The sequence below is a fragment of the Lethenteron reissneri genome, chromosome 37 (genome assembly GCF_015708825.2).
Source record: "Lethenteron reissneri isolate LAM-NWPU_2019-01 chromosome 37, ASM1570882v1, whole genome shotgun sequence".
NCBI classification, from domain to species: Eukaryota; Metazoa; Chordata; class Hyperoartia; order Petromyzontiformes; family Petromyzontidae; genus Lethenteron; species Lethenteron reissneri.
The window spans coordinates 12,224,735-12,353,094 of NC_083815.1; the positions used below are offsets into that span (position 1 = coordinate 12,224,735).

Below are 128,360 nucleotides of genomic sequence, written 5' to 3' on the forward strand. Positions count from 1 at the left end.
AGTGGTGATGGGTGAGTGGTGAGCGGTGAGGGGTGAGTGGTGAGCGTGAGTGGTGAGGGTGAGTGGTGAGGATGAGTGGTGAGGGCGAGTGCTGAGTGGTGAGGGTGAGTGGTGAGAGAGTGGTTAGTTTTGAGGGTGAGTGGTGAGGTTGAGTGGTGAGGGTTAGTGGAGTGTGGTGAGTGGTGATTGGTCAGTGGTGATTGGTGAGGAAATGATGGTGAGTAGTGAGGGTGAGGTTGAGTGGTGAGGGTGAGTGGTGGTTGTGACAGTGAGTGGTGAGGGTGAGTGGTGAGGGTGAGTGGTGAGGCTGAATGGTGAGGGTGAATGGTGAGAGTGAGTGGTGAGTGGTGAGGGAGAGTGGTGAGGGAGAGTGGTGAGGGTTAGTGGTGAGGGTTAGTGGTGAGAGTGAGTGGTGAGTGGTGATTGGTGAGTGGTGAGGGTGAGTGGTGAGGGTGAGTGGTGAGGGAGATTGGTGAGGGAGATTGGTGAGTGGTGAGTTGTGAGGGTGAATGGTGAATAGTGAGTGGGAGTGGTGAGGGGAGGTTGAGTGGTGAGGGTGAGTGGTGAGCGGTGAGGGTGAGCAGTGAGGGTGAGTGATGATTGGTGAGGGTGTGATTGGTGAGGATGAGTGGTGAGGGTGAGTAGTGAGGGTGAGTGGTGAGCAGTGAGGGTGAGTGGTTGTTGTGAGGGTGAGTGGTGAGGGTGAGTGGTGAGGGTGAGTGGTCATTGTTGAGGGTGTGATTGGTGAGGATGAGTGGTGAGTAGTGAGGGTGAGTGGTGAGGGTGAGTGGTGAGGGTGAGTGTTGAGGGTGAGTGGTGAGGGTGAGTGGCGGTTATGAGTGGTGATTAGTGAGGGGTGAGTGGTGAGGGTGAGCGTGAGTGGTGAGTGGTGAGGGTGAGCAGTGCGGGTGAGTGGTGATTGGTGATTGGTGAGGGTGTGATTGGTGAGGATGAGTGGTGAGTGGTCAGGGTGAGTGGTGAGGGTGAGTGGTGAGCGGTGAGGGTGAGTGGTTGTTGTGAGGGTGAGTGGTGAGAATGAGTGGTGAGGGTGAGTGGCGGTTGTGAGTGGTGATGGGTGAGTGGTGAGCGGTGAGGGGTGAGTGGTGAGCGTGAGTGGTGAGGGTGAGTGGTGAGGGTGAGTGGTGAGGGCGAGTGCTGAGTGGTGAGGGTGAGTGGTGAGAGAGTGGTTAGTTTTGAGGGTGAGTGGTGAGGTTGAGTGGTGAGGGTTAGTGGAGAGTGGTGAGTGGTGATTGGTCAGTGGTGATTGGTGAGGAAATGATTGTGAGTAGTGAGGGTGAGGTTGAGTGGTGAGGGTGAGTGGTGGTTGTGACGGTGAGTGTTGAGGGTGAGTGGTGAGGTTGAGTGGTGAGGCTGAATGGTGAGGGTGACTGGTGAGAGTGAGTGGTGAGTGGTGAGGGAGAGTGGTGAGGGAGAGTGGTGAGGGTTAGTGGTGAGGGTTAGTGGTGAGAGTGAGTGGTGAGTGGTGATTGGTGAGTGGTGAGGGTGAGTGGTGAGGGTGAGTGGTGAGGGAGATTGGTGAGTTGTGAGGGTGAATGGTGAATAGTGAGTGGGAGTGGTGAGTGGTGAGGATGAGTGGTAAGGGTGAGTTGTGAGTGGTGAATGGTGAGGGTGAATGATGAGTACAGTCAATATGCACTGCTGTAATCATAGCAGGTACCACCACCACAGTATGTACTGCTCTCATCAGAGCAGGTACCACCAGCACAGTATGTACTGCTGTCATCATAGCAGGTACCACCACAGTATGTACTGCTGTCGTCATAGCAGGTGCCACCACACTCGGTATGTACTGCTGTTATCATACCAGGTACCACCACCACAATATGTACTCCTCTCCTCATAGCAGATACCACCACAGCAGTATGCACTGCTGTATTCATAGCAGGTTCCACCACAATATGCACTGCTGTCATCATAACAGGTTCCAACACAGCAGTATGCACTGCTGTAGTTATAGAGTGAGTAGATACTGCTATAGATTTTGCAGTTACTACTATAGTCAGTGGATACAACTTTAGAGTCAGCAGATACTATACAGTTAGTCGTTACGAGTATATAGTCGGTAGATACTACTGTAGGGCCAGTAAATACTACTATGGTCAGTAGTTATTACAGTCACTAAATACTACTACACAGTCAGTAGCTACTACCGGCTCAGTAGATACTACGGTACCGTCAGTAGATACTACTACAGAGTCAATAGATACCACTTCCTCTGTTGTATGTAAGGTGTTGTTAGTATATATACCTACGAGGGGTAAAGATATTTTTTGAGGGGGGGGGGGGGGAGACCACAATTTTCGGAAACCTTTTGACATCAACTATTTACCCCACACTTTCTACAACTTTTTGGACTTGTGAAAGCCTCTTGTATATTTGTTGGTGGAGAAATGTACAAACAGCCCACTGGGCTTTGACAATACCTTAGTATCTGTGTATATATATGTAAGGTTTTTAAGAAATATATTTTTCACCCGGGCAAAGCAGGGTACTTCCGCTAGTGAATCATATGGGAGTCTCAGTGATTAATACTGAACCCTGTGGGAACCCCAGTCATTAACACTGCACCTTATGGGAGTATCAGTGATTAACAATGAACGCTATGGGAGGTTCAATGATTAACATTGAACCATATACGACTCTCAGTGATTCATCCTGAACCCTAAGGGAGCCCAAATGAGTAACACTGAAGCATGTTGGAGCCCCAGTAATGAACAATGAACGCAATGGGAGTTTCAGTGATTACCATGGGAACCTATTGGAATCTCAGTGATTAACACTGAACCATATGGGACACTTTCTTTGGTTCCGTGACTCTTAGTGATTAATACTCAACCATATGTAAGCCTCAGTGATTAATAGTGAACCCTATGGGAACCCGAGTGATTAACACTTAACCCTATGGGAGTCTATGGGCAGTGTTGAGTCTATCGGCAATTTTGAGTCTATGGGTAGTGTGAGTCTGTGGGGACTGTTAGACTAGGGGGGAGTTCATCTTTGGGCCATACGCTTCTTCTTCCGTTCAGCTCTTTTAGATGCAGATATACAACTACAATTTCACATCCAGATGGTCACGCCACATGACCGCGTCAGGAACAACGGAGTGTATTGCTGCGATGTCTCCTTCGTATTTATGGATCGGCGCATTACGTCGTTATACGTGGTATGGTCTGTTCTACATGACCACAGTCGTACACTGGGCGGAGAGTTCAACATGATCAGTTTGTCGATCAGGTATCCGCATCTACTGCCATGATTTGTGCAGTAGATCCTGTTTAGGGTGGACCATGAACTTCGTAAACGATCAAATCAAGGGATCTTCTGCGTTGGGTCTTTCACAAGTTGTCAATACGTAAGATTTTAACGTACGGTATTTATCGATACACAAGACGCCCACTAACAAGTGCTGTTAGTAATAATTAACAGAAGCAGCAGCGCCTTTGATGGAGACAAAGATAAAGGTCCCCCTATAGTATCTAGAAGGCTTAAGGGGCAAGTGCTGTTAGCGAGCAACATCAGCGCCTGCTAAGTCCAGAATTATGGCACACGATGGGATGGGTGGCCAGCATCATGCCTGCCCGCCCGGCTGCCTTTGTCTCCCGAGTACTCATTTGAGGCTGAGTCGACCTAGGTCCGGTTCAGATCATCGTCACTGGTGTTGGTGACAGTGCGGGGAATCGTCCTCGGGTTACTGTCGGTTTCGTAAAGCAAGCGCCGTGGCGCTAACCACTGCGCCTCCACTCCCCACTCACTCACTCTCACACACAGACAGCGGCGACACTATGAGGGTGTATGCAGCGGATGCGACGAGAAGGGTCCGATTCGGCCACAAGGGGGCCCCAAATCAACAGATGAACAAGTTAAACATGTTAAGAAATGTATATGTGAAAAATGACCTGCGGTCTACCATGGACCAAGCCAGATTAACGCATCTGGCTATCGAATCAATAGAGCAGCATCAAGTTGCGCGATCCACCCCCTTTGAGGAAATCCTAGAGCGATGGGGCCGGCATGAAATCAAGACGCATGATAACTAAATTGTGAGTATTGTACCTTAAAATCTGTGTATTAATATTGTCACTGTGAGACTGTCTTAATCTAAACCCAATACAGGTTTCAACTGACGTAATATAGAAAGTTATTGCCTACGTATTACTGAAAACAGGTCAAACACATCCGTCGCTATTTCAGTAAAAGTGAGTGGAAAAAGGAGAACGGACCACAGTCGAATCTTTGAAATCCCCCTCGTTGTAAGAGTTCGTGCACATAGTCAGAAGTGTCGCGAGACAATTCACGGTTCTGAAACGTCCCATTTCGAACCCCATTGTAGGCACCGTGCGTACGAGACGCGAAGGCAGAGCACGCGAAGGGGAGACAACCCTGGGAACTCACAGCCGTGCGACTGTTCAATCACGGCCATGCCCCGCGCTACGCACAGAGTCGCCGCACATCAAGAAAGTGGAGAGAAGTGGAAATCCCCGCGCCAAGAATCCCCCTTGGGGAACCCCCCTTGGGAACCCCCCTCCACATCTTCACCTCGCCCATATTTACATCCGTTTCGCCAGCTCTGGTTGGGAGAACCATGATGAACATTGAACTCCATCGGAGTCTCAGTCATTACCACTGCACCCTATGGGAGTGTCAATGACGCACATTGAACCCTATGGGACTCTCAGTGATTCATCCTAAACCCTAATGGAGCCCAAATTAGTAACACTGAAGCTTATTGGAGCCCCAGTGATTGACACTGAACGCAATGGGAGTTTCACTGAATACCACTGAAAACTATGGGAATCTCAGTGATTAACACACGAACTCTATGGGAAACTTTTTTTGGCTCTGTAACTTAGGGGCCGTCCATAAATGACGTCACACGATTTTGTACGATTTTTGACCCCCCCCCCCTCGTCACATGGCGTCACAAAAAGTCAGACCCCCCCCCTCAAATATGACGTCCAAAAGCTCTGCCCCCACCCCCCCCAAATAAAACATGCTTCAAATCACTTTAAACTATTGTCATTGTAGTGCGTATTAAATGTGCCGCTGCACTCTGATGTTGTAGGAGAAAACACGTATCAAAAAGTCTATTTAATTAAGTAGAACGTGTTGTCTATATTTATTTAAAGTTGTGCATATTGATGTGACGTCACATTTCTCAAACCCCCCCTCCCCTCGTCACACATCGTCACAAATGTCTGACTCCCCCACCCCTAGGTGCGTGACGTCATTTATGGACGGCCCCATAGTGATTAATACTAACCCCTATGGGAGCCTCAGTGATTAACCAAGAACCCTATGGGAGTCTCAGTGATTAATGCGGAACCCTATGGGAACCCCAGTGATTCACATTGAAACCTCTGGGAGTCTATGGGCAGTGTTGAGTCTATGGGTAGTGTTAGTCTATGGGTAGTGTGAGTCTGTGGGTAGTGTGAGTCTGTGGGTAGTGTGAGTCTGTGGGTAGCATGAGTTTGTGGGTAGTGTGAGTCTGTGTGTGGTGTGAGTCTTCTTCTTCTTCCGTTCAGCTCTTTTAGATGTAGAGCTACAACTACGATTTCACATCCAGATGGCCAAGCCACATGAGCGTGTCAGGAACATCGGAGAGTATTGCTGTGATGTCTGCTTCATATGTATGGATCGAGGCATTGCGTCGTTATACGTGGTACAGTCTGTTCTACATGACCAAAGTCGCACACTGGGCGGAGAGTTTAACATGTTCAGTTTGTGCATCAGGTATCCGCATCTAATGCTATGGTTTGTGTAGTAGATGCGGTTTAGGGTGGACCATGAACTTCGTAGAAGATAAAACCCAGTGATCTTCTGCGTTGGGTCTTTCACAATTTGTCAATACGTGATATTATAACGTATGGTATTTCTCGATACACAAGACTCCCACTGTTGTTAAGCTTCCACAGAAAAAGAAACCAAGACAAAGGTCCCCTGTGTAGCCTTTGATAAACTGTTGGGGCGAGTGCTATTAGTAACGAGTAATAGAAGCAGCAGCGCCTATGATGGAGACAAAGACAAAGATCCCCGTATTGCCTCTAGCAGGCTGTAGGGCAAGTGTTGTTCAGGCCGGAATTATGGCACTCGATGGGGTGGGTGGCCAGCATCACGCCTGACCGCCTGGCTGCCTGTTTTGCCTCACACCAGATCGGGGGGAGCGTATGTACACAGGAATTTCCTGTATTTGATGCTAATTTTGGTCACGTGACCAGGAAGTTACGATTTTAGATTTCCACTGTACCACGCGGGCGTCGGCCATTACACAGATAAGTCAAGATGGCGGCACACATCGCGTCTCAGTGAAGATAGACGCAGTTGTCCATCGTGGGACTTGAGAAGCCTTGTCTGTAAGTTTGTTTATATTCTTATAATATTGGCAGTGCTGTTGTAATGTGGGAATGACCGTTATAGTGATCTTCTTGGTTCTTTCGGTAAAGTCACGTAGAAGGGAAGTAATAAAATAATAAAAATAAAACATAATTAAATAATTCTCACGACGTTTCGGCCACAACGCACGCAGCCGTCCTCAGGTGAAGAATGAAACACCACCAAGCTTGGAGCGTATATTTAAGTTGGGTTGGAGGGGGGGAGGTGGGAAGAAGAGCGCCTAGACAAAACAACTTGCATATCAAAAGGAATTTAGCATATGGAGAATGCGTAGGAGGTGGGCGGGGGGCTTCAAATTAACATTATGCCAGTGCATTATGCAGGATTAGCAGCATCAAAGGGAGGGGGGAAGGGGGGGTAGCATTAACAAAGGAAAGGAATGTTAATAGTATGTAGCTGCAGTTGCTAAACAACCACGTAAAAATCTAAAGTATAAACTACATAAACAACTAAAGTATAAACTACATAGCATCATCAGTATACTTACTATACTCTACAATAAGCTGAGTTACTAACAGTAAGTAATACATTACAATTCGACGTCGTAAAAATTATATAGTATGCTTCCATCTAAACTTTGTTCTCTTACATCACACGAGTCTACACCGTACTATATACCGCCGTAGACAAACCCAACATTAAATTATATACTGTATTGCGATAAACCACCCTATACCTTATACATTTTAATATAACACTATGTATTATTCTACCCACCCTAATGTGTGTCACACTGCTATATGTTTACTATACAATTACGATACTATATATTACTTTGTACATTGTATTAAGCATATAAATGTTATACTATTTGTTATTATACACTGTACCATTGACCGTCGTGTCAATGGGTGAGTCGTGGGGGGAAACTTGCAGCGGAGCAAAGAATCCATTCCCTGCGAAGAATACAATGCCAGTGTGTGGAACGCGGTCTGAAAGTCACCGTAAACGTGAACACAATCAGTTAAGATCCGAAATGGTTTGCTAAGCCAGAATCCATCTTCTCGGTTGAAATTGTCTCTGTGTTTGTATTTGTGGATCGCCTCATGAACGAATCTCTCATGATAGCCAGATGGCTTGCAGAGAACCTCTGTCTTGGAGAAGTCAATGTCATGTGAGCCCACTGAGATGTAACAGTGGTCTGCCACGGCTGAGGTGTTTGTCCTGCCGTGTTTCAGGTCTGCTTTAGGTTCACGGATGCGGTCCGAGACATGTCGTTTGGTTTCTCCAATGTAACTGCTACCACAGAGGCAACTTAGTTTGTAGACCCCAGGGTACTGTATGTCTGGAACCACATATTTTACAGACGGGACCAGATCACGGATTTTATGTACTGTGTTGAATCGGACCTGGATCTTGTGTTTAATCAGGATTTTGGAGATCTTTTTTGTGACCCCAGCAATGTAGGGTAAGGTGATGGTCTTGAAAGGCTCCTCAACAGGATCCTTCTTGATGGTTGGAGTGATGGCTTTTGCGGATTGTGTAGTCAGAGTAACCATTAGCCTTAAGAGCTTGGCGTACGTGTTTGAGTTCACTGGCAATGTGTTCCTGGTCGGAGATGCATTGGGCTCTATGGTATAGAGCAGGGGTCCTCAAACTACGGCCCGCGGGCCACATGCTGCCCGCCGAGGACATTTATCCGGCCCATGGTCACTAATTGGGCTGCGCTTGTGAGCACTAATTGGGCTGCGCTGGTGAGCACTAATTGGGCTGCGCTGGTGAGCACTCATTGGGCTGCGGTGGTGGGCACTGATTGGGCTGCGGTGGCGAGCACTGATTTGGTTGCGCTGGTGAGCACTGATTGAGCTGCGGCGGTGGGCACTCATTGGGCTGCGCTGGTGAATGGTTCAATGGGGCAATTGACTGGACTTGCCCCCCAGGCCTAAGGCTGCCAGCCCTCCCCTGGCTGCGTTTGACTGGCTCTCACTTCCTCAGCTCCCTCACTTGCCCCTCGGCTCCACTCCTAGTGATATTCCTGTGTGCTGGGGATGTAGATCCCCAGCACACGCACCGCTGAGTAAATGATAGAGGGGTAATAACAGAGTGATCTCTGATCTCTGGAGGGGCTGCCTGCTGTTTTCCCGTGCTGGTCAGTGACAGACAGCCGAGAGTCGGATACCCAATTTAAATGACATTAAGGGCATTTATATTCTGATTGCTATTTAGTTGTATGAGGTTATATGTTGTATGTTGTGTAAGCCCCAGTTCATACTGTTGCGATCTCTGAGCAGTGCGAGTTCAGCCATATGCTTGTATGGCTGAACTTGCATTAGATTCGGAATAAAAAAGGCACATGTGCCTTCTTTTTTCCTGCAGTGGAATCGGATCACATGGGTCTTCTCCCCCATGCGATCAGATTCCTATGCGAGTTCGCAGATCGCACTGCGATCTGTGAACAAAACTGCAGGTGTAATTCACTTTTTAATGGCACCCGCACCAGTGTGAGCCTGGGGTAAAAGCGGAGTTCCCCCAATCAGACTGCATTTATGGGCAGTGCAGTCTGTATGTCTCTGTTTGGGCAAATTAATTGCTGGTATATTGTTTTTGTAGCGCTGTATATATATATTGGTATTTTACTAATAGCAATTTTGACTCCCTAGGAAACAATGATGTCAAGAAAGAGAAAAATTCACTCGGAGTGTAGGATATTCAAAGAACAGTTGACTTATGATTACTTTTTCATGCAGTACAAGGAAAGAGCTGTGTGTCTGATATGCCAGAATATAGTGTCTGTGTTCAAAGAATACAATTTACGTCGACACTATGAAACTCAACATAAAGATAAATATGATTGTTTGGTCGGAGAAGTGAGAAAAGATAAAATATTAAAACTGAAAAATACATTAACAACTCAGCAAAATACTTTTGTGAAGCAGAAGCAGCTGAATATTTCATCACTGCGAGCAAGTTTTCAAGTTGCCAAGCTAATAGCGTGCACTGGCAGGCCATTCGTGGAGGGATAATTTGTTAAAGAATGCCTTCTTTCTGTTGCAAAGAGATGTCCAGAGAAGGCCGATTTATCTAGTACAGTGAGTCTTTCAGGACCTACAATTACACGGAGGATTGAAGAAATGGGAGACAATTTGCATCAGCATTTGCAAAACTCCACAAAAAAACTTTCCTATTTTTCCTTGGCACTCGACGAAAGCAATGATGTTCGTGATTCTGCACAACTTCTAACTTTTTAATCGTGGGACGAATGACTATTTCGAAGTCACAGAAGAGCTTGCTGCACTGCAAAGCATCAAAGGAACAACTACAGGAGAGGATATCTATGAAAAGGTTTGCCAAACTGTGAATGGTTTGGAGCTGAACTGGGCTAAACTAGCCAGTGTGACAACTGATGGTGCTCCTAGCATGGTGGGGTCTAAGAAAGGAGTAATTGCTCGCATTAACCAAGAGATGGACAAACATAACCATTCTCATCCAATAGCCATACACTGCCTCATCCACCAACAAGCGCTGTGTAGTAAATCACTGAAGTGGTACTCTGTTATGAAAATTGTGGTATCTTGTGTTAACTTCATTAGAGCTCATGCACTAAACCACAGACAATTTCAGGAATTTCTGTCTGAGCTAAATGTTGACTATGAAGATCTTCTGTACCACACAGAAGTCCGTTGGCTGAGTCGAGGGAGAGTTTTGAAACGTTTCTATGACTTACTTCCACAGATTACAGCTTTTCTGCTTTCAAAAAACAAAGAAGTACCAGAGCTCAATGATGCAGAATGGAAATGGCACCTTGCCTTTCTGACAGATGTAACAGAGCTACTCAACAGTTTCAATGTGCAACTTCAAGGAAAGGGGAAGCTCATCTGTGATATGCAATCACATGTCAACGCATTTGAAGTAAAATTAGGCCTCCTCATCAAACAAGTGAAGGAGGAAAAGTTCTGCCATCTCCCCACAACTCAAAATCTGTTAGCGGAAAAAACATTGGTTGCATTCCCAAACAAAACATGTGTGGATTCACTGGAAAAATTTCAAAAGGAGTTCCAATTTAGATTTAAAGAGCTTCATCTCCATGAACAGGGCATACAGCTTTTCCGCAACCCATTTTCTATTGACATTGAAAATGTGGATACAATTTACCAAATGGAACTGGCTGAACTGCAGAATTGTGACTCTGAAAGACGCATTCAAGTCAAGCAGCCTTCATAATTTCTATGCATCTCTCCCCTCTGAGACATATCCTCATCTCAGAAACCATGCACTCAAAATGGCAACCATCTTTGGCAGCACTTGTGTCTGTGAACAGACTTTTTCCAGAATTAAACATTTGAAATCTCCAAACCAGATCTAGACTAACGGATGCACACTTGCATCACTTGTTACGACTAGCAGTGACAAATATTGAAACGGACATTGACCATCTCATTAGCCAAAAGCAGGCCCATAGTTCCCATTGAAATACTGGCAAGTTTGTTGATTTAACTTTACGTGTTATTCATTTTAAATATTGTATTTGTTCCCGTTTTGTTTCTTCACTTCAAAATAAGATATATGCAGTGTGCATAGGAATTTGTTCATAGTTTTTTTTAACTATAGTCCGGCCCTCCAACGGTCTGAGGGACAGTGAACTGGCCCCCTGTTTAAAAAGTTTGAGGACCTCTGGTATAGAGTCTTGATGAGGGAATTCTTCTGGGATGGATGGTGGTGGGAATCCGGTTTTAGGCAAGCATCCGTATGGGTGGCTTTCCTGTAGACAGAGTGGCTCATTGAACCATCAGGTCTCCTTTTAATTAGGACATCCAAAAAGGGTAGCTTGCCATCTTTTTCGACTTTCATGGTGAATCTGATGGCTTGGTGTATGGAATTGATGTGGTCGAGAAATTGGTCTAGAGCAGGCCGGCCATGTGCCAGATGACAAAAGTGTCGTCTACGTACCTCTTCTATAAGGTCGGGCATAGAGTGGCAGTCTGGATGGCGTCAGTCTCAAATTTCTCCATGAAGATGTTGGCTACAACCGGAGATAGGGGGGAGCCCATTGGGGTGCCCTCAGTTTGCTTGTAGAAAGTTCCATTCCAGGTGAAGTATGTATTGGTTAAGCAGTGTCTCACCAGGGGGGGTACCTCAGCATTCAGTCCTTGATGAACCAAGTCTTCAATGATTGCGATGGTGTCAGGTACAGGAACTTTGGTGAATAAGGAAACCACATCAAAACTGACAAGCAGGTCGTCTGGGGACAGGGCAATCCCATTGATTGTCGATACCAGGTCAGTAGAGTTTAGTACCGCAGAGGTGCTAGAGTAGATGTAGCTCTCAAGGGCCTGAGTCACATCGCTGCAGACGTAGCAAGATCTGAAATCTCTGCAACCCTCAAAAACGCTAAGATGCCAGCTAGCAACATCAGCAAAGATGAGCGTTTTGAATTAGCTCAACTAAAAAAGAGGGATGACATTGTCATCCTCTCAGCTGACAAAGGCAATGCCACTGTCATCATGGACAAAACAGAATACAACAATAAAATCCAAGAACTACTCAACGATGGCAGCTATACAAAAATAAAAAGAGACCCCACCAACAGCCTCGTCTCTAAAACCAAGCAAATCATTTCTGATTCAACCGCATTAATTGATCAGACAAAACAGTTCTCGTTGAAACATTCTGCAGCCAGGCCACCAAGATTATACGGCTTGCCAAAGATACATAAAGAAGATACACCTCTTCGTCCCATTGTCTCTACTATCAACTCCCCCACCTATAAATTGGCTCGTTTTTTGTCTGAAATCATACGGCCTTTCACTGGAAAAACCACCTCTGCGGTACTAAACTCTACTGACCTGGTATCGACAATCAAGGGGATTGCCTTGTACCCAGACGACCTGCTTGTCAGTTTTGATGTGGTTTCCTTATTCACCAAAGTTCCTGTACCTGACACCATCGCAATCATTGAAGACTTGGTTCATCAAGGACTGAATGCTGAGGTACCCCCCCTGGTGAGACACTGCTTAACCAATACATACTTCACCTGGAATGGAACTTTCTACAAGCAAACTGAGGGCACCCCAATGGGCTCCCCCCTTTCTCCGGTTGTAGCCAACATCTTCATGGAGAAATTTGAGACTGACGCCATCCAGACTGCCACTCTACGCCCGACCTTATGGAAGAGGTACGTAGACACTTTTGTCATCTGGCCACATGGCCGGCCTGCTCTAGTCCAATTTCTCGATCACATCAATTCCATACACCCAGCCATCAGATTCACCATGGAAGTCGAAAAATATGGCAAGCTACCCTTTTTGTATGTCCTAATTAAAAGGAGACCTGATGGTTCAATGAGCCAATCTGTCTACAGGAAAGCCACCCATACGGATGCTTACCTAAAACCGGATTCCCACCACCATCCATCCCAGAAGAATTCCCTCATCAAGACTCTATACCATAGAGCCCAATGCATCTCCGACCAGGAACACATTTCCTGTTGAGGAGCCTTTCAAGACCATCACCTTACCCTACATTGCTGGGGTCACAAGAAAGATCTCAACAATCCTGATTAAACACAAGATCCAGGTCCGATTCAACACAGTACATAAAATCCGTGATCTGGTCCCGTCTGTAAAAGATGTGGTTCCAGACATACAGTACCCTGGCGTCTACAAACTAAGTTACCTCTGTGGTAGCAGTTACATTGGAGAAACCAAACGACATGTCGGACCACATCCGTGAACATAAAGCAGACCTGAAACACAGTAGGACAAACACCTCAGCCGTGGCAGACCACTGTTACAACTCAGTTGGCTCACATGACATTGATTTCTCCAAGACAGAGGTTCTCTGCAAGCCATCTGGCTATCATGAGAGATTCGTTCGTGAGGCGATCCACATATACAAACACAGAGACAATTTCAACCGATAAGATGGATTCTGGCTTAGCAATCATTGGAAGGGCGTAATAAACCATTTCGGATCTTAACTGATTGTGTTCACGTTTACGGTGACTTTCAGACCGCGTTCCACTCACTGGCATTGTATTCTCCGCAGGGAATGGATTCTTTGCTCCGCTGCAAGTTTCCCCCCACGACTCACCCATTGACACGACGGTCAATGGTACAGTGTATAATAACAAATAGTATAACATTTATATGCTTAATACAATGTACAAAGTAATATATAGTATCGTAATTGTATAGTAAACATATATCAGTGTGATACACATTAGGGTGGGTAGAATAATACATAGTGTTATATTAAAATGTATAAGGTATAGGGTGGTTTATCGCAATACAGTATATAATTTAATATTGGGTTTGTCTATGGCAGTATATAGTACGGTGTAGACTCGTGTGATGTAAGAGAACAAAGTTTAGATGGAAGCATACTATATAATTTTTACGACGTCGAATTGTAATGTATTACTTACTGTTAGTAACTCAGCTTATTGTAGAGTATAGTAAGTATACTGATGATGCTATGTAGTTTATACTTTAGTTGTTTATGTAGTTTATACTTTAGTTTTTTACGTGGTTGTTTAGCAACTGCAGCTACATACTATTAACATTCCTTTCCTTTGTTAATGCTACCCCCCTTCTCCCCTCCCTTTGATGCTGCTAATCCTGCATAATGCACGGGCATAATGTTAATTTGAAGCCCCCCCGCCCACCTCCTACGCATTCTCCATATGCTAAATTCCTCTTGATATGCAAGTTGTTTTGTCGAGGCGCTCTTCTTCCCACCTCCCCCCCTCCAACCCAGCTTAAATCTACGCTCCAAGCTTGGTGGTGTTTTACTTTTTCACCTGAGGACGGCTGCTTGCATTGTTGCCGAAACGTCGTGATAATTATTTTATTATGTTTTATTTTTATTATTTTATTACTTCCCTTCTACATGACTTTACCGAAAGAACCAAGAAGATGAATACCTGCAGTCACGAAAGCTTTAAATCGTTATAGTGATGCAAATGCCTTTATGGTGCCGTTAAGTTGTTGTGGTAAATACGAGGCCTAGTTAGCAACGAAGCCTGCAACTTTCCTTATTGTGGATGTTACTTGTGATTTAGTAGGCCGAGTCAGACTTGTGCTTTTTACACCTTGCCACTCATCGTTTCCACTCATGGACATGCTAATTTCTCTAACCCCTCCCTCTCTCCCCGCCCCCGCCCTCCCCTTTCTTTCTCTATTTAAGGTCTCGACACAGAGGCGTAGTTTCTTTCTTTTTGTGCATATGTTTGCTCTCTCTCTATGTGTCTCTGTGATATCTGTCTGCTTATATGTCTGTCTATGTTTCTAGTTCTGTGTTTAATCTGTCTCTCAAATTTAGCATTCTCAGGAAGAACGTAATCAACCAGATAGGGTGTTGACTGTTTTGTTATCTGACTCTCTGTTGTATTACATTACATTTCTAAGTATACTAGATTTGTGTTTCTATTTAATTTATACCTGATGATGATTGCTTGTGTTGCAATCGAAACGTCGTATGCTAGTATTTAATTTATTATTTTATCTTTACACGTGACTTTACCGAAAGAACCAACGAATAATTGTGCTCAGGTGGCTATGTTGCGATCCTGAGAGCAAAGATGACGAAGTATCTCATCCACAGTTTAGTGTTGTATGTAATGCTGTACATTTGGGGTGCAGTGGGATGAATACACGATGTGCCTTTATGCAACGCACCGGCTTGTGCTCTTGTCTAGTTGTTCAGTGATAATGTAGGGGCCTGGTCCGTCCAGGATCTATTGTTATCTAAGACAATGTTCTGAAGCTGTGGTGTTCATTGTGTTGGTGTTTCCGGGTTATAACAGATGCTGTATCTGTGTTTTCTCACCAGTTTTACCTTGTTAAAATCAATAAATGACGATTGGAGTTGGACGTTCATCCTGGCTCTGAGGGTTTATTGAACGCAAGGTTATCTACTCGACTAGCGGTGCAACGCAGCGCACAGCGAGGCCGAGATAGTAAAAAGACATTCTTCTTGAAGCTCCCAACCAGCTCAAGCAAGGAGCTCTCAAGCAGTCAGCCTGCAGCAAGCAAGGCGCTCTCAAGCAGTCAGCCTGCAGCAAGCAAGTCGCTCTCAAGCAGTCAGCGTGCAGCAAGCAAGGAGCTCTCAAGCAGTCAGCCTGCAGCAAGCAAGGAGCTCTCAAGCAGTCAGCCTGCAGCAAGCAAGGAGCTCTCAAGCAGTCAGCCTGCAGCAAGCAAAGGAGCTCTCAAGCAGTCAGCCTGCAGCAAGCAAAGAGCTCTCAAGCAGTCAGCCAGCAGCAAGCAACCAGCTCTGCAACGAGTCTACATTAAAATCGTGTTGCAAGCATCACAGAATGGAAAGTCACAGTTCAGCAGGGATAGATGCTGAAGAAGATGATTTAAACAATCCAGGACCTCCAATCCTGCCTCAAGAGGACCAAGGGAGTTCAAGGCCCCAGAGGGAGGTGTTGTATCTATGCCCTGTTTTCCAAAAATTAATATTAAGAATAATTAGGCCAAAAAAAATATGTTTTTTTTTCATATCTATATATTATTTTAAATTTAATAATGGAAACAGCCCCTACTCCTCACAAGCCCACCAGGAATATGTGAAACGGGGAGGGCCATTAAACGGTAAGACTTCAGAGCACAAGAAAAGGTCGATGGCCTAACCTTCCCAAGACGTCTGGAGATGCACAGATATCGTGCAGAGCAGAGAAAAACAACTGTTGCAACTCGCGTTTTCTTTAACGTTTTCCTTAACGAAAAGTAGAAACTTAACAAAAAGAATCAACCAGTCTACAACAGGGGCTTTTTTATTAGTAATTCCCTTATTTTACTCGTATTCACCGCATATATATTATTTTGTATTGTATGTTTCTATCTACCTGACCTTACCAAAAACTAAAGAATACGAATTCCAGCTGTCAAGAAAGCTTAAGTGGAAACTTAGTTACACTTAACCTCAGGACATTAAAATATAACTCAGAATAAAACACCAATCCCTGGAGACAAACGCATAACCAAACTTGGCAAAGCCCTCAAAATAATGATGTAATGAGGATCATTATGAATATTCATTAAACATAGACCGAATAATAACCACGATATACTAAGACCGAGGGAACTCATAAGAAATATCAAGAATAAATGTAACACACAGGACCACATAAATGTATTGCAAAAATCTCCTCAGCCACCTTTGTCTCCAACGGTCCTGCACAAACAGATGGCACCATAAATACTTAAGGGGTTAGAAAGGGTCACGAGGAGGGGTCGGGAGGGTGTCTGTGTTTTTTTTAGGGTTGTTGTTTCTCTCGCAAGAGAGGAGAGGGTGTTCACGTTTTTGGTTCGAGTCGCGCTCAGTCTCGCAACTCGGCTTGCGACGCGGCGTTGCGACGGGGCTCGCAAGGGAGCTGGGGCGAGTCGTGCCTCGAGAAGAGATGGAACGAGGAGGGGTCGTTCGAGTCGCAGAAGTCTGAGTTCAGCCTAGGTCGAAGCTGGGTTTCAGCCGTGCTCCGGCTGGCGGAGCGTCGTGAGGGAGCAAACACCGATACCGATGCCGGTGTCGTTTCTCGCAGAACGAAGTGGCGAGGTGTGGTTAAGTGCGAGTGAGGCTTGCGAAATTCCGGCTATCATTCTCGTGAGAGAACCTGAACCAACGAAACCCCTGAAGTGAGGGCGGGAGAGGCATCAGCGAGTACCGCGTGAGGCTGGTAGCTGCACGCCAAGGGAGAAAGACGACCTGCGGATGAGCTGCGAGCGCTATTGGGCACCGCCGAAGGCGAGCATCGTGCCGACTCAACAATCATCCAGCAGTGGAGAAGACTGGAGCTGCCACCAAGAGAGAGAGAGAGCGCCATCGAATGCGCCGTGTGTTTGATACACACACACACCGACCAACACCAAGTGAGAACAGACAAGACGTCCAGCAGCGACGACGGAATCATCGCGCACCACGACGGTGAGCATCGTGCTGACGCCACTCATCAAGCGGTGGAGAGAGAGAGCGCACGAGCAGCACACCCGGGCGTCACCGAGCGTCGTGCCGACTCGTCATCCAGCAGCGGAGGAACGGCGCTATCCGACGACGGAATCATCACGCACCACGACGGCGAGCGTCGTGCCAACGCCGCTCAATCTAGCAGTGGAGAGAGAAAGCAAGACAGGGTCGCTGCGGCCACGCCAAAGCCAGAGAGAACCTCTCTGACCGTTGTTGGTATAACCCCTCCCCCACCCCACAAGCTCTGACACAGCGCCCTGCCTCTGCTTAAAATATTAATTTTACAAGGGGACAACGCACACACAACACGCACACGAATAAGACTTTCAAAAAGTTATCTTTGTGTTTCAGAAGGGTTGCCATTTCAAGGTGGTGCGTTCAATATCAACTGATCGTGCAAAGCAGTTGCTGCCGTCGAGTTACATGAATAAGACTGCAGTGAAGAGTGATCGGACAGTAGATAACAGACAGCAGAGACAAAGAGAAAAACCGGAGCGCACAGGAAAAACAGTGCAGCACGTCGCAAGATCGCGCAATGGTGGTGCAGGGAGATGGAGCACAGAGACACGCCCTGAGGAATGCAGGCGTGAGCCTTTGAATGAAAAATATCCAAATGAAACAAAAATTAATGTGGATCGGAGTGCTGAAATGGAGACGAATGTCCATGACGTATCGAGAGTTGTGTCGAAATCCAGCACCCTAACGGACACGGAGGGGGAGACACCACGGGGCACAGAGTTGAATCGACACACTGACTCGGCAGATGTGCATGTTGTCGCAGAGGGAGCGGGTGCCACTGATAACGGAGTGCAGAAGTTGGTTGTGTGCGCGAATTCTGATTATGTGCAGCACAATTTTACACCACGACGCGAGAGAGTGATAGAGGAAATTACAAAAACGAACCTAAAAACCGTGATCGAAAGATCAAAGCGATAAGCACTACGAACCAAGTTAATGATGTTGGGAGATTGCATGAAAGAGTAAAGGGTTACTCTAAAACCATGAGAATATTGTTAAAGGACAGAAAAAGGCTATAGACGAACCAAGTCTGAAGGACAGTGCGTGGGAAGCAGCATGTCCACATAAAACCAAAAGTGGCAAACCAGATGATAATAACTGGGTAAAAATATGGCAAGGAGGTAACAGGAGGAAAATAACGCATTAATGCGTTCGAAACCACTACCTTGCGTTTCCCAGGAACTAAAAAAAAAACATTTTTAATTTTAAAAAATGTACATTTTTTTTTATTGCATAACCTTGCCGATGAATCTATTGACGTATACTTTTGCCTTTGCATATTAGAGTGTCATATGTTTGTTTAGAATTAAAATTGCTTAACACCAAGTGTTTGAGTGCTTCTTTCCCAGTCCATGCAAAACTGTCTAATTCATAAGAACTGTAACCTGCGATGAGATACGAATTTGGAGACCTAACATAACATAAACACACTAAGATAATCAGTAAATGTTTAATCTATATATATAAAATCGTTCATGTCTGTCTGTCTGTGTGTGTGTGTGTGGACTTTGGCCCATACGCACTTTCATTGGACGGTGGTTGCCCCTGGCAACGGCTAGCCACGCCTTCGCCGCTTTCATTGGACCTGGCAACGGCTAGCCACGCCTTCGCCAAGGGCTGCAGTTTCATTGGACGGCGGTTGCCCCTGCCAACGGCTAGCCACGCCTTCGCCACTTTCATAAGCTCCGTATTTAATTAAATAATAGCCATTACACAGTATTGTTGGAGCGCTAGGGGGGGGGGGGAAGGAACGCCACCCGTACCCTGCCTCTTCCAAGCCGACAATTTTAGGCGAGGCCGCAGGCTTTGCACGCTACTAGGCCTCGACACCCACCACGCCACTCTGAGGTAAATTCATCAAAGTTTTTCCTACTCTTCACTACACCCCCACCACAATGTGTGCTATTAATATTACTTTTAAACCCAACGCGCCAACAATCGATTACTTTAATGCTCACTGTACAAATACTCATTAAGCTGGGTGAGCGTACTGCCAGTCTATCATGTACACTGTAGCCTGCTTATTAAGCTCGGTGAGCGTACTGCCACTCTATCATGTACACTCTAGCCTGCTTATGAAGCTGAGTGCGTGTACTGGCAGTCTATAATGTGGACTCTTGCCTGGTTATTATAATCGATTCTTTATATGTTCTTTGTACAAACAGTCATTAAGCTGCTTGAGCGACCCCAGTTCGATTCCAACTCACGCCCACCACCGCTGACGATTATTTGAAATGGACCTGGCCCTCCCCTAGGTCCACTCAGCCTCAAAAGCGTAACTGCTGTCGTGTGTGAACATCGTCACTGGGGAGACAAAGGCGGCGGGGCATCGTGGATCCAAGTCCCGGGCGAAGCCGGGTCATGTGTATGTGTGTTTGTGTTTATGTGTATGTCTGTGTGTCTCTATGTATGTGTGTATGTATGTGTATGTATGTGTTTGTGTGTATGTGTGTGTGTATGTGGTTTTTTTTGTATGTCTTTATGTGTATGTCTGCGTGTCTTTATGTATGTGTGTATGTACGTGTGTGCATGTGTTTGTGTGTATGTATGTATGTGTGTATGTGTTTCTGTGTATGTATGTGTGTGTATGTATGTGTGTTATGTGTCTGTCTGTGTGTCTGCATGTATGTGTGTGTGTATTGTGTATGTGTTTGTGTGAATGTATGTGTGTGTTTGTGTGTATGTGTATGTCTGTGTGTATGTCTGTGTGTATGTATGTGTGTGTATGTGTGTGTATGTATGTATGTGTGTGTATGTGTTTGTATGTGTTTGTGTGTTTACGCTCGCATTACACAAATGTGTTGCTGGTCTAAGGCGTTCCTCGCACAGCATTGCCGCTTTATTATTTCAGTCGTTTACTGTCTTACGCACCCTGAAAATCGTGTGTGTCTGCAGCAAGCGCGTGTATGTGTACCTATGGACGCGCGCGCGTGTGTTGTGTAGGGGGAACGGTAGTGTAGTGCTTAGCGTGCTGTCTGTGTCTGTGTGTGTGTCTGTGTGTGTGTCTGTGTGTGTGCGTGTGTGGTGTGTGGGGAGCGGTAGTGTAGTGCTTAGCGTGCTGTCTGTGTGTCTGTGTGTGTGTGTGTCTGTCTGTGTCTGTCTGTGTGTGTCTGCGTGTGTCTGTGTGTGTGTCTGTGCGTGTGTGGTGTGTGAGGAGCGGTGGGTGTAGTGCTTAACGCTACGCTGCGCTACCAACCCGGCGAACCGAGTTCGATTCCCGCTCACGGCCACCACCGGTGACGATTATTTGAACCTCCCCTAGGTCGACTCAGCCTCAAACGAGTAACTGGTGTGGCGTATTAACATCGGCACTGGGGAGACAAAGGCGGCCGGGCGTGGTGGATCCAAGTCCCGGGCGAAGCCGGGTCATGTGTATGTGTTTATGTGTATGTCTGTGTGTCTGTATGCATGTGTGTATGTATGTGTGTGCATGTGTTTGTGTGTATGTGTGTGTATGTATGTGGGTTTTTTTGTATGTGTTTATGTGTATGTCTGCGTGCCTGTATGTATGTGTGTATGTACGTCTGTGAATGTGTTTGTGTGTATGTATGTGTGTGTCTATGTATGTGTGTGTATGTGTTTCTGTGTTTGTATGTGTGTGTATGTATGTGTGTTATGTGTCTGTCTGTGTGTCTGCATGTATGTGTGTGTGTATTGTGTATGTGTTTGTGTTTGTGTGTTTACGCTCGCATTACACAAATGTGTAATGCGGGTCTAAGGCGTTCCTTACACAGCATTGCCGCTTTATTATTTCAGTCGTTTACTGCCGTACGCACCCTGAAAGTCGTGTGTGTCTGCAGCAAGCGCGTGTATGTGTACCTATGGACGCGCGCGCGTGTGTTGTGTAGGGGGAACGGTAGTGTAGTGCTTAGCGTGCTGCCTGTGTGTGTGTGTCTGTGTGTGTGTCTGTGTGTGTGTCTGTGTGTGTGCGTGTGTGGTGTGTGGGGAGCGGTAGTGTAGTGGTTAGCGTGCTGTCTGTGTGTGTGTGTGTCTCTGTCTGTGTGTGTCTGCGTGTGTCTGTGTGTGTGTCTGTGTGTGTCTGTGCGTGTGTGGTGTGTGAGGAGCGGTGGGTGTAGTGCTTAACGCTACGCTGCGCTACCAACCCGGCGAACCCAGTTCGATTCCCGCTCACGGCCACCACCGGTGACGATTATTTGAACCTCCCCTAGGTCGACTCTGCCTCAAACGAGTAACTGCTGTAGCGTATTAACATCGCCACTGGGGAGACAAAGGCGGCCGGCCGTGGTGGATACAAGTCCCGGGCGATGCCGGGTAGTACAGCTAGTCTATATATATAAAATCGTTCATGTCTGTCTGTGTGTGTGTGTGTGGACTTTGGCCCATACGCACTTTCATTGGACGGTGGTTGCCCCTGGCAACGGCTAGCCACGCCTTCGCCACTTTCATAAGCTCCGTATTTAATTAAATAATAGCCATTACACAGTATTGTTGGAGCGCTAGGGGGGGGGGGGAAGGAACGCCACCCGTACCCTGCCTCTTCCAAGCCGACAATTTTAGGCGAGGCCGCAGGCTTTGCACGCTACTAGGCCTCGACACCCACCACGCCACTCTGAGGTAAATTCATCAAAGTTTTTCCTACTCTTCACTACACCCCCACCACAATGTGTGCTATTAATATTACTTTTAAACCCAACGCGCCAACAATCGATTACTTTAATGCTCACTGTACAAATACTCATTAAGCTGGGTGAGCGTACTGCCAGTCTATCATGTACACTGTAGCCTGCTTATTAAGCTCGGTGAGCGTACTGCCACTCTATCATGTACACTCTAGCCTGCTTATGAAGCTGAGTGCGTGTACTGGCAGTCTATAATGTGGACTCTTGCCTGGTTATTATAATCGATTCTTTATATGTTCTTTGTACAAACAGTCATTAAGCTGCTTGAGTGACCCCAGTTCGATTCCAACTCACGCCCACCACCGCTGACGATTATTTGAAACGGACCTGGCCCTCCCCTAGGTCCACTCAGCCTCAAAAGCGTAACTGCTGTCGTGTGTGAACATCGTCACTGGGGAGACAAAGGCGGCGGGGCATCGTGGATCCAAGTCCCGGGCGAAGCCGGGTCATGTGTATGTGTGTTTGTGTTTATGTGTATGTCTGTGTGTCTCTATGTATGTGTGTATGTATGTGTATGTATGTGTTTGTGTGTATGTGTGTGTGTATGTATGTGGGTTTTTTTGTATGTCTTTATGTGTATGTCTGCGTGTCTTTATGTATGTGTGTATGTACGTGTGTGCATGTGTTTGTGTGTATGTATGTATGTGTGTATGTGTTTCTGTGTATGTATGTGTGTGTATGTATGTGTGTTATGTGTCTGTCTGTGTGTCTGCATGTATGTGTGTGTGTATTGTGTATGTGTTTGTGTGAATGTATGTGTGTGTTTGTGTGTATGTGTATGTCTGTGTGTATGTCTGTGTGTATGTATGTGTGTGTATGTGTGTGTATGTATGTATGTGTGTGTATGTGTTTGTATGTGTTTGTGTGTTTACGCTCGCATTACACAAATGTGTTGCTGGTCTAAGGCGTTCCTCGCACAGCATTGCCGCTTTATTATTTCAGTCGTTTACTGTCTTACGCACCCTGAAAATCGTGTGTGTTTGCAGCAAGCGCGTGTATGTGTACCTATGGACGCGCGCGCGTGTGTTGTGTAGGGGGAACGGTAGTGTAGTGCTTAGCGTGCTGTCTGTGTCTGTGTGTGTGTCTGTGTGTGTGTCTGTGTGTGTGCGTGTGTGGTGTGTGGGGAGCGGTAGTGTAGTGCTTAGCGTGCTGTCTGTGTGTCTGTGTGTGTGTGTGTCTGTCTGTGTCTGTCTGTGTGTGTCTGCGTGTGTCTGTGTGTGTGTCTGTGCGTGTGTGGTGTGTGAGGAGCGGTGGGTGTAGTGCTTAACGCTACGCTGCGCTACCAACCCGGCGAACCGAGTTCGATTCCCGCTCACGGCCACCACCGGTGACGATTATTTGAACCTCCCCTAGGTCGACTCAGCCTCAAACGAGTAACTGGTGTGGCGTATTAACATCGGCACTGGGGAGACAAAGGCGGCCGGGCGTGGTGGATCCAAGTCCCGGGCGAAGCCGGGTCATGTGTATGTGTTTATGTGTATGTCTGTGTGTCTGTATGCATGTGTGTATGTATGTGTGTGCATGTGTTTGTGTGTATGTGTGTGTATGTATGTGGGTTTTTTTTGTATGTGTTTATGTGTATGTCTGCGTGCCTGTATGTATGTGTGTATGTACGTCTGTGAATGTGTTTGTGTGTATGTATGTGTGTGTCTATGTATGTGTGTGTATGTGTTTCTGTGTTTGTATGTGTGTGTATGTATGTGTGTTATGTGTCTGTCTGTGTGTCTGCATGTATGTGTGTGTGTATTGTGTATGTGTTTGTGTGTGTTTGTGTGTTTACGCTCGCATTACACAAATGTGTAATGCGGGTCTAAGGCGTTCCTTACACAGCATTGCCGCTTTATTATTTCAGTCGTTTACTGCCGTACGCACCCTGAAAGTCGTGTGTGTCTGCAGCAAGCGCGTGTATGTGTACCTATGGACGCGCGCGCGTGTGTTGTGTAGGGGGAACGGTAGTGTAGTGCTTAGCGTGCTGCCTGTGTGTGTGTGTCTGTGTGTGTGTGTCTGTGTGTGTGTCTGTGTGTGTGTCTGTGTGTGTGCGTGTGTGGTGTGTGGGGAGCGGTAGTGTAGTGGTTAGCGTGCTGTCTGTGTGTGTGTGTGTCTCTGTCTGTGTGTGTCTGCGTGTGTCTGTGTGTGTGTCTGTGTGTGTGTCTGTGCGTGTGTGGTGTGTGAGGAGCGGTGGGTGTAGTGCTTAACGCTACGCTGCGCTACCAACCCGGCGAACCCAGTTCGATTCCCGCTCACGGCCACCACCGGTGACGATTATTTGAACCTCCCCTAGGTCGACTCTGCCTCAAACGAGTAACTGCTGTAGCGTATTAACATCGCCACTGGGGAGACAAAGGCGGCCGGCCGTGGTGGATACAAGTCCCGGGCGAAGCCGGGTAGTACAGCTAGTCAAAGATAATCGGTTATCCTGATTGATACAACCCTGGATAACGAAGCTAAGCCTAATTATCATAACTGCACACATTAACACAATCGCAAGCATTTGCATACATTAATACGATTATATCAGTAATTATCATAATTTATGCATATAATTACATACATTATCATAATTCATGCGAATTACGCATTTTTTCAGTTTTTATTAATTTTTATTTTTTCAAAATTTCATAATCCGACATATACAACAGAGGTCAGGTTGACACAACGGGCCTTGGAAAGCTATGATGCTGAGAAGCAGAACCTTGATGCTAGGATACAAGGGGCATAGGACCGGGCTGAAGCAGATATTTCTGAAGCTTCAAACGCCTCAGACACAGTGGCCTCAATTCAGCGGGCCATCCAGCGAGTGAAGGTGAGCAGCTCAAGCTACAAGCTCCTGGCAAATAAATACATCTCCCTCCTGATGAAGGTGAAAACAGATGAGGGCATTGAGTGAGTGCGCATGCAAGAACACTTCCTCGAACTGCTCGATGATAATGTGCAGGCAGTGATACAAGATGCAATGGACCGTGTGGAGGGCTTAAGAGAGACACGATCTCAGCACTCTGTCTCATCCATGTCCACCACAAGATCTAAAGGCTCAGCACACTCAAAGACATCATCTACTAGTATGGCAGCAGCTCAGGCACGCGCAGCAGCAGAAACAGCAAACGCCCGTATTGCCTACATGGCTGAAGAGGAAGCCATGCGAATTGAAAAGGCGTGCATACAAGAAGAATCAAGTACATTAGCGGCTACTGTCGCACGGAGGAAAGCAGAGCTTGAAGAGCAAGAGAGTATATTAGTGGCTACTGCTGCACGGAAGAAAGCAGAGCTTGAAGAGCAAGAGAGTATATTAGTGGCTACCGCCACACGGAAGAAAATTGAGCTGGATGCTAAGTTAAGCACCCTACAACTCAAAAAGGAAGCAGCTGCTGCAAGGGCCCAGGCAGAGGTGCTCGAGGCAGCAGCCAACCTGGATAAGGAAGAGAATTGGAGTGAGTTTGGCATGCAGATACCTGTCAAGGACCGTGATCAACTCACCAGAAAAAATATTTTGGACTGGTCTGAACAATGCATCAATGCTCCTCCACCAAACGATACTGAACAAAGGGTGGACGTTCAGGCATCGCCATCTCCACACCGAATGAACATGAACGCTGTCTACGGGAATGGTGGAAATGCATATCCTGCCCTAGCAGTTAGTCGCCGACTCAGCGTCGCACACGAAGGGTCAGACGTGGATGCATCAGGTCAGACCCACATTCCAGACAGTCGCATAAAGGGATCAAACCAACGTGATCGCAACCCTTTTGGCCCACAGTCTAACGCTATCGCAAATGACGGCATGCAAGGCAATACAGCCAATAATGCCACCTCACAAGCACCAGTATGGACACACCCTGGATCAGCAGGATTAGGGGACTTTGCTAGGTTCCTTGGGTCACCGCGAACTAATCAACACAGGACTCGTTAAGTTTGATGACCACTCTGAGAACTATCGAGCCTGGAGATCTACCTTCAAGAATGCAATCCGAAATGCAGACATCTCTGCAAGTGAAGAACTCGACCTGTTGGTGAAATGGTTAGGAAATGAATCTGCAGAGTACGCAAAGAGGATCCGGTCAGCAAACATTGACGACCCCGCCTCAAGCCTGCATGCGGTGTGGGAGAGGCTCGAGGAGTGCTATGGTAGCCCAGAAACTATTGAGAAGGCTCTCTTCAAGAAGTTACAGAACTTTCCAAAAATCTCTGGTAGGGACAATAAAAGGTTACGAGAGCTTCGAGATCTGTTGATGGAGCTTGAATCAGCCCAGGCTGACCCCTACTTACCAGGTCTCATTTTCTTGAATACCTACCATGGCGTGAACCCCATCGTAGAGAAATTGCTATTTGACGTGCAGGAAAAATGGAGAACAGCGGGTTCAAGATACAAGTCAGAGCATCAGGTTGCATTCCCCCCATTCTCTTTTTTCTCAAAGTTTATCCGCAACCTGGCTAAGACTAGAAATGACCCGAGTTTCATGTTTGGCACCACGGGGATTTCCAGTCCAGATCTCCCAAAAATGGAAAGAACGATGGCGAAACGAGGAACAGCGAGAGTGCCAATTTCCGTACACAAGACTGAGGTCTCTCCTACGACATTCGCAAACTCCGTCCAGGCAACCACCACAAAGAAAAAGATAGAGGATCCAGAGAAGCAATGCCCATTGCATGATAAACCTCACTCCCTCCAGAAATGCCGTGAGTTCAGGAGGAAGCCATTGGAAGAGCGGAAGAACATGCTGAAAGAATTTGGAGTGTGCTTCAAATGCTGTGCTTCTACAAACCACCTTGCAAGGAATTGCAAGGCAGATATCAAGTGCGAGGAATATGGCAGCGACAAACATGCAACTGCTCTGCACACATTTTACTCCAAACCCAGTGGCACTAAGGCTTCCGATCCCGAAGCAGAGCACGGCGGGGGGCAATGCGAGACCGCCGCACTCACTTCATCAATCACAACCAAATGCACAGAAGTCTGTGGAGAAGGCTTCAAAGGAAGATCTTGCTCAAAGATATGCCTCGTCCGAGTGTATCCCAAAGGACATCCTGAAAGGGCAGTAAGGATGTACGCCATAATGGATGACCAGAGCAACAGGTCTTTGGCAAGGTCAGAGTTCTTTGATCAGCTAAGCGTAGGTGGGAATTCTTTTCCATATGTAGGGCTGTTACAGAGGGGCTGTTTGTGTAGGGCTGTTTGCATAGGGGCTAACGGATAACAAACACAGTGGGCGGGGACTCCGTGAGCACACGGGGTGGTGCCCGCAACGACGTCCGCACTGGACGGCGTGAGGGGGGTTTCGATCCTCTAGGGGGGTATAAAAAGGGTTGAGCCAGAGAGCTCGGGGCTCAGTCTTAGTGTAGTTAAGGGAAGAGAGAAGACCGGCCAGATAGGCCCTGGACTCCCCCTGGGACGCCGCCCTTGTAAGGGCAGTGCAGGCTGGAGCCAGTGGCGTGGTCCCGGAACCAGAGTTAGACCTCTGGGATTCCGGGTACCGTAGCCCGACTGACCAGTGTCGGGCCAGACAGCCTCCCCTAGCCCGTTAGCGGAGGACTCGGCTAGGAAGGCTAGCTAGGGGTGAATTCCCAGTTGTACGGGTGAGGTGGCCGATACATCCCTCCAGTGCTGTAAGACATTGTGCAAATAAATACGTGTGCCTTACCACGTTGTCCACGCGTCGTCACGAGTACTTCATCTGGTGTCAGAAGAACTAAGAACATGGACACGCACCAATCAGCTCGAGCCAGGGAACAGCAAACGGAAGACGCCGCCGAAATTGTCGAGCCCGAGATGGCTCAACAAGACAACGTGCAGCCGGGGCAAGACGCGTTCTTACCGGAGCGTCGCCATGAAGAAGAGCAGCGGACAGACGACCTGAGGCTGGCTCACGAGAGGCTGGCGGAACTGCTCTACGCCGCTGCCGCTACGCTCGAGAACATCACACGGCTGGGGGCTGGTGGTCTACCGCGGGGCGAGGGGAGCTGGCGTCCGGAGCGCCTTCCCGCCATTTCTGAGGATTCAAATTTTGAATTTCCCGCCATCGACGCGGCGACCGCTAGGGGCGTGGCCAACCTCAACCTGGGGTCCGACATCGGCCGCGCTGGGGCTGCCGCATCTACGACGGAGGAGGGCGCGTCATCAAGGCTGCGACAGGCGATGCCATCTGCCGGTCGCGCCGAGACACAGCCGAGTCGGGGAGACAGCAGCCCACGGGACTCCACGGCAACCGCTGCGCTGCACCAAAGGCTGCCCCCGCTTAAAGAATTCGTGGGCGCAGAGGGCGACTGGGGCGGCTTCCAAAGACGCTTCCTCGCCCACCAAGAAATGGCCAAATGGACAGACGCTGAAGCTCTCAGCGCCCTGCCGGCGCTCCTCGACGGCGACGCGCTTGCCGCCCTAACATCGGCACCAAAGGAAAGGCGCTCTACGTTGCCGAGGGCGCTGCAGCTGCTGGCCGGAGTCTACGGGCCTTCCGCGGAGTGTAGGCAGCAGTTCTACGACCGCCAGCGGGGCGCAAAGGAGTCGCCGCTGGCTTACAGAACAAGCCTCCTGGCGTTGGCCAAGACAGCCTTTCCTCGCATGGACGAGGACGGGGTCGACGCCATGGTAACCGAGAAAATCCTCCTGCTAGCAGACGACCTGGACATCGCCGTCGTGGCACAGGAGGATTCTGAGATGACTTCTCTACAAGCGGCGCGACTCCTCCACGCCAACTTGCTGTCGCAGCGGCGGAAGGCCAGCACGGCAGCGGCTGGGCGTGCGGTGGCGGCAGCCACCCTTCCGGCGGAGGAGGTCTTCGCCGTCAACCATCGTCGGCAGCAGGGGACGGGAGCGCGGCCGGCCCGGGATGGGTCGAGCCGCTTCGACCGTCCGTCATCGCCGCCGCCGCTTCCGCGCTGCTTCAACTGCGGCGTCCGGGGCCATGTCGCCTCGGGGTGCCGCTCTCCCCGACAGCGTGGGACGACGCCTCGCCACGACGCCGGGCCTCCTTCTCCTCCCAAGCTCCATCAGCATGATCCGGCGAGTCGCGACACCACACATGTTTGGCCAACACACACACCTGTCGCACACTCTCGCATCGCAACAAATGGGGGGACGACGTCGCATCGCGACGGGCCGGCGCGTATCACTGTGGGGACTCGAATTGAGCCCGGGCAGTGGTCCGCGTTGGCCCATCGCGTTGTGGCCGCATCGTCAGGGTCGTCGGCCGTCGCGGGATTTATTGACGGGGTTGAGGTACGCATCCTGGTTGACACGGGGGCATCGGCGACCATTATCTCCGAATTGATTTACAACATTTTGCCTGTCCAAAGCCGTCCCTTACTACCAGTTAATGTCCCATTCTATGCGGCGAATGGGGGCTCCCTTGGTATTATTGGACAAATTCGAGCGCAAATTTGTATTGGGGATATCAAATTATCAGGCCCGATTTTTGTCTCCTCCTCACTGGCGGTTCCGTGCCTGCTGGGGACAGACTTCTTGGGAAAAATGCCGATCCGTATTTTAATAGACCAGGGATGTATTGAGCTCCCGTCGGGACGGCGCATGGCGTTTTTACCCTCCCCTTCGGTGATTCGTACGGCGTCCGTAACCATACCAGCGTCCGTCGTTGAAACCGTTCGTGTGCCGCCGGGGGCTCAGATGTTAATACCTCTAAAACTTCGTCGGCCCTTCGCAGAGGGTATGGGGGCCCACGGGATCTTGTTGGGACCGTCTAGGGCCGGGGTTAGTGGACCGCAATTGATCCCGGCCCTGACCGTTGTGCGGGGAGATGAGGACCCTTTCATCGCGGTCCTCAATGTGGGATCGCAACCTGTTGTGGTTCCTCGAGGGACGGTGCTTGCGCACGCGACGCCAATGCCCTGCGAGGAACCGGTTGCGAATCACGTCGGCACCGCCACCCGACTGCACCCACATTCGGACAGCGATGACGGGTGGCTCGACGCGCTTTGTGCGGGATCGACGGACCTGTCAAATTCAGAGCGCCAACAGCTTAGAGCACTACTGCAGGAATTTTCCGACGTTTTTAGTCGGAATAAATATGATTTGGGTTGCACTCATCTGCTGCGTCACCATATTGACACGGGTGACAGCGCGCCAATTCGCCAAAATCCGTTTCGGTTGAGTCCCGCCGAAAAGGACCATGTCAAATTGGCTGTGGATGACATGTTAGCCGCCGACATCATTTCTCCCTCTACCAGCCCTTGGGGAGCACCGATCGTCCTGGTTAAAAAGCAGGACGGCTCGTTGCGGTTTTGCGTTGATTTTCGGCGCCTTAACAAAATCTCGGTTGCCGACGCATACCCGCTCCCACGGATGGATGAATCGCTGGACGCCTTGGCGGGAGCGCGATTCTTCTCCACGCTGGATTTACTTTCGGGATTCTGGCAGCTTCCTCTGGATGATGAATCGAAACCTAAAACTGCTTTCCGTACACCGCACGGCCTGTTCCAATTCAACCGGTTGCCGATGGGCTTACACTCAGCGCCGGCAACCTTCCAACGTTTGATGGAATTGGTTTTGGCTGGATTGCAATGGGAGTCGTGCCTGATTTATTTGGATGATGTTATTGTCTTTGCTAAAACTTTTGACGAACATCTCCAGAGGTTGCGGGCGGTTTTCCTAAAGATGCGGGCTGCTAATTTGAAGTTCAAACCCCAAAAGTGTAATTTGTTACGCGATTCCGTGCGTTATTTGGGGCACATCGTAGGGCGCTCGGGTATTGCTACCGATCCCGCCAAAACGCAGTGTGTCAGCTCCTGGCCAACTCCCACCACGGTGGGAGAGGTCAGGAGTTTCGTCGGCTTCGCGTCATATTACAGACGGTTCGTCGCCGACTTTGCAACAATTGCCAAACCCCTACACGCGTTAACATCTAAGGGGGTCCGGTTCCACTGGGGTCAAGAGGAGGAGGCTGCTTTTTGCTCCCTTCGGGACGCCTTGGTAAAAGCTCCTCCCTTGATCTACCCTGATTTTTCAAAGCCGTTCCTGCTCGACACCGATGCGAGCAACACGGGTATTGGGGGCGTGCTTTCCCAGGTGGTTGACGGCGTCGAACGGGTGGTTGCGTACGGCAGTCGGGTGTTGTCTCAAGCAGAGCAAAGATATTGTGTTACCCGCAGAGAACTGTTGGCAATTGTCTATTTCATCCAACAGTATCGCCCATATCTGTACGGTCGGCGTTTCACCGTCCGCACAGATCATGCGGCACTGCAGTACGCCCTGCGAGTTCAACAGCCATCGGGACAATTGTCCCGATGGTTGGAGATCCTCCAGGATTTTGATTTTGACACCACATACCGTAAGGGCGTCCGCCACACCAACGCGGACGCTCTGTCGCGCATGCCAACCACCTCGGAATGCGCGTGCCTCCTGGGGTCGGGACGTTGCAAACCAGCAGGGGACGGGTCGGTTCCGGCCCTTGCGGCTGCCGCCGACGGTGGGACAGTTGTTCCGAGTTCCATTGAACAACAAGGGAAAGATTCCCTGTTGGGTTTGCACATCCAGGAATGGGGGCGCCTCCAGATGGAGGATACCTCCCTCCTCGCGTTGCGTCGTCGCGCCGGGGAGGCAGGGCGGGGATCGGGTGATGCCGACGCATGGGAAATGCACGCGGGGTTGTTGTTGCACTGGGACGGGAAATCCCACCGACACCGGCTGGTGGTCCCTTCGGGCTTACGGGGTAGGGTGGTGTGGGCTGCTCATGAGCGCCTCCTCCACCTGGGTACCCAAAAGACCCTCGCCTTGCTCCAGCGTGATTTCTTCTGGCAAGGAATGACAAGGGATGTCACTGATCTGTTGGCTTCATGCCCGAGGTGTGCACAGCGGAAACCACCAGCGCGAGAATCTAACCCGCCCTTGCAGTCTATCAGGGTCTCCAGAGTAAACGAACTTGTCGCGCTGGATATTCTGGGCCCATTCCCCGCCACCCCTAGGGGAAACAGATACTTGTTAACCGGGGTCGAGTATTTTACGCGCTGGCCTATGGCCTGGCCCCTGGCCAATCAGTCGGCAGCAGCCATCGTCGACGCCTTTGTCCAAGGCTATGTCATGGACAAAGGTGCCCCGGAACGGCTGCTGACCGACCAGGGTAGACATTTTTCCGGAAAACTCCTCCAACAGGTTTGTGAGCTCCTAGGAACGAAAAAGATTCGTACTTCCCCCTATCACCCGCAAACTGACGGGATGGTCGAGCGTCTGCATCGTACCATCTCGTCTATGTTATCTCAGCAGGTTTCGGACTCACAGACGGATTGGGACTTGAAAATCCAAGGGGTCTTGGCAGCATACAGATTGGCCCCCCATGCTGCAACGGGATTCTCGCCATTCTTCCTCATGTATGGGCGCGACCCTGACCCACCCATTCGGGCGCAGCTGCAGATCCCCACACCACTAGGAAAAACTAAATTAATTGACCATGTCAAATTTAACCTTGATAAATTGACGGAGGCACGGGATGCTGCCATGTTAAATTCGGAACAGCGGCAAAAAGCTAATGAGCGCCTCAGAATGGGTCGCGCGCACGTGCTGCAGTGGAAGCCGGGGGACAGAGCATGGCTGCACTGCCCCCAGGTACCGCTCGCAACATCCCCTAAACTGGCGCGGCCGTGGAGGGGGCCCGTGGAGGTGGTCGAGGTTCTGCGACCTCAGTGTGTTCGCATCAAATGGGGGAAGCGCCGGTGGTTTGTGCACCCCTCGCGGCTAAAACCATTCGTTGCGGTGCGAGGCCCCACTCCACACACGCATGGCCAAACATGTGGGGGGTCGGCCGACTCAGAGGGTCCGTCCTCACTGCCCTCGCCTGACGTGTCGCCGGCTGTCCCACCCACAGGTGCACCGGGACTGACGAGCTCGCACCCACCTACTGCTGCGAGGGACGCCGAGGGTCTCGCGACGTCAGACGCGGACTCTACACAAAACGTACAACCGCCACCGGCGGCTTCGCCACCCGGGATTGCCCCGTGTGACGGGCCTGCAGCAAGGACACGCGCAAAAATGCGCAGACTCTTATAATACATTGGACGAACATTTTTTTCTTCTCTCTTCGTACGGTTGCGTGGTGCTGCGTCGGTGGGGAGCTCCTACCACATTTTTTTGTTGTGTTGCATGTGTGCTGGGAGTTCCCTGCTAAACCTGTATATATACGTCGCTCTTACGGTATTCGTATTTATTCTGGGGGGGTGCGTCGGATTGTTCTCTTCGGGGTTGTGGGTTTTGTTGTTGTCATTGTTGTTGTTGTTGTCGTTGTTGCTGTTGTTCCTTCATGTTAGCGTTAAAAACGTTTTTTTTTAAGGCACACGCGGGGATCCAGGGGTTAAGTTACCTTTATTAAAGTTGTTGCAGCCGGGACGGCTGCGAGCTGTACAGGGGGGGGTGATGTAGGGCTGTTACAGAGGGGCTGTTTGTGTAGGGCTGTTTGCATAGGGGCTAACGGATAACAAACACAGTGGGCGGGGACTCCGTGAGCACACGGGGTGGTGCCCGCAACGACGTCCGCACTGGACGGCGTGAGGGGGGTTTCGATCCTCTAGGGGGGTATAAAAAGGGTTGAGCCAGAGAGCTCGGGGCTCAGTCTTAGTGTAGTTAAGGGAAGAGAGAAGACCGGCCAGATAGGCCCTGGACTCCCCCTGGGACGCCGCCCTTGTAAGGGCAGTGCAGGCTGGAGCCAGTGGCGTGGTCCCGGAACCAGAGTTAGACCTCTGGGATTCCGGGTACCGTAGCCCGACTGACCAGTGTCGGGCCAGACAGCCTCCCCTAGCCCGTTAGCGGAGGACTCGGCTAGGAAGGCTAGCTAGGGGTGAATTCCCAGTTGTACGGGTGAGGGGGCCGATACATCCCTCCAGTGCTGTAAGACATTGTGCAAATAAATACGTGTGCCTTACCACGTTGTCCACGCGTCGTCACGAGTACTTCACATACACGCTCAGAACATGCTCAGGACTGATGGAGACAGCTGGAAGAAGAGCGAGCGGCCTCATGGTGGAAACCATAGATAGCACCATGAAGCTAGCCCTTCCTACGGTGACAGAGTGCAATGAGATACCGGACAACAGGAGTGAGATTCCCACGCCCGAAGTTGCACGTCACCACTCACACCTGAAACCCATAGCAGAGTTCATCCCGCCATTGGATCACACGGCACAGATTTTACTTCTGCTTGGCAGGGACATGCTGAGAGTCCACAAGGTTCGCGACCAACGCAATGGACCTCACGACGCTCCCTACGCCCAGAGACTCGACCTAGGATGGGTCATCGTAGGTGATGTTTGTCTCGATGGAACACACAAACCAGACCACATTAGCACATTCAGAACGAGTGTGCTCGCGAATGGACGCACGTCGCTCTTCAAACCGTGCCCCAACAACTTCACGCTGAAAGAGAAACTCGGCGAGAGAAGTCAAGGCTGTACCATGCAGACTTACGAAGAATCCACCATGACTTCGCTTGTACATCCACCGTCTTCGCTGGAGTTTGTTCCTCCACGTTTCTCCAAGCCAGCCCTGACTGACGGGAAGAAGACTAAGACGAAGCCGCTGCTCGTCGCTCTGCTGGTGGTCGTGGCGGTGATCGCTGTAACCGTGGCCTCTCCGTTCCTCGACTCGGAGCTGTCGTCCGAGTGGGAATCCTGGAAGGAGTTCCACGGCAAGGCCCCACAACCGGAGCATACCATCCCAAGGCTTGAGCTGTGTGGAGCCGTTCTTGCTACAGAGGTGGCGGAACTGATCGTAGACGAATTGGACGTCAAACTGGACGCGGTCAAGTTCTACACAGACAGTAAGGTCGTACTAGGCTACATAAACAACCAAACCAGAAGGTTCTACACCTACATCAGCAACAGGGTGGAGCGCATCAGGAGATCGACGCAGCCGGAGCAATGGAACTACATTCCAACTGACCAGAATCCAGCAGATCTCGCAACTAGGTCCGTCCCTGCATCTCTGCTGAAGCAAACCATCTGGCTGACGGGTCCAGCGTTCCTTTTACGACGTGACGGTGGCCCATGTACTACCAAAGAAACCTTTGGACTCATAGAGCCCGAGTCAGACAAGGAGATTCGTCCTCAAGTGACAACTTTCGTAACAAATGTGCGACCAAGAAGTCCACTGAGTCCACACCATTTTTAACATTTCTCGAAATGGACGACGCTCGTGTGAGCGATAGCACATTTAACGCATATCACAGACTGCTTCCATCACTCAATGAGAGGCACCACTGGTAGCTACAATGGATGGCATCACTGCACAGTGCCACACACTGAAGACGAGCTTTCCAGAGCAAGGAAATCAATCTTCCGCTGTGTGCAACAGGCAGCTTATGCAAGCGAGATCAAGGCCATCAACAAGAGAGAAGACCTTCCTAGGGTCAGCACCCTCAGGAAGCTAAACCCCAGGATGGACAAAGATGACTTGCTCAGGATCGGTGGTCGGCGAGGGAATGCAAAATTAGATGAGAATGAACGAAAGCCCCTCATAATCCCAAGCCAGAGACACATCGCAATTTTACTTGTGCGCCACTACCACGAGAAGGTCAAGCACCAAGGCCGGCACTTCACACAAGGAGCAATCCGATCTGCAGGGCTGTGGATCGTTGGAGCAAAGAGGTGCATCGCCAGCACAATCCACAAGTGTATCAGGTCTCGCAAGCTACGTGGAAAACAGGAAGAACAGAAAATGGCAGACCTCCCAGCCGATCGACTCAGTGTGGAACCTCCCTTCACCTCTGTAGGGATCGACGTGTTCGGACCATGGACAGTCATCTCCCGCCGCACCAGAGGAGGGCTCGCGAACAGCAAACGTTGGGCAGTGCTGTCCACCTGTATGAGTACACGAGCAGTGCACATCGAAGTCATCGAGTCCATGGACTCTTCGAGCTCTATAAATGCACTCCGGAGATTCTTCGCCATCAGAGGGCCAGCCAAGCGACTCCGTTCTGATTGTGGAACCAATTTCACTGGAGCATGTAAAGAACTTAAGATCAATACGGAGAATGTCGAAGATGATTCTGGCAGGAAATACCTTTGTCACCAAGGCTGCACATGGATCTTCAATCCTCCTCACTCTTTGCATATGGGTGGAGCCTGGGAACGCATGATCGGGATTGCTCGACGCATTCTCGACTCCATGCTATGTGATGTCGGGTCCACACGGCTCTCTCACGAGGTCTTAACCACTCTCATGGCCAAGGTCTCAGCCATAATTAATTCAAGACCCCTGATCCCCGTCTCAACCGACCCGGAGTCACCATTCATCTTGACTCCTGCTACACTTCTTACCCAGAAGACAGACGTGCTCACAGCATCTACCGAGGAGGCCAGCACTGCAGACCTCTACAGACGTCAATGGAGACAAGTGCAGAGCTTCGAGAACACGTTCTGGCGTCGCTGGAAAAACGAGTACCTTACGACACTCCAAGTGCGCCTCTCCTGTAGTTGTTCCTTTGATGCTTTGCAGTGCAGCAAGCTCTTCTGTGACTTCGAAATAGTCATTCGTCCCACGAATAAAAATTATAAGTTGTGCAGAATCACGAACATCATTGCTTTCGTCGAGTGCCAAGGAAAAATAGGAAAGTTTTTTTGTGGAGTTTTGCAAATGCTGATGGAAATTGTCTCCCATTTCTTCAATCCTCTGTGTAATTGTAGGTCCTGAAAGACTCACTGTACTAAATAAATCGGCCTTCTGTGGACACATCTCTTTGGCAACAGAAAGAAGGCATTCTTTAACAAATTCTCCCTCAACGAATGGTCTGCCAGTGCACACTATTAGCTTGGCAACTTGAAAACTTGCTCGCAGTGATGAAATATTTAGTTGCTTCTGCTTCACAAAAGTATTTTGCTGAGTTGTTAATGTATTTTTCAGTTTTAATATTTTATCTTTTCTCACTTCTCCGACCAAACAATCATATTTATACTATGGGAACCTCATTTGCCAGTAAAAATATGATAATTGGTTCTTTACCCTTCTATCTGGCAACAAAACTGACACCTTTTTACAAGGAGTCATGTTTGCATAGACCGCAATACCTGCAGTCATAATACAAACAAAAGAACATAACTCTGATAATGTGCACTGTCCTTGAAGTTGATTGGTCCACACCCGAGACAGCTTTCCGTTGAGCCTAGTCTCATATGGGTTGGACCAGATGACGCCAAAAGGCGCACAATTCAAGGACAATGCACCATCAGAGTATGAGAGCTCGGGGCAAGCATCTACACTATGGGAACCTCATTTGCCAGTAAAAATATGATAATTGGTTCTTTACCCTTCTATCTGGCAACAAAACTGACACCTTTTTACTAGGAGTCATGTTTGCATAGACCGCAATACCTGCAGTCATAATACAAACAAAAGAACATAACTCTGATAATGTGCACTGTCCTTGAAGTTGATTGGTCCACACCCGAGACAGCTTTCCTTTGAGCCTAGTCTCATATGGGTTGGACCAGATGACGCCAAAAGGCGCACAACTCAAGGACAATGCACCATCAGAGTATGAGAGCTCGGGGCAAGCATCTACATTATGGGAACCTCATTTGCCAGTAAAAATATGATAATTGGTTCTTTACCCTTCTATCTGGCAACAAAACTGACACCTTTTTACAAGGAGTCATGTTTGCATAGACCGCAATACCTGCAGTCATAATACAAACAAAAGAACATAACTCTGATAATGTGCACTGTCCTTGAAGTTGATTGGTCCACACCCGAGACAGCTTTCCTTTGAGCCTAGTCTCATATGGGTTGGACCAGATGACGCCAAAAGGCGCACAACTCAAGGACAATGCACCATCAGAGTATGAGAGCTCGGGGCAAGCATCTACACTATGGGAACCTCATTTGCCAGTAAAAATATGATAATTGGTTCTTTACCCTTCTATCTGGCAACAAAACTGACACCTTTTTACAAGGAGTCATGTTTGCATAGACCGCAATACCTGCAGTCATAATACAAACAAAAGAACATAACTCTGATAATGTGCACTGTCCTTGAAGTTGATTGGTCCACACCCGAGACAGCTTTCCTTTGAGCCTAGTCTCATATGGGTTGGACCAGATGACGCCAAAAGGCGCACAACTCAAGGACAATGCACCATCAGAGTATGAGAGCTCGGGGCAAGCATCTACATTATGGGAACCTCATTTGCCAGTAAAAATATGATAATTGGTTCTTTACCCTTCTATCTGGCAACAAAACTGACACCTTTTTACAAGGAGTCATGTTTGCATAGACCGCAATACCTGCAGTCATAATACAAACAAAAGAACATAACTCTGATAATGTGCACTGTCCTTGACGTTGATTGGTCCACACCCGAGACAGCTTTCCTTTGAGCCTAGTCTCATATGGGTTGGACCAGATGACGCCAAAAGGCGCACAACTCAAGGACAATGCACCATCAGAGTATGAGAGCTCGGGGCAAGCATCTACACTATGGGAACCTCATTTGCCAGTAAAAATATGATAATTGGTTCTTTACCCTTCTATCTGGCAACAAAACTGACACCTTTTTACAAGGAGTCATGTTTGCATAGACCGCAATACCTGCAGTCATAATACAAACAAAAGAACATAACTCTGATAATGTGCACTGTCCTTGAAGTTGATTGGTCCACACCCGAGACAGCTTTCCTTTGAGCCTAGTCTCATATGGGTTGGACCAGATGACGCCAAAAGGCGCACAACTCAAGGACAATGCACCATCAGAGTATGAGAGCTCGGGGCAAGCATCTACACTATGGGAACCTCATTTGCCAGTAAAAATATGATAATTGGTTCTTTACCCTTCTATCTGGCAACAAAACTGACACCTTTTTACAAGGAGTCATGTTTGCATAGACCGCAATACCTGCAGTCATAATACAAACAAAAGAACATAACTCTGATAATGTGCACTGTCCTTGAAGTTGATTGGTCCACACCCGAGACAGCTTTCCTTTGAGCCTAGTCTCATATGGGTTGGACCAGATGACGCCAAAAGGCGCACAACTCAAGGACAATGCACCATCAGAGTATGAGAGCTCGGGGCAAGCATCTACACTATGGGAACCTCTAGTGTAGATGCTTGCCCTGAGCTCTCATACTCTGATGGTGCATTGTCCTTGAGTTGTGCGCCTTTTGGCGTCATCTGGTCCAACCCATATGAGACTAGGCTCAAAGGAAAGCTGTCTCGGGTGTGGACCAATCAACTTCAAGGACAGTGCACATTATCAGAGTTATGTTCTTTTGTTTGTATTATGACTGCAGGTATTGCGGTCTATGCAAACATGACTCCTTGTAAAAAGGTGTCAGTTTTGTTGCCAGATAGAAGGGTAAAGAACCAATTATCATATTTTTACTGGCAAATGAGGTTCCCATAGTGTAGATGCTTGCCCCGAGCTCTCATACTCTGATGGTGCATTGTCCTTGAGTTGTGCGCCTTTTGGCGTCATCTGGTCCAACCCATATGAGACTAGGCTCAAAGGAAAGCTGTCTCGGGTGTGGACCAATCAACTTCAAGGACAGTGCACATTATCAGAGTTATGTTCTTTTGTTTGTATTATGACTGCAGGTATTGCGGTCTATGCAAACATGACTCCTTGTAAAAAGGTGTCAGTTTTGTTGCCAGATAGAAGGGTAAAGAACCAATTATCATATTTTTACTGGCAAATGAGGTTCCCATAATGTAGATGCTTGCCCCGAGCTCTCATACTCTGATGGTGCATTGTCCTTGAGTTGTGCGCCTTTTGGCGTCATCTGGTCCAACCCATATGAGACTAGGCTCAAAGGAAAGCTGTCTCGGGTGTGGACCAATCAACTTCAAGGACAGTGCACATTATCAGAGTTATGTTCTTTTGTTTGTATTATGACTGCAGGTATTGCGGTCTATGCAAACATGACTCCTTGTAAAAAGGTGTCAGTTTTGTTGCCAGATAGAAGGGTAAAGAACAAATTATCATATTTTTACTGGCAAATGAGGTTCCCATAGTGTAGATGCTTGCCCCGAGCTCGCATACTCTGATGGTGCATTGTCCTTGAGTTGTGCGCCTTTTGGCGTCATCTGGTCCAACCCATATGAGACTAGGCTCAAAGGAAAGCTGTCTCGGGTGTGGACCAATCAACTTCAAGGACAGTGCACATTATCAGAGTTATGTTCTTTTGTTTGTATTATGACTGCAGGTATTGCGGTCTATGCAAACATTACTCCTTGTAAAAAGGTGTCAGTTTTGTTGCCAGATAGAAGGGTAAAGAACCAATTATCAATCATATTTATCTTTATGTTGAGTTTCATAGTGTCGACGTAAATTGTATTCTTTGAACACAGACACTATTTTCTGGCATATCAGACACACAGCTCTTTCCTTGTACTGCATGAAAAAGTAATCATAAGTCCACTGTTTTTTGAATATCCTACACTCCGAGTCAATTTTTCTCTTTCTTGACATCATTGTTTCCTAGGGAGTCAAAATTGCTATTAGTAAAATACCAATATATATACAGCGCTACAAAAACAATATACCAGCAATAACTTTGCCCACACAGATACATACAGACTGCACTGCCCATCAATGCAGTCTGATTGGGGGAACTCCGCTTTTACCCCAGGCTCACACTGGTGCGGGTGCCATTAAAAAGTGAATTACACCTGCAGTTTTGTTCACAGATCGCAGTGCGATCTGCGAACTCGCATAGGAATCTGATCGCATGGGGGAGAAGACCCATGCGATCCGATTCCACTGCAGGAAAAAAGAAGGCACATGTGCCTTTTTTCTTCCGAATCTAATGCAAGTTCAGCCATACAAGCATATGGCTGAACTCGCACTGCTCAGAGATCGCAACAGTATGAACCGGGGCTTACACAACATACAACATATAACCTCATATAATTGAATAGCAATCAGAATATAAATGCACTTACTGTCATTTAAATTGGGTTTCCTACTCCTCGGCTGTCTGTCACTGACCAGCACGGGAAAACAGCAGGCAGCCCCTCCAGAGATCAGAGATCACTCTGTTATTACCCCTCTATCATTTATTCAGCACACAGGAATTTCACTGGGAGTGGAGCCGAGGGGCAAGTGAGGGAGCTGAGGGAGAGAGAGCCAGTCAAGCGCAGCCAGGGGAGGGCTGGCAGCCTTAGGCTTGGGGGGCAAGTCCAGTCAATTGGCCCATTGAACCATTCACCAGCGCAGCCCAATGAGTGCCCACCGCCGCAGCTCAATCAGTGCTCACCAGCGCAGCCAAATCAGTGCTCGCAACCGCAGCCCAATCAGTGCCCACCACCGCAGCCCAATGAGTGCTCACCAGCGCAGCCCAATTAGTGCTCACCAGCGCAGCCCAATTAGTGCTCACAAGCGCAGCCCAATTAGTGACCATGGGCCGGATAAATGCCCTCGGTGGGCCGCATGTGGCCCGCGGGCCGTAGTTTGAGGACCCCTGCTGTAGAGCAAGTGTTGTTAGTCAGCAATAGCAGCGCCTATGAAGGCCGGCACTGAGGCACACGAGGGGGTTAGTGGCTAATCACTCGCGCCCGCCCGGCCGCCTTTGCCTCCCGAGTGGCGTTGTTTACACACCGCACCAAAAACTCATTTAAGGCGAAGTGGATTTAGGGGAGGCCCAGTACCGGTTCAGATAATCACCACTGGTGTTGACTGTGAGCGGGAATCGAAATCAGATCCCCGGGTTCGTCGCCCAGCGCGATAACCGCTACAGTACCACTCACAGCTACACACACACATTTGTATTTCACATGACGTTTAAAAAAAATAACTTTTGCTGTATTTCACTTTCTTGTTAAGTACATGCTGTACTGAAAACCTGCCATCTCCTTAGGTGTCTAATCTGTTATCAAAATAAAAAATAAGTCCCTCTGCATCACCACAGATTATGCCAGCGAATTTTATTTCTCCATACTTGACACATCTCCCACCACGGCGATATACCTCCTTCATTTTCACCCCGGCTTATTGAATGTAACTATAAATGTTATTTTTCTAAGTATACCTGCACAATCAGCCGTAAAAAAATCACAAATCGTAGTATTACCGATTTCCAATCAAATATATGGTATGACATGAGGATTATACTGCATTGCATTATCTAAATATTTTGAACATAGCAATAACAGAACAAGTGGTAAAAAATTTGTGTAATAGCAAGACAATGCTTTGGTGGGAAAATCACTGTGCTTTTTGCCTTGATTATTTTATCTGTCAATAAAGAATGATATGACCAAATTTACATTGAACGATTGCGCAAAGTGGGGGGGGGGGGGGGGGGGGGGGGGGGGGGGGGGGTGAGATTACGGTTACTGCATCGCGCGCTTTCAGATGCGCTTCTGCAGCCAACTGGAACGCTCTTCCTGCCGATATTATGAAGCATTGTAGCTACACACTTTCACATCATGTAGATTGAAAACGCATGTCTTTACATTTGCTTTTTGTATTGTTTGTTTTCCTTGAAAGCAGCTAGTGTGCAACTCCAGGATGGATAGTTGCATCTGGCAGACCCTGAGAGATGGTGACTGATGGCTTAGGGGTAGAACCTTCATTCATTCATAGATAGATCACGGCTGATGATGAAGATGACGAATTAATATCAATAGTATTTGTACTGTAATGCAACGTACATTCTTGGCGTTAATTTCAGACGCAACTAAATTTGTTTTTCACATATATAAACATAAATGATTTAGCGAGGCAGCATTATTTTCAAATTGGTCAAATCTCTTGGAAATTAGTGGCATTATATCACTAAGGAATATTATCTAATGGCCCCTGAGATGTAGATTTATTCAACAAATCTTTACCACATTTCACCGTGAGGAAACATTGTGAAAGTAGCCTTGCAAGACGCCTCTGAAGTGGGAAACGCCGGCTGGAGGTGATAAATTATGGTCAAAAATGCTCGGGGATTCCCACTGCTGCAGAGGCGTCTTGCAGTCCTATTTTCATCATACTTCACCCTGCTGGTCAGGGCAGGTTGGTAATCCCCCCCTGACCCGCCAGGATGTCGCCTCTTCTTTCTCGGTGTTCGCGATCATGAGCTCGACACGTTGAGACGCAGCACCTGAGAACATCAGAGGGCATCATGTTAATGTTAAGGGAACCATGTCCATCGTTTGTTAAAGGCACCGCCTTGTTGTTAAGGACACCGTGTTGTTGTTAAGGACACTGTGTTATTCTTAAGGACACCGTGTTGTTGTTGTTTATGGAATCGTGTTGTTGTTAAGGACACCGTGTTGTTGTTAAGGACACTGTGTTGTTGTTAAGGACACTGCGTTGTTGTTAAGGACACTGTGTTGTTGTTAAGGACACTGTGTTGTTGGTCAGGACACCGTTTTGTTGTTAAGGACACCGTGTTGTTGTTGTTGTTTAGGGCATCGTGTTGTTATTAAGGAAACCGTCTTGTTAACGACACCATGTGGTTGTTAAGGGCACCATGTGGTTATTAAGGACACGGTGTTGTTGTTTAGGGCATCATGTTGTTACGGGCACCGTGTTGTTGTTAAGGGGATTGTCTTGTTGTTATAGACGCCGTATTGTTGTTAAGGGCATCGTGTTGTTGTTAAGGACACCGAGGTGATGTTGTTAAGTGTATCATCTCCCCACGCGTCTGATTAAACCAATAAATAAAATAATACCTTCAGACGAGGGCTTTCACTGCAACGGAATTTCCTCTGGTACCTCATTATTACGTCCTCCATTTCCTGGAGCTGAAAAAATAAGTACCCATACTGAGACAGGTGCAGCCTTGCTTGTACGTCTGTCAATCCACTTCTGGATTAGGGTCTCCCCATGCCAGACTGCTTACGTGGGCTACGTGTCTACATGTACACACTGAATCTTGACTTAAAGCTTTCGTGACTGCAATGAATTCATATTCTTTGGGTCTTTCAGTAAAGTCACGTAGATAGGTTAAAATAATAATAAAAATAAACGATCACAACACAAGCGATCGTCACCTGATGACGATCGCTTGTGTTGTGATTGAAACGTTGTAGTTTTTTCGGTTTTTTTATTAACCTATCTCCGTGACTTTACCGAAAGACCCAAAGAATATGTATGAAGTATTCGGAATGACGGCAGGAAACCACTTGACGGGTAGCACACTCTTTTATTAAATCTTGACTTGTAACGATACAACGTGTGGTCTCTATTCTCACACTACACACTCCACTGACACGTGTGGTCACTACTTCTCCCGCTACACACTCCACTGACACGTGTAGTTACTATAACTCACGCTGCATGCTCACACTGCATGCTCCAGCCCCGTAACGTCCATGGAGCCTACAGACCCACCCCAAGCTTGGGCGTGGGTCACAACCTCTGGGTCCCGCGAGCCGGCCCTCACACGGACGTTCGGCCCCGGGTCCCAGGGTCCCGCCTCTGGGTCACACAGAGCCCCGGTCCTTACAAGGACAGCGGGACTAGGTGCCGCAGGGCCCGATCTCTTCCTCCTCCGTCTTCAGTCTTCGCTGGTCACCAACTCAACCGTGCGCCTGTGCGCACCCCCTTATATAGCCCCCGCTCTCGGGAGACGGAGCGTATGCGGACCTCAACGTGAGCATCGCTCCTTAGTTGACCAATCACGACGCGCTGTTCCTACGATCCGTTTTCCCCAGCGCGTGTTACCACTCCACAACCAATCACGCCACGCTGCCACACGATCACTCCCTCTCAAGCGCGTCACCGGCACACAGCCAATCACAACCACATAACCCCCGACCCCGCGCTGACCCCTGATCCCTCACCGTCAGCTCGCGTCACCAACTCACACTGCCAATCACTACGCGCTGGCACACGATCCCCACCCCAGCGCGTATCACCACTACATCACCCCCTCCCACATAGCTCGCAGCCGGCCCGGCTGCTAAACAACAACACAACACAATGTCAACACAACAAAAACCCCACCCCCCAGTGTGCCCCGTAACGCAACAACAACAACAACAATAACCTATGTACAAATTGACAACCAACACAATAAAAGTGAACAACAATACCTAGATAAGAAGCTATGTACAGCCCGACGAACAACACAATAAAAGCAAATTCCAGAAAATGAACGTGTCCACTGTCTCTGTGAGATAAACGCAGTGACGAGGCGTTCCGTCTGCCTCGACTCCTCATTCGGTAGATCATAAAAAGTAGCGCGATCTAGCGCGAGTCCGCCTGGCCGGTCCGTCGTATGGGACGGGACTCTGACGACCGTCCGGTGGCTCCGGCTGCTCTGGACGGCGCGGATCGGGTCTGGAAGGACCGGCCGCGCCGCGAAGATCCGGCCGCCGGTCGTCGGCAGCTGTCAGTTCTGAGACACCTGGGAGCGGATCAGGCGGAGACATGTGAGGATCAGGCAGAGACATTTCCCCCCTTGGGTCGTCGGTCACGTCACACGCTCGGCCCTCACGACACAAAGGGGGGCCATATGGAGGCGAGAACGGTTTCAGTCGGGAGGGGTGGACGTACCAACGACGCTTTCCCCATTTTATCTGAACGCACTGGGGCCGTGCAACCCGCACGACCTCCACGGGTCCCCGCCATGGCTTCAACAATTTAGGCGACGTAGCCAAAGGTGCCTGAGGGCAATGCAGCCAGGCCCTATCACCTGGTTTCCAGTCGTGCACGGACACCTTCCGTGCACGCAACCGCTCGTTTGCAATTTGGCGAGCCCGCAAATTAAGCCGTGCGGCCTCCCTCGCCTCCGTCAGCTTGTGAATATTAAATTTAATATGTTCAGCCAATTTCGAATTTGTTCGTGGTGCGGACAGGCCCAGCTGCGTTTCCATGGGCGGGTCGGCTTCCCGACCGTACATCAGATAGAATGGGGAAAATCCCGTTGCGAATGGGGGGCCATTCTATACGCGGCGAGGACCCCAACATGTGCCTCACACACCCGCTGGCACAGCATAGAAGTCAAAGTCCTGTGGAGTCTCTCCACCATCCCGTCCGTCTGTGGGTGGTACGGGGAGGTACGCACCTTCTTAGTACCCAATAGGTCGCACACCTCTTGCAGCAATTTACTTGAAAAAATTTTCCCTTGGTTGGTCAGCAAGCGTTCGGGAGCCCCTTTGTCCAGGACGTAGCCCTGGACAAAGGCGTCCGTCACAGCCGCCGCCGACTGGTTGGCGAGTGGCCACGCCATAGGCCACCGGGTAAAATATTCGACCCCCACCAACAGGTACTTATTACCCCTAGGCGTGACTGGAAAAGGCCCCAAAATATCGAGCGCAACGAGCTCGTTAGTGCGCGAGACCTGAATAGATTGCAGCGGTGGATTAGATGCCATGGGCGGTGGTTTCCGTCTGGCGCACTCAACACATCCCTTTAGAATATTCACCACGTCACTCCCCATCCCCGGCCAATAATAGTCACGCTGAAGCAGAGCAAGCGTTTTGTTTACTCCCAAATGCAAGAGGCGTTCATGTGCGGCCAGGACAACTTTCCCCCTCACAGCGGAAGGCACCACAAGTGCGTGCCGCCGGGACAAACTGTCCCATCTCATTAATAGGCCTTGCTTAAGTACCCAGGAGCCATTCCGCTCCCGGCCCTCCTCGGGACCCCCCACCCTGCGGCGCAATGCTAGCAGGGAGCTGTCCGCCATTTGGAGACGGCCCCACTCAATCAGCGACAGTGAGAGCAGCGAGTCCTCTCCCTCAGGGTTAGCGGGAACATCACCGATCAGTGCATCCGCGGTCGCGGCCAATGCCCCCATACTTTCCGCAGCTGGCGGTTTACAGCGCGCCAATCCCATTAAGCACGCACATTTGTGACAAGGCGACAATCGCGACAGGGCAATGGCGTTAGTGTGGCGCAACCCCTTACGGTATGTGGTCGTGAACTGATAGTCCTGGAGGACTTCCAACCACCGTGACAATTGGCCCGAGGGTTGGGCGACCCTCAATGAATACTGAAGCGCCGCGTGGTCCGTCCGGACCGTAAAGTGCCGGCCATAGAGATACGGTCTAAATTGCTGTACAAAAAAAACAATAGCCAGCAACTCGCGACGGGTGACGCAGTAGCGCTGCTCCGCCGGCGACAAAACCCTGCTACCATATGCGACCACCCTTTCGACTCCCCCAACGACCTGTGAGAGCACCCCCCCAATGCCCGTGTTGCTAGCATCCGTGTCTAGCAAGAAGGGACTTGAAAAGTCGGGATAACGCAAGGGCGGGGCACCCACCAAGGCGTCCCGGAGGGAGCAGAACACGGCCTCCTCCTCCAGGCCCCATCGGAACTTGACTCCTTTTGCCGTTAGAGCGTGCAAGGGTTTTGCAATGGTGGCGAAATGCTCAACGAATCGGCGGTAGTAAGAAGCGAAACCGATGAAACTACGCACGTCCGAAACCGATGTGGGCGTTGGCCATGAACTGACACAGTTCGTCTTCGCGGGATCAGTAGAGATCCCCGAAGAATCGACAATGTGGCCCAAGTATCTCACGGACTTACGAAGAAGGTGGCATTTGGCAGGTTTAAACTTTAATTTAGCCGATCGCATCCGCAAGAACACCCCCCGCAACCGCTGGAGGTGTTCCTCAAACGTTTTACTGAAAACAATGACATCGTCTAGGTAAATCAAGCAAGTATCCCATTGCAAGCCCGACAAAACCAACTCCATTAGGCGCTGAAACGTCGCGGGAGCGGAGTGAAGTCCCATGGGTAACCGGTTAAACTGGAACAGGCCTCCCGGAGTCCGAAATGCTGTCTTAGGTCTAGACTCATCGTCGAGTGGCAGCTGCCAGAATCCTGATAATAAATCAAGAGTAGAAAAATATCGCGCACCGGACAATGCATCGAGGGACTCGTCCATCCTGGGAAGCGGATACGCGTCAGCCACAGAGATTTTATTCAGGCGACGGAAGTCTACGCAAAATCGCAAGGACCCATCTTGCTTTTTAACCAGCACAATAGGTGCTCCCCAAGGACTGGAAGAAGGCGAAATAATGTCGGCCGCCAGCATATCGTTGACGGCCGACTGAACGTGTTCCTTCTCAGCAGGACTCAGCCGGAAGGGATTGAGCCTGACCGGTGGCGCATCACCCGTTTCAATATGGTGGCGCAACAGGTCCGTGCACCCAGTGTCATATTTATGCTTACTGAACACATCAGAGAATTCTATCAGCAACGCACGCAGCGCACCCAACTGTGCCGTTGACAAATCGTTCGAGTCCGCGCACAGCGAATCGACCCATTAAAATTCCTCCCTCGATGGATTGTTCTGCGCCGGGCTTGGATCAACATGCGCAACCAGGCGCTCTTCCGCAGGGACCCGTGCCGCGTGAGCTAGCACAGTGCCCTGCTGAATAACGACCGGCTGCGAACCAGCGTTTAAAACCATCACGAACGGGTCCTTGTCAGCCCGAACCAAAGTGTGAGCCACTGACAAATCGAGGCCCCCGACAGCCCTATTTGAAGGACCCAAAAGCATGTCCTGTTCCGAGGTCCCCCCAACCAATGGTTTCCTCAACCGGAGGGGAATTAACATCTGTGAACCCGGGGGCACGTGCACGGTCTGTGTCGCCAGCGCTTGTATCATAGCGCACGCCGTCCGAATTTCGGTAGGATTCGCCAAAAATGAAATACGGCGACCCGATGGTAACTCAATGCAACGCTGATCGATGAGAATTTTAATGGGCATTTTAGCCAAAAAATCTGTGCCCAACAGACAAGGAACCGCTAAGGACGAAGAAACGAAAACGGGACCCGACAATTTAATATCTCCAATGCAAATGGACGCCCTAATCTGGCCGACAATGCCCAACGAGCCCCCATTTGCCCAGTAAAATGGCACGTCCACCGGGAGCAGAGGTCGACATTGGACGGGGAGAATGTTGTAAATGAGGTCTGATATAATAGTCGCCAATGCCCCCGTGTCCACTAACACCCTGACCTCGACCCCGTCAATGAATCCCGTAACGACCGATGATCCCGCCGACGCAGCCACTATCCTGTGCCCCAGCTCAGACCATTCAATGTCCCCTCGGTCCCGCACGAACCCCCCTCGCCGAACCGAATCCCCGATCCCTAACTGGCCTTCCTCCGGCGCAACGCGACGGCCCATGTGTGTCGCGCATGTAGGCCGAGCATGTGAGGTGCCGCGACTTGCCGGGGGTAGTAGGGATGACTTGGGGCCTTGGTCGTCGTCCAGCCAATGTCCCGTGGCGCGCTGACGTGGAGCGCGGCAACCGGACGCCACGTGGCCCCGGAGGCCGCAGTTGTAACACGTGACGAGGGACGCCGGAGGTCTCGGTTGCTCCAGCTTGCGGGCCGATCGCAGAGGCGAACGACCCCCCTACCTCCAGTCCCCCGGTCGTCCCGCGGTGAACGCCTCCTCTCGTGGGCTGACGACTTGGGGCTCGGTGACTCCCGGGCCCAGAGCTGAGGCCACGGCAGCAGTGCAGACACCCCCCTGTTTACGCTGGAGGACCTCGTACGCCTGTATACTTGTTGCGACCCGCAAAGAAGAAATTTCGACCTCGTTGGCCGTGTTGATGGGGACCCCCAGGTCCTGCGCTAACTTGAGCAGCTGCTCCAGGACCATCGCGTCCTGGCCCTCCTCGTCCATATGAGGGAACGCGGCGTCGGCGAGAGCCAACAACGCCGTGCGGTAGGCGAGCGCGGTCTCCGTGACCGCCTTCCGTCGGCCGTAAAAGTGATGGCGACACGCCGACGGAGGTCCGTAGACCCTGGCCATGAGACCCAGCGCAGCCTTAAGCGTGGAGCGGTCCGACCTCCGTGCGGACCTGAAGGCCGCGAGCGCGTCGTCGTCCAACATGGCAGGCAGTGCCCGCAGCGCCGTAGCGTCGGACCAGGCCGACATTTCTTGATGCGCCAGAAACCTGCGCTGGAATGCGCCCCAGTCGCCTCCTTCCGCCTTGAAGGCCGACAATGTGGGAAGGCGCTGCTGGAAGATGAAGTCGTCGTCCTCTGCCACGTGGTTCCTCTCCGCCGCCCCGTCGGTCTGTAAGATGGCGGCCCCAATGGCGGGAGGCTGATGGCGGACCGCAGCGCGCGTTGATGACGTAAGCGGGCGCGCTTGGAGAACCGCCGCCACGTGTTGCTCCCCGTTCTCGCCAAGAGATGTCCGCGCAGTAGAAATGGCGGGAATCGCCAAGTCATTTTGGCGGGAATCTGCGGGGCGAGCCTTTTGAATGTCCGCCGACGTTCCCGCTCCTCCCGACGTGTTGATCTCTGCCAGGATGGACGCGGCGGCAAGCAGCAGCTCTGCCAGACGGGAGTGCGCCTCGCGGAGTACGGGATCGGTACCCAGTCGCTCGTCCGGCGACCTCGGCGGGTCCTGCGGCTTCGGCATTTCCTCGTCCTCTCCCCCCGATGCCAGCTGACCCGAGTCGTCAAGGTTATCCTCGCGGTCAATCCCGTGAGTCCGACGGGTCTTCCTTGTATCCATGCCAGAAGACTGTTTCACTTCTGACGCCAGTTGAAGTATTCAGAATGACGGCAGGAAACCACTTGACGGGTAGCACACTCTTTTATTAAATCTTGACTTGTAACGATACAACGTGTGGTCTCTATTCTCACACTACACACTCCACTGACACGTGTGGTCACTACTTCTCCCGCTACACACTCCACTGACACGTGTAGTTACTATAACTCACGCTGCATGCTCACACTGCATGCTCCAGCCCCGTAACGTCCATGGAGCCTACAGACCCACCCCAAGCTTGGGCGTGGGTCACAACCTCTGGGTCCCGCGAGCCGGCCCTCATACGGACGTTCGGCCCCGGGTCCCAGGGTCCCGCCTCTGGGTCACACAGAGCCCCGGTCCTTACAAGGACAGCGGGACTAGGTGCCGCAGGGCCCGATCTCTTCCTCCTCCGTCTTCAGTCTTCGCTGGTCACCAACTCAACCGTGCGCCTGTGCGCACCCCCTTATATAGCCCCCGCTCTCGGGAGACGGAGCGTATGCGGACCTCAACGTGAGCATCGCTCCTTAGTTGACCAATCACGACGCGCTGTTCCTACGATCCGTTTTCCCCAGCGCGTGTTACCACTCCACAACCAATCACGCCGCGCTGCCACACGATCACTCCCTCTCAAGCGCGTCACCGGCACACAGCCAATCACAACCACATAACCCCTGACCCCGCGCTGACCCCTGATCCCTCACCGTCAGCGCGCGTCACCAACTCACACAGCCAATCACTACGCGCTGGCACACGATCCCCACCCCAGCGCGTATCACCACTACATGTACACACCGCTCAGTGCAAAAACGAACGAGCATAGGAGTACAGCAATATGTAAGTATATTTAATTTCTTTCGCAATATACGTAGTAAATCATGCTAATCAGAAGTGTGGGGTAAGGACAACAAGCTAAACACAAAAAGCAGTTCACAAGTAATGAGTTTTCAATTTAGTCAATGTGTAGAGGAGTAGAATGGGGACGTGACGTCAGGTGTGCCGTTCAGTGCGATGACATCACGTCTCCTAGGGTATTTAAGGGATACCCCGTGACGTAAGCGGGGTCACTATAGGAACGGGGATAGTAAACAGGGTGAAGAGGGAACCAGGGATAGTGAGAGGGATCGAATAGGGAGTTTGGGGAGAAGCCGGTGGTAGCCGTAGAGGTGCTTCTCTCTCCGGTCGGTGGAGTCGGCAGACTCCACGATCCGACACGAGAGAGAGAGACCGGAGCTAGCCGGCAGGGACCCGGACTCAGAGTAGGACCCCTAGCCCCTGGGAGTTGTGTACCCTGTGTAGTATTGATAAGTGTTAATAAACCCTGGCGGAAGCCCCTAACTTACCTCCGTCTCTGAGTACGTCCGTCGGAACTACTCTACAAGTGGTGTCAGAGTGTCTGCACTGCTGCTACAATGTTTACATCGGGAGCGGAGCGCAAGAACCCAGCGACGGGACGATCGGAGGATGAAGACGGCGGGGAGGAGGCTTCGGCAGTGACCCCGGAGTCCGGGGCTCCGGTGACAGGCCCCGGGAAGACGACGGGCGGGGGTGCCAGCTCACCGCCACTGCCGCCGGAGACGGGGAGCGCCCCTGCAGACCTGCTGAGGCAGCTCCTGCAGGCGATCGCGCAGCTTTGCGCCCGTCTCGACATCGCGGAGGCGAAGTTGGGTGCACCCGGCCCGCACTCGGGACGGAAGCAACTGTCAACTGCCGGGACGCCACGAGAGGCGACCGCCATCTTCGCCGCGACGCCCCAGCTGGCTATTTTGCCTGCGACGTCGCCAGCGGCGGCCATGTTGGTTGGGGCGCCTCAGGCGGCCGCCATTTTGACTGCGACGCGACAGGCGGCGGCCATTGTTCATGCGACGCCGCACGTCGGCGCCATGGCTGCCATGGCAACTGCGACGCCGTTGTCCACCGTGGGTGCTGCCGCGACTTCGCGCCACGCAGCGCGCGCGGGGTCTGCCGTCGGCGACGCCACAGCTACGCACCATGCTGCGCCCGCCGGGGGAGCCCCAGGCACGTCCGGGGCTCCGCACCTCGCCGCACCACGGGAGTTGCCGAGGGTGCCGCCGTGGTTCCGGGCATCGCCGCGCTGGTGGGGTGCGCTGCGGGTGTCGCCGCGGCCCCGTGCATCGCTGCCGCGGCTCCGCACGACGCCGCGCCGCGGAAGTTGCCGTGGTTCCGAGCATCGCCGTGCCTGCGGGGTTTGGCGCGCCCGCCACCGCGGCTCCTATAGCTGCCGCGGCCGCGGGGTGGGCCGAGGGTCACGCCGGGGCACCGCACCTCGCTATGCATGCGGGTTTTGCCGCCGGCGACGCCGCACCAGGCTGCTATTTTGCCGCGATCGAGGTGGGGGCCGCCGGCGACGACGCGGCCCCGCACCTCGCGGTGCCTGGGCGTTGCCATGCCGACGCCGCGGCTTTGCATCTTGCCGCGGCATGGGCAGCAGGAGCCGCCGCTCGGGCCGGCGCGCGCCTGGCAGGAGCTGCGTTGGGCTGCTGGGCTGCTGCAGCTCTCCCGGGGCCTGTCACCAGCTGGCGCGGTGCCTGCCCTGGCGATTCGTGCCACATGGGGAGGCGTGCGCTCTGTTGATGGCCTGTGGGAACGCTGCCGTCGGCCTCCAGCCCTCATCGCTCAATTGTGTTATGTTGGCGTGTTTTGTCTAAGACTGCCCAATTGTCGGTTTTGGTGTGTTTTGTCTGGGCTGCTCAATTGTTGTTCTGTTGGCGTTTTTTTGTCTAGACTGCCCAATTGTCGGTTTTGGTGTGGTTTGTCTGGGCTGCTCAATTGTTCAATTGCTGTTTGTTGGTGTGTGTTGTCTGGGCCATCGGGATTCCGCCTTTGTATTGATGGCAGCGCGTGATGAGAGTTTCAAAGTTTAGACATTTTATTGATTGTTGTCATGCTGCCTGGATGTTGTCGGTTGGTTGTGAATATGTTGGTTTGTGGTTCTGAGACTCCTCTACTTTTATATTGTTTACAGCCGAGTCGGCTGAATTTTTTTTCACAGGGGGGGGTAATGTAGAGGAGTAAAATGGGGACGTGACGTCAGGTGTGCCATTCAGTGCGATGACGTCACGTCTCCTAGAGTATTTAAGGGATATCCCGTGACGTAAGCGGGGTCACTATAGGAACGGGGATAGTAAACAGGGTGAAGAGGGAACCAGGGATAGTGAGAGGGATCGAATAGGGAGTCTGGGGAGAAGCCGGTGGTAGCCGTAGAGGTGCTTCTCTCTCCGGTCGGTGGAGTCGGCAGACTCCACGATCCGACAGGGACCCGGACTCAGAGTAGGACCCCTAGCCCCTGGGAGTTGTGTACCCTGTGTAGTATTGATAAGTGTTAATAAACCCTGGCGGAAGCCCCTAACTTAACTCCGTCTCCGAGTACGTCCATCGGAACTACTCTACAAATGCAATTATCTATATTTAACATCAAACAATAACATCTTACTATTACCCCATATGACATCATCATCACTTCGAGAAGCATCACAGTTAAACGATGTATGTCTTCAATAGTCAGTGCCCACAATAGATGTTGGGAATCCTACGTTGGCAAGACATAGTTAAGAGTGCCTCCATCCATGACATTACCAGCTAACCCAACATAACCAGGGTATTAAGCACGTATTCATATTGTTCACAATGGGTCTCCAGATCCTACATGGAGTGTCCAGATCTAATATGAAGTGGGTGTCTCGATCATACACATGAAGTTGGTGTCTATATCTTTAATCGACTGGGCGTCTAGATCACAATTATAGAGTGGTTGTGTATAGATCACACAAATGACGTGGGTGTCTTTGTCACTCATTGAGTGGGTGTATAGATAAATTGTTGCCGGGAAAGGCTGCAATTCCTCTGTCAGGAGATGGACCGGTATTACCTGGACCTCTGTGGAATACGGGAGGTCCAGTGCACCGACTCTGGTGCCGGTCATCATGAGGGGTGGATAGTTTGCCACTCGGGGCAGGAATCTGCCAATCAAAAGGGAGTAGTACCTCTTTTGAACAAAATAGTGAAGGAGGTGTGGGAGCGCGGAGGTAACATGTGGAAATGTATGAGTCCTAGGCTGCTGTGGGCTTGCCTCCCTATCACCAAGAGGTGAGGAATGGTCACGGATGCTTAGACCCTACCGAAGATGAACATCAGTGGAGGGATGGAGACAAGGCTGATGAGTCAGGTGACTACTATGACCTCCTGTCTCAGGTACTAGCTAAAGTGGCCCCTTGGGATAGAGTCATCCTGTTGGGGGATTTCAGTGGCCAAGTGGGTCATGACGCAGACACGTAGGTCGGAGTCTTTTTCTTTCATATGGCATTTTGGGTATTGCAACAGATTACAAATTGATCCCGAGATTTGATATCCATCCGACTTCTTCAGGAGAAACAATGTGTATATGTTTCAGATCGCCGCTGAATGATCTGATTGGGCAGCCGTTAAGGATATGTTGCACAGTCTGATATGTCGCACCACAGTCACAAACTGGACTCTCATAAATTTTTAATTCAAGGAGAAAGTGTCCACATCTTCCATCGAGTGTCCGTATCCGATTCAAGGAGGACCATATCTTCCTCGATAGGTCTGTTCCAGGTTGGAGGATTCAGGGATCGCTGATGATGGATTTTTGTAGCAGGATGGTGTTTTGCCAGGCTTTCCCCCATCGTGCTTTGATGATATTGTAGTCATGGAGGTTCTTTGCAGATTTCCAGATAGGTTTTCTGCATTTGAGCTTATGTGGTGGTGGCATGGAGATGTCCTTGTTTATTGGTAGGTTTGGATTTCTGATGGCCTTGCGGTACTCCCTCACACATGCGGCATTGTGGCAGAGCTGCGGAAGAGCGATATATGTGAAGACCAGAAGACACGCAACGTTGTGCTCTTTAGCGACTCTCAGATGATCCTCTTGGCTGCATTTAGCTGCATATCCACCAGTTTCGTGTGCACGCTTTTGTTCCAAGCTGGGGCACAATATTCTGCCATGCAGAAGACTAGTGCTGTGGTGGCCATCTAATTCGTCATTGTGTTTGCTCCCCATGTTGTTCCGGCCAGTTTATGCACGAGATTAACTCGTGATTTTGTTTGTACAGCAGTATTATGCAGGTGTTTGCGGAAGGTGAGGTTCCCGTGGAGAGTTACACCGAGATATTTTTAAGTTATTCTGCTGAACTTTTTCGCCACAGAAAGTGATGGCCAATTTATGGTCGGGGTTTGCATTGTTCAGGTGGAATGATGTAACGGCAGTTTTCCTTGGGTTTGGACAGAGCCTCCAGTACTTGAAGTACATTTCGAGTTTCTTGAAGACTTCGCAAAAGTCGTTTTGGACCACACTTTGGATCCATCTTTGGATGGCAAGTGCCAGGTCATAGGCATAGCCAAATTTGCAGCGGATAGTGACAGAGCACTTATATACATGTAAAAAATTTCCGGAGCAATTACTGCTAGCATCTGATGAGCTTCGACACCTTTAGCATGAGGCCCTCCCGCCATACTGTGTCGCATGCTGCTGATAGATCGATAAAAGCAGCTCCTGTGATATCCTTGCGCTGTTAGCTATTTTCAATGTGCGTGTTGAGTGACAGCACTTGGTCACATGTAATGCGGCTAGGGTGGAAACCAGCCTATTTAGTTGGTTTAGCCTCCATAAAGATCAGTGACATGTGAGTCAGTAGCATCCTCTCGAGGAGTTTGCACACCATACTTAGCAGGGATATGGGGTGGAAGTTATTTGGGTTTGCGGTTGATTTTACAGGCTTCAGAATGGCAATGACCTTTGTTTGTTGCCAATTTTGTTGGAATTTTGCCCGAGGCCATTATGTCCGCAAAATATCTGGCAAGCCAGCAGCATCCTTTTTGGCCAAGGTGTTTCAGGAACTCGGGATAAATCCCACCTAATCATGTGGCTTTTCCTGATCTGGTGGCTTTCATGGCATTAATAACCTTTTCTTCAGTCAAGGGGGATGATAAGGCTGTTATCGATGCATATTCTGCTATTGATTGATGAAGTTGTGCCTTCACTTGCTGTCTTGTGTTCCGGTCTGTAGGGATCTTTCCATTCAGTAGCATTTGTACAGCAATAGCATTAATGGGCACATTGGCCGTCTTGTTGGTGGTGGTGCCGCTCCGAGGTGTCTCAGGAGATGCCAGACTTTATGGATTGAGTGCGTGAAATCTAGTGACTTCATCGCTTCTGTCCACCTTTGTTTTATGGATTTATTTAGGGAGCCCAGAAGAGCTTTTCCACATTGTTTGTTCTAGCATGAAGTGTATTCCACCCGGTAAACCTGTGGGATGTGTGAATGGGCCGCGTTCTGCCTTTGGTGAAATCCGGGAGACAATGCGCTTGATTGTGTTGAGCACTACCTGCAGTCTTTGATCACCGCCCCTCCTCCCTCCCGATACGTTTCCATTCATTGGCTACCACAGTCTGATAAGCTCTCCACCCCCCCCCTCTCCACCTCCCTTCAACTTGCTTATAAGGGATTACATCTTGAATCATTGCCTCACTTGATGCAGCTAACTCGGCTGTGACGGTCCCACCTGATGACGGAGACTTGTGTTGCCTCCGAAACGTCGTGATTTTTTATTTTATTTTATTTTTATTTTTATGTTTTACTTACGTGACTTAACCGATAAAACCTAAGAATATGAATCTTTGCAGTCACGAAAGCTTCAAATCTAGAACGTGTGATGGCTGTTGAAGTCACCAGCGAAAACCGCGAGATGGGTCACGGTAGGCAGCATGTTTGGGCTCCATGCAGTGCTTGGAGGTTTATATACATTTATGACAGATACATACTCGATTTTGATGATGGGTTCGTTGTGATGAGGTCCTTGAGATGGGGTTTCACGTACGTTGCTGGTCTGTGCTTGGGATGGTGGTGGCTGGCAGCTAGCATAAATCCAGGGAAATACATTTTTTGAGGCTCTTTCGTCATTGGCTGTATGGGTTCTTGGAGCAGGAGTACGTCGACTTTGTTGAGTTTGAGGAAACATCTCAGAAAGTCACACTTGGGCCTTGACAGGCCCTCTACATTTAGATGGCACAAATGTAGTGACGGCCCCACACTGCGGTAAGTTTGGCCCTGACAAGCACGTAACAGTGGAGACAACGGGAAGGTTGTCATCCTTTCCACCTGGGCCAGAGTTATTGGAAGGTCTGGGCCAGATCAGTTCAATAATAATAATAGTAGGAGTTTGCTGGAGTTATGCATGTATGTATACATGTTGAACTTATTTAGCACTGCATGTAGCCAACCGTGCTAAGCAGAGATGTGGGGGAAAGACAACAAACCAGGACCAACCTTGGATCTGATCTGTCCACTGACCATCGGCTGGTCATCTGTAAGTTGAGCCTGCCATTCTTCTACTCCAGTGGTGGGAATCCACCTAAGACCCTATTAAAACCCACAGTAGCCTGGCCTTAGCTAGCTGAGGATAGTTGCAACCAGGAATTTCAACATCGCTTGCAGCTGGGATTTGCATCCCCCCCTCCCCCTCCTGATGCTGAAGGGAAATGGGTGATGTTCAGGACTGTGGCTCATGCAGCTGCAATTGCTGCATTGCGTATGCATTCAGAGAGTTGTGCAGTGCTGCAAGGATGAGTGGTGGGCACGGGGTGCTAATGAGATGGAATCTGCCTCGGTAGCCCACAATCACAAATCACTCTTTAATTCCATCTAAAAGGTATCTTGCAGCACCTCACCTATCACCATCCTTGAGGGAAAGTATGGTGATCCGTTCACCGAGCCCCAGTAACTGGTCTACAAGTTTGCAGATTATTTATATGAGGTCTTGGGGGAGGGGAATTAGCCCAGACAACATCGTGGGGCAAATTGGAGATGACCCCGCTGGGGCTGCACATCCTCACGTATTGCCAGAAGTAGCCACCCGTTGTGAGTAATTGGCTGAGGTGACATCTGTAGACAGAGTACGAGGGGCAATGCAGAGTCTGAGACCAGTAAAGCACCGAGCAGAGATCATCTTCCAAGTGAAATGTTATGTTGAACTTCTTATCTTTTCATCGGCTGTATAACACTTTGTAGAAGCTACCTGGTCTGTCCCTCCACAAGAAGCTTCCGGTCTTCTTGGCCAGTCATGTTCTCCCTTCTCGATGCTTGCAAAACATGAACCCCTCTAATAGAACATCTACGCCGGTTAGAAACATTAATGCTGGCCTGCCTACGATCCATCTTGGGTTTAACCAGGCTGGATTATGTGAGCTCACAAATCCTCATCTGGCCAAAATCCCATCGGTAAGCTCCTCTGGTAGGAAAGCCTGCATTAGCTGAGTCATGTAGCCCGCATGCCCAGCCACTGGCATGCCTAAACAGCTTTTGTTCGCCCAGATAGAGGGCGTTAAATGGTCGCAGTATGGGGTAGAGAAGAAATGGAATGATGTGATTCGAGAGGATGCTGAGCTGAGTGGACTTGCAGATGACAGGTACCAGCGGTGTCAAGATCAGCCTCTATGGAGGAGGCTCGTGAAGGACGGTATTGGGCAGTTGGAGACAGTCGCCCTACAGCAACAACTGAGGGCAGAGGAGTGACACTCACAACAACGAGTGGAGCATCAGGCGGATAAAAGACAGCAAGTTGGCACAGTAGGCAGCACAGCTGGTGCATCTGCTAGTCATCTGAGTCAGTCAACCCATGGCACCTGGGTCTGTCCCATGACCTCCTGCCAGTGGGCGTTCGACACTTCACATGACCTTAAAGTGCACTTAGCCTAGAGCCATGGTGACGTCACAGCCACTTAGTGGCAAATAGTGAATGTTGTTGCATAGATCACACACATGTAGTAGGTGTAAAGATCACACACATCGATTAAGTGTATAGATAACATACATGGAGATGACACACATGGAGTGGGTGTATAGATCACACATATGGAGCATCACATTGTATATAAAACATGTCAAACATACTGTAATTGAATACATGTGCGTAAATGTACTTACGATCTCTGTTGTTCCTTTGTTCCCTTCGTTGTCTTTCAATTGGCCAATTACATACAAAGACAATATATCACAAGCGATTGTCAACACAGCCGCGATGCATACCAGGTATAAACATAAAAAATTGTGTAATTAGTTCTGTCATAGTTCATTTCCACTGGTTTCTGTAATGACCAAGCTGATCAATGCTTGAATAACTCCCAACAGTTTACAAATAAATCGAGCTTCATAACGCATACAAGCTAGACATAGTGATATATCAAATACATTATATTTTCTAGCATATGTGTCACAATGGTTGAAAACCCTTTTCTAGATCCAGCTTGATAGCTCACAGAAAATGTTTGTCTCTAAGAATTCCATTCTTAATTCTCATATGATAATCGATTATCTAACTCAGTGCGTGCAAAATTATGCAAATGGTTTGTACTTTTTCAAGTCTGATATTCTCCCTTTTAGTAAAGGGGAAGGATGTAAGCATTAATTATTGCCTACTGTATTTCATTTGTCTGCAAACATTTGGTAAAGATGCTTTCACAACTGATGACGGACGCTTGTGTTGCGCCCGAAACGTCGTGATGTATTTTATTTTATACCTACATGACTTTACCGAAAGAACCAAATAGTATAGATTCCTGCAGTAACGAAAGCTTCAAATCAATATTTGGTAAAGAGATCCTCTAGGGTTGTTCTGACAGCTGCTCACATTGATTCATTTAATTATATTTTCATAAATGGTCACAGTTATTCCGTCTGTTCAAAGAGTCGTTTCCTGTTCATACTGCGAAGGGCAGTGATTAGTTCTTCATGTATTACCCCTGGAAATTCCTTCACTTGATCTGAAATGTTATTTGTCATTGCGGATGTATGCTTTATGTATAGCTCTGTATTTCCAGAAAGAACTGCTCACGTTATCACTTTACTGTTAAACTCGTCTGTTTTCTCAGTTCTTAACTACTTTCGTAAATGGTTTTGTGTTCTCTATACTTGATTATCTTTTGCTTCTTCTTCTAAGCCAGAAGTCCCATTGTTCCATATTTTTTTTTTCATGCACTCATTATTTGTCTCTTTCCACTGCATCTTTTAATCTCCCCCTTGGGTTTCTCTCTACTCCTTCAGCCCTGCACCGGCGGTATCTCATTCGCCCTTCTCATTGCATCCTCTCAACACCTTCCCAAAACCATGAAAGTCTCGCCTCCCTTCTGTTCTCCAGAATATAACCCTCACCTCTGTTCCATCTACTTTTCTCCTATAAATTTCCCCAATAACCCTCTTCCATAGTGTCCACATTAGTTAGTTAGTTGGTTCATTAAGTTTGTTGAGCCAGTTGTCTAGGATTGGGCAAACCTTCGCCCATTTTTCACCCAGCCAACTGGAGAGCACGTAATATGTGCAACTAACCTATTATTACAACTTATATACATTATTTAAGAATCACCGTTAAAAGACAAACAACATATATACTATTAAAATAATATCGTAGTAACTTTTATAGATGTTTATCTTTCAGTTTTAGTGCCATATTTCAAATTCGTACAATTTCTGGAACCTCTTTCCATTTGTCGACCCACCTTTTCTTACCTCCACCCCGCACTCTCCCCACCCACTTACTATTGCACCTAAATACTTAAAACTACTGACCTTGTTTTCCATACCTCTCTCTGTACACAATCGTAAGGTCCTTTCTTCACCTATCCATAATAGCTATCACTGTTATCTACTGAGTATTGGCTTGTAATTCCCCCATTCTCCAGACATTTCTGTCCTCGCCCAAACCTGGCGTGCAGTGCCCCTTGTGAATTGGCCATGAGCGCGAAATAAACTAAAAGGAAACTTATTTGTATTTTACCAGGTAAGGGCCACTTAGCTATATAGCTCTATTTCAGAAGCGACCTTGCCGTCACAGATGATAGCTCAACGAAGAGGCTTGCCACGCGGAAATTTATATCAGCCAAATACTTTGAAAACATGTTTCTAATGTGGAGGGGGAAAGGAGAGGACCCGGAGAAAAATCCACGCGATCACGGGGAGAGCATGCAACCTCAAAATATGGAGCTGGCGTAAGGGTTGGGATCGAACCGACGACGTCTTGCATACTCAGGCGAGGTAGTTAACATCTGGCGCCCAAATTATAGGGAAGCGAAAGCTCCCATAGCAGCGTCTTTTAAATCTAAATTTGGCTACCATCAGCGTCGCCAGGAAGCATGAGTAATCTCGGCAGATATACAAATAATTTGTCAAATGTGTATCTCAATAACAACCATGAATTACTGGATTGTGCATTCTTTATATGCAATTGGTTATCGCACCACCACAACGATTGTGTATGGGGGGAAAACGCATTCATATTTTTGCTGGAACTATTGAAATTGTACGTGAATATGCTGAAGTCTAACAAAGGGCAATGAGAAGGATGATTTTGACCGTAACAAGGAGGGACACGAATATAAATGAAGATTTGAGAATCGAAACTCGTGTAAACCCAAGTAATTTACTGAAATGGAGTTGAACAGGACATCCAGCTCGGGGTTCAATGCTACATTTACACAACTAACCCTCGGATGCAGGAGAATGGCTTTCGTTTGCTAAACGAATATGTTAACAGGTAGCACTCATTACACACAAAGAGCTCCCCGCAAATGAACCACAAAACCTTGCTGATCTCGTCAAGGAGCATAAACTATCATCACTTAAACACCGGTCATCCCCACAGTGGCTTTTGGCTAGCCATCAAACAAAGATGATCACTGCGTTGCACGCTTTCAGATGCGCTTCTGAGGCCGTCTGGAATGCTCTTCCTTCCGATATTAGGAAGCCACTGGAGCTATGCACTTTAAAATAATCTAGATTGACAAACTGATTTCTTTAGAACTTCTTTTTGTGTTTAGCTTTTTGTCCTTCCCCGCACCTCCTATAAGCACGAATGGTGCAAAAGAAGTGCAAAACACATACATGGAGACAAGGTGAAATGGAGTCAGACATAAACTAAGTCAGCTATCGGGATGAGGTGAGGTTTGGAGGAGTGCACTGGATGGTGGTTGGCAAGATGACTAAGAAAGGAGAAAGAAACAGAGGCGATGAACTCACCGGCATCGTTGTAAAAAATTTTTCCCATATCGTAAGCCCAGGAAAGCGCAAGCGACGAAAAGAAGCAATACTACTATAACGACAATAACTGTGATCAGTGGATTTTCATCTGGAATCGGGTAGTTGGCTGTTGGATTTATTCTGGGCGTTGTTTGAATTGGTGTATCTGCACAAAAAGGAAAAATAAAAACACCATAGTACGTTATTGTCGCTTGTCATTATCGCTACCATCATCATCAAAATGGCCACAAAACGCCCACCATCCGTGCAGGGAGAGTGCGGACGAACCTGGTGGCGCCTGCACGTTGAGACGCATCACCTTCCTGCCTTGTTTGTACGACGGGATGTAAGTGACCTCGCAGCGGTACTGGGCCACGTCACTGAGGCTTGCGTTTTTTATGGAAATGGACGCGTCGCACGACGTCTCGTTCCCACGCCACGCGAACCGCGAGTCGACGACGTGATCTTGGCCGTTTTTTGTGAAGACCTTTTTGACTCAGACAGAGGGACGGACATCTCTGATTATGCTTGTACTCGACAATCATTTGTTCAAAATTGAACTATTTTACCATCGTATCAAATATTTGCCAAGGAAACGTAACCATAACATACCCTTGGCGAGAAACTGCCTGGGCATTTTTCCAAAAGCAATTTTTTAAAATCACGAATAAACACTGGCATCTCTGATTAGCCCGGTCGGTTGCGTACGGTGGGAAAGAAGTTCAACATACACAGAACATTAACAGACTTTTGGGGCAATTACTGTTAGCGAGCACCTATGAAGGCTGGCACAGCACACGAGGGAATGGGTGGCTAGCAGCACGCCCGGCCGCCTTTGTCTCCCCAGCAGCGATGTTTACGTAGCACACCAGGTACTTATTTGAGGCAGAGTCGACCTAGGAGAGGCCCAGGACCGGTTCAGATTATTGCTGGAGTCAAATTCGGGACGCCGGGTTCATATGTAATGCGAGCAAGGATTGAGGGGGGGCGGAGTCTGGGTCACGTGGGGAGTGGGTGGAGTTAGGGTCACGTGGGAGAGAGGATTTAGGGGGAGAACCAGAAGGGGAAGGGGGAGTTGAGACGGAGTGAAACAGGAGGAGGCCACGCTGGGCAGGACGGAGAGAGTGGCGCGGTCGCCACGCGGTGGGAGACGTCGACACCGTCAACCATCGGTGTCAGACGCAGAGAGCTAACGGCTGTGGGAAGCTCGCTGTATACGGGGCAGCAGTAAAGCTAGAGAGCGGAGCAGCGGTGTGGCTGCAAGGTGGAGCAGCAGGGAGACTGCATATCGGCGCAGCCGAGGAGCTGTGGAGAGATCGTCGGGCGAGACGCGGGCCTGAGCGAGGACGCCGTGGTAACGAGATTCTACGAACCCAATAAAGGACAACGGAGATCGACACCTGAGAGAGAGTCCTTTATTACACATAGCCCAGCGCGCTACCCGCTACATACTGCTCCCCAAACATTAATACCTACGTACAAATATTTATACAAACACAACCCCCTACCCCACCCACTAAATAAATTGATATTTAAAGCAAGCAACCACTATGGTCCGACCCGGACGCCGCTCATCTTATTAGAACCCTCAATGTTGCCTTGAGAATTGCAAGGTGCACAAAACTTAAGGTCGCCACAGTGGAGAGATGTTAACTACCTCGTTTTGTATACAAGAGGTCATGGGTTCGATCCTGACCCTGACGCACGTATATTTGGAGTTTGCATGTTCTCCCCGTGGTCGCATGCATTTTTCTCCAGGTCCTCCGGTGTTCCCTCCACATTTAGAATCCACATCATGCGTTTAGAGTATTTGGCTGCTATAAATGTCAACGTGATAAGCCACATCGTTGAGCTATCCATTTATGGCTACTGTAAAGTAGCGATAGCAAATGTGTTCACTTAACCCTTGCCTTTTCCAAGACGACTGCAGGTTGCAGGGTGTAGGTGTCCCGATCACCTCTGAATCTCGGAACGTGCAAGCAGGCTCAGAGTCAATTTTATTTAGAGAACCGTAGCGATATAAACGCACGCTATGATATAGCTGGCACCAAATTGTGCCACACACCCCCATGGCATGGCCTTGTGGAAGGATCTGTACCGAAAAAGTTATTTAATTTTTTCTTCCAGCTTAATTTTTACGATGTACACGTACATCATCGGAACAAAAAATAGTGAATACAACTACATTATTAATCAGGAAGGTCAGTGCATCGAACCGTGAACCTCTGTGACAAGTTGCAAACACACGAACCTTAACTCTGATGTCAATAAAGTTCAAGATTCCCTTATCCGACCACGCGAAGACACTACCTTCTCGTCCCTGCCGTCTTGAATTCTCCACCACTGCACCAGCGTGAACTTATCCCTGGGGCCTTTGCAGAAGTAGGAGCACTTCAGAAGAACATCGTTTCCAACATTGGTGGTCTCTTCAGTTGGTGCGTAGATGATGAGATCTTCACGAGAACAGGTACACACGTGACAACAACATTGCTTAGGTCTGAACGTAAAATTAAAAAGTATTGTTTATCTTAACGTTCATATGTTTTTCTCCACTGTTACCATAATTGTGCTATTGTTTGTAAGTTGAATTTATTTTGCACCGTACATAGCCAACCGTGCTAATCAGAGGTGCGGGGAAGGACAACAACTTAAACACAATAACAACCAGTTCTAAACAAATCAGCTTTCAATCCAGATGATATAAAATGCAAAGCTTCGGTGACTTCCTAATATCGGAAGGAACAGCGTTCCAGTTGGCCGCAGAAGCGTATCTGAAAGTGCACGATGTGGTAACCCTCTTTGATTTTGACTTAAAACTTTCGTGACTGCAGGAATTCATATTCTTTGGTTCTTTCGGTAAAGTCACGTAGAAAAAAAAATAAAGTGAATAAAAATAATAAAAAACATTAATGTAGACTAGCCTGGTTCTTAATCGGAGTGAGTGTACTGGCAGTATGTAATTTAGACTGTAGCCTGGTTATTATGTTTGGTGAGTGTACTGGCAGTCTATAATGTAGACTGTAGCAATGGTTATTAAGCTGGGTGAGTGTACTGACAGTCTATGATGTAGACTGTAGCCTGATTATTAACCTCAGTGAGCATACTGGCAGTCTATAATGTAGACTCTCGCCTGGTTCTTAACCTGCATGTTCTGTTATTCACATTGGTGCTCTCTGACCCCAGGGCACATTTGCCCCCCCCCCCCACTTCGTTGTGCCGCAGGAGCTCTTGTGCTCTTGTGCCACGCCCATTTTTGAAACCTTTATAAACGGTTGCCTTCGGTGACCTTCCCCCTCTTTGCTCACCGAGGTTAAGAACCAGGCTACAGTCTACATTATATACTGCCAGTACACTCACTCCGATTAAGAACCAGGCTATAGTCTACATTAATGGGTTTTGGTTTTTATTATTATTATTGTTTTATTTTAATTCACTTTTTTTCTATTTAAGTGTCTTTACCGAAAGAACCAAAGAATATAATCTTTTCTTGATGTCATCATGTAATTGGACGATTTACCGATTCTGATCTCTCGCTGAGAATTGCTACCCGTTTGTTTCTCAAAGATTCTGCCACGAAAAAGGTCATTGGAGAACTACTCATGAGATCGCTTCAACTGGTTCCTGGTCCTCCCAGTAGGGAAAACGCACTTTTCCACCTGCACTTATAAAGAGCAATCATTGTCAAATGACAGGCACAGTGATACACGTAATTTGTTTTTAAATTTTAAAGGATAAAATGTACTATAATCACGTTACCAGGTTTATGAAAGTATCTGGATCTCTGGGTGAGTCTATGGACCTCTCTGAGTCTATGATTCTCTACGTGTGTCTATAAGTCACTAAGATATTTTTTGTGACCAATATTTAAAACCATAACTCGATACATTTAAGAACCTGTCTTAATCACCTAAGGCTGTCTAAATATGAACCTAGGATCTCGGTGGTAACCAGCTCGCCACTCTGGTGTCAGTGCCACCAGGCCACTATTCCTGCACAAGGTGGTCCCAGACGTCTTGTGACACCCAATTAATTGACCCCTAACATGTGTTTCCTTTGCTTATTCACGTTTGCATTCACACCCATTGGTATACCACAAATATATTATGTTTTAGGAATTAAATGGGGGACACAAGACATCTGGATCAGCCTGTAAAGTAATTCCTCGTTTCGAGCAGTATATGAGTTCCTCAAAATTGCCATGTTCAGAGAAAAAGCGCTAAGCGTTATAACAGCGGGCAAGTTCTACATTATAATGATGCGCTTTCTGTGTTATAACGACCACACGTTCCGCGTCATAATTGTGCGCATTCCGCGTTACAGTGAAAAGGCATTGTGTGAATACCGCAAGTTAATCGATTACTTACCGTAGTGTTTTGTGTATCATGTGGCACTCTGACAAAATGCAATATGAGTGTATTACAATTACAACATACTTTGCTATTATTAAGGGTGAGAGATGAAGGAATGAAGACAATTATGATGTTGGCAGTGGTTGGTAGTTAGTGGCAGAGGTGTGGACTCGAGTCATGTGACTTGGACTCGAGTCAGACTCGAGTCATGAATTTGATGACTTCAGACTCGACTTGGACTTGCATAACAATGACTTTGTCCCACCTCTGGTTAGTGGTGTAGTAGGCAGTGATGTAGTAACTACGTTATCAGCTCAGGGGGTGCGGCAATCGGTGGGGCCCCAATATTCGATTTGTCTCGCACTGTCGCACCCAGGGGTTTTATCGCAGCTCCTCCTGCCCTAATCACATAATCATTATGCGCACGGTCTCGAAACATTTAACACCATAGGGGCGCTCCGTCTTCACAAAATGCAGCCACTAAAGCTCCGTAGTAGTACCTCGTTGCAATATTACGTTACTGCTCTAACTAAATGAAGATCAAATGTACGCAAATTAATACATTTTCATGATAAAAATACATTTAAACCGCGTTTTAAACGTGTTGTTGTTCTTTTACACTGTTGTTGAAAACACATTTCATGGTGATTGTGACAAGGGTCCCAACTCGTAGCTTTAGCCACCAGGGGGAGGGTTGTAAGTGATGATGATGAGGACGATGATGCCTCAGGGGGTTACCTGTGGAGGGTAACGTGTGCAGCTCTACCACGCTGCGCCCCTCGTTGTAGGAGGGGATGCGGAAGACCTCGCAGCGATACTGAGCCGAGTCTTTCAACAGCACCTCGCGCATCACAATGGAAGCATTGCACGTGGCCAGGTTGCCCATCCATTGAACTCGGGGGTGGTTGTTCACCTCCTTGCCGTTTTTGATGAAAACCTACGAATGGAAAGGGAAAACGGGAATTAGAACGAACAGCGAACTCTTGTCAGACGTCAGCAGCCATGTTCTGAAACAATCACGCAGGGGCGGTTTCTTCATTAGGGCGATTGGGCGAGGCACCACCAATGTCATTCAACCACAGAGTTACGCTAGCCGTTATTGTGCCTATGGATATAGTCCAATCAGCGTCATGTCACGTTCTGTGGAGTACCGCCTCTTTTTGGGCGATTTCACTCTGGCTGAGAATCGCCCAGAGTGTTCCCATAGACTTACATTCAAAGATGTTTTTTTTCGAACGGCGGGCGCTGCAATGCATTCTCTATGGCTTCCTGGAGGGCTCGCACTAAAGTGCTTACGTCATCATACGTAAACACGTTTCAGTCAACAATATTATTTGTCGCCACCTAGTGGAATCTTTAATAAAAGAAACTGAGTGGATTGTAATAATAGTGAGTATAGAAACAAACAAGATGTATTGTAAGAGTCACTTTATTTTTCATTAATAGTAAAGAAGTGAAGTTGCCTTTACATGCTTAAGCTGTTAATTTATCCATTGCATGGGTGGACCTTATCCTTATCAATCATCCAGACATTTGTCCCCCCTGAGAGATTTTGCAGGAGCCGCCACTGCAATCACGTCATGCAAATGTAATGATATCACGCTGCAATACAATGATGCAACACACCAGTAATTGCTTTATCAGGCCACTGCTGATGGAAGGGCCTTTGTATGTATCTTGAACTGATTTTGCACCGTACAAAGCCAACCGTGCTAATCGGCCTTTAGTGGTGCGAGCTATAGAGAGCCCCTCTCGAAGGTATTTGGTTTTCTCTTCCACGCTGATCATATGGCTTGGAAAAGGCTGGAGTACCCAGATTATCCCACCATATGCTGAAAATTAATGTACCCATTCATGTTGACGGGTGGACAGAGGAGGGGTAGGGTTGTTTTAACTGTTCATTGTTTAAATTGCCGCACGGGGAGAACAAAACTGACCTATGGATTGCAAGTCCAGTGTGCTCACTATCGCCAGACCTACTATTTAGCACAGTTGACTATGTACGGTGCGAAAGAAGTTCAACATGCACACGTACATTGCATCTTAACAGCATATCTAGAACGAGCATAGTGAGGTTATGCAAGAATGAGCACCAGCCTGTCACTTTACCTGTACATAGTACCAGCAGAACGCCCGTGACCGCCTCATGCCCCCCCTCACTCCTTCTTTCAAAGGAAGAAGGTCTGTCCTATTTTGTTATTGAGTTTAGATTTAATTTCCAGACTCCCGCGGTGTTCGAAGGATCGGGAAAGTGGTGGAAGCAAAGGGGATGTGAAGCGGAATCTCCTGATGGAGGATATCTCCACCTTTTAAGGGCTGTAACATTGTTGTTCCACAATGGTGCAGGATGATGTCTAATTGTGATGTAATGAAAACGCCCAATGGGTGGGAGGGATGATTAAGGGTTCCAGGCTGCACCCATAACTGGGAATATCTACACTTTTAAGCCTGCGTGTCAGGTCAAATATTTTATCATAAATTAGTTGGTGTAAATAATTTACTTTCTTGTTTTCTTTACGTTATGTTACTAGAGACCTATAACGTTATTCTAACATTATTTTCCATTAAATATGTGCCTATAATATTACGTTGTGTCGTACGTTTGTATTTTTTTTATAATAAATACTTACAATTACGTGAGCTGTAAATATGTCACCGAGAATAATTGCCTGGCTAACCTTACAGTAACCACCATTTGCCAGGCTAGATGGGCTTTGAGGTCCCGTGAAGCATCGAAGGTTCGCTGACAGGAGACCCAGCAGCTGCAATGGGTTGATTGAGATGATGGGCAAATACACCACCTGCGCCAACTTTCTGTGTTTTATGTGCCCGGCGCAATGCTCGCGATGCTCGCCTCTGATATAGTGAATGTGGTGGGAGCCGCGTCATTGCTATGGAGACGCAACAACAACAAAGACCGCCATTCGCCACTAAGTGGCGGTGATGTCACCACGACGCTTGTGCCAGGCTATGTGCACCTTGAGGCCACGTGAAGTGTCGAACGCCCGCTGGCAGGAGGTCACGGGGCAGACCCAGGTGCCACGAGTCCACTGACTGAGATGAGTGGCTGATGCACCACCTGTGCCCCCTACTGTGCCAACTTGCTGTGCTTTAGTCACCCGTCGCTCCGCTCGTTGTTGTGAGCGTCGCTCCTCTGCCCTCCGTTGTTGTTGGAGGGCGACTGCCTCCAACTGCCCAGTAGTGTCCTTCACGAGCCTCCTCCACAGAGGCCGATCTTGACACCGCTGGTACCAGTCATCGGCAAGTCCACTCAGCTTCACATCCTCCTGTACCACATCACTCTCTAGCCCATGCCACGCCCACTTAGCCCCCTCAATCCGGCCGAACAAAAGCTGTTTAGGCATGTGGTGACTTGGCATGCGGGCTACATGGCCCAGCCAACGCAGCCTTGCCTGCTGGAGGAGCTCACCGATGGGACTTTGTCCAGATCTTTCAAGTATTTGTGAGCTCCTTACACAATCCGTCCTGGTTATACCCAGGATGGATCGCAGGCAGGCCAGCCTAAATGTCTCTAACCGGCGAAGATGTTTCATTAGGGGGGTCCAAGTTTCTCAAGTGTAGAGATGGGAGGGAATGACTGTGGCCGAGAAGACCTGAAGCTTCGTGCGGAGCGACAGACCAGGTAGCTTCCACACAGCGTTACGCAACCGATTAAAAGATACTGCCGCTCGACTGATTCGGAGTGAGAACTCTGATGTTAAGACGGATCCGGTCATAAGCACACTGCCCAGATATGGGAAACTCTCCACTTTCTCCACAACTTCCCCATCACCAATTGGGAGTTGCGGGGGTGGAGTGTCTGATGGTACAAAATACCCTGGCAGGTGCTCAGTTTTGGTGGGGCTGATGGTAAGGCCCCACCTCTTTGTGGCAAGCTCCAGGTTTAGCAGCAGCGCCTCCAACTCCTCCTCTGAGTGAGCAGTGATTACCAGATCATCGGCATACATAACATGGTTGAGCAATAGGCAGTTATCCCTTGTCCGCACCCGGGCATCGATCAGTCTCCCATTATATCTGTACCAGATGGAAATTCCTCCGGTACAGCTATTGAAGGCCTCACGAACTACGTGGTCAAAATATGTTAATAATATGGGAGCCAGAAGACATCCCTGTCACATCCCAAGGTGTAGAGTGAATGGCTCCGACTCCTGGCCACGTAGTTTTACCCGGGCCCGCTCACCATCATGAAGGTCCTTAATGATTGTGAGCAGAGGGTCAGGGACTCCGAAAGCACGAAGAACAACTCAGAGCCTAGGCCTACTGATGGTATCATAGGCCTTGACCAGGCCAATAAAGCAAAGATGTAGGTCTTGTTGGAATTCCCTACACCTCTGCTGTAGCAGACAGACATAAAAATATGGCATCCGTGCAGGACCGCCCTTTCCTGAAACCACATTGAGGCTCCGCAAGCCTCTCCTCAGCGTGCCTAGCAAGGCGATGTTGAATAATCCTTGCCAGGACCTTTCCCGGCACATTGAGGAGTGAGATGCCCCTGTAGTTGTTAAAGTATGTGCGGTCCCCCTTCTTAAAGAGGAGGACCACCAGGGCATCCTTCCAGTCCTGTGGAACCCGTCCAGTGGTCCTGACTGTTGTTATGATGTCATGTAGGGCAGTCTGTGCACAAACACCACCCTCCCTTAGCATTTCGCTTGGGAGATCATCTCTGCCCGGTGCCATTCCTGGTCTCAGACTCTGGATCGCCTTTAATACTTTCTCAACAGATGGCACCTCAGCCAGCCACTCACAGGGGGTGACTTCTTCAAATATTTGGGGCACTGCAGCCTCCACAGGGGCATGCCCACTTTGTCCCACGATGTTCCCCATGTGGAGGGATTTCCCCTTCCCCAGGACTTCACAGAAATGCTCAGTAAATCTGCAAACCTGTTCCTGGGGGTGAGAGATTGGATCACCGTTTTTTCCCCCTAATGATGATAACAGGCGTGGCGCTGCATGTTACTTTTTTATGGAGTTAAATAGGGATTTGTGATCGCGGGCAATTGAGGCAGACTCCATCTCCACAGCAACCCGCGACCACCACCCATCCTTGCAGCACCTCACGGCTCTCCGAACCTCCGAACGAAGGCTGCGGTAAGCCTCCTCATTCTCTGACGTAGGATGCTGTAGACGATTAGTGTGTGCCTGTGGCTTCTTCTCAACTAACCTGAACACCTCCTCTGTCAGCCAGGATCTCTGGGGAGGTCTGAACCGCGTTCCCAAAAAGCCATTGCAGCTGCATGAGTCACAGTCCTAAACCTCGCCCATTTACCCTCGACATCTGGAGGAAGGGGGGACGATGCCAACCCCAGCCGCAAGCGATGATGAAATTCTCGCTTGCAACTTTAATCAGCTCGCTGAGACCAGGCCACCTCAGGTTGGAATGGGGTCCTGGGTGTACACCCATCACCGGAGTGGAAGAATGGCAGGCGCATCTTACAGATGACAAGTCGATGGTCAGAGGGCAGATCAGCTCCATGGTGGGTCCTGGTGTTAAGGACATGGGCCCGCATCCACTGATCCGTCACTATGTAGTCCAGCAGATGTTCTTGCTTGGACCCGGCATGCATCCATGCTGTTCTGTGGATGCGCCGACGCCTGAACAGTGTGTTGGTAATTACAAGCCCATGGGCTGCACAAAATCTAGCAGACTCCTACCGTTGTTATTGAGCTGATCTGGCCCATGCCTTCCAATCACTCCAGACCAGGTGCCAGCATCATGACCAACTCGGGCATTGAAGTCACACCGTACGTAGCTAACCGCGATAATCAGAGGTGCAGGGGAAGGACAGCAAACTAAACACAAAAAGCAGCTCTAAAACAACCTAGCTTTTAAAGTGCAGAGCTCCAGTAGCTTCCTAATATCGGAAGGAAGAGTGTTTCAGATGGCAGCAAAAGCGCATCTAAAAATGTGATGGTTATCCAATAGCCGCTGTTGTGAGGATGACCAGTCTGCGTGATGATGGTTTACGCTTCTTTATGAGATTTGCAAGGTGATTGTGGTTCATTTGTGGCAAGCACTTTGTGTGTAATGAGTGCGACCTCATAACAATGTATTCGTTCGACAACCAGAATCCGATGGAGCTCAGGGAGCATTTGGACTCTCTCAATGAGGCTTCAGGGCTGGGTCCACGAGACAATGCCTTGCCTGTTCATCGTTACCCTTCCACCACTGCACCACCGTGTGGTTGTCCCCGTGGGGCGTGCAGTCATAGGTGCACGACAGGAGAGCGTCGCTGCCCTCCTTGATGGCAACCTCCATGTCTGTGTGGACGGCGATTTCTCCTTCAGCGCGGGCATCTGTGGGCAGTAGGAGTCAAATTCTCGTCGTGTGCAGTACCACAACTGCATCACGTTCGTCCTTATGGATCATCTATATATATAAAATCGCAAATCTGTCTGTCTGTTTGTCTGTCTGTCTGTGTGTGTGTCTGTTTGTCTGTGTGTCGCCGGACCATACGCAGTTTCATTGGACGAAATGTGAGGGATTTGCGAGACGCGATTGGTCCGTTTGGTTTTCCACGGCGGTTGCCCCTGGCAACGGTTAGCGACGCATTCGCTGCGGGGTGGACGCCAATTTTAATTCCCGTTAAAAATATGCGCACGCATTAACACGCGACTCTGAGGTAAATTCATCAAAGTTTCACGTCCTCTTCACTCCCCCGCCACCCCAATGTGTGCAATTACTATTATAGGGTCGGTAGATAATAAAATTATAGCGATTAGACAGTATTATTGTAGCGCGGGGGGGGGGGTAACGGCCCCGGTACCCAGCCTCAGCCGGGTGGGCAATTTAGGCGAGGCCGGAGGCTCTGCACGGTACTAGGCCTCGACACCCCACCACACTATAGGCCGTACATATTACTGCACAGCAGCCGAGGAGATCGTGGCTGGGGGGGGGGGGGGGCAGGGGTAGCAGCCCATCTGTGTGTATTTATGTAAGGTTTTTAAGAAATATATTTTTCACCCGGGAAAAGCCGGGTACTTCCACTAGTCATCTATATAGAGGATATTAGCATTCATTTAATAGCATCAGTAAAATATATCATCATTAGCAAAATACATCATCATCAGCAGTATCATTATCATCATCTATATACATCATACATTATCAGCGTCATCTCTATTCATAATTGCCATCAACACCATCTATATATATCATCATGAGCGTTATCATCGTCATATATATGCTTCATCAGCAACTATGTACATCATCATATATACATTATAATCGTCAATTTATAGCAGACACACTGACACATCATCAGGATCACCATCAGAATCTATAAACATCAGCAGCATCACTGGCAGCAGCAGGACCATTGGCAATATCACCACCACAATGCATTCACGGTGACAGATACTGCATCCGCACCATGCTACCTGGTGTCTCTCTCTCAGTAAACGGATGTAAAAGGTACAAAATGTGACCAAATGTGGTCTACGTACATCTTACAAGGAGTGCTATCAGCAGCGCGATGATCTTGCTCCAGGGTGACATGCCAATTTCCATTCAAGAATTCACGATTTCAATAGTTTTTTTGTTTTATTTCAGTCCTGAAAAAAAGAAAACAACCCAAAACAACAAGAGGAATGCAATAGAGTTTGTTGCTCATCCGTTATATCCCAGACTCCGTTGATTCCGAGAACGCTTGGTGAAGCAAATCGCTTGATGAAGCTGGCATATCACCTAATGAACTTGATTGCAATCACCAGCGAAACGTCACAGTACTCAATGTAAATTTTGTAGGATTTTACTCTCCAACACACCTATGTGCTGAACTAGTAACAAATTGACGCGTTTTGTTCACGTGACAAACCTTACTAATTGGCTGTGTCGGGTGGTGGTGTGTTAACGACACATTTATATTCATGCAATCTAACCCAGAAACCTTTATTATTAATATTTTTGGAAACGACAGCCTATGTGTCAAAGCGGTCCGATTCTCTGCGGTTGAGGTCGCAACTTGGTTAAAATATTACATTATCCAGCTCCAGAATATAAAACATTCACTGGCAGGAGTTGTGATGTGACGGGTACTGCAAGATCCGACCATGTCCGTCCAGTGCTTACTGAGCTGCATTGGCTGCTAGTTGTCGAACGAATACATTATAAGGTCACACTCATTACACACAAAGTGCTTGCTAAAATGAACCGCAATACCTCGCTGATATTGTCAAGGAGCATAAACCATCAGGCGAACTCCGGTTACCCTCACATCAGCTTTTGGCTGGCCATCGAAACAAAGACAGTCACTGCATCGCGCACTTTCAGATGCTAAGTACAATCCACTATATATTACACTACTATACACTACACTACTATACATTATACTACATTATACGCTACAGTACTATACACTACACTATATACTCCACTTTGGGCTGGCCATCGAACAATGACGGTCATTTCATCATGCGCTTTCAGATGCGCTTCTGCGGTCGTCTGGAACGCTCTCCCTTTCAATATTAGAAAGCCACTGTAGCTGTGCACTTATAACTGATCTAGATTGATATCTCATTTCTTTCAAACTACCTTTATACATTGTGAGGGTCGGGTCGGGTCTGTCAGGATCTCTCTCGAACCTGTCTTGAAACAGTCCAGCCAACCCAAGTTCCCAGTGCACCGCGTCACTCCGAGGCGCAACCAGCATGCACTAAGGGTGGGTGATGAGACACTTGCCTCGTGATCCAGAGGGGCGGAACGAGGGAGGGGGAGGCAACGGTCAGGATGGACGCACCATTGATTTATATGGGCATTCCTTGACTTATGAACGGTTCCCCTCCTGAGACACGTTCGTAAGTCGAACTATTCATAAGTCGGAACACTACTGTACTGTACTCTTAGGTTTTTTCGGTAAGGTCACGTAGGTATAAATAAAAAATAAAAAATAAATAATAAAATGATATAAATAATAATAGAAATAAAATAATAAATCACGACGTTTCGGGCGCAACACAAGCGTCCGTCATCAGGTGGCACATCCACAGCAAGAAACAAATGCTGAAGTGGGCAAAAGAGCTGCTGTAACAAGGGGCTGTAGAGGTAAGAGACGGGGGAGGAGCCAGGGAGGATAGATAAAGGAGGGGAGGAAGGGGGCGGGGCTAGGAGTGGGAGGAGGAAGACACTGGAGATGCGGATATGAAGGGGGCTTTTGGCTGAGTTTAGGGGGCTTTTGGCTGAGTTTAGGGGGGTTTTGACTGAGTTTAGGGGGTTTTTTTGGCTGAGTTTAGGGGGGTTTTGGATGAGTTTAACGGGGTTTAAACTCAGTTTAAACTCAGCCAAAACCCCCCTAAACTCAGCCAAAACCCCCCTAAACTCAGCCAAAACCCTCTCTAAACTCAGTCAAAACCCCCCCTAAACTCAGCCAAAACCCCCCCTAAACTCATCCAAAACCCCCCTAAACTCAGCCAAAAAACCCCCCTAAACTCTGCCAAAACCCCCCTAAACTCAGCTAAAACCCCCCTAAACTCAGCCAAAACCCCCCCTAAACTCAGCCAAAACCCCCCTAAACTCAGCCAAAAGCCCCCTAAACTCAGCCAAAAGCCCCCTTCATATCCGCATCTCCAGTGTCTTCCTCCTCCCAATCCTAGCCCCGCCCACTTCCTCCCCCCTCCTCTATCTCTCCTCCCTGGCTCCTCCCCCGTCTCTTACCTATATAGCCCCTTGTTACAGCAGCTCTTTTGCCCACTTCAGCATTTGTTTCTTGCTGTGGTTGTCCCACCTGATGACGGACGCTTGTGTTGCGCTCGAAACGTCGTGATTTATTATTGTATTTCTATTATTATGTCTATCATTTTATTATTTATGTTTATTATTTATTTTTACCTACGTGACTTTACCGAAAAAACCTAAGAGTATGAATCCTTGCAGTCACGAAAGCTTCAAATCTAGAATTACTACTGTACTGTGTTTAAATACTCATACGGTGAGAACAATGAAATGTGTTACAGTTCAACAAGAAGAGCATTGTTAAAATTATTTAAAAAAATACATATTGTACATTTGTACGTAACACTAAAAATACTGTATAGTAAACATAACATACAATAAAGTGTCATTAATATTTTTATAAATCCGTTTTATTTTCACTTACCTTGAGTCCTGATTCTGGCTCTCTTTTCGGAAGGGGCACAATGAGTCACCACAATTGCACAAACACAGACACACGAAGACAACGACCCCCGTATAACCTTAAAAAACTGTTGGGGCAAGCGCTCTTAGCGAGCAACTATGGAGGCCAGCACGGCCCACGAGGGATTGGGTGACCAACACCAAGCCTGACCGTCTTTGTCTCCCCAGTAACGGTGTTTACTACACAACGCGCCAGGTACTCATTTGAGGCTGAGTCAACCTAGGGGAGGCGGAGATAATCGTCGGAGGTTGTGGCCGTGAGCGGCAATCAAACTCTGTCACCGTTCCAAAACATGCACACACAGGGCACTCACCACTGCACCACCGCTCCCCACATATACAGAGTGCACTAACCACTATGCCACCGCTTCCCACAAACACACACACAAATATACGTACGGAGTGGTTGTTCCATGTTACGCATGTACTTACACGTACATGTGTGGTGGACTATACATTAGACAACACAGCAGCGTAGGTGAGTCACGGAACACCCAGGCCAACAATGACTGGTTGCTTACCTACGTACACACACACACATTTAACAAAGAGTATAGATTTAACAGACTGTTGGGGAAAGTGCTGTTCGTGAGTAGCACCTATGAAGACTGGCACTGTTGCAATCGAGGGCGTGGGGGGCCAGCAACACGCCTGCCCGGCCGCCTTTGTCTCCCTAGTGTCTATGTTTACTACACACCACCGCACCAGGTACTCATTTGAGGCTGAGTCGACCTAGGGGAGGCCCAGGACCGGTCAGATAATCGCTGCTGCTGGTGGTAGTGGCCGTGAGCGAAAATCGAACTCGGATCCACCGGGTTCGTAGCGCAGCGCGCTAACCACTGCGTCACACACGCACACATATACGTAGACACACACAGAATCACAGTCACATACACACACAAACACGTGATGTTCAAACTCATGAATACCTGGACTCCCGCTTCCCCCATTGTCATCCACTCCCGGAAACCAGAGCCTGGTTAAGGCTATGTGGGGGGTCTGAGGCTCGTCATGTCGCGTTACGCGAACTAAAACTGAACTTTGTTTTTCATTTTAACAGGTAAGGACCACGGGGAGCTGCTATGTAGTTCTTTTTCAGAATCGACCGGGCCACAAATGATAGCTCAATCAAGTGGCGTATCATCATCGTATGTACATTTATAGCAGCAGGAAAATACTCGAAAGGCTTGATTTTGATAGTAAATGTAGAGGGAAAAATGGGAGGATTTGGAGAAAAATCTATGGCGACCACCACAGCAGTAGGCATCGTCAGGTCGGGATTGAACCCCACGACCCTTCTGCATACCAGGCGAGGGTGTTAAAATCGCCTAGCCACCGTGGCGTCCCCGAAAATATTCGTAGCAGCAACAACGACGAAAATTTAACAAAGTCATCAAACATAACTATTCATAATTTACCGTCGGTAAAATTAACAAATGTATTCGACTCAATGTAATTTGTTTAGGGGCCGTCCATAAATGACGTCACGCACCTAGGAGGGGGGGGGCAGACATTTGTGACGATGTGTGACGAGGGGGGGGGGGGTGAAAAATGTGACGTCACATCAAAATGCGCAACTTTAAATAAATATAGAATTGTTATAACAACACAAATTTTGATTAATTTTCATTATTAACTATTTGATTATTTAAATGTACTTAGATCACCTTTTATTTATTCCATAAAGGAGCATTTTGCTTCTCCATGGGAGAATGGAGAAGCATACATTTTGAACATATTTTAATGATTGTTATTAAACATTTTGATTCTAATGATTCTACCAGGGCTTTTCATTCTGTGGAATGAATATATGATTGTTATAATTGTACTCTCCATTTTGCTTCGTTCCACTACAAAGTTTCAAGTATTTTTTTAATAGTTATAATTACTTTTAATATTTTATAATTATAAGATAATTTCAATCTAATATTCTGAACATCTGCAGTTTTAGTTAGACGTTGAATATTTTCAAGTCAATTTTATGCTAAATTTAAGCTTTCCAACGCCTCCTTTTAAATACGTGTTTTCTCCTACAACATCAGTGCAGCGCCACATTAAATAGGCACTACAATGACAATAGTTAAAAGCGATTTGAAGCATGTTTTATTTTCAAAATGGAAATATGGTTTTGGGGGGGGGGGGCAGAGCTTTGTGACGTCATATTTGAGGGGGGTCTGACTTTTTGTGACGCCGTGTGACGAGGGGAGGGGGGTCAAAATCGTCCAAAATGGCGTGACGTCATTTATGGACGGCCCCTTAATTCTTAACACATAAATAACTCGCTACATCCATGTATGTGTAGTGACACTATTAACTCTGTAACAGCAGCAACTGCAGTGGATGCTTAGCGCACACGCCGTTGAGCATATCCATGGGTGTGCCGGCAGGGCGGAGGAACTGGGGCAAGGGTCACGGTAGACCTCATCAGGAGGCCCCTGGAACCCTCTGGTGGGTTCGAGAAGGGAGGTGCGATTATGGCAGAGTCAAGCCACGCCGAGGGGAATATAAGCAGTGGAGAGCGAGAGCTCTGGGCTGCCGGTTCTGGGAGTGGACTCGTCTCATCGTCACTGTCGTCGTCGCCGCCTTCGTCGCGGCCGGACAGTAGTTGGCTGTCCCGGTCGATGCCGGCGGTGCAATGAGAGCAGAGTCGTGTCAAGGCTGGTTGTACGGCAGCGTGGTCGAAAGAGCGAACGCCGGAGTGATGTAAACGGATAATAAAGAGAGACGGCGCCACCTGCAACTACCTCGTCTCCGGCTGAGTGTGTGTGCCGCACACCACAGGCACACACGCCTCGAGGAAGAAGGAGAACACTATATATGTATGCGTATTGAAACCTCTTTCCTACCGTACGTCGCCAACCACGCTAATTGGAGGTGCGGGCGATAGACAACAAACTAAACACAAATGGTAGTTCTAAAGAAGTTAGTTTTCAATAAGTGACTTCCTAATATCGGAAGGGCGTTTCAGATGGCGGCAGAAGTTAATTTTAAGTTCTTAATACTACCCACCTCAATTAAAGCGACCCATTGACCCTTTGGCTATTACGACTTCAAAAGTGCAGATTCTTCTTACTGGATGCACGAGCCATTTGACCTTTGATATGAGCAGTTGTAGCCGATCACATAGCCGGCTAGAGGCACCTCCTGGTAAGAGTGTTTATATGTAATATAAGTATTTTATAATATAATCTAAGACTGGCGGTTTAAATTGATCATCGGGGCAGAAAGTCGGAACCAGTAACCGTTTCTTATCTTCGTATCTAATGTAGATTTAAATAGCAGCGCCTTTTTCCAAGGTGCTTAACAGCGATTATAAAATTGTACGAAACATAATAGTGGTTGAGATAAAGAGTGGTGGGGTTGCTGTTATTAAAAGTGATGGTGTAATTACGGTGACAGGAGAACAGACCGGATTGGATAAGGTATGGCTGGGGAAGAGATAGGGAAAGTGTTAGGGGTAGTGATCGAGGAAGTGATAGGGGTAGTGATAGGGGTAGTGATTGGGGTAGTTATAGGCGTAGTGATCGGGGAAGTGGTCGGGATAGTGGTAGTGATAGGGGTAGTGATAGTGATAGGTGTAGTGTGACGAGTCAATGTTTCTATGTCTGATATCTGTGTGATGAGTCTATAGGTCTCTGTGTGGTGCGCCTATCTGTCTCTGTATGACGAGTCTATGTGTATAAAGTGAGGGAAAAAAGTATTTGATCCCCTGCTGATTTTGTACGTTTGCCCACTGACAAAGAAATTATCAGTCTATAATTTTAATGGTAGGTTTATGTGAACAGTGAGAGACAGAATAACAACAACAAAATCCAGAAAAACGCATGTCAAAAATGTTATAAATTTATTTGCATTTTAATGAGAGAAATAAGTATTTGACCCCCTCTCAATCAGAAAGATTTCTGGCTCTCAGGTGTCTTTAATACAGGACTTGGAAAATGGCGCGCCACGCGTTCTCTTGCGCTGTTGCTATGCAAGAGAGCAGTGTACAGTGGGGGGGTATTTGAGGATGATGTTGTTGTTGAGGCGTGAGGGAGACGCCGTTAAGAGGCATAACTGGTGTTAAGGGTAACCAGGGATACAGGCTGGTGATTGGTTAAGAGGGTGAGTGATTAATGACTGGCGTCGCTCAGGCGGGAATAACAAGGCCACGTGAGGCTGGGGGCCTGGGGGCGAGGGGTAAAGCGGGGGGTGAGATAATTAATAGGGACTGATTGGTGTGGATATAAAAGGATAGCGTAACGTAGAGACGGGAGTCTTGGTGGAAGCTGGAGTGATGGTGGCCGGTGATAGAGAGAGCAGAGAGTACGGGAACGGTGATAGATAGAGCAGAGAGTACGGTAACAGTGATAGAGAGAGCGGAGAGTACGGTAACGGTGATAGAGAGAGCAGAGAGTACGGTAATTGTGATAGAGAGAGAAAAGAGTAGGGTAGAAGAGAAGCGTACGGACCTTGGGAGAGACGAGAGAGAGCGGAGCGGAATCGCGGAGCGAACGGGGAGACAGGGAGTGTCGTTAATGACGGACGGTGGAACGGAGCGAACGGGGAGACACGGAGCGGTGACGATGAGGAGGTGAACTCTAAGTGTGAATAAAAGCGAACGGAAAGACAACCCGAGTACGAGTCCTACACAGGTAACGAGCTGAGATTAGGAGCACACTCTTAAAGGGAGTGCTCATAATCTCAGCTTGTTACCTGTATAAAAGACACCTGTTCACAGAAGCAATCAATCAATCAGATTCCAAACTATCCACCATGGCCAAGACCAAAGAGCTCTCCAAGGATGGCAGGGGCAAGATTGTAGACATACACAAGGCTAGAATGGGCTACAAGACCATCGCAAAGCAGCTTGGTGAGAAGGTGACAACAGTTGGTGCGATTATTCGCAAATGGAAGAAACACAAAAGAACTGTCAATCTCCCTTGGCCTGGGGCTCCATGCAAGATCTCACCTCGTGGAGTTGCAATGATCATGAGAACGGTGAGAAATCAGCCCAGAACTACACGGGAGGATCTTGTCAATGATCTCAAGGCAGCTGGGACCATAGTCACCAAGAAAACAGTTGGTAACACACTACGCCGTGAAGGACTGAAATCCTGCAGCGCCCGCAAGGTCCCCCTGCTCAATAAAGCACATATACATGCCCGTCTGAGGTTTGCCAATGAACATCTGAATGATTCAGAGGACAACTGGGTGAAAGTGTTGTGGTCAGATGAGACCAAAATGGAGCTCTTTGGCATCAACTCAACTCGTCGTGTTTGGAGGAGGAGGAATGCTGCCTATGACCCCAAGAACACCATCCCCACCGTCAAACATGGAGGTGGAAACATTATGCTTTGGGGGTGTTTTTCTGCTAAGGGGACAGGACAACTTCGCCGCATGAAAGGGACGATGGACGGGGCCATGTCCCGTCAAATCTTGGGTGAGAACCTCCTCTCAGCCAGGGCATTGAAAATGGGTCGTGGATGGGTATTCCAGCATGACAATGACCCAAAACACACGGCCAAGGCAACAAAGGTGTGGCTCAAGAAGAAGCACATTAAGGTCCTGGAGTGGCCTAGCCAGTCTCCAGACCTTAATCCCATAGAAAATCTGTGGAGGGAGCTGAAGGTTCGAGTTGCCAAACGTCAGCCTCGAAACCTTAATGACTTGGAGAAGATTTGCAAAGAGGAGTGGGACAAAATCCCTCCTGAGATGTGTGCAAACCTGGTGGCCAACTACAAGAAACGTCTGACCTCTGTGGTTACCAACAAGGGTTTTGCCACCAAGTACTAAATCATGTTTTGCAGAGGGGTCAAATACTTATTCCCTCATTAAAATGCAAATCAATTTATAACATTTTGACATTCGTTTTTCTGGATTTTTTTGTTGTTATTATGTCTCTCACTGTTCAAACTAACCTACCATTAAAATAATAGACTGATCATTTATTTGTCAGTGGGCAAACGTACAAAATCAGCAGGGGATCAAATACTTTTTTCCCTCACTGTATGTGTGGTGAGTATATGGGTTTCTGTATGGTGAGTGTATGTGTCTCTGTGTGATTAGTCGATGGGTCTCTGTTTGGTAAGTCGACAGCTCTCTGTATGATGCGTCTATGGTTCTCTGTTTGGTGAGTCTATGGGTAACTGTGCGGTTAGTATATTGGTCTTTGTGTGGTGAGTATATGGGTTCTATGTATGATGGGTCTATGAGTCTCTGTGTGGTGAGTCTATGGGTCTTTGTGTGATGAATCTATGGGTCTCTGTGGAATGAATCTATGGGTCATTGTGGGATGCGTATTTGGGTCCGTGATAACGTTTTTGTTTTGATCGTGTAAAGGTAACACCCTCCTCCACCCGAAAGCCAATCAGTCAGGCTTGTCACGCGAATCACTGGTGCTGAAGTGCTCACTAATACGGCACGTTTTGTTCACTTCACAAACCTTACTGATGGGCTGTGTCGGGTGGAGGTGGGTGTACCACACATTTACATTCACGCGATCTGACCCATAAAACACTTAATGTTTGCAAGTACTGTGATTCGGAATTATTACTGCAACCCTGTGTTTACGGCTCTAGACATTCCTGTATGTTGTGGCACTATTCAGTAACCTGCCATCTCACTGGTGTTTGTTTTTGTATTCTTCCTGTTGCTAGGAACGCAAGCAATTATGTTTAAAGCCAATCAATTCAACCTGTCAAACCTTCCGTGTGTCTGTGCTGTGGGTGTGTTGTCCTGTGTGTCCAATGTGTGTTTTGGTCTCATGTGTGCAGCAGTTAGCGCACTACGCTGCGCTACGATCCCAGCAGAGACCCATGTTCGATTCCTGCTGACGGCCACCAACATCATTGACGATTATCTCAACCGGTCCTTGGCCTCCCCATGGTAGACTCAGTCTTAAATGAGTACCTGGTGCGATGTGTAAAATCGCCACTGGGGAGAGAGAGAGGCGGCCGGGGGTGGTGCTGGCCACCCACTCCCTCGTGTACCGTTCTAGCCTTCGTAGGTGCTACTAGCTAACATCCCTTGCCCAAACAGTCTGTAAAAGCTACACGGGGGTCTTTGTCTTTTTGTTGTTGTCAAAACGTGAGTATACTTTTCTTGGGTGTATTGGGCGTGTGTTGTCTGTGTGTCTGTACTTTTTGTATACTTCGTGTATGTATACTGTCTATAGTGAGTGTGTGTCTACATTGTGTCTATATTGTGTCTATCGTGTCTGTCTATGCTGTATGTCTATAGAAAGTGTCTATACTGTGTGTATGTAGTGAGTGTCTATAGTGTATGTCTATACTATGTGTCTATAGTGAGTGTGTCTATACTGTGTGTCTATAGTGTATGTCTTTACTATGTGTATATACTGTGTCTATACTGAGTGTGTGTCTATACTGTGCGTCTATAATAAGTGTGTATATAGTGCGTGTGTCTATACTGTGCGTCGATAGTGAGTGTGTGTGTCTATAGAGAGTGGTTGTCTATAGTGAGTGTATGTCTATGGTAAATGTGTGTCTATACTGTGTCTACAGTGAGTGTCTGTGCTGTCTATAGTGAGTGTGTATGTATAATAAGTTTGTGTCTATAGTGTGTCTATACTGTGTGTCTATAGTTTGTCTATACTGTGTGTCTATAGTGTGTATATAGTGAGTGTGTCTATACTGTCTGTCTATCGTGAGTGTGTGTATTCTTTGTATCTACAGTGTGTGTCTATACTCTGTCTACAGTGAGTGTGTGCGGACATTATCGAGAAAAATAACCGTGGTATATAGCGAGAGAAGAGTGATAAGGAGGCGACTGGCCGCCGCTGAGTGAGCGAGTGACCCCAGAGAATCGGTAAGTGACGGGTCACCAATCACCATGAACCATGACCGCTACCCCATTATGCATTCTGCCGGAGGTAGTATTAAAGCAGGAACTGAGAGTTATTTGGGTCTTTCGGTAAAGTCACGTAAATAGGTTCAAAATTAATGAAAAATAAGTTATATTTTTTAAAAAAGATTTAAACACGGCTTTCATGAAATGTACCGTACGAGTAATGGCAGAACTGCATGACTCCAGGAAGTGGCCCCCAAGCTTGCTATAACGTAAGGGGCTGTGGTGATTTACAGCCAACGTGAGTTGAACGTGAACAATTAGACCCAAGCTGAAACATAACATAAAAAGATTGTTTAAAAATATATATCTATTTTTAAATAGAACATAGTATTGTCATCAGTATGACATAAGTTTACCAAGTTTACAGTCGATACCACATTGGAAAGTCGGTAAAACTTTAGTTACAAGATTTGAGGATACAACAACAGACAGAGTGAGTTAATAGAAAGCGTGTAATAAAAAAAACCCACGACGTTTCGATCGCAACACAAGCAACTGTCTTCAGGAAGACGACTTTACCGCAAGACCCAAAGAATATTAATTTCTACAGTCACGAGAGCTTTAAGTCAAGATAGGAACTGAGAGCTTAACCCCAGAGATAATAAAGTAAAAACAACGCTGGCGCTGGAAGTGAAAGATCCAAGCTCTCCGCAGTGCCGAGCCCTCAGCCACCAGATACTTGACAGAAGCCGTTCCTTGACAGGTCGGATGAGATTTTCGTGACGTGAGCAACCATCAGCTACACAGAAAAAGCCACCCCACGCCCGTATAGCCCTTAACAGATTGTTGGGGCAAGTGTGGTTAGCGAGAAGCACCTTTGAAGGCCAGCACTGTGGCACACGAGGGGGTTGGTGTGGCCAACTCCACGCCCGTCCACCTTTGTCTCGCGAGTGGCGATGTTTCACACACACACCGTACCAGGTTACTCATTTGATGCCGACTTGACCTAGGGAAAGCCCAAGACCGGTTCAGATAATTGCCACTGGTGTTGGCCGTGAGCGGGAGTCGAACTCGGGTCACGAGGTTCGTAGCCCAGCACGCTAACCGTTGCGCTACCGCTCCCCACACAACAACCGCCATTCGCCACTAAGTGGCGTTGATGTCACCACTACGCTTGTGCCAGGCCAAGTGCACCTTGAGGCCACGTGAAGTGTCGAACGCCCGCTGGCAGGAGGTCACGGGGCAGACCCAGCAGGTGCCACGGGTCGACTGACCGAGATGACCGAGATGACTGGCTGATGCACCACCTGTGCCCCCTACTGTACCAACTTGCTGTGCTTTAGCTACCCGGCGCTCCGCTCGTTGTTGTGAGCGTCGCTCCTCTGCCCTTTGTTGTTGTTGGAGGGCGACCGCCTCCAACTGCCCAGTAGCGTCCTTCACGAGCCTCCTCCACTGAGGCCGATCTTGACACCGCTGGTACCAGTCATCGGCAAGTCCACTCAGCTCCACGTCCTCCTGTACCACATCACTCCATCTCTTCTCTAGCCCGTGCCGCGCCCGTTTAGCCCCCTCGATCCGGCCGAACAAAAGCTGTTTAGGCATGCGGTGGCTGGGCATGCGGGCTACATGACCCAGCCAACGCAGCCTTGCCTGCCGGAGGAGCTCACCGATGGGACTTTGCCCAGATCTTTCAAGGATTTGTGAGCTCCTCACACAATCCAGCCTGGTTAAACCCAGGATGGATCGTAGGCAGGCCAGCCTAAATGTTTCCAACCGGCGAAGATGCTCCACTAGGGGGGTCCACGTTTCGCAAGCGTAGAGAAGGGAGATAATGACCGTGGCCGAGAAGACCTGATGCTTCGTGCGGAGCGACAGACCAGGTAGCTTCCACACAGTGTTACGCAACCGATGAAAAGATATTGCTGCTCGACTGATTCGGAGTGAGACCTCTGCTGATAAACTGGAGCCGGTCATAAGCACACTGCCCAGGTATGGGAAACTCTCCACTCTCTCCACAACTGCCCCATCACCGATTGGGAGTTGTGGGGGTGGAGTGTCCGATGGTACAAAATACCCAGGCAGGTGCTTAGCTTTGGTGGGGCTGATGGTAAGGCCCCACCTCTTAGTGGCACGCTCAAGTCTCAGCAGCAGCGTCTCCAACTCCTCTTCTGAATGAGCAGCTATTACCAAATCATCGGCATACATAACGTGGTTGACCAATAGGGAGCCATCCCTTGATCGCACCCGGGCATCGATCAGCCTCCCATTATATCTGTACCAAATGGAAATTCTCCCGGTACAGCTATTGAAGGCTTCACGAACTACGCAGTCGAAATAGATGTTAAATAATGTGGGATCCAGAGGACATCCCTGTCGCACCCCAAGGTGTACAGGGAAAGGCTCCGACTCCCGGCCACGTAGTTTTACCCGGGCCCGCTCACCATCATGAAGGTCCTTAATGATCATGAGCAGAGGGTCAGGGACTCCGAAAGCACGAAAAACAACCCAGAGTCCAGGCCTACTGATGGTATCATAGGCCTTGACCAGGTCAATAAAGCAGAGATGTAGGTCTTTTTGGAATTCCCTACACCTCTGCTGTAGCAGACGGATAGAAAATATGGCATCTGTGCAGGACCGCCCATTCCTGAAACCGCATTGGGGCTCCGCAAGCCTCTCCTCAGCGTGCCTAGCAAGGCGATGTTGAATAATCCTTGCCAGGACCTTTCCCGGCACACTGAGGAGTGAGATGCCCCTGTAGTTGTTACAGTCTGTGCGGTCCCCCTTCTTAAAGAGGGGGACCACCAGGGCATCCTTCCAATCCTGCGGTACCCGTCCAGCGGTCCAGACTGTTGTTATGATGTCCCCACACAGACACAGACTCACATCTATAGACCAACACACCCGCCATTCGCCACAAAGCGGCGGTGACGTCACCACGGCGCCTGTGCCAGGCCAGGTGCACTTTGAGGCCACGTGAAGAGTCGAAGGCCACACACACACCTTCACACATACACACATCTACAAACACCTACACACAGACACACATCTACACACAGACACACATCGACACACACAGACTGTTGAGGCAAGTGCTGTTAGCTAGCAGGTCGGAACGGCACACAAGGGGGTTGGTGGCAAGTACCACCACCTTTGTCTCCCTAGTGGCGATGCTTACACATCGCATCAGGTACGCATTTGAGGCTGAGTCGACCTAGGGGAGGTCCAGGACCGGTCTAGATAATCGTCACACGAGTGTTGGCCTTGAGCGGGAATCGAACACGAGCGCGCGAGCTGCTACACTATATCACTCCCCAGTCACACATCTACACGTACACACAGAAGCACACACACATATATACACACATCTACACACAAATACACACACACAGACACACATCTACACACACGAAACACTTGGCGCATGCCACCTCTGCCCACGTGCTTGTTGTAAAGCAACTCTCTCCAAGCCACCCGTTTTGGGTTGTTAAGACCATTCGACCTATTTACAGAACTGCTGAGTGATGGTGATAAATACACCACACAGGCAGGCGCGTGGGGTTATTATACTGGGTGGCTAAAAAAATCAGGACACGTTGGGTTAATGTACAGGGTGGCCCAAAAAGTCAGGACACATAGGTTTATTATACAGTACATGATGGACCAAGAAGTCATGACACAGGATTATTATACAGTATAGCCCAAAATTCAGGACACATAGCATTGTCTTATAAGGTGGCCCAAAAAGGTAGGACACATAGGGTTATTGTACAGGGTGGCCCAAAAGTCAGGACACAGGGTTATCATACAGGGTGGCCCAAAAAGTCAGGACACATAGGGCTATTGTACAGGGTGGCCCAAAAGCCAGGACATATAGTTATCATAGAGGGTGTCCCAAAAAGTCAGGACATATGGGCTTATTATACAGTATGGCCCAAAAGTCAGGACACATAGGATTGTTTAATAAGGTTACCCAAGAAGCAAGGACACATAGGGTTATAATTATACAGGGTGGCCCAAAAAGTCAGGACACAAACGGGTATTGTACAGGGTGGCCCAAAAAGCCAGGACACAGAGCGCGATTGTACATGGTGGCCAAAAAAGTCGGAACACATAGGGTTATTATAGACGGTGGTCCAACAGTCAGGAAACAGAGTTATTGTACAGGGTGGCCCAAGAAGTCAGGTCACAGGATTAGTATACAGTATGGCCCAATTCAGGACACATAGCATTTTCTATAAGGTTGCCCAAGAGTCCAGGGCACATAGAGTTGTTATACAGGGTGGCACAATAAGTCAGGACACAGGGTTATTATACAGGGTAGCCCAAAAGTCAGGACACATATGGTTATTATACAGAGTGGCCCAAAAAGTCCGGACATTTGGGCTTATTTACAGTATAGTCCAATAAGTCAGGACACATAGGATTGCTTTATAAGGTGACGCAAGAAGCAACGACACATAGGCTATGTTTTCCAGGGTGGTCCAAAAGCCATCAATGATCTCTGACCATCAGCCGCTCGCTAGAGGATCTCCCCCACCCCTCAATTCGTGTTGAAATACTAGACAGAAGATACGGACATTGTACTCACATAGTCCTCGCGTGTGTCGCTCCTTCTCTCTCTCTCTCCCCGTCTTTCTCTCCTCCTTTCTGGGTACCGCAGCTTCGAGTCTTTAACGATGGCGTATAATGTTTCGTGACGTGGAAATGAGACAGACGCATTTGCAGCATCGACTAACGTCACGAATACAAAGTGCAGCACCTGTTTGTGGCATCTGGAAATTCCAGTGTATGAACTCTGTACTCACTGTTTAAATGTATGCAAGTAACCCAAAAAATGTCATGAATGATAAAAATGCATTGGGCGTTGTCAGTGGCGGTAGTTTCGGTAGTGGTGGTGATGTTGTCGGTGGTGGTGGTGGCGGTGCGTGGCTTAGAATCGTCCAGCGCTGTTGTGGAGGCTGTAACGAGGGTTGGAGGATCGCACACTGATGTGTTGTGACACTCCATCCCTTGGCGTCGAGGAGAAGCCGTAACCCTGGTTCTGCCAGGTGAAGGTCCAAAGTGTGTGGACTAATCTCCATCTGGTCCACACTCCCTTCCCAATTGGAATTTTTAATGGTATCGCTATGTTCCCAGTCGCGCAGAAACACAAAGAGCGACAACGCAACCAGTTCCGTGTCATATTTTTTGGGTCTTTCGGTAAAGTTACACAGACAGGTTCAAATAAAATAACAAACAATAGCAAAAAACTACGATGTTTCGATCGCAACAGAAGCATTCGTCATCAGGAAGAACGCTTGTGTTGCGATCGAAACGTCGTAGTTTTTTGCTATTGTTTGTTATTTTCTTTGAATTTATCTACGTGACTTTACCGAAAGACCAAAGAATATGAATTCCTGCAGTCACGAAAGCTTTAATTCAAGATTTAAGTTTCGTATCAGTAATACCACCGTAGGCTGGCTATACGGGGAATGTTTGTGCTTGCATGTTTCCTTAAAAGGAAAAAAACGTGTAAAGGGTGACGTTCTGGCCATTGACCCGTATTCATGGAACGTGCCCAAACAGGTTATTATCATTGTTGTGCAAACTGCTTTTAAGAATTGGGAAGGCAATCTTACTTTAAAACTATCTCACGGAATGCACGTGGGTTTCCGCATGCGTTTCTAGTATTGGCCTAAAAATAGCCACATACGAACACCTTCTGCAATGAACCATTTGCATGAGGAACAAACATGTTCTGGTTTTTGACAAGACAAAGATCCCCTGTATAGTCTTAGTAGGCTGTTGGGGCAAGTGCTGTTAGTGAGTAGCAACGCCATATGAAGGACGGCATGACACACGAGGGGGCGGTGTTGCCAGTGCCACGGCCGTCCTTCTTTGTCTCCCCAGGGGCGATGTTTCAGACAGACCACACGGGAACTAATTTGAAGCTTAGTCTACCGAGGGGAGGCCCAGGTACCGGTTGTTCCGATAATCGTTACTGGTGTTGGTGGCCGTGAGCGGGAATCCAACTCGGGTCTTCAGTGCTAATACCTTGCTGTCTATGTTCAGGTGTTATATTTTTACCCCCCTGATTCCACTCGATATTCCATTTTCATACCTCCTCCTTGTCTCATCGTTCTCGAGTGCCTCTATGTTCCTCTTCTCATATTCGGTTCCCGATGCACGTTTTAGTTTTAGTCGTAGGTTGTATCGTACCAAGCTGTTGGCCGAAGAGACATCGGCTCCTTGGAATGTTCTGTAAATTCGAAGTGATGTTTTCCAGCATCTTTTGGTCATTACCAGATCTGTCGTATTCGTATGTTTTACATCCGGTACCCTTCATGTCAATTTTCTGCACTCCTTTTGTTTGAACTCAGTATTATATATAGGTATGTCATCTTTTGAACCGAATTCTAGCAGTTGCTCACCTCTTTAATTTATTCTTCCATACCCATACTTTTGCATATGATCTAGTGGCACCAGCGTTGCCTACCAGATGATAGAGAGTCCTCACGAGTTGTCCTAGCAAATGTATTAATTTGGTTATTGTTCGTTAACTTAAATAAATTGTCAGTCGATTGTTGTGTAATTGTGTCGAATATATTCCAATAATCCGTAGATATAGTGTTAGTTATTTGTAAGTGTAAGTACAAGTACTGATCTACAAATGCTAATTAGTTCATTCATATTATACTATATTCTCTCTTTTCACAATAACACAATATGTAGCATTTCATTAGCTTTAAGATACTTAATGTTACGTGTTAGTTTAACTGTGTTTTGTAGTACCTTTGAATCTCTGGGTGTTTTGAGGAACGACAGCGAAGACATCAGTTTCAACTGCTTGATATGGGGATTAATGTCGAAAAAACATGTATCTATACATAAATACAATGAATATATAAGTGTAATACAAATATAACACGAATGTAAATCCATATGATATGAACATATATGACAGTATATAAATAAATGCATATATATAAGCTGGTGCTTATGGGTGAATGGCTTATGCTCCCCATATCTGATCTAATCTGAACGTGACTAGGCATTCCATTACATACCAATCCACGTGAGGTGCTGTGAGTCTATGGCTCTCTTTTTGAGTATGCAGGTCTCTGTGTGAGTCGATGGATCTCATTGTTAGTCTGTAGGTCTATCAGTGTAGGTTTTACCCTTTATGGAAATAAAACAGGTATTAAGATGTTAAAACACCACACTTAAACCTTTTGCAATGAATCATGTCTGCATTAACTACATATACTTGTAGTGAACATGCAAACAAAAAACATGCTCTGACAGTGTATGCATTGTCTTTGAAACTGATTGGTCCACACCAGAGACAGCTTTCTTTAGAGCCTAGTCTCAAACAGTGTTAGACCAGAGGACGCCAAAAGGCGAACAGCACAAAGACAATGCACTACCAGGACATTGAGAGCTCGGGGTGAGCAGTTACATCATGGGACCTCCTTTGCCAGTATCAAAATATAAGAATAGGTTTTACCCTTTCTGGCAATAAAACAGGGGTTAAGATGTTAAAGCACCAAATTGGAACCTTTTGCAAGGAATTATGTCTGTATTAACCACATATACTAGTGGTTTAATGCAAACAAACAAAAAAACATGCTCTGACATGATTCCTTGCAAAAGGTTTAAGTTTGGTGTTTTTACATCTTAACACATGTTTTATTGCCAGAAATGGTAAAACCTATTCCTATATTTTGATACTGGCAAGGGAGGTCCCATGGTGTGGTTTGTAGGTCTTTGTGTGAGTTTATGGGTCTTCGAGTCTGTGGGTCTCTACGAGTCTATGTGTCTCTATTTGAGTATGTGGGTCTCTCCGTGAGTCTGTGAGTCTCTGTGTGAGTTTATCGGTCTCTGAGTCTGTGGGTCTCTATGAGTCTATGCGTCTCTGTTTGAGTATGTGGGTATCTGCATGAGTCTATGGGTCTCTGTGTGAGTCTGTGTGACTCTGTGTGAGTTTATGTGTATCTATGTGAGATTGAGTGTTCATATGAGTCTGTGGGTCTCTGTGTATGTATATATGTTGAACATCTATCGCACCATATGTAGCCAAATGTGCTAATATGACGTGCGGGGGAAGGACAACAAACTAAAGAAATTAGTTTTCAATCTCGATAGAAAATGCTGCTGTGGTTTGGTCCTCAGGGACGCTTTTGACTCAATGTGGAGAAGTCCTTAACTCCAGCAATACTTATAAATGGTGATCGAAATGCTTTGCTGCTGAGGTCGCCTGTCTGCGAGTTGCCCTTGAAAAATATCTTTATAACTCAATGGACTTTATTCGGCTTATAAACTTCTAGGTAATAAACGTCGGGGAAATAAACTTGCAGGTAATTAACTTCCGAGAGTGGACATGCTGCACGTAAATGTCGTGGGTTTACTCTCCAACACAACATTGTGCTGAACTAGTAACTAATTGGAATGTTTTATTTACTTGCCAAACCTCACAAATTGGCTGTGTCGGCTGGTGGTGGGTATAATAACTCATTTATATTTATACGATCTAACAAAAAAAAAACCTCCGTTATGGGTAAATTATTTTATATGTTTCCTTGACGATATCAGTAAGTTATTGTGGTTAATTCGTGGCAAGCACTTTCTGTGTAATGAGTGTGACCTTATACTGGTAGGAACGAAGTGGACCAGCCACCAGTAGATTATATCGTCCGTCCGTTTGTCCGTCCGTCCGTCCGTGTAGCAACATCGCCCCCTACTGCAAACACTTGGCATGACCCTACAAAAACCGAGACCTAGGCCTGAAACTCTCCCTTCGTATCGTACCCCCGTGTGTGTGAAAGGGAGTTAATGTTTAACAATGTTACATTCCCTGATGTTTTTAAATAGCAACATTTACATTTAAAGCTTTTACATAAATAATTAAAACATTTATATTAACAATTAACTCACGGCGGCCTAAGGCCTACAGCTAGGCCTAAAGCCTAGACCTAGGCCTCAAACTCTCCCTTCGTATCATACCCCCGCGTGTGTGAAAGGGAGTTAATGTTTAACAATGTTACATTCCCTGATGTTTTTAAATAGCAACATTTAAATTTAAAGCTTTTACATTAAAAACAACTCCCTACCCCCCCCTCGTCGGCGGCTCTCCAGCCGAGCCAGGCCTGGGAATCTCTCCCCCGCTCGGGGTGTATTGGGCGGGGCTACAGCGGCAGGGGGCGGGGCTACGCGGGGCTGGGCGGGGACACCGAGATGGAGCGGGGCCACGGGTGGCCGGGGCGGGATTACGCGGGTGGAGGGCGGGGCCACGGGGGCAGAACGGGGCCACAGGGGACCGGGGCGGGGTCAAGCTGTGTGAGGCGGAGCTTAGCGCGATGGAGGGAGGGGCCGTTGGCGAAAAGGGGCGGAGTCTACAGTCGAGAATACAGTACCGGGGGCGAGAAGGCGGGGCTAATAGTGATAGGGGCGTGGCCGACGGCGCTGCATATCGTGCAGATTGTTACTACTCACTGTCTGCTCCAAGCTGCACTCACGTAGGTACATACTTGTGCAATACTATTATTTTTTGCACAACGGTTACTACTACTTTATTGTTTCTTATGTTCCACTACGTCTACGTTTCCATCCACTTATTGGCGCCCATTTTTTGCCATTTCATTTTATTATAGCCATTCAATTGTTCGGTCCTACCAGCCCACCCCACAGGGACCTGTTAATGTATTCGTTCGGAAACCAGAAGCCAAAGCAGCTCGGCGAGATCTGGACAGACACGGTCAGATCTTGCAGTACCCATTATGACACGTGCCAGAGGGAAGAAGGAGGGACAGAGAGACAGAGAGAAGATGGTGAATGAATAGATGAGGCGAGATAAGGTGGGGAAGAAAGCCCATGGAGAGATATTAAGACGGGCATCAGAAGAATCATCAACCAGGCCCTGACTAGCCATAGGGCAGAAGTCCCTGCGCCAATGCCTCATGGGCCGATCTGTGTGCGGACATTACAAATGAAATCAGAGTAATATATGTACTATAAGGAAGTACCCGGCTTTTCCCGGGCCAAAAATACTTAAAAATTTATCTTCTCTTAAAAAAACATAACATATACATACCCAAATACTCAGCTATCATAAAAGCCCGGCATACCATTTGTCCGTAAACACAATTATAAGAGCCTTTCAGAAGGCTTGAATAAAAAAGTTATGGAAAGTGGGAGTAAAAAGTTGATCCAACAGGTTTACAAAAATAGCCAACCCCCCTCAAACATTTTTTACCCCCCCCACCCAATTTTATTTAGTAGCCATATATACCTACACACCCTAAATCCAATATAATCAGTAGTATTGGCTGACTCTACAGTAGTATCTAGCGACTCTACAGTAGTATCTATTGACTCTATAGTATCTACTGACTCTATAGTAGCATCTACTGACTATAGTAGTTTCTACTGACTGCAGTAGTATGCTGCCGAGTCTACAGTAATATCTACTGACTATACATTCGTAACTACTGACTACAGTAGTAACTACTGACTCTGCATTAGTATCTACTGGCTAGCAACTACTGATTCTACAGTAGTATCTACTGAATCTACAGTAGTATCGAGTGACTACAGAAGTATCTCGTGAATCTATTGTAGTATCTATTGACTATAGTAGTATCTACTGACTTTATAGTAGTATCTACTGACTCAACAGTAGGATCTACTGACTATAGTCGTATCTACTGACTCTAAAGTAGTAACTATTGATTCTATAGTAGTATCTACTGAGTCTATAGTAGTGGAATGACAATAGAGCCTGCATGCGGTATGATGGCCCTAGTGGCCACGGGAGGTAATGACAAGGGTATCAGTTGTGAGTACGAAGGGACTAGTGGCTACGGGTATGTTCGAAAAGGAAGCGTGGTCAGGTGACGGAAGAGGACAGTAGAGTCGAGAATGATCGAGAAGGGTGGCCTGGCCTCATGTTGAGATATGAGGGAGATGTGTGGGAGACTCTAGGCTGTTGCAGTGGGATCTCCGCCTGATGTAAAGTGAATGTGTCTTCAATAAAGTGCCATCTCAAGAGAGGTGTGTCAAGTTGTCATTACAGTAGTATCTACTGAGTCTATTGTAGTATCTACTGACTCTATAGTAGTATCTACTGACTCTACAGTAGTATCTGCTGACTATAGTAATAACTTGTCTACAGTAGTATCTACTAACTCTACAGTAGTATATACTTACTCTGCAGTAGCATCTACTGACTCTATATTAGTACAGTGAGGGAAAAAAGTATTTGATCCCCTGCTGATGTTGTACGTTTGCCCACTGACAAAGAAATGAGCAGTCTATAATTTTAATGGTAGGTTTATTTGAACAGTGAGAGACAGAATAACAAAAAAATCCAGAAAAACGCATGTCAAAAATGTTATAAATTGATTTGCATTTTAATGAGGGAAATAAGTATTTGACCCCTCTGCAAAACATGACTTAGTACTTGGTGGCAAAACCCTTGTTGGCAATCACAGAGGTCAGACGTGTCTTGTAGTTGGCCACCATGTTTGCACACATCTCAGGAGGGATTTTGTCCCACTCCTCTTTGCAGATCTTCTCTAAGTCATTAAGGTTTCGAGGCTGACGTTTGGCAACTCGAACCTTCAGCTCCTTCCACAGATTTTCTATGGGATTAAGGTCTGGAGACTGGCTAGGCCACTCCAGGATCTTAATGTGCTTCTTCTTGAGCCACTCCTTTGTTGCCTTGGCCGTGTGTTTTGGGTCATTGTCATGCTAGAATACCCATCCACGACCCATTTTCAATGCCCTGGCTGAGAAAAGGAGGTTCTCACCCAAGATTTGACGGTACATGGCCCCGTCCATCGTCCCTTTGATGCGGTGAAGTTGTCCTGTCCCCTTAGCAGAAAAACACCTCCAAAGCATAATGTTTAAATCTCTGATTTTTCCCCGTCAGAACATGCAGTGGCTTAGCCAGTGTCGCGAAGTTCTTAACAAAACGGCGATAGTAGGATGCGAATATAATAAACCGCCGTACGTCGCCCACCGAAGTGGGCGTGGGCCACTCTCGGACACACGCCATTTTCTCAGGGTCCGTGGACACACCGTCCGAGCTGACAATGTGACCCAAGTATCGGATGGACCGTTGCAAAAGGTGGCACTTTTTTGGTTTAAATTTTAGGTCAGCCGAGCACATCCTCTGAAAGACAGTCTCCAGGCGTTGGAGGTGTTCCTCGAACGTGCGGCTGAATACGATGATATCGTCCAAATATATGAGGCATGTTTCCCACTGCAGCCCCGCTAGCACCAGTTCCATCAAACGTTGGAATGTCGCCGGTGCCGCATTCAAGCCCATAGGTAAGCGGTTAAATTCAAAGAGGTCTTGTGGCGTGCGGAACGCCGTTTTAGGTTTGGACGCGTCATCGAGGGGAAGCTGCCAATACCCCGACGACAGGTCGAGGGTGGAGAAAAAATTTGCCCCTGACAAAGCGTCCAACGAGTCGTCCATCCGTGGCAAGGGGTATGCGTCTGCCACGGATATCTTATTCAATCCGCGGAAATCTACACAAAACCTCGTTCCACCATCCTTTTTCTTAACCAGCACCACCGGCGCGCCCCAAGGACTGTTGGACGGCAAAATTATATTGGCCGCCAACATGTCGTCCACCGCGCCGCGCACGTGTTCCCTTTCAGCAGGGCTCATGCGATGCGGGTGCATACAAATCGGTCCCGCCGCACCGGTGTCAATATGGTGCAACAAGAGCGAGGTATGGCCGAGATCCAAATCGTTTTTACTAAAAACGTCAGCGTACTGTAACGACAATGAATGCAAAGCGTTCCTTTGCGTGGTCGACAAAGATGTATTTTCTTTGCACAAATCCGCGATCCATCGATCCTGCGAACGACCGTAACGAGGTCCATCAGCGGCTATTTTAGTGGGTGGTTTACCCTCAAAGCTGGTGAAATCGGTAGTGGCGTGAGCCAATAGCGATCCAGCCGGAACGACAACCCAGTTCGGGCCCCCATTCAACATTTGTATGAACGGGGCCTGACCCGGCCGAACGATAGTTTGAGCCACTACTAGGGAAAAAGATTTAGCCACGGAATTCCACGGGGATAACAGCACACCCGTCGCACCGTTCGCAGCATCCAAAGGTTTCCGGTAACGCAGCGGAATAAGCATCTGCGAGCCTGACGGCACCTCTACCGTGGCAGCAACAATGGTGTTAACTGCATTACCCGGGGGCGAACGGCCCAGCAGGGAAGGCAGGAACGACATCATACGGCCACCTGGCATTTCTAAGCAACCTTGGTCGACAAGTATCTTAACTGGCATGCGACGCAAGAAATCGGTGCCTAATAGGCATGGGACGGCCAGTGAGCGAGAAATCAACACTGGTCCCTCCGCGGTAATATTACCGATAGCAATGCGCACATCAACTTGCCCGAAAATACCCATGCTACCCCCATTAGCAGCAACACACGCGTCATTAACCGATCGGATCCGTGACGTGGGAATAGACAGGAGATGAAAAATGACATCGGAAATTATGGTGGCAGACGCGCCCGTGTCCACCAAAATACGGACATCGATATCATCGATGGTACCTCGTACCGTCAATGAGCCCGACGCGGCAGCTACCACCCTACGTGCCCATTTTTTCCATTGCGTATTAGAGTGTGGCATCGACACAGGTGTACAACAATTTCCGTCCAGAGCGCAAATATGTGTGCGAGTGGATGGGTGATGTGACAAGACCTGCTGGGTGTCCGATTTGTGCCGACTCGCCCGAGGGTGTCGTGGATCCGCGCCCGGTGGAGGAGATGGAAGTTGACTCGACGGAAGCGGAGAAGGCAGAGGTCGGCAGCGGCAATCCCGGGCGAAATGGCCCCGTCGGCCACACTTGAAGCACGTGGTCGTCGTCGTCCGGCGGTCGCTCTTCCCGGGCCCTGCACGTGGTTGACCCATATTATCACGCTGGTCGCGCAGCCGGCGTCTCGGGACCCAGCGCGGAACAGCAGCCATCACCTCGTCGTCGCCGGAGTCATCGGAGCAGTGGATGATCCGCCGTGGAGACCATCCCAACGGTGGACCGTTTATTTGGGGGTTCCCCGTCCATGCCGCCATCTGATCCCAGCGCTTCAGATTTAACTTAGCGTCCAAGCAGCGCGCCACCCATCGCGACGTGAGCGGTTCATGGCCGCATACCGGCAGTGAGATGTTCAGTTCCTGGGATAGCTCAAGCATTCGGGAAAGGATGAGAGGATCCAGGAGATCAGCCGTCGAGTCGGGGTAGGCGGCCATGGCCAACGCTAACAGCGCCCCCCGTTAGGCCAAGGGCGATTCCTCTGGTCCTCGACGACGTGACATACATTTTCTGGTAGCCGCCGTCGGCGGGTCGTAAAACTTCGCCATCTCTGTGAAAGCATCACGAAGCGTCTTCTTCTTGGTCGCCGGGATGGATCAGAAGACCGCCAGGGAGACATCATCCAGCAGCGTGGGCAGCGCCTCCAGTGCCTCCGCCTCCGTCCATCGAACGGATCTAAAGGCCGACTCGAAGCGCCACGTGAAGGCACTACAATCGCCCCCGGTGATAAATTCCTTAATTTGAGGAAGACGATGTCCGCGGTGAATGGCCGACGCCTCGAGCGTCTCTATTCCCGCTTCCCGCATTCCTCGCGTCTCCATCAAAATGGCGTCCGGCAGCTGCGTGGCGACAGCCCCGCCCAAGATGGCGTCCGGCGGCTCCATCACAGCCGCCCTGTCCAAGATGGAGGCCTCTCCCCGCGCGGCAGGCGCAAAGGCGGACGTCGATACCCGCTGCAAATCTTGGTCCTCAGCAGTCGGCTGAAACCCCGGCGGCCGACCCAGGGCCGTTGAGGATGCGACCGCCGTCACCAGACTCAGCAAAATCGCGCGGAGCGACTCGATCTACTCCGCCATTAGCCGCCATCCTTCGTCCGCATTTGAGGCCGTCGTTTCTGCAGCCTGTCGGCGATGAGCGGCGCCGAGGAGAGCAGCAGCCGGAGGCAGAGGAGCCGTAGCTCCTAGCAGTTCGTCCTCATCCATCTCAGCTTCTTCCTCTGACGGAGAGTCCGGTGGGTTTTTTTTTCTGAGGTGCTTGGACATCTTGAAGATCGTCCAAATGGTCCCAGAAGATACTTCTGACACCAATTTAATAAGGCTCTTTGAGACGACTTCTGGAATACGTCTTTTATTCACTTTGGGTTACATCTACTTCACGCTGCTGATAGACAACGTGAAGGGACAGATAGACCGAGAGAGACGCACTGCCACGTGGCAACTCGGAGCCGCGCTCTCGCGTGGCTCCTTCCTCCGTTGTTTCCCGTTCTGACCACGTGTCATTCCTTTCTACCCCTATTTAATCCCCGGGTCACGTGGTACGCTTCAGCCAATCCTCGTTAGCCTGCATCGAATCTTCCAGGCTCCCTCGTCAGCTCCCGGGACCATGCCCCTGACTCATCTCCCCATTGGCTGAGGCCAAAGCCAGCAGAACCAATCTCCATAGCTGTCACCCTTCCATCACGTCAGGGCCATGCCCCCAGGCTTCCCCCCATTGGCTGTAAACCAGGACCGGCAGAGCCAATCACCATGACAAGGTGTGATACGTCAGTGAGCCGGATATATTCTCATATTACACCTGTATAAAAGACACCTGGGAGCCAGAACACTTTCTGATGGAGAGGGGGTCAAATACTTATTTCCCTCATTCAAATGCAAATCAATTTATAACATTTTTGACATGCGTTTTTCTGGATTTTGTTGTTGTTATTCTGTCTCTCACTGTTCAAATAAACCTACCATTAAAATGATAGACTGATCATTTCTTTGTCAGTGGGCAAACATACAAAATCAGCAGGGGATCAAAAACTTTTTTCCCTCACTGTATCTACTGACACACAATAGTATCTACTGACTCTATATCAGTATCTACCGACTCTATAGTAGTAGCTACTGACTCTATAGTAGTATATACCGACTCTATAGTAGTATCTATCGACTCTACAGTAGTAACTACTGACTATAGTAGTATCTACTGACTATACAGTAGTATCTACTTACTCTGCAGTAGCATCTACTGGCTCTATATTAGTGTAGTGACATAAGAGGGGAGAGGCTGCTGGGGGCTCTGGGACCCTAGGCAACCCAGACGCTTAAGCCCCTTGGCGCCAGGCGCTGGGACCCGAGGCACCCCAGCCAGTTAAGCCCCTTGGCGCCACCAAAGGGGGGGGGGGGACTGTGTGTGCTCTGTGGGATATCTGGGGGCAGACACAACCCCACCCCTCGTTGGGGACGAGGCATAAAAGGGCAGCTCCCTGGCCGATCAGGGCCAGTTGTAGCTCAAGACCCAAAACCCAAGACCAGCCATCTCAGGACCCTGGGACGATGTGAGGGCCAGTGGTGGGACTCTGGAACTCCCGGCTCTACGTCCTTGTGAGGGCGAGTTCCAGAGCGTAGCCAGAGTAGTGTATCTAGGCTGTGTATCTAGGCTGTGTACCTAGGCTGTGTACCTAGGCTGTAACAAAGTATCAGAACTGTTGAAGTGTTGGATTGTAATAAAGAAGTTACCTCTACAAGTGTCTCCAGAACCCATTACATTTGGCGTCAGAAGTGGCCATGGAGACAAGAAGTAAGCCTTCAGTCCTGACGGCGATGTAGAGGAGCAAGCAGCGATGGGGCGGCCAATGCCGGCCGACAACGACGTCGCACCGCCGGCCGACAGCGACGCCGCACCGCCGGCCGACAACGACGCCGCACCGCCGGCTGACAGCGACGCCGCACCGCCGGCCGACGACGACGCTGCACCGCCGGCCGACAACGACGCCGCGCCGCACCGCCGGCCGACAGCAACGCCGCGCCGCTGCGCCGCCGGCTGAGCAGCTGTCTGCTCCGCCGACCGTCCCCTCTCCAGCGTCGGGAGCAGGGATGGAGGAGGCGCTGCTTCGCCTCACAGAGCTGCTCTGCGCCACTGCCTCCCTCCTGGGCGAGATGCGGCGCTCACATGCGATGGCGGGAGGGAGAGAAGAGGCGCAGCGCTCGCCCGAGCCCGCCACCGCCGTTCCCGCCACCGGCATTCCCGCCACAAATCTGGGGGATACTTCCGGGTGTGTCGTCACTTCCGGCGGGGGAGCAATGACCGCTGGGAGCAACGTCACTTCCGAGCCCAGCGTGGTCCAACCAAACAACACCGCATCATCAGCGCTGCGACCTTCACCGCCGGACGACAGCTGGCTTCAACCTAGCATACTGCGTCATCAGCGCTGTGACCGGACAGTGAGGGCGCCATTCTTACTGTAACCGGCGCCGGGGCTGGCACATCAATCGACACGCTGGTCGTCGCCTTTGCTCTGGCCAAAGGTTGGAGGTCGGGAGACCAGGCCCCTGACACTTCGTCCATTTACGCGCTCCGGGTTAATGATTTTTGTTGAAATTTTCTTCGTTGTCGTTGGGGAGTCGTGATTGTTGTTGGGTAAACTGTGAGGAGCTTCGCTCGTGAGTGTTGTCAATGTGTGTGCAAAACTTTGCTTGTGATTGTTAACAATGTATGCTTTGTATGGAGCTTTGTTCGTGATTGTTAATGTATAGCTTGTGCTGTCATTGTTAACGATGTATAGACTCTATGGGGCATTTATCTTGAGATGGTGACATGTTGCCAGGGATTTGGAATTGTCGTGCTGGCTCTCAAATATATTGGGGTGCAGATCCTGACCAGGATGGCCCATTGGGTGTTGCGTGTCTAACACGAGAGTTGTGGTCCCGTCATGCTATGGCTGACGGCTTGACCTGACAGCTAGATAGAGACACTCCGTGGCATTTCTAGCCTAGTGGGCTGTGCGCTCACATGGCTCGGAGAGTGTGGTCCTGTCATGCTATGGCTGATGGCTTGACCTGACAGCCCGGAGATAGAGACACTCCGTGGCATGTCTAGCCTAGTGGGCTGTGCGCTCACATGGCTCGGAGAGTGTGGTCCCGTCATGCTATGGCTGACGGCTTGACCTGACAGCCTGGAGATTGAAACACTCCGTGGCATGTCTAGCCTAGTGGGCTGTGCGCTCACATGGCTCGGAGAGTGTGGTCCTGTCATGCTATGGCTGACGGCTTGACCTGACAGCCCGGAGATAGAGACACTCCGTGGCATGTCTAGCCTAGTGGGCTGTGCGCTCACATGGCTCGGAGAGTGTGGTCCCGTCATGCTATGGCTGACGGCTTGACCTGACAGCCCAGAGATTGAAACACTCCGTGGCATGTCTAGCCTAGTGGGCTGTGCGCTCACATGGCTCAGAGAATGTGGTCCCATCATGCAATGGCTGACGGCTTGACCTGACGGCCCGGAGGTTGAGACCCTCCATGGTTGGTCTGGAGCTGTAGGCTCGCCCTGACAGCACGGAGATTGAGAAACTCCGAGGCGCATTGAAACAGTGGGCTGGAGATTCGTAGTGTTCAGGTGTAGTTGTCCCGTTACGTTGGGACTGTATCCCTCAGTTGTTAGGGTGCATGTTGTGCAGTGAGTGAATGATGGGTCATCTCATATCGGTCGGTACAGCTATATGCTGCGACGCGAGTCTTGGAGAGAGACTGGGTTGAAGTTCCCCCGATACGGCCGACGCGTGAGGGTTGGAAAGGCGGGGTGTAATGCCGAGTGGCATGAGATGTCCGGGTTGGCCTTCAAGGGAGGGCTGCTGGGTTGTGCGAGCGCGGGAGACCACGGGGATGCGGTTCGCGCAGTTCAGACCGTGGAGGTGCCATCTCCTGCAGGGATCTGTGCGATGTCTCAGCCATATCATTGGCGAGTCGGGCATTGCTGCGGATCCCGAGGAGGGCTAGGTGTGCCGCGGGTCATTTGTTCACGTGTCATTGCTTCACCTTTTTGTTGATTGACGCTTGTATATAGTGTAAAGTTGTAAAGGTTGGTTAGGGTATTTATGGTTGCTTTCTTGTTCTCTTTTCTTTTCCTGTTGAGGCTCGCGTATTTTTTTCTTCCCTTTCGTTAATTTAAACATTCTAATTATTGACAGCCGGGACGGCTGTAGGCTACATAGAGGAGGGTAATGTAGTGACATAAAAGGGGAGGGGCTGCTGGGGGCTCTGGGACCCTAGGCAACCCAGCCAGTTAAGCCCCTTGGCGCCACCAACGGGGGGGGGGGGGCTGTGTGTGCTCTGTGGGATATCTGGGGGCGGACACAACCCCACCCCTCGTTGGGGACGAGGCATAAAAGAGCAGCTCCCTGGCCGATCAGGGCCAGTTGTAGTTCAAGACCCAAGACCCAAGACCAGCCATCTCAGGACCCTGGGACGATGTGAGGGCCAGTGGTGGGACTCTGGAACTCCCGGCTCTACGTCCTTGTGAGGGCGAGTTCCAGAGCGTAGCCAGAGTAGTGTATCTAGGCTGTGTACCTAGGCTGTGTACCTAGGCTGTAACAGAGTATCAGGACTGTTGAAGTGTTGGATTGTAATAAAGAAGTTACCTCTACAAGTGTCTCTGGAACCCATTACATTAGTATATACTGAAACACAATAGTATCTACTGACTCTATAGTAGTATCTACCGACTCTATATAAGTAGCTACTGACTCTATAGTAGTATTTATCGACTCTACAGTAGTAACTACTGACTATAGTAGTATATACTGACTCTACAGTAGTATCTGCTGACTCTACAGTACTAACTACTGACTCTGCAGTAGTAGTCTATTGATTTTACAGTAGTATCTACTGACTACAGTAGTATCTACTGACTCTATAGTAGTAGCTACTGATTCTATCGTAGTATCTGATGACTATATAGTAGTATCTACTGACTCTATATTAGTATCTACTGATTATAGTGAGTGACTTCCGACACACGTCTAGTAGAAGGCGTCTTATTTATTAAGAGCACACAGGGCGATACATTTTGTAATGCGGCTTCACTTTCGCTGTCCAAACACGCAGTACATTTCCGTCCTGCACTACGCTGGCTGGTTGACCAGCGTAGCGGTGGCGACGGAGCTGGTCTCGCAGAAGAACAGCCACGTGGTCGAAGACGAAGAGATGACGATGAGCAGAAACGCAACCAGGACCCAGACCCCACACTAACAGCACCGAACCTTTGGTTTGGTGCCACGCCCCCCTTCTAGAACCCCCTAGACCCTTCGGGATGGTTCCCGGAGCTTCTTGACTAACTCCACCCTTGACCCTTACCCCAGATACTCCCCTTCATAATAAGGCATTATGTAATGCAGCTATAATCGTAATTACCCCTTCAGGCCAGCAGATGCCACCCTGCCATTACATCAGTATCTGTTTAACACGTAGGCTTTCGCAAACAATATCATCCATAATAGAGGTTTTTGCGTTAGATCGCGTAAATATATAATGTGTCATTAAAACGCACCACCACCCGACACAGCCAACTAGTAAGGGTTGTCACGTAAACAATATGCCAATTCACCACTAGTACAGCCCACCGGTGTGTTGGAGAGCCAAGCCACAACATTTACAAACTGAGTACGACTTTTCGCCAGTAATTACAACTAGCTTCATCAGGCAACAGCCAGATTTGTGGAGAAGTCTTACTGTTTGGTTCCTTATATAGAGGCGTAGATGTGTTGACCACTCTTCTGCGCTATTTAAGTACGCTGCCCTTTGTAGACATGCATTTAAATAATGTATTATTTGATGATTCGCTTCCACGCAGCACTAAGACGGTAGCTATCCGAATGGTTAAAGTTATTTTGATTTCTTCCAATTTCGATAGATTCTCTAATTAGTCTTGGCCATCTTCTTGGTTCTTTCGGTAAAGTCACGTAGAAGGGAATTAATAAAATAAAAAAAATAAAACTTAATAAAACAATTCTCACGACGTCTCGGCCACAACACAAGCAGCCGTCCTCAGGTGAAAACCAGGTCTGTCGAGGCGACAGTGTTTGAATGAAACAGCACACGTGCTTGGAGCATATATATAAGCTGGGTTGGAAGGGGGAAAAAGGGCGCCTTGACAAAAGGATATGCATATCAAGAGGAATTTAGCATATTTATGGGAAATGCAGGTATGTGATTAGTACTACTTATGCCCGTGCATTATGCGGGATTAGCAGCATCAAAGGGAAGGGATATGGGAAATGCAGGTATGTGATTATTACTACTTATGCCCGTGCATTATGCAGGATTAGCAGCATCAAAGGGAGGGGATATGGGAAATGCAGGTATATGAATAGTACTACTTATGCCCGTGCATTATGCAGGATTAGCAGCATCAAAGGGAGGGTATAGGGGTAGCATTAATAAAGGGAAGGAGTGTTAATAGTATGTAGCTGCAGTAACTAAAACCACCACGTAAACAACTAAAGTATAAACTACATAGTATCATCAGTATACTAAATATACTCTACAATAAGCTGAGTTACTAACAGTAAGTAATACATTACAATTCTACGTCGTAAAAAATATATAATATGCTTCCATCTAAGCTTTATTCTCTTACATCACACGAGTCTACACCGTACTATATTCTGCCATAGACAAACCCAACATTAAATTATATACTGTATTGCTATAAACCACTCTATACCTTTAACATTGTAATATTACACTATGTATTATTCTACCCACCCTAATGTATATCACACTGCTGTATATTGACTATACAATTACGATACTATATATTACTTTGTACATTGTATTAAGCATATAAATGTTATACTATTTGTTATTATACAATGTACCATTGACCGTCGTGTGAAAGATACTAAGAGGACACAACGAAATATGTCAATGGTTGAGTAGTGGTAGGAAACTTGCAGCGGAGCAAAGAATCCATTCCCTGCGGAGAATACAATGCCAGTGAGTGGTACGCAGTCTGAAAGTCACCGTAAACGCGAACACAATCAGTCAAGATCCTAAATGGTTTATTACGTCCTTCCAATGATTGCTAAGCCAGAATCCATCTTCTCGGTTGAAATTGTCCTTGTGTTTGTATATGTGGATCGCCTCATTAACGAATCTCTCATGATAGCCAGATGGCTTGCAGAGAACCTCTGTCTTGGAGAAGTCAATATCATGTGAGCCCACTGAATTGTAACAGTGATCTGCCACGGCTGAGGTGTTTGTCCTACCGTGTTTCAAGTCTGCTTTATGTTCACGGATTCGGTCCGAGACATGTCGTTTGGTTTCTCCAATGTAACTGCTACCACAGAGGCAAGTTAGTTTGTAGACGCCAGGGTACTGTATGTCTGGAACCACATCTTTTACAGACGGGACCAGATCACGGATTTTATGTACTGTGTTGAATCGGACCTGGATCTTGTGTTTTATCAGGACTTTGGCGACCATTTTTGTGACCCCAGCAATTACTTCCCTTCTACGTGACTTTACCGAAAGAACCAAGAAGATGAATCCCTGCAGGCACGAAAGCTTTAAATCGAAATTTAGTCTTGGCCAGTAATAGCTAGTTTTGCACACAACTTCAACATTATCAAAATCAATTGAGTGTCCTTGTCGGCACGCGGTTCTGCTACTGCTGACAGTTGCATTTGGGATAATTTAATATTTCTCTGATGTGCATTTAGTCTCGTACTGATCATTCGTCCTGTTTGCCCAACATAACATTTACCACACGTGCAGTTAATCCTGTACACACCTTCTGTTGATAGCTTCGGTAATATATCTTTTGTACCAGATATTAGATTCTGTATTTTATGTACTGTGCCAAATCTGACTCGGATGTTTTGTTTTTCCAAACATCTGGCTAGTTTATCAGTGACTCCCGCAATGTACAGTGTTTTGATCGTTTTAATTACTTGGGCAGTTTCAATGCCCTTGTTAGTTTATTTGTTTTTGGTATTCAATGCCCTGTTGATTTGTGGATCATTGTAACCGTTCATTTGCTGCGCTTCTTTAAGATGTTGAATTTCACTTCTCAGACTGTCACCATTTGACACTTTCTTAGCTCGATGAATGAGCATCTTGATAAGAGCAGATTCCTATGCGGGGTGATGGTGTGACTCTGCATTCAGATAGGCGTCAGTATGTGTTTTATTTCGGTAAACACCGTGTATGTTATTTTACCATTTCTACCCCGTCCGTGCAGAATATTCAAAAATGGTAGAATTTATGTCAGCTTCCACTTCCATGGTGAACTGGATGGATGGGTTTTGCGAGTTGAGATGATTTAGAAATGCGTTCAGTGTATCGTTACCTTGTTGCCAGACCACAAATGTGTCATCCACATATCTAAACCAAGCAGATTATTTTAGTGTGCTTGAAGCCATTGTTTTTGTTTCAAAATCTTCCATGTACAAATTCGCTACCACAGGAGACAAAGGACAGCCCATTGCTGCTCCTTTTTATGTTTATAGAAGTCACCTTGCCACAAGAAGTAGGTCTTCTTTAGACAGTGTTCAGCTAGTCTTGGGATATCTTTGGCTAAACCCTTGTTCGTTATCAGTGTCGAGTAATTTAATTGACTCGTTGACCGGAACTCTCGTGGACAGAGGTCACATAAAAACTTACGAGAATACCATTAGGATTAAGCTTAATATATTTAATAACATTTACGAGATGTTCAGAGTTTTTTTTATGAACGAAGAGGTCCTACCGATGTAGGGCTGTATTTGTTTCGTTACATATTGTGCTAATTTGTACGTGGCAGAGCCTATTGTACTATGGGTCTTAATAGGACATCAGGTTTGTGAATTTTTGGTAGCCCATAAAGTCTTGGTGGTGTTAGATTTGAAGTTTTCGTGACTGCAAGGATTCATACGCTTAGGTTTTTCGGTATAGTCACGTTGGTAAAAAATTAAAATTAATTAAAGTAAAATAAAATAAAAATCACGACGTTTCGGAGGCAACACAAGCTTCTGTCTTCAGGTGGAACCGTCACAGCCACGACAGCTGTATCAAGTAAATGAGAGATTACAAGAGCTACCACTCTGTATATATAATGGTTGAAGAGGGAAAGGGCCAAGTACGGCACACTTTTTATTAATATGGTAAGGTGAGGCTTAAGACTAGGAATAGACTGCAAAACAAAAGACTGAGCCTTTATTATGGAGGGGTACGGTTTGTGACTACGCATAGCCTACTTAACAAAAGTGTGAGAAAAGTAAAACAAGAACGGCTGTCTATCAATAACCTGTAATAGTTGTCTGTCAAATAAGATGGTCCAAATAAGTGTAGTTAAATCTTTTTTGCATGGTTAATCACATCTTTCCAATGATTACTCAGTTTGTAACCATCATCACGGTTGAAATTATGTCTGTGTTTGTATATTTGTATGGCTTCGTGTACAAACCTTTGATGGTAGCCAGGAGGTTTGCAGAGCACCTTGGTCTCGGAAAAGACAATTTCATGAGAGCCCACAGAATTGTAGCAATGATCGGCAACGGCCGAAGAATCAGTTCTGCCGTGTTTCAGATCTGACTTGTGCTCGCGGACACGATCAGAAACATTACGTTTCGTTTCTCAAATGTAGCAATCACCACAACTGCAACTCAATTTGTAGACTCCAGGATACTGTAAGTCAGGAACGACATCCTTCACAGATGGAATCAGATCACGGATTTTATGCACTGTGCTGAATCGGACTTGGATCTTATGTTTGTTTAGAATTTTGGAGATCTTTTTGGTCACGCCTGCTATGTATGGTAACGTGATAGTTTTGGTCGGAGTTTCATGTGGCTGTTTCTGTATGGTGGGAGAAACAGCTTGGCGGATGGTGCGGTCAGAGTATCCGTTCATCCTGAGGGCCCGATGTACATGTCTTAATTCACCGGCCAGGTGGTGTTGGTCAGAAATACCATGGGCTCTGTGGTATAGCGTTTTGATGAGAGAATTCTTTTTGAGATGGGTGGAGGTGGGAATCCGGTTTCAAGTAGGAATCTGTGTGGGTGGCTTTCCTGTAGACAGAATGTCCCAAGGATCCGTCAGGTCTCCTCTCAAACAGAATATCCAAGAATGGTAGTTTACCATCTTTTTCCACTTCCATGGTGAATCTGATGGATCGGTGTCTAGAATTGATGTGGTCCAAGAAGTGGTTCAATGCTGGGAGGCCATGTGGCCAGATGACGAAAGTGTCATCCACATACCTCTTCCACAGGGAAGGACGCAGGGTGGATGTCTGGATGGCGTCTGATTCAAACTTTTCCATGAACATGTTGGCTATCACTGGTGACAAGGGGGAGCCCATAGGGGTACCCTCATTCTGTTTGTAGAAGGTGCCATTCCAGGTAAAATAGGTGTTGGTGAGGCAATGCCTAACCAGCGCAGGTACGTCAGAATTCAATCCATGTTGGACCAAGTCCTCAATTATTGTTAGGGTGTCAGGCACTGGAACTTTGGTAAACAGAGATACTACATCAAAACTGACGAGGATATCATCAGGAGATAATACCATGTCCTTGACCAAAGAGACTAGTTGGGTTGAGTTGAGTACTGCCGAAGAGGTCTTGCCTGTGAAGGGAAGTAGAGTATCTGATAGAAAACGGGCTAGTTTGTAGGTAGGAGAGTTTATCGTCGACACGATGGGTCGTAACGGGGTGCCTTCTTTATGGATCTTGGGAAGACCATAGAGTCTGGGAGGTCTTGCCGCCGATGGTTTTAGAGAGGGACGTTTGCTTGGTTCGATTAGGGAAGTCGAACTCGTGATGATACTGTTGTTTTTTGTCGTTAGGCTTTTAGTGGGATCGTTTTTAATTTTGGAGTAACTCCCATCATTAAGAAGGTCCAGGATTTTGTTGTTGTATGAATCTTTATCCATGATGACCGTGGCATTGCCCTTGTCTGCCGAGAGGATGACTATATCATCTCTCTTTTTTAGGTCCGCGAGTTCAGAGCGTTCGTTTTTGCTGATGTTACTAGTGGGTTTCTTAGCATTCTTAAGAATAGTAGCTATTTCAGCTCTTGCTACATCCGCATGGATGTGTCTTATGCCTCTGAGGGCTACATCAACCTGAGAAATCACATCCTCTACTGGTATATATTTAGGGGTAACGGCGAAATTTAGTCCTTTGGCCAGTACCGTTTTTAGATTGTCAGAAATTGGGATGTTACTCTGATTGATCACGGTCTTGTTAACATCCAGCTTTGTGCTGTGTGGTTCTGGTTTCTTCTTAGATAGGAGGTTGAATTTAGAAATCAGGTTAGCTTTGCATTTGGCTGACATTGAGTCAGCAGAAGCAGAAGTCATGTTATCAACGTGGTTCCAATAAGAAGGTGATATTTTTGTGTTAACATTAAATGTGTTTGTAAGAGAGTCTTGTCTAAATTATCGAGTTCAGATCGGAGTAACCTTATTCTCTCAGAGATTAGTGATAGGCTAGCTTTAAATAAGATCTGTTTAGAGTTCGGTGAGGACACAGCAGCGGATGTGAGTGTGAAAGCGATGGGTATTACCTTGTTATCTCGGCATCTCTTGAGGAAGGCCAGCGTCTCGAGAAGCTGTGACTTCTTGTCTCGTTGTCTGTTAAAAACTCGAACAGATAGGTGGGATTCCTCCCCGTAGAGGGCATTAATTCCAGATCCAAGTCCGATTCAGCACAGTGCATAACATCCGTGATCTGATTCCATCTGTGAAGGATGTCGTTCCTGACTTACAGTATCCTGGAGTCTACAAATTGAGTTGCAGTTGTGGTGATTGCTACATTGGAGAAACGAAACGTCATGTTTCTGATCGTGTCCGCGAGCACAAGTCAGATCTGAAACACGGCAGAACTGATTCTTCGGCCGTTGCCGATCATTGCTACAATTCTGTGGGCTCTCATGAAATTGTCTTTTCCGAGACTAAGGTGCTCTGCAAACCTCCTGGCTACCATCAAAGGTTTGTACACGAAGCCATACAAATATACAAACACAGACATAATTTCAACCGTGATGATGGTTACAAACTGAGTAATCATTGGAAAGATGTGATTAACCATGCAAAAAAGATTTAACTACACTTATTTGGACCATCTTATTTGACAGACAACTATTACAGGTTATTGATAGACAGCCGTTCTTGTTTTACTTTTCTCACACTTTTGTTAAGTAGGCTATGCGTAGTCACAAACCGTACCCCTCCATAATAAAGGCTCAGTCTTTTGTTTTGCAGTCTATTCCTAGTCTTAAGCCTCACCTTACCATATTAATAAAAAGTGTGCCGTACTTGGCCCTTCCCCTCTTCAACCATTATATATACAGAGTGGTAGCTCTTGTAATCTCTCATTTACTTGATACAGCTGTCGTGGCTGTGACGGTTCCACCTGAAGACGGAAGCTTGTGTTGCCTCCGAAACGTCGTGATTTTTATTTTATTTTACTTTTATTAATTTTAAATTTTTACCTACGTGACTATACCGAAAAACCCAAGAATAAGTATCTTGGTGGTGTGTATGTGTTGAACTTCTTTCGTACCATATGTTGCCAACCGTGCTAATCAGAGGTGTGGGATCCAACTTGTTAGTCCATTAAATGTTGCCAGAGATGAATGTGCATATAACAAATCAACCTGCTTGTAGCGGAAGATAGGAATTGCTTAGCAGGACAGTGTAGGCAAATTTGATGTTGGAGCAAGAACGCGTAACAAAGACATGTTAAAGATGTAGCTGGGAGACGAGGCAGTAATGGATGTTTCACTCTTGCAGGATTGAAGAGGTAACCTTATTGAGACAATCATGGGACTGGGACCCAGTGGTGAGTGACCAAGCGGAAGACCTAACACCAGAAGATGGTGGTGAGACTGAGAGTGGTCCTGGAGTAACGAGTTTAACGAGCGTTTTTTTCTACGACAATTCGCTTTGACTTTAGACCCATTTTTTTGCAAAACGAGAAAAAGAATCACTTATAAGTGATAATTATCGATCGATAAATATGCATCCTGTGACGGCAGAGGGCGCAAAGTGGCCTGCAGCTGTTTGTTTACCAGCTGTGCTCAGTGCAGCATGTTTTGTCGTGTGGGGGAGGCGGGCCCCGTGGTGGCACTGTAATGGGTGGGTGACGGGAGGGCTGGGGGGCAGGAGGGATTAGTGGGTGTGGGGAGAAGTAGTGTAGTGGTTTGCCCGCGGTGCTTCGGACCCGGCCTTCAGAGTTAGATTCCCGCTAGCGGTCAACACCAGTGACAATCATCTGAACGGGTCCTGGGCCTCCCTTAGGTCGATTATGCTTCCAATGGATACCTGGTACGGTGTGACATCGCCACTAGGGAGATAAAGGCGGCAGGGCGTGGTGCTAGCTCCCCAAAGGTTGTTCAAGAGTGGAACATTATTTGGCTGAAACGTAGCCCAGCTTTTAACATGAGAGTCATTGGGAAAACGATGATCGTTTAACCACTTTTCACTTACTGAGCAATTTTCGCCGAATTTATCTCGCTCGTTAAGTGAGACACGCCTGTATTGCCCGTATTGTATGTTCAACCTATTTCACACCGTGCTTAGCGAACCGGGGTGATCAGAGGTGCGTCGGAGAGATAAGAGACGCGAGCGGTGTTGGGGCACGGGGGGCACATGGACCCAGAAGCAACAACCCCGTCCCCGCCTTCCAAGTGATGGACATATTTTCAAAATACACAGATCGACGACGCTCGTAAAAATAACATCGAGTTATCGCAATGCTGGTCTGATTGTCATCGGTAACTTACACGGTCAACTCTCAATTGCGTCCGGGTTTGGGATTAACCGACCGTTTTCGCGAAGAGAGAGAGAAACATATAATCACGACCTTATCTTTGTACAGCCGTGATGCTCAGCTAATTTAATGATTTGCTGCTCCTCACTCGTCAAGGGTTGGCCCTGAGCTTGACTGCAAACGCGTCGGCAAGTTAACTTCCTGAGTGAAAATAATTATCAGAAAAAGCTTGACGAGTAGTCCTTGGTGCTGTGACTGTGCCACTGCTGTTGGATCTGGCTGTTAGGAATAAAGTGATGGCGAGATGTGGTTGCATCAACATCATCATCGGATGCAATGACGATTTATTGTTCTTGAGCTCACCTGCTGACCTTTAAACTCGAAGCGTAAATGTACTCTTGCCCTCTTTGTACATTGGGAGTAAGAGGACGTCACAGTAATAAGTCCCCGAGTCAGAGTCCGTGACTACCGTTATTATGATGGATGCGTTGCAGGTACTGACATTCCCCGTTCACTTGGAGCGCTCGTTGCACAGCCGCGTTGCACCGTCCATCACTAGCACCTGCACATGAACAGAGACAGATTGATAACCTAGAAGGAGGCAAGAAGATAGACAAGAAAAGAATAGGGTAGAGAACAAGACATTCCAACACAGGTTCCCGTTACCTGGTTTAGACTGATATTGACAACTAGCCAGTTACCAATCGCCCAGTGTCAGCCTAATCCCATCACTGGTAACCACCCTGCCTGATTAGTTATCACCAGTGGTGAAGTAACGACATTATCAGCTCAGGGAGTGCTGACAATAGGTCAAGTGAGGCCCCGATATTTGATTTATCACGCCCAGTCGTACCTAGGCTATTATATATGGCGGCTCCTCTTGCCTAATCACACTGTAGGGGCTGATGCCCACCTCCTCCACTCCCCCCTCCTCCTCGGCCATTTCTCACTGGGCCCCCGCCGATCGAGTGATCGGCCCACCTGCACCAGCGCCCTCTCTGAGGGACATGGCTAAGTGGGTGGCTCACCACCGCCCGGAGTTATCCCACACACTACCCACGTACACCACCACTAATGCGGAGGTGGCTACGTGCATGCGCGTGCCCATGCAGGCGCACGTCGCCCACCATGGCTAGCGCTAAAAATAGCCATGTGAATATGCACGCGCCCCTCTCCCCTCCTGTGGGTCGGCCTTAATCCGCTGTGCAAACAGATGCAGATGCTAATGCTAGCGGGAAGGGGACGGCTGGAACAGGGCTGTATGAATATGCACCCCTACCCTACCACCACTGATGTAAACGAAAAGAAGGAGATGACCTGTGGCGGGACCCTGGGTGCACGTCTCGCTGTTAAGGCTATTTTTACTGTGTAAACGCGCCGCATAAAGCACACTGTGCAAACACGCACGCAAGCGGAAGCAAGCGTAAACGATGACGGTCGTATAGATGGTAATAGATGCGCACCTGACACACCAACCTCGCGCTGACACCGTGCAGCCCCGCGCTCGCTCTCTCACGCACCCTGCCCTGCACGCAGTCGCTCCAATCAAAAATCGCAGACACCACGCCAAAGTTCACCCACACACAGAAATCACACTACACCGATCTTCTGAACTGATGTTTATTAATGGTGCGTCTACCCTGCACAGCCCAGAGTAAATATTCTGCGAGCAGCGCCTAGCCTATCCCTATTCAATCCCTGGATGTACTCTCACTCTACTTCTCACCTCGCAGACGCATTCCCGGTGTCGCACGGACGCGGTGGAAGTCGTAGGGACGAGGATCCGAGAGGTCTCTACCTGGGGTCGAGTCGTAGCAGCACTCGCCAGCGTCTCTCGGACGTTGCTAGCGGCTGGGAGTCGGACCGGGCAGCTGAACGGCTGGAGGAGAACTACTCAACGTTTTTCCACCCCCTCCTTTTATGTCCTCGGAATCCAAAGATCCAGGGTCACGTGGTGTTATCCTGCACAGCTAATCAGGCACCTACCTTTCGATTTTAAATCGATGCCCGGCCCCTACCTGGAGCATTGCTTCCCATTATGCCTTGATCCATTGTCATCCAGGAATTTCCCTCCCACCTCCTCTTATGCGCTGCTTGCGTAGTGTTTGCCCTCGAGGCCGTATCTACCTGTGCTGTGAGCATCTCATTGCAGTTAGCCCGGTGAGCTTCGTCGCGCCCATACAAATTTAAGCCAATTCACGTGGGCCGCAATGTAATTTGGCCTGGGGGGGTCGGCCAATCTCCTGATACTGGGAAACCATGGGACATCCCCGCTAGGGGCCCCTCGGGTAAAAACCCATGGTAGCAGGTGACCACCCCATGAGACCCTACGTGGGTGCGTGTGTGTGTTTAGTGGGGGTTGTCTGGCAAAACAACCCCCTACCTCCTCGCGGTGCCGGATGGGCAACACTGTCGTGGACAGCGCTGTGGTGGGAGGGCCAATGCCCATTGGCCTCTCCCCTCATGGCGTCTGCGACCACCACAGTGGCTAAACAGGGGCTCTGGACAGGTGCGAGGGGCTGATAACCCCTCCACCCTCAATTCATTAACACTAAACTATGAATGAAACGTAAATATGTAACAAATAAGCTTGTGCCGGAGGCCCCGGGGGGACAGGCTTCTATGACGTCTCCTGGCCAAACCCCAATTGGTGGAGCCAGGAGATTGAATCTTCACCCTCGGGGCTCCTCCAGAAACAACGAAAACCACTACGGATGGCCACGTGGAATGTTCGAACGCTCACTGTGGAGGAGAGGCTGCCACTCCATTGTCGGGAGCTGGACCGTTGCCGCCTGGATCTCTGTGGCATTCAGGAGGTCCGGTGGACTGGTTCTGGCTCTTGCCACTATGAGGGGTGGACAGTCCTCCACTCGGGGCAGGAGACTGCCAAACAACAGGGTGTGGCTCTTCTTCTGAACAAAAGAATGAAGGGGGCATGGGAGCATGGCGGTGAGGTGTGGGAAGCTGTAAGAGCCAGGATACTTTGGGCTCGCCTTCTCATCAACCGGAGGCGAGGAGTGGTGGTCGTGGTTACTTATGCCCCCACCGAAGACGAACATCCGTGGAGGGATGCAGGCAAGGCCGATGAGTCAGATGCCTTCTATGACCTCCTGTCACAGGTGCTGGCTAAAGTGGCCACTCCGAACAGAGTCATATTGTTGGGTGACTTCAATTCCCGAGTTGGTCATGATGCTGGCACCTAGTCTGGAGTGATTGGAAGGCATGGGCCAGATCAGCCCAATAACAACAGTAGGAGGCTGCTAGGTTTTTGTGCAGCCCATGGGCTTGTAATTACCAACACGCTCTTCCGGCATCGACGCATCCACACAACATCATGGATGCATGCCGGGTCCAAGCAAGAACATCTGCTGGACTACATAGTGACGGACCAGCGGATGCGAGCCCATGTCCTTGACACTAGGACCTACCCTGGAGCTGATCTGCCCTCTGACCATCGACTAGTCATTTGTAAGATGCGCCTGCCATTCTTCCACTCTGGGTGTACACCCAGGACCCCATTCCAACCAAAAGTGGCCTGGTCTCAGTTAGCTGATGAAAGTTGCAAGCGAGAATGTCATCATCGCTTGCAGCTGGGGTTGGCATCGTCCCCTACTCCTCCTGATGTTGAAGGTAAATGGGCAAGGTATAGGACTGTGACTCATGCAGCTGCAATGGCTGCTTTGGGTACGCGGTCCAGACCTCCCCAGAAACCCTGGCTAACAGAGGAGGTGTTCAGGTTAGTTGAGAAAAAGCGACAGGCCCACTCTCATTGGCTACAGCATCCTACGTCAGAGAATGAGGAAGTTTACCGCAGCCTTCGCTCGGAGGTTCGGAGAGACGTAAGGCGTTGCAAGGATGGGTGGTGGTCGCGGGTTGCTGAGGAGATGGAGTCTGCCTCAGTGGCCTGCGATCTCAAGTAACTATTTAACTCCATCAAAAAAGCAACCTGCAGCGCCACACCTATTACCATCATTAGGGGAAAAAACGGTGATCCAATCTCCGACCCCCAGGAAGAGGTTTGCAGATTTGCTGAGCATATCTGTGAGGTCCTGGGGGAGGGGAAATCCCTCAGCCAGGAAAACATCATAGCACAAAGTGGGGATAACCCTGCTGAGGCTGCGGTGCCTGAAATATTGGAAGAGGTCACCCCCTGTATGTGGCTGGCTGAGGTGCCATCTGTTGAGGAAGTACTGAAGGCGATCCGGAGTCCGAGACCAGGAAAGGCACCGGGCAGAGATGATCTCCCAAGCGAAATGCTGAGGGAGGGTGGCGTTTGTGCACAGACTGTCCTATATGACATCAAAACAACAGTCTGGACTACTGGACGGGTTCCGCAGGATTGGAAGGATGCCCTGGTGGTCCCCCTCTTTAAGAAGGGGGACCGCACAGACTGTAACAACTACAGGGGAATCTCACTCCTCAGTGTGCCGGGAACGGTCCTGGCAAGGATTATTCAACATCGCCTTGCTAGGCACGCTGAGGAGATTTTTGCGGAGCCCCAATGCGGTTTCAGGAAAGGGCGGTCCTGCACAGATGCCATATTTTCTGTCCGTCTGCTACAGCAGAGGTATAGGGAATTCCAACAAGACCTACATCGCTGCTTTATTGACCTGGTCAAGGCCTATGATACCATCAGTAGGCCTAGTCTCTGGGTTGTTCTTCGTGCTTTCGGAGTCCCTGACCCACTGCTCACGATCATTAAGGACCTTCCTGATGGTGAGGGGGCCCAGGTAAAACTACTTGACCAGGAGTCGGAGCCATTCCCTGTACACCTTGGGGTGCGACAGGGATGTCCTCTGGCTCCCACATTATTTAACATATATTTTGACCGCGTAGTTCGTGAAGCGTTCAATAGCTGTACCGGGGGAATTTCCAATTGGTACAGATATAATGGGAGGCTGATCGACCCCCGGGTGCGATCAAGGGATGGCACCCTATTGGTCAACTACATTATGTATGCTGATGATTTGGTAATAGCTGCTCATTCAGAAGAGGAGTTGGAGATGCTGCTGCTGAGACTGGAGCGTACCACTAAGAGGTGGAGCCTTACCATCAGCCCCACCAAAACTAAGCACCTGCCTGGGTATTTTGTACCATCGGACACTCCACCCCCACAACTCCAAATCGGTGATGGGGCAGAAGTGGAGAGAGTGGAGTGTTTCCCATACCTGGGCAGTGTGCTTACGACGGGCTCCAGTTTAACAGCAGAGGTCTCACTCCGAATCAGTCGAGCGGCAATATCTTTTCATCGGTTGCGTAACGCTGTGTGGAAGCTACCTGGTCTGTTGCTCCGCACGAAGCTTCAGGTCTTCTCGGCCACAGTTATTCCCTCCCTTCTCTACGCTTGCGAAACGTGGACCACCCTAATGGAGCATCGTCGCTGGTTGGAAACATTTAGGCTGGCCTGCCTACGATCCATCCTGGGTTTAACCAAGCTGGATTGTGTGAGGAGCTCACAAATCCTTGAAAGATCTGGGCAAAGTCCCATCGGTGTACTCCTCCGGCAGGCAAGGCTAAGTTGGCTGGGTCATGTAGCCCGCATGCCCAGCCACCGCATGCCTAAACAGCTTTTATTCGGCCGGATCGAGGGTGCTAAACGGGCGCGGCACGGAACTAGAGAAGAGATGGAGTGATGTGGTACAGGAGGACGTGGAGCTGAGTGGACTTGCCGATGACTGGTACCAGCAGTGTCAAGATCAGCCTCTGTGGAGGAGGCTCGTGAAGGACGCTACTGGGCAGTTGGAGGCAGTCGCCCTCCAACAACAACGGAGGGCGGAGGAGCGACGCTCACAACAACGAGCGGAGCGCCGGGTGGCTAAAGCACAGCAAGTTGGTACAGTAGGGGGCACAGGTGGTGCATCAGCCAGTCATCTCGGTCATCTCGGTCAGTCGACCCGTGGCACCTGGGTCTGCCCCATGACCTCCTGCCAGCGGGCGTTCGACACTTCACATGGCCTCAAGGTGCACATGGCCTGGCACAAGCGTCGTGGTGACGTCACCGCCACTAGGTGGCGAATGGCGGTTGTTGTTGTTGTTAGTGGGGGTGTGCGTGCGTTCGAGGGGTGCGAGGGGATGCCGGCACCGGCGGAGTTGCTCCGTTGCTGTGGCACCACAACATCCTTACGCTCACGTGGAACGTAAATGAAAGCATTTCCATTAAAAAATATAATTTAAACCGCGTTTTAAATGTTATTGGTCTTTTCACTGTTGTTAAAAACATATTTCAAAGTGGTTATCAAGGAGGCCCCAACTCGTAGCTTGGCCACCAGAGGGTTGGGGGCAATGCACCCCCTGACCTCGCGCTCGTTCCTCCGCTACTGGTCGTCACATCTTACACGACACAACTCCCTGCCTTCTCGCTGTTGGTGCCGCTGTCCTTCCACCACTCGACCACCGTGTCCCGCACTCTGTCCGTGCCGCAGGAGTAGGAGCAGTCGAGCAGCGCGGATGCGCCCAGCGGATAGATGTCCTCATGGGGAGTCCTCACGCGCAGACTCTGAGCGTCGGGCAGCACTAGGGCAAAACAAACACAAAGGGGACACTCATGCATATACAAGCCCCCGCTCACACCAATATACTGTTGCACACTCGAAATGAAGGACGTGGGCAGGTGCTCCAAATCGAGGACAAGCACATTTATTATTGTGGTTAACATTAATCTTGGGAAGAACAGCACCGTCACTCTGTAAATTGCAACAACACGTGTGTTACAACCAGCCTTGCGCCCGAGCCGCCATTAACCATGTGACTGGTTTACACGTACGGTTCTTCATTTACCCTTTCTCTTAAACCCAATTCTACTACTGATAAACCATCTCTGTCTTTGACAATCACATTTGCACATCACTATTCGAATATTACTTTAATCCTAAGCTGTATGTCTATCTATACCATCCACTTATATCGGTATATTACACCCATTATATGTACTGTATGTGTACAGTATACGTACTGTATCTCACCATTGTACAGCTTACTACTTTACATGTGTTCTATTCTCAATAGCATTGCAAGTAGTCATACTCTGGGTACATGGACATGGTTATAGACTAAACAGTATTAGAGTTAGAGAATTACAATTACAGTAACTAATTACAGTGCGTCATCCCTTTACAATGCACAGTGCTAAAACGCCTCTAATTGCATATATCACAAACGAACAATTCAAAGCCAAGCTTAAAGTCTAGAACAAGTCTAGAACAAGTCTAGAACATTTATATAACGATCAAAAACAACCTTTGGGTCCTTTACCTGTAAAATGCAACAACACGCGCCCGAGTCGCCATTAACCATGTGACTGGTATATCCGCGTGGTCATTCAATAACCCTGCCAGCCACCTACAGGCCCGACTCAGTCATCACATGCTGCTGTACACACATGCATTGATGCACTGCACAGCACATCAGGACTTTCACAGAACCACACTTTACTCCCTTGCTGCACAAGGACATAATTAAAAGAGTGATCCATTCCTAATGTGCCACAACACGAATTACAACAGCAATGGACATGCATATGGCACAATAGATATCGGTCCCCCCCTTCCCCCCAAAGGTGGCGAGATGTTAACAGCCTCGTCTGGTATACAGGAGCTCGTGGGTTCAATCCCAACCCTGACGCCTGTATAATTTGGAGTTTGCATGTAGCATGGTACAGAACCTATGAGTAGTAATACTACAAGAGATGGGAAAGTGGATCATAACGTAATACATTTGTAGTGGCATTGTGAATGTCACTGAGTAATGCCGGCTCTAGCGTGGCACGGTGTGCTATGCATTGTCATAGTAGACACCCCGTATGTGGGTGTAGTACCAGCCCCAGAGGGGGCTGGGTGAGCTTTGGAATAGCGCTCAGTGGCACCACGCGTGGCGTGCAGTGCTGACTCCTACAGGAGGGAGTGTGAGAGTGTCAGCCATGGGATGAGTATACCCTAGGCCATGGCACTATGGTTGACCCTGGGAGGCACGTGACCAGTAAGATCTACACAAGGGGCCCCAGGTGGGGGCTAGGGGGTGGCCACGTGTCAGGGCAAGATCCTACGGGAAGGGTCGATAATCGACAAGAAGTTTCTGGAAGGTGGTCGTGGCCAAGGGAGGGGGCCAGCCACGGTCCAGGCGCATATAAATCGGGTCCCCACAGGGACCTGGGTTCAGTGTTGCTGTTGTCCAAGAAGAAGTCACCAACACGTGGGCGAGGACCCAAGCCTGGATCCTGTCCATTGTAGCTACTTCCAGTAACCAGCGTAGTTAGCCTGGTGGTCCACCACCAGGCTAACTATGTGTTGCCTACTCTTAGTTATTTCGGTAAAGTCACGTAGGTAAAAAATGAAATTAAAATTAATAAAAATAAAACAATAAAAAACAAAAAATCACGACGTTTCGGAGGCAACACAAGTCTCCGTCATCAGGTGGGACCGTCACAGCCAGATTTACTGCATTAAGTGAAGCAAGGATTCAAGATGTAAGCCCTTAAATGCAAGTTGAGGGGGGAGGAGAGGGGGGGGGAGCTTATCAGAATGTGGTAGCCAATGAATGGAACGTATCGAGGGGGAGGGGGGCGGAGCTAAAAGAAGGCACGAAGTGCTGCGTAGAACGTATCGGGAGGGGGGAGGGGGCGGGGCCAAAAGAATGCACGAAGTGGTACACAAGAGCCGGTGACGTGGACGTGGTTGTGTGCAAGTAACTATTGTTGCACATGTAATGCGAGCAAGGATTGAGGGGGGGTGGAGTCTGAGTCACGTGGGGAGTGGGTGGAGTTAGGGTCACGTGGGGGAGAGGATTTAGGGAGTGAACCGGAAGAGGAGGGGGAGTTAAGACGGAGTGAAATACGAGGAGGCCACGCTGGGCAAGACGGAGAGTGTGGCGCGGTTGCCACGCGGTGGGAGACGTCGACACCGACGGCCATTGGTGTCAGACGCTAGAGAGCTTACGGGGCAGTGAGAGGCTAGCTGTGGAAGGGGGCAGCAGAGACGCTAGAGAGCGGGGCAGCGGTGTGGCTGCAAGGATCGCCTGACGGGGCAGCAGGGAGACTGCATAGTGGAACAGCAGGGAGCCTGCATAACGGAGCAGCCGAGGGCTGTGGAGAGGTCGTCGAGTGGGGACGCGGGCCTGAGCGAGACGCCGTGGTACGGAGATTCTACGAACCCAATAAAGGACAACGGAGACCGACATCTAAGAGAGAGTCCTTTATTACACACATGCTAACGTATTGGAAGGGGAGGGGGGGGGGTAAAAGAGGGTATGGGGTGCAAGTGTACGTGGACATGTGTATGTACAAGCACCTGTTGATACACATGATAGAAAAGAACGAAAATGCCCATGTTTATACCAGTGTTGGCTGACAATAAAGAGAGTACTGTTAAACGTTAGGGATGTTAACACTCGGTAAAGTAAAGTAAAATAGTGCCTGTCAGGTAAGATGGTCCAAAAATGTGTAATTAAGTCTTTTTTGCATGGTTGATAACATCTTTCCAATGATGACTAAGTTTGTGTTGCCTCCAAAGAGTACTTCTGTGATGCATGTTGAATCCGCTACACATTGCTGAAACAGGATTCTATTTAACCAATCACGCATCTATACTGTACAACCATCGGTGTGAGTAATGGACAATGTTATTACCTTGTCTATTAAGTTTTCTGTATTTTTTTTTATCATGTGAAAATATTTAACACTTGTATAAAAATAGTCGCCACAAATATAGAGTACACATGAAAGGAGGCAATGGTCAGTCAGGGACGCTAACACTAGGGCGCTATCTGGTGCCTGAATATCGTTAACACATTTGGGTCATGTACACATTGTTGTGTTTTACAGATATTCAAAATATATGTATTGCTGTTGATTTGGAGTCCTTCATCTCTGGGTACCGTGGTGGCGAGATGTTAACTACCTTGCCTAGTACACGTGATAAGCCACTTTATTGAACTATCATTGGTGGCCAGTTCGCATCAGAAAAAAAGCTATATCGCTCAGTGGGCCTTACCTGGTAAAACATAAAGTATATATAATGTAGTTTTTAGTTCTTCATTTAGAACGGGTACATGAAGGAATGTTGCCATGGTGTAATGGTTAGCGAGCTGGACTTCCAGATGATGGTGGTATAATCTTCAGCATGGAAGTCGATCCAATGGACAGGCTTCTCATATTTCTCCCACCGCCGATATCCATCCAACAGTATCAATGGGTGCACAACACCCATTACATTAAAACGTCTTACGTATCAGAGTAAAGTGTGGATTCTCCCACTTCTTCTAAAACGTCTGGCCAGCTTGGAAGTGGAGGTCGTTTGACCAGCAGTGGCTTGAGAGAGTAATTGCAGAGCTGTAGCTTTCCTTTTGCCATTTGAGTACTGTTGTGCATTCGTTTTTGTGTGACAATAAGTGGACAGATTTCTTGCCCCGGTTGAATCGCCAAATGCATTGAAGGCTCACGTAATGGCCTTTACAGCTTGATTATTATTTTGCTTTTGATATAGTAATAATAATCATCAAGATATACTTACGGTATAGGAATGTCACCCATGATAGCATTATTTTCCACGTGTTTCCACTTAGTTGCCTATGTTGGTGTCTCGTGTCGTCATTCAAATTAGACCTCCGTATTTCCTAGAAATAAAATTAACATAAATTATAAGTTTATTGACAACCATGATAAATATTATATCTTTTTATTTGGACGGGAAACGTGGGGTAAAATGCAGGGGGAATATGAAGAGAGCATACTTTAACAGGAATAGAAATTTGTCAAAAAGTACAGTTGAAAATTTGTGCTCTGCCATACTGCAATCGCATAGGTAGGCATTGGAGTTCAGTCCCAGCTAGTGACGGCCTGTAACTAGAAATCGGCCCAGGCATTTGTAAACACAGCGGCCCAAATTGCCATGCGATCTCATTGGCTCATTTGGGCTGGGTCCAAAAACACAAATGGGCCGGCGAGGAATACTCTTTGGGGCTGCCGAATATCTAAATCAGAATATTGATTTAGACTTGAGGAAGCCGTAGAGCTATAAAGCTCTCTTTTCACTGATGTCCAGTATAGTAGCAGGTCATAACGTTACAACAAATAATACAAAACACGAACATGGGATTAAATTCCGACTGAGAGCGTAAATAAGCAATGCAGCATACGCATTCGTGGTAATAAAATATTTGAATTAAAAATATAGACATGGAACTCTGATTTCATTTGCAATTTCCACCACATATGTAATGCGGTTGTAAATGGCCCTCCGGAGGTGCCGTCAAGCGGGGAGGAGTTAGGTCACGTGGGGGGAGAGGGGTTGAGTATAGAAGGAGGGGAACCGGAAGAGGAAAGGGAGTGACGGGGAACCAGGAACAGAGGAAGGCCACGTAGGGCGAAGCGGGGTGTGGCGAGATCGCCACGAACACGGGGAGGAACGAGGATCGGCACCGTTGGCCAGCGGTGACCGACCCGAGGCAGCAAGGAGGGCTGCAGTCGGCAGCGGGGCTGCAGAGAGAGAGTGGGCAGCGGGTCTGCATACAGTGGCAGCCAGAGGGTCTGCACATAGGGGTAGCAGCGAGTCTGCAGGGAGGAGGTTACAGTAGATGAAGCAGAGAGTCAGAGGGGAGAGGAAGCTATAATAGCAGTGAATAGCCGGGGGCTACAAATACAGAGTTATAACAGAGTGCCGTGTGGGTGAAGACGAGAACCCAATAAAAGACAGAAACTCCGCTTACACCGGGACCGGTTGATGGGGGACCGGCTGACGGGATTTTGCGTCTTCCACGGTCTGTGTGGATTCGGGAGCAAATGTTGGACGATTCTTTGGTGTCGTTACGAAAACGTACGGAGAAGGCGGGTAAGGAAGTCGGTGCGGGTGGTATTTCGGAAACCGCTCTCCGAGATGGGTTACTGATGTGGAGGGAAGGGATACAGGAACACTGGCGTCTCGTTGTGCCTGCGTCATTGCGCTATGAATTGATTAGATCTTTGCACTGTGACACACTTTTACACCTGGGGGTGCAGAAAACCCTATTGACGCTGCAACGAGACTATTATTGGCACGGCATGACGACGGATGTCGTCGGTCACGTTCGCGCGTGTCCCGATTGTGCCCGCCGTAAACTGCCTAAACATCCATATGTTCCGCCGATACAATCGATTCAAGTATCTCGGGTTAATGAGCTGGTGGCGTTAGATATTTTGGGACCCTTTCCGCCATCCGCTAAGGGAAATAAGTATTTACTGGTGGGGGTGGAGTACCTCTCTCGCTGGCCGATGGCCTGGCCCTTGCCTGACCAGTCAGCGGCGTCTATTACGGACGCCTTTCTATTTGGGTATGTAATGGACAAAGGGGCTCCGGAGAGGCTCCTTACGGATCAGGGACGTAACTTTTCGTCAAAATTGTTGGGGGAGGTGTGTGCGGCTCTTGGAACTAAAAAGATACGGACGTCCCCCTACCACCCACAAACGAATGGTATGGTGGAACGGTTGAATCGGACTCTGTCCGCCATGCTGTGCCATACAGTCGGGGAAAATCAATCTGACTGGGATTTGCATATCCCTGGGGTGCTTTCGGCGTATCGCATGACGCCGCACGCGGCTACTGGATACTCGCCGTTCTTCCTTATGTACGGCCGTGAGAATGTGCCGCCGATTAATGAGCAGTTGGGAACCGGTGCGAGGGGACCTGTTAAGCCTCTTCCTGAGTATATTCAGGACAACGTTCGCCGTGTCACTGAGGCGAGGGAAAGAGCCCGCATGGCTACAGCCAAAGCTCAGGCCAGGAATGAGCGGTGTGCCCGACGTTCGAAGGGGGAGTGCCCCTGGAAAAAGGGGGACCTGGCCTGGCTTCATTGCCCACAGGTGCGGCCAGGTACCTCTCCTAAATTACATAAACCGTGGCAAGGTCCGGTCCGCCTCATTGAGGTTCCCAACCCACAGTCGGCGCGTGTTCAGGTTGGTTCGCGGCGCTGGTTCGTGCATACATCCCGGTTGAAGCCATACATTGCCCCGCGGCCGGATGCGTCATCTCCCGAAGTTGCCTTGCCGGGGTCTGTTGCTGCCGACTCGCCCTTGCCTGTGTCTGCTGACCTTGCGAGTGCGAGAGCGCCTGTCGTACCCTTCACAGACAAGCCGGCCGTGACAGCGCAGGGAGGAGGACCTTCCGCTTGTGGGACGCCGACCGGAGCCGCAGAACCCACGGGACCTGCAGCTTTTCCTATCCCTCCGCGGACGCGAGTATGGGATGTCTCTGGACGCGAGCGGGACAGTGGCGGGCCTCCAATGGCGACGGAAGAACTTGCGCCCGTCGCCCCTAAAACCCTTCCACGTTCCCGCTCGGCGGGTGGGCTGCCGACCGTCCGGGACGGCCCGGCTACCCGTACTCGCTCGAAATCCCTCACGTTTCGTTAAATTGTGTTGTGTTGTGTTCATTGTTATATTGTTCTTCAATGCTTCGTGTCTTTTTACGTGTTGGCCCTTTACACCCGCATTGCTTTTCAGGTTGCAATTCAGCCGAGGTCGGCTGGATTTTCTTTATGGGGGAGGGTGATGTAATGCGGTTGTAAATGGCCCTCCGGAGGTGCCGTCAAGCGGGGAGGAGTTAGGTCACGTGGGGGGAGAGGGGTTGAGTATAGAAGGAGGGGAACCGGAAGAGGAAAGGGAGTGACGGGGAACCAGGAACAGAGGAAGGCCACGTAGGGCGAAGCGGGGTGTGGCGAGATCGCCACGAACACGGGGAGGAACGAGGATCGGCACCGTTGGCCAGCGGTGACCGACCCGAGGCAGCAAGGAGGGCTGCAGTCGGCAGCGGGGCTGCAGAGAGAGAGTGGGCAGCGGGTCTGCATACAGTGGCAGCCAGAGGGTCTGCACATAGGGGTAGCAGCGAGTCTGCAGGGAGGAGGTTACAGTAGATGAAGCAGAGAGTCAGAGGGGAGAGGAAGCTATAATAGCAGTGAATAGCCGGGGGCTACAAATACAGAGTTATAACAGAGTGCCGTGTGGGTGAAGATGAGAACCCAATAAAAGACACGAAGACAGAAAGAAGTGTCCGAGTCCTTTTATTACACATAGACCGGCCCACCGGCCCTCGGAATGGACCGGCCCTCTACCCTAATGGCCAGTCCGGGCCTTGTTCCAAGCCATGGCTGACATCTTGCTTGGTGAAGTGGGGTCAAGCAATCCCCAGTCACGGATCGGAAGCATTGTATCTGAGACACCTGGCAGGAACATCGTTATACAAAACGCACCTTTAGGAACTGCAGTGCTTACCTATTAATGTCCCAGACATCACCTAGTTTCACAATGTTACAGCATTTATGTATTTATTTATATTCGTGATTCTTTGGCAAAACCGTAAACCATTGGTGGTATTGATGCCCTTGGTTAAAGTCAAGTATTGTTTATCCTTGTGAATTGATGATGTGTTCATCATTGATGTTGTCTTAAGGTCTCGCTTAATTTTGAGGTAGGCACCCTTATTTAGTAAATGTATAATTTTGTTATCATAATGGACAAGAGAAAAAGTTACAACTACGGACCGGCTTTTATGAGCAGGTAAAATTACAATGTCTTTGATATCAATTATCTTCGATATTTTCTCAGAGTAACATTTATCCAGTTGCCTCGTTAAAAAGTGGGATAAGTTTTGCCGAATCCCGACCAGCTGGCTCAGCAAACGTAATACCGCTATGGTACAAGAGTAAAAAGGAAAGTTACAACTATTATTACACTGTTTGTATTCATCAGATAAGGCCTACTAAGTTATATAGCTCTTTTTCAGAAGCAAACTGACCACAAATGACAGGTCAACGAAATTCAAAGCAGCCAAATACTCTAAAACGCATATTTATAAATGTGGATGTAAAACCGGTAGGACTCTGATAAAAAATCCACGTGACCAAGGGGAGAACATACACACTCCAAATATACAGCATCAGGGTCGGGATCGAACCCATGACCTGTATACCAGGCGAGGTAGTTAACATCTCGCCACCGCGGCGCCCAGCCCCAAGTATAGGACTGATATCATATATGGAGGCGATTCATTGTTTGTCATATTATTAACTGTTATATTTCCACATTCTTATTTTTAAGTGTATGTCGTTTAATAGTCAATGAATATGTAGTGACGCACTCAGAGACACTCGGAGTAGGAGGCACT

At 48.6% G+C, this 128,360-nt stretch overlaps 1 protein-coding gene across 4 annotated transcripts; it reads right to left on the reverse strand.

Moving 5' to 3' along the window:
- Positions 1-41,814: 41,814 nt before the first annotated feature.
- Positions 41,815-89,460, reverse strand: LOC133351331 (uncharacterized). Of its 4 annotated transcripts, XM_061566437.1 has the most exons (10): positions 89,273-89,455; positions 74,208-74,315; positions 72,907-73,058; positions 67,482-67,680; positions 64,705-64,847; positions 62,683-62,881; positions 62,395-62,560; positions 59,311-59,342; positions 43,563-43,634; positions 41,815-42,988 (listed from the first exon to the last, which is right to left on the reverse strand). In XM_061566437.1, the coding sequence occupies exons 2-9, from the start codon at positions 74,269-74,271 to the stop codon at positions 43,579-43,581; spliced, it is 1,011 nt and encodes a 336-aa protein (XP_061422421.1). In that variant the 5' UTR covers positions 74,272-74,315; positions 89,273-89,455; the 3' UTR covers positions 41,815-42,988; positions 43,563-43,578. The 4 variants fall into 4 exon arrangements, 3 of the variants coding, with proteins under 3 accessions (XP_061422421.1, XP_061422420.1, XP_061422422.1); XM_061566436.1 differs by lacking the exon at positions 43,563-43,634; XR_009756172.1 differs by lacking the exons at positions 62,395-62,560; positions 62,683-62,881 and having other exon boundaries at positions 89,273-89,460.
- Positions 89,461-128,360: the final 38,900 nt, after the last annotated feature.

What these genes read in the sequence shown, in the direction of transcription:
- LOC133351331 (XM_061566436.1), bottom strand. Translation starts at nt 74,271, where the DNA reads ATGGAAATTGGCATGTCACCCTGGAGCAAGATCATCGCGCTGCTGATA. An exon ending in GATAGCACTCCTTGTAAGAT is followed by an intron (nt 73,059 to 74,207) that starts GTACGTAGACCA and finishes TACTGCCCACAG; the next exon opens with ATGCCCGCGCTGAAGGAGAA. An exon ending in ACAAAGGAACAACAGAGATC is followed by an intron (nt 42,989 to 59,310) that starts GTAAGTACATTT and finishes TGATGTTCTCAG; the next exon opens with GTGCTGCGTCTCAACGTGTC.